General features: G+C 51.1%; 5 protein-coding genes and 2 non-coding genes across 16 annotated transcripts; 3 read left to right on the forward strand and 4 right to left on the reverse strand.

Annotated features, from left to right (window-relative positions):
- Positions 1-8,007: 8,007 nt before the first annotated feature.
- FLAD1 (flavin adenine dinucleotide synthetase 1) lies at positions 8,008-14,176 on the reverse strand. Of its 4 annotated transcripts, none has more exons than XM_052636934.1 (8): positions 14,119-14,176; positions 13,335-13,559; positions 11,042-11,786; positions 9,984-10,131; positions 9,429-9,527; positions 9,161-9,350; positions 8,330-8,403; positions 8,008-8,225 (listed from the first exon to the last, which is right to left on the reverse strand). In XM_052636934.1, exons 2-8 carry the CDS (start codon positions 13,413-13,415, stop codon positions 8,090-8,092), a joined length of 1,473 nt encoding a protein of 490 aa, XP_052492894.1. In that variant the 5' UTR covers positions 13,416-13,559; positions 14,119-14,176; the 3' UTR covers positions 8,008-8,089. The 4 variants fall into 4 exon arrangements, with proteins under 4 accessions (XP_052492894.1, XP_052492892.1, XP_052492893.1 ...); XM_052636932.1 differs by lacking the exon at positions 14,119-14,176 and adding an exon at positions 14,028-14,070; XM_052636933.1 differs by lacking the exon at positions 14,119-14,176 and adding an exon at positions 14,039-14,068.
- A 2,302-nt stretch (positions 14,177-16,478) lies between these two features.
- On the reverse strand, positions 16,479-20,348 carry CKS1B (CDC28 protein kinase regulatory subunit 1B). Its single transcript, XM_052637781.1, has 3 exons — positions 20,212-20,348; positions 17,575-17,702; positions 16,479-16,979 (listed from the first exon to the last, which is right to left on the reverse strand). Exons 1-3 carry the CDS (start codon positions 20,268-20,270, stop codon positions 16,927-16,929), a joined length of 240 nt encoding a protein of 79 aa, XP_052493741.1. The 5' UTR covers positions 20,271-20,348; the 3' UTR covers positions 16,479-16,926.
- Positions 20,349-20,620: 272 nt separating this feature from the next.
- On the forward strand, positions 20,621-31,124 carry SHC1 (SHC adaptor protein 1). Of its 4 annotated transcripts, XM_052636656.1 has the most exons (14): positions 20,621-20,761; positions 22,882-23,031; positions 24,258-24,425; positions 24,973-25,043; positions 25,559-25,622; positions 25,781-25,900; positions 26,177-26,230; positions 26,416-26,467; positions 26,627-26,753; positions 27,697-27,895; positions 27,982-28,051; positions 28,126-28,260; positions 28,425-28,663; positions 29,481-31,124. In XM_052636656.1, the coding sequence occupies exons 3-14, from the start codon at positions 24,261-24,263 to the stop codon at positions 29,607-29,609; spliced, it is 1,425 nt and encodes a 474-aa protein (XP_052492616.1). In that variant the 5' UTR covers positions 20,621-20,761; positions 22,882-23,031; positions 24,258-24,260; the 3' UTR covers positions 29,610-31,124. The 4 variants fall into 4 exon arrangements, with proteins under 4 accessions (XP_052492616.1, XP_052492615.1, XP_052492613.1 ...); XM_052636655.1 differs by lacking the exon at positions 22,882-23,031; XM_052636653.1 differs by lacking the exons at positions 20,621-20,761; positions 22,882-23,031 and having other exon boundaries at positions 23,545-24,425.
- A 533-nt stretch (positions 31,125-31,657) lies between these two features.
- On the forward strand, positions 31,658-48,072 carry PBXIP1 (PBX homeobox interacting protein 1). 4 transcript variants are annotated; one of them, XM_052636507.1, is made up of 13 exons: positions 31,658-31,922; positions 32,383-32,432; positions 33,057-33,161; positions 39,039-39,125; positions 41,442-41,568; positions 41,800-41,864; positions 41,943-42,111; positions 43,579-43,809; positions 43,932-43,955; positions 44,297-44,379; positions 44,616-44,744; positions 45,346-46,565; positions 47,032-48,072. In XM_052636507.1, the coding sequence occupies exons 1-13, from the start codon at positions 31,820-31,822 to the stop codon at positions 47,111-47,113; spliced, it is 2,475 nt and encodes an 824-aa protein (XP_052492467.1). In that variant the 5' UTR covers positions 31,658-31,819; the 3' UTR covers positions 47,114-48,072. The 4 variants fall into 4 exon arrangements, with proteins under 4 accessions (XP_052492467.1, XP_052492469.1, XP_052492468.1 ...); XM_052636509.1 differs by lacking the exons at positions 31,658-31,922; positions 32,383-32,432; positions 33,057-33,161 and adding an exon at positions 36,424-36,540; XM_052636508.1 differs by lacking the exons at positions 31,658-31,922; positions 32,383-32,432; positions 33,057-33,161 and adding an exon at positions 36,650-36,765.
- On the reverse strand, positions 40,836-40,967 carry LOC128045884 (small nucleolar RNA SNORA51). Its single transcript, XR_008199214.1, has one exon. It is a non-coding gene; the product is annotated as a small nucleolar RNA SNORA51 (small nucleolar RNA).
- A 15,141-nt stretch (positions 48,073-63,213) lies between the features above and the next one.
- Positions 63,214-80,103, forward strand: PMVK (phosphomevalonate kinase). The gene is made up of 5 exons (XM_052637086.1): positions 63,214-63,388; positions 65,822-65,885; positions 68,439-68,591; positions 73,013-73,142; positions 74,293-80,103. The coding sequence occupies exons 1-5, from the start codon at positions 63,294-63,296 to the stop codon at positions 74,427-74,429; spliced, it is 579 nt and encodes a 192-aa protein (XP_052493046.1). The 5' UTR covers positions 63,214-63,293; the 3' UTR covers positions 74,430-80,103.
- Positions 80,104-103,302: 23,199 nt separating this feature from the next.
- LOC128045852 (U6 spliceosomal RNA) lies at positions 103,303-103,405 on the reverse strand. The gene has a single exon (XR_008199186.1). It is a non-coding gene; the product is annotated as a U6 spliceosomal RNA (small nuclear RNA).
- Between the last annotated feature and the right edge of the window lie 371 nt (positions 103,406-103,776).

A 103,776-nucleotide genomic window follows, 5' to 3' on the forward strand; every position in this document is an offset into this window, starting at 1 on the left:
GGGGCGGAGCCGAGGGGGCTGGCCTGAAACCTGGAGGAGGGGAAGAGGAGGGGGCAGTGTCCGCAGCGGCCGGGGAACCGAGCACCGCCCCCGCCCCCCCGAAGGGCTCTCACTTCTCTAAGAGGGTCTTCTGTAGGGTCAGCACCTCCGGAGGGAAGGGTATGAGGAGGTCGAAAAATAGGCTAGGTGGGGGTGAGGCAGGGACTTAGGGGGTTGAGGGAGGGGGTCCCGTGAGGGGCTATAATCAGGTCAGGGCCCCTGGAGGTAGGGGGAGGGGAGCCACCCGGCGGTCAACTCCACTTCTACGCCCCACCCCCAACCCCCTTAGAAGGAGCGGGGGAGATGAGGCTGCAGGCACCCTGCCTCCCTCCCCACGCGTGACGGCGCCCCGCGGGGAGGGAACGGCGCCCTGGGCAAGCAGCCTCTGCGCTCCAGCCGGTGCCCGCTGCGGCCTTGGCATTGTCGAAGGGGAGGGGCCAGGTCCGTGAGGGGGGAGGGGGAGGAACGCTCAAGCTCCTGCTCCCCGCCTCCATCCCGCTGTGCCATAAGTGGAGAAACTGAGTCTCCGCCGAGAGACATCTGGACTTGGATTCGCTCAGAGACCCAAAAGGCGAGGGGGACCTGAATGTTTTACGATGTATATGTAGGTTTAGGGGGATCGAGATATGTGCTTCAGTGCCCCTCAACTGAGGAAGGTAGCCCGTTTGGGTCGCTTCCAACTGGGCCTGCGGCGCTACGTACCCCAAAGAGTCCCTCCCACTAGTGTAAAACTGATTCAAATCCGGCTATCGCGGGCCAGGTTCCGCTCCTCGCGGCCTGCCGGGCCGAACCGGGTCGAGCTCGCTTTCTCCAACCCCAGCCCCCTCCGCAGGGGGCCTCCCTCCCTTTTCAGCAGGTGGCTCCGCGGGACACCAGCTCAACCTGTTGGACCACAATAGGCGGCGCCAGGGGGGCCCTGGCCCTCACCCGGGCTGACCCGGGATCCCCGCGCAGGGGGAGGGGCGGAGTGCTGGTCCCTCCCTCCCTCTCCCTCCGGCCGTGACTCAGCCTCGGGGCCGCTGCCCTGCTCCCCAGCCAGGGGCGGAAAGTGTGAGGCGCCCCTGAGGGCCTAGGCCAAACCAAACAGCCCCCCACCCCAGACATTATCTCACTGTAGAATTGGGGGGGCTCTAGGAAGGAGGGGGTAGCAGCAGCAGGAACGGGGCGCTCCCGATAGGTAATCCGCTCCGGGTTTTCTTATCGTCCCTGTCCCCTATGGGTCCCGAGGCTGGTCACTGCTCCGGGTTTTCTTCTCGGCCCCGCCGGACAGATTCTTGTTCGTCAGGGCCCGGAGCCGGTGGCGTCCAGGCCAGGGTTTTCCCCTCCCTCCTCCAACTCGGGGTCGCGCTAGACTGGAGAAGGGCTGTGCCAGGGTAAGGCGACAGTGCCAGAAGCACAAGTGAAATGGAGAGGGGGCTGCTTCGGGCTGGAGAGGGCATGGAAAGTGGCTCGGGGAGGGCAGGGCCAGAGCCTCTAGAAGCAACAGAAAGGAAGGCGCCTTGGCATCAGCCCTTAGGTATAGAAAAATGAACAGCGGCCTCGCCATGTCCCCCGTTCCTGGGGGTCGCGCCAGGCGTCTTGTTGGACCCTACCTGGATCTTTTAGCAGCCAGAATGCACTTCCCACTTGAGTCTGGACAGTCCTGGAACCCCTTGTTAGTTTTTTAGTGACCACCTCTTCCCCCTCCCCCCCCCCCGCCCCGCTCCGCCCCCAACACACACATTCTCGGCTCCCTTCCTCGCTCAAAGGGTGGAACCCCCAACTTGAAATTCCTGCCGAACCCCCAACTCCAAGCCTTACCTCGCCAAACAACTGCGGCTATTTCAGCCAATAAAAGCTGACTGGGGCCCCCGCCCCCTCCCACGAAACCCCCGAGGCCTGCGACCACCCCTGCCCAGCTACTAGGCCTGTACTGGAACTGGGAACTGGAGGGCAAGTGTGGGATCTCCAAGGGGCTTCCTGGGGATCTGGGCACTTCCAAAATCCACACTTTCAGACATATATTTTCAGGCAACCAACTAGACCTAAATTTGGGGGGCAAATTAGCAGGAGGTCTGTAAATACCCCGAGGATGAAGTGGTTGACCAAAGAGAAGGATGAATGTCCAGGTCTGCCCGGAGTTAACCCCCTTTTTAAGGGGAACTGCACACCTGGGGTTGGGGCCACGTGCGCCAAGGAGCAGCTGCAAGGGACCTGGATACTTGCAGAGCCCGAAGAAGAGAGTACTTCTGACGGGAAGAAAGGCAAAACTGGGCCTGGGCGGCGTACTGAGAGAGTGGGTCTAAGGGCCTGTTTTGGAATGTGGAGGGGCTGAGCTGGAAGCGGAGCTTCAGCCTGCGCCGGGCGCCCACCTCTTCCCCACTCTCCGCCTTCCCCAGGCTGCCTCCGCTTCCCTCGAAAAACCCGCCGCCCAGGAAACCGCTGGGGGCGCTCAGACCGCAGCCCCGGCGCCCCCACCGTGACCGCCCAACCCACCTGAAGGGACCGTGGCTGCCAGGGTTGCCCCCCTCCCGCCGACTCCCCCCACACCTGCGGGCTGCTCTATTTATAACTCGGCGCCTATTCCGGGCCTCTGGGCGGGAGCGCGCTGCCGCGCAGCGCTAATCGTCGCCGGGATCTCTGCGCCCCCCAGGGCAGGGGGAGATAAATTTAGCCTCAGGAAGTTCGGGGGAACATTTTCCAAAACTCCACGTCCCAGAGAAGGCGAAACAGAACCGCATTGCCCTCAGTTTCCTCCCTCCAGCCGCCAGGCGGCGCAGGTCCCCCGGCTTCTCGAGCCGGGTCGCTGCCTTGAAGCTGGGGTAGGCAAAGGATTGAGAGCGAACGACCTAAGAGCACGAAGGGGCGCCCGTCAGAGGAGACAGAGAATGGCCAGAAAAATGGATATGCCCCTAAGGTTGGCAAAGACGGGAGTAGACAGCTTCAGCTGGGAGTAACTAGAAAGGACTTCTGCCTTTTGAAGGGGAAATAACTCATGTGCAAAAGAGATGCAAATAGGGATGCAAATAAGAGCCGATGCCCTTGGAGGTCGGCGCTCCGGCGCCAGTGAAACAACTGCCACACTGCCTTCTGCCCGGCTTTCAGTGTTGCTGGGAAAACGAGGGACTCTCCCAAGAGCATCACTATAATATCTAGTTAATTGCGCACGGCTCCTCAGACCACTTTTCTCGATCCCTCTCCACCTACTTTCTGCACACCATTGAGGGTCATGCCCGAGGTAATCAGCTGGGAATCCTGGTTATGAATAAGGCCGCTTTTCCTCCGTATGCTGTCGTATTTGGGGAGTCACTTCCAGTTCTGCCAGTTCAGTTCTTCGAGTTCCGACGAGGAAACTGAGATAGAGTGAGGAAAACTGACCTCACCCGAAGCACCAGTGCAGGTACAAAGCCGGTACTGGTAAAACGCTTCCTAGGTGACGCAGTGATAAAGAACCCGCCTACCAACGCAGAAGCCAGAGACGTGGGTTCCATCCCTGGGTCGGGAAGATCCTCTGGAGTAGGGAATGGCAACCCACTCCAGTATTCTTGCCCGGAAGATTCCATGGACAGAGGAGCCTGGCGGGTTACAGTCCATAGTTTCTCAAAGAATCAGACAGGACTGGACACAGCGGCTTTACCTTTTACCCCTTCAGTTCTGCCTGACTTTCCTCACTTTACCGGCCTAGTCCTCTACCCCTTGTTGCCACTAGGGGGTCCCGGGGGTGGGGGACGGTGGGTAGAAGAGCTCTTACCCATTCCTCCCTGTCTTGGTCTTCCCTATCTATCTTCCTTTATCCCTCCCCTCATCCCCCTCCAGTGAGTTCTGGAGAGAGTGGTTTGGACATGCAAAACTTATTCTAAATGGGAAGAGAACACTACAGGGAAACTGCCACTCACTTTTCCTTCTAGACCAGTAGGGAGTCTCCTGGCTCTGTGGCTGACATGGAAAGGGCATAGCTGGGCCTCCCAAATGCCCCCAGTAGGAAATGAAGAACGAGGGGAGCTTAGGGTTGAGGTCAAGCGGGAGATCACGGAGTGGGTGTAGAATAGAGTTGATTGTCCCCTCCACCCTTTTGCTTTCCTGGCCCTGCCTCCCAGGCCACTTAGACCACCATCCCAAGCATGGGTTCAGGAGAGGAAGGCAGGCTAATTGAGAGAGGCTCTGAATTTGAGATGAAAAAAATCTGGGTTCACCAAATGACTACCCTACTGCAGAGTGCTGTTGGTGCGACTTTGGCGGGGTCACCTCAGCTCTCCGGGCTTGTTCCTTCATGTAAAGATATGATAATTACTCTTGTCCTACCTACCTCTGAAGTGGACTTTTGGAAGGCTCAGAGCACTCTAGCTGAACCGGGCTTTTGGAATGGTGTATGAGGGTTTTGTCATCCTCCCCATCTCTCTCTCCAGTCTTTCCCCTTTCAGAGCTCTGACACTCTTTCCAGCTCTGACACTCTCCCTGGGCTACTGGCAGTCACTACTTGTCTCCCTCCTTCAGCTCCTACCACAGGCCACAGCCCTGGGCCCTGCCTTCCTCTACCTACCACTTCCCCAGGGGCCCTTGCCAGACATCCCCTCCTCTGGCAAAGTCAGAAGCCTCAGACTTTAGGATCCACCGCCAGCACTGCTGCAACTTGGTGGGAGTGAGGTCTAAGAGAGGAAAAGGAGGCAGACTTCTCCAGCTCAAGTGAGGCCATGGCTGGAGCCTGCCAAGCAGGGTGCAGACTTCAGTGGGGAAAGGGAACTCCAAATTCAGAGGCGAAGGCGAATTCTTTATCCACCTCTACCACTAACCTCTCTCTGGGTGGATTCAGGACCTTCCCACTGCTGGGCCCTGGGGCCCTGGAGACACCAGGGAAGAACACTGACCATTTTGTGGATGTGGGGCTGCCAGGGATAGGAAATAACCTTGATTTGGAGTACTATAGAGTACCACGCTACCATAAAAAAGAATGGACAGGCCGTAAGTATACTGGTATGAAATCCTTTACAAGGTATGTGAAGCAAAAACAGCACGGTGCCGAGCAGGGTGTAGAGTATGTTATTAACTAGAAGGACAAATATATGCAGAATGCAGCCACTTCTCTCCACTGCTATGGCTGTAAGCCTGCTATAAGCCACCAACACATCTGGCTCCAACTGTGCCCATTACCTCCTAAGAGGTCTCTACTGTTCTACCCTTGGTCCTCTAAAGGCTATTCTCAACCCAGCGCCAGTGTGAACCTTTTAAATAAAAAAAATCAGTTCATGCTCAGCTGCCTGCAACAGTTCCTTATTTCACTCAGCATACAATCTCAAATTGTTACCATGGTCTACTAGGCTTGCTCCAACCCCCATCCCTATCTCAACTTTCTCTTTTTCCATAGCACCTATCACCTAATAACATCAATGTGCTTGTTTTTATATTTTCTGTCTCTACCCACCAGCACCTAAGCTCTGTAAGTACAGGGATCTGTTTTGTTCTCTGCTGTATTCAAAGCAGCCAGAATGGCATATAGCAGATGCTCAATAATATATGTTAAATGAATGAATGAATCTTTTGCCATTTGCAACAGCATGGTTGAATCTGGAGGGTATTATGCTCCAGAAATGAAATAAGTCAGAGAGAGAAAGACAAACATGGTATGTTATCACTCACATGTGGAATCTAAAAAACAAAATGAATGAATATAAGATATAGAGAACAAACTAGTGGTTACTAGTGGAGAGGGAAGGGGGAGAGACAAGTTAGATCTAGGGGATTAAGAGGTACAAACTACTAGGTATAAAACAAATACGCTACAAATGTATTTTGTACAGCACAGGGAATATAGCCAATATTTTATAATAACTTTAAATGGAGTATAATCTATAAAAATTTTGAATCACTGTGCTATACACCTGAAACTAATATAATATTGTAAGTCAACTATACATCAATTTAAAGAATTTAAAAAAAAATGCTGTCCAAGAAACAGGTCACCATGGTTACCTCTGGGGAGGAAAGCTAGGGGATAAAGAATTATCAAAGTTCTTTACTCTAGGCATATGTTACTTTGACAAACAAAGAAAAAGAAAACAAGCCCAGGGGAAAAGGAATTAACTAAGAAGTCTGAGGAAGAGCTGGTCCCTGGCAGCTGGAAAGGGTCACATATACCACCTCCAGGCCAGTGTCCCAGGATAGAATGGGGGAAAGGCATAACTGGGCCCCAGAGAAGGCTGGCTGGAGATCCGAGGGACACTTTGGCTGGCTCTGAGGTTGTGGGGGTCTGAGTGGGCATGTCAGTAGGCAGGTGCAAGATGATGTAAATAACTGGTGTGTACTGATCCCAGGGAGTGATTTAGGGAGAGCATGTGTTGGTGGCTGCCAAGGGGAAGCAAAGAGTCAATTCTGCTCATTCTGGCTGTGTCCTGTGCATTGTCATAAGCCTGCAGGACAGCTTTCTCTTGCAGCTTTGTGTGTGAGCTAGAGGAGCAGGGCCTGATCTCTGTAAGCTGGGAACTAGTACCAGCTCAGCGCTTTCCCCAAGATCTTCAGGGGCAGGGAGGTGGCTAGATCAGGTCTTCTATTTAGGTTCCCAGCCTTACATGGAGGGCCTCATAAAGACCCCACCCAAGCTAGACTCCTCCTTTTCTACACGTTGGGAGGAACCTGGCCTTTCCACCCAACACCCTCCCCACCCAGGCACCAGTGAGTCAGGAAACCTGGCTTTCAGTCTTTCTATCCAGGACAACCTCCTTTCCTCCCTGGGTCCCAAACTGTTGCGGTGCTGACTTTTTCTGATTCCCCTGTAGACATTTAGAACTTTTGGTCTCAAGGCCTATTTATTATACATATAGTTCAGTGATTCTCAACCAAAGAGACTGGGGGCAGGCCATTCCTGGTATTGGGAGGGTATGGTAAGATCAGCCATCTGGGCCAGTAGGCTCCCCGAGCCAGACTTGGAGGAGCGCCAGGTCCTGCTGCAGTCTGACTGGGGTCCTAGCCAGCAGGCCAAGCTCCTGTGTACCAGAGGTGTGCTGGAGGTGGGGGCTGGGAACGGAGGCCCAGAGATGAGGCAGGTCTGACAGATGGCACAAACTGGAACCAGGATAGCACTTCACTCGCTGTTTGTGGCCCATCCTTGGTCAAGCACAGCTGGCTCCGGGAGTCTTCATGGATGCTGGACTGGGTGCTAAAAAAAGAAGAATGGGAAGCTGAGAGGCAGGCTCTGCCACAGAAGTTGCAACCATGCCTCCTGTCTGCCCTACCCTGCCCACCTGAGTGATGCCAGCCATGGTGCCTGTGGAGTGAAGGCAGGTCTCGGCCACCATTAATCCAGCAGCTCCTTGATACACCAGCAGCAGAGGAGGAGGTAGGCCATTTCCTTCAGGGTCCGCTGCAGGCCCTCCCACCCTGTGCCCATCTTCATAATGGGAACCCGAAGTCCAGTGTCTCGCAGGACCCCTCCGAGGGAGAAGGGCAGGGCCTGGGCTAGGGGCTGTGTCCGGGGCTGCATGTAGGCTGCAGCTGAGGAAGGGTGTGGTAGCTGTGTCTGGTGCCTTTTATCATCATTGTCCCCACCCCCTTCAGACCTCATGACTGTGGGCACAAGGGCCCCAGGGTCTAGCACAGGGAAGGTTCTGGGCCCGAGAATGGGCTGAGTCAGCCCTTGTGCCCAGGGATGCTGGGATGGGGTTAGTAGTAGAGCCTGGCCACTCCATCTTTCATCCTCCATGGCCAGGCCAGCTCAGCTTCCCTTCTTCCAGCCTGGGTCTTGAAACCCTGGGTCTACTGCCTGGTTGTCCCTACCCCCACCCCCCAGGGTTGGCACTGCTCCCTGCTTCTGCCCTCTATTGGGCTCCTGCTGAGGCTGGCACTGAAAATCATCAGTGAGAGCTCCTTTCCAGCCTGCTCTGCCCCCCCATCCCCCTTACAGTGAGCACTGGGGGCTCCAAGCTGCCAGGGCCTGGCTTCCTTTTGCTTCTCCCGTTCCCTAAAGCAGGAAGACAAAGGCACAGCCAGAGCAACAGGCACAGGAGAAGTGGTTTATTGACAGGTTAGACCCCAGGGTGGCCTCCTTCCTTCCCTCCTTGGAAAGGGCAGGAGTGGGCCGTCATGTGCGGGAGTTCCGCTCCTCATCTTCGTTCTCAAGCAGGTAGGCCGGTCGGTAGGTGGGCTGTCCTCCTGGGCTCAGGCACTTCAGGGCCGGGTTCCGTACTGTGTTCTCCCGGCTCCCCAGTGACGTGTAGCTGGGTGGGGGGTGGGGGGTATGGTGGGTTTGCGGTGGGCTTGGTGTTCCCAGTCCCAGCACCCTCATGTCTTCCACATACCCATCCTGTTCCCCCAACCTTACCCTCGGTCATACAGGATACAGTAGGGGACAAACAGTTGGCGCAGAAAGTCCCAGATGTCTCTGTAGGTCCAGTCCTGGGAGGCCAGCGTCAGAGCAGAGTCACAAATACTCCCCCTCCCACATCTACCCTCATCTACCTGGGAAAGGGCCTATCCCGGTTCTTTTGCTCCCCTAGCCTCTGAGGGAGGGCCTGCTACTGAACTCTCTGGTACATCTTGCTCTGTATACACCAATCAATGAGAGAAACCATCCCTCCCCTCCCCATTTTCAGTCTACCCTCCACTGGCATGTAATTTCCAGGAGGAAAGGGAGAGGCTGTTCAAGGCTATTTGTGTAAGCCTGTGCTGTCCATTAGAACTTTCTGCAATGATGGAAATGGTCTGTATCTATGCTGTCTAACATGGTAGTTATTGGGCATAAGGCTAGTACAACATACAACTAAGGAACTGAAGTTTGAATTGTATTTAATTTACAAATTGAGATATAATTCATAAGCCATGATATTCATCTTTTTAAAGTATACAATTCAACTTTTTAAAGCAATTTATATTTCATTTCAGTTAATTACAATTCAAGTGTAAATAAATGGCTCACGGCTACCATATTGGACAGCACAGGTCTAAGACACTGTTTGGTCCACAATGCTTGCTGTTGAATTAGTGCTCAATAAAACCTGATCAAAAGGCTGAACGAACAAATACCACTGCTGCCCTTGGCTGATGGGGCCATTTCATCCAAGCCCAAGGGTCTAACCCTCCCACCCCAGGAAGCCAGGGTGCAATGACTGACAGGGGACAGGAGACTGAAGGTGATAAACCCCCTTCCCCATACCAGGAGTGGGTTGATGCGCATGAATGCAGGCCAGCCTGGGTCGGTGGGGCTGAAGGGGCAGAGGCTGCGGGAGTAGGGGTCAGTGCGGCGGGTGCCCATCAGCACAGCCTCCAGCTGGGGGTGCCGTGACTGCAGCTCACTCAGGGCCTGCTTCATGTCTCCCTCAGCCTCCAGCACCTGCAGATTGTACCTGAGGAAGAGTGCCGGGAGTCAGGAGTGGGCCCTCCCAAGTCTCTCTGGGATCCCAAATCTTCAAGGCCCCTAGTACCTCTTGATGGTGTCCTGTAGAAACTGCTCCAGCTCAGGAAAAGGGGAGATGCTGCGGATATACAGGATCTGGAGGGGCTCCTGAGCATCAGGGCACTTCCTGGGGAGGGGGCAGGATCCATTGGCTTGCCAGGTTGGGCAGGGAAACACTCCCCAGAGAGCTTGCTCTGTTCCCTTTGGCCACTGGAACAGACACCCCCTCCTCCCTTTTCCTCGTCCTTCTCATCCGAAGGGAAGAATCCATTTCCTCTGGCAAGCCCACTCTGGTTTCTCAAATCTGGAGCCCACACCCGTTTCTAGTATGTAGGCCTTACCTCCCAGACAGGACTGTGACCTCCCTGTGGTTGGGGAAGGTGGCTCGCACATCCATACTCAGGACCAGGCAGGTGGCAGATGCTCAATAAATATGGGGAGGATCGGAACTGAGAGGTAACTGTGGCTATCACCCTGCCAAGCCCCACCCAGACACCCCCCTTCCTTCCTGCTTCTTAGGATGGGGAACTAGCGAATGGGGCAGCTCTATCTCTGGGGTCTCCCCCAAGGGGGGTGAGCTCACCTCTGCACTGCGGCGTGGAAGAGGTGCAGGAGGGCAGTGCAGTCCTTGCCTCCATTGAACCCCACGCAGAGCTGGGTGAGGCTGTACTGAGCCAGGGCAGTCTCAATGGTCTGGAGGGCGCCTGCCACCTTCTCCCCCAGAGAAGACCCTGCCAGGCAGGCAGGGAAGAGGGCATCAGTTAGATACATAGGGCTGTCAGAGGGCAGTGGGGGCCAAGCTGCCCTTGCTTAAGCCCCTCTCTATCTTCCCAGCGTTCAGTTCCTTCATCTGCCACCTGCCCCATTTAGCCACACCTTCACCTCAGTGTATTCCCTCGGGGGTCCTGGTTTCTTTTCATTCTCCTAAAGCTCATGCTGCTTCCTTCCCTCTTTCACAGCTTCCTTTTGCCCATCTCCTGGTCTAACCAAATTCTTGCGTGTGTGCGTGCTAAGTCGCTTCACTTGTGTCTCTTTATGAACCCTATGGACCGCATCCCGCCAGGCTCCTCTGTCCACAGGATTCTCCAGGCATGAATACTGGACTGGATTGCTATGTTCTCCTCCAGGGGATCTTCCTGACCTAGGGATCAAACTTGCGTCTCTTAAGTCTTCTGCATGGGCAAGGGGGTTCTTTACCACTAGCGCCACATGAAAATCCTCATCACTCAGCTTATGTGTCACTCACCCAGGGAAGCCTTCTCCGACCCCAGATCAAGGCTGATCTCCCTGCTGTGGAACCCCCCTCATCACTGATCCCTCATGCACGATTACCTTTTTAACATTCCCCTCTCCTGTTAAAACTCCTTGTCCAGAGCAGGGGTACCTCTGTCCTGTTGAGCTAAACCCCCAACACCCAGCACAATGTTGCTGAAAGGAGGTACTCAAGGAGGACCTTGACCTCCTCTCTGCTTATGGATTCAAATATCAACTGATATTTACTGGAAGAATGAATGGATCTGCTGTAGCTATCTTCTACCCTCTCTTGGATCTGCGGCAAGCCTTCAACAGCCCACTGCTTCTAAGACCCAGGGTGGCACCGGTGGTCTGCTGCCTTCTGCCCCTTCCCCAGGAGGCCCCTACCTGACTCAGTGAGTTTGTACACGGCCTCACCGGCCTGCTCCACGGCATTGGGCACGTAGGGGACCACTGATCCTTGGGGCAGACGGGCAGTCAGGTAGGCCAGGCACTCCTCCAGGGGCCCTTCTTCCTCCGAGTCCAGTGTCAGCTTCACCTGATAGTAGTTGCTGCCCCAGTCAGGGTAGGAACCCAGGCCAAGCCTGCGCCCAAAATGGGCCTGGGCCTCAGCCAGGATGGGGGCGATAGAGGCCTCGTTAGCTGCCACATACATTTCCCGCAAGTGGAACTGAACAGCTGTGTTTCGGAACAGCCCCTTCAGCCCTTCCAGCACCCGACGAAGCAGCTCCGGAATTCCCGGGAAGAGGTAGACATTTCGGACGGAGACTAGTGGGAATCGGAAGGGGTGGCCAGTGCGAGGATCTGTGCCATAATGCAGGCGGGCAGAGGTGGGCACTCGCGACAGTTTCTCCCAGCCTGCCCCTCCTAGGGCCTTGATGGCCGCTTCCAGCTCAGGATGTGGTTTGAGCTCGTCCCCAAAGGCCTGGGCCACTGCCTCAAAGGTCACATCATCATGTGTGGGGCCGATGCCCCCTGCTGTGAGGACGTGGGTGAAGCGGCTGGAGAAAGCTGTGACCTCAGCTGCGATGGTGGCTACCTCGTCGGGTACCACAGAGACTCGGCACACCTGGACCCCCAGGGAACGCAGTGTCCGGCACAGAAAGTAGGTGTTGGTGTCTTGAGTGTGTCCCTGGGAGATTGGGGATGGGGAAGATGAGTGTGTCAGTGCTGTGGGGATGCAGGGCAAAGCAGGAAGGATCAAGCTGCAACTGCCTGCTGACGGAGCACTCTGCTCTTTGGGGGACACCCACCTCCGGCAGCCCACAAGCCCACACTGGGCCCAAGAGTGGGAAAATCCATGTGAAAGGAGTCAGGGGTAATGTGATCCACCTTGGGCTTCCATCTCTGCGCTTGGACCTCGACCCCCTCTCTGCTTATAGATTCAATTATCAGTTTTATGTGGACCACTCATCCACCTCCTCATCAGCCCTGACAGTTTCAGTCCCCTGGCCCCAAGTGCTTAAGGGCATCTTCAGATTCCTGGCCGTTGTCATTTTGGTCAGTGGCACCCTCAGACACTGTCTGCAGCCTGTCAGGCCCTTCATGCTGTCAATGCTACTTCTGAAATGTCTCTCCATCTGCTCTCTTCTTTGTTCCTACTGCCACCAAACAGGTCCTTGGCACTTTTCACCTGGATGGTGGCAACAGACCCCTGGCCAGGCTCCCAGTGTCCTGCCACAGCACTCTGCCCTAGGCCTCCGCAGCAACCTTCCTAACATGTCACTGTGATTGTGTCACTCTTGGCTCAAAAGTCACTTGTTATTTCCAACCATATACAGAATAAAGTTCAAATTCCTTTGCACAATATTTGAGGCTGTGTGTCTGTGGTGTGTACGCACTCTTCTTTTCCAGCCCCATCTCCTTCTACTTCTCTACAGAGTTTAGTGGTTAAGGTTGGCTCTGGAGTAAATGCAAATCAAGCTGGAATCCCACCTACCACTTACTAGCTGTTCAGGGAAAGCTTCTCAACGTTTCTGAGCCTCAGTCTTATTATTTATTCATTTAGATTTGTAATAAAAGTACCCACATCACAGGGTTGTTGTAAGGATTAGGAAAATCACATATGTGATGTAATACAAGCACACTGCCAGGCCCTAGTAAGCAGGTTTGTATTACTATTACAAACCTGATGCCCATCATGACCTCTAGTGAGACTTCCCTAATCATTCAGAAGAGACTTCCCCCTTCTAGTACTTTCCTTATATCTCTCCTGAATGCTTTGGATCATTTTTCCAAATAGGCTGGACATAACTCTGAAATAATACATGCACCTGCACCTCCTATACACGCTGGACTCCTTGTCATTTCTGTAAAGGTCCTCCTCCCCCTACCTGCTGCTGCTGCTAAGTCGCTTCAGCCATGTCCGACTCTGTGCGACTCCATAGACGGCAGCCCACCAGGCTCCCCCGTCCCTGGGATTCTCCAGGCAAGAACACTGGAGTGGGGTGCCATTGCCTTCTCCATACTGCTTGGCAATTTGTAGGGACTTTGCCACAAGTTTTTCAACAGAGTAATCGAAAGAATAAGGGTCACTTTTCCGCCAATATCTTGGACTCACTCCAGGGCCCTACTGCAGCAAGAGGGCTCCCACCCTGGTTCACCCTCCCTCAACAGAACGTGGAGCAAGCTCCCAAGGACCGGAGAATTCTGCCCCTCCCCCCTCCCGTCCCAGACACACCTTGAGGATCTCATCTCCAACAATGATGATGCCCGCCGTCACGCTGCGCCCTGGCGGAGGTTCAGAGGCCCTAGACGCCATGGTCCCGCTTTCTCTGCCCCTCTGGAAGGCCCTCCAGTAGCCACCCAGACCCCCAAATAGGGGTCGCAAGCACTGGGGGCCAGCCAGGTCTACAGGGCACTGAGGGTCACAGCCTGGGAGGAGGGATTCCGGGGTGGAGGGAACCTGGAGGAGCCAGAAAGGACAATGGGGAAGAGGAGGAGTGCACAGTTTTCCTCACCAGGCCCTTGACAATCGACTCCTTTATCCCTGTCCATTTAATAAACGTGTTCTTAAACTCTAGCCCATACCTCTTTTAATGTCTTCTATGCTCCGTCCTAGTCTCCTTAAAATGTCCTTCTCTTCCGAACCTACCACTTAAAAATGTCTTCTGTCTGCAGAGCTCGGCTTCTCTAGGGTCGACTCTATCCAGGGCATCTGTGCTTTTATATTTATATGTCTCTTCTCTTCGGGGCACCTGTCCCTTTAAATGTCTACCTTATCCTGGGCCTTGGCCCCTTTAAATGCGTTCCCTCCTTCCACCACCGACCAGAACTCAGCAGCCTTCTTCTGCAGGCTTCCACACCCTTTCTAGCCCAGAATCCTGTCTTTTCCCGCCACGCTTCAGATTGCTGAGCTCTTCCAGCTTCTCACCTGCCTCTTACCCCTTCACCGGGTCTTTCCCTCTCTCCGTCCCTCCTGTCTCGGGGCAGCTTCCGTACTCAGAGTCCCGCCTCAGACTCACCTCATATTAATTGGCTATTTAGGCCGTCGCTCAGACTACTTCTATGGGTCCATTGGTGTAGTCCACCATCGCTCGCGAGCTTTAGCCAGAGGGCGGGAGTGGTGCTGGGTTGTTATTGGCGACAACCACGTGGCCACCCTCACCCGGAAGCGAGGGGGCTGGGCCTTAGCCGGGGGGCGGGGCTTTTCTCTCAGGAAAGAACCTGAGGAGTGGAAGGAGCCGAGGGGGCTGGAGGGGTTCTAAGGTGTTTGTGATGCTCCCCGCTGGTGCTGGAAGTAAAGAGACGCTTGACTCTAACCTCCGCTCAGTGTTCGAATTCTTGCGTGCACATACTATCTGTTACTCGTGATCCCTGACTCATTCTGAGGGGTCAGGGGCTGGCACTGGTGTCAAAGGGGATTTTACACTGTAGCAAGGGGAAGTTGGACGGACACCAAGAAAAATTGTCAAGATTGCCTGTGCGCTAATGAGATCCTGGTGGTGAGCTTTTATTGTGTGGAACTTTCGTTTGTCTCTGTTATAAACGATAAAGCTAATTACTTCAACTTTTTTGACAATGAAGTCTTGCCCCACCTTGTTCCAGATGGTGCTTTAAATATAACCCCTCCCAGTTAATCGTTCTTGTAGGTACAAGTGAGGGCAGCGACAAAGGGAGGACCACATGTCCACTTTGGATTCTCAGCTTCCACTTGTTTTACTCGTCTCTGGTCTAAAAGTACTTAATACTCCTGCCAATCGTCTGGGGTTCTTTTTAATATGCTGATTAAATCTACAGGATTCTGGCCGTTTGGGTGGGGCCAGAGATCTGCATTTAACAAACCCTCCTGTCATGCTGATGCCATTGCTTTTTGTAGTAAAGGTCTAAAATTTCACGTGGAGAACTACTGAGCCACACCTGCCTGATTTTACTCTCCTAAAACCCCTCTGAGAGAGATATGCCCATTTTACAGATGGGCAACAGGCTCAAAAAGGTGAAGAGATGTTACACAGAAACCACAAAAACACTACAGTCAATGACAGAGCCAGGCTTCTAGAACCTTCAAGTAATAAGCCCGGTTTTGTTTTTCCAATTAAGGGAGTCTTGGCTCTAAAAAAACAAACCTGGGCTGTCCTAATGGCATAAGCCATATGCTACAGTATCTTTCTTAATAATCATGGTGATATTTGACAAGCCCCTCCCTGAAATGCCTCCTCCCTACCCCTCAACATCAGCTCCGAGTCTTTTAGTGGGTTCTCAAACATAAGTGTGCACCAGAATCACCTAAAGAGCTTGTTAAAATGTCACTGTGTCCAACCCTCAGAGTTTGATTCAGTAGGTCTAGCAGCAGCAGCAGGGTGGAGTCCAAGAATGAGCACTTCTAAGGAGTTTCCAGGTGATACTGATGCTTCCGGACCAGGGACCACACCTGAACTACTGCTGACTACTGCTCTCGGAATGAGTGAAAGATTAAGAGAAAGTGGGAAGATTAATCTCACTTACTTAGCACTACTATTAAAAGTAGAAGGTAAGCTATTACTTGGCAAAATGTCTCTTAAATATCCAGTTTACAACAATATCCAGTTTTCCTCAAAGCTCAGTGCAGTAACTTATCCAGGCCATACCCTAGACCAATTAAGTCAACTTCCCTGGGAATGACTTAGGCATCAGCACTTTAAAGCTACTCAGGTGATTCCAATGTTTGGCCAAAGTGAGAACCACTGAAAACATCCCCAAACCACTCTGGAGTGAACAGGCCATAGGTATGCAGGAGCCTTAGGCTGGTCAAGAAGTGGAGTATACTAGCAGCCTCACTTTACCCTTGTTAAGTGTAAAGTCTCTTTGTGACCCTATGGACTATAGCCTGCCAGGCTCTTCTGTCCATGGAATTCTCCAGGCAAGAATAGAATACTGGAGTGGGGTAGCCATTCCCTTCTCCAGAGGATCTTCCCAACCCAGGGATCGAATCTGGGTTTCCTGCATTGCAGGAAGATTCTTTACCGTCTGCGCCACCAGGGAAGCCCCAAGAACCCTTGAGTGCCCTTCAGAAAAAATCAGACTATGTTAACGGCAGTACCCGACCATAGAAAACAACTGATTTGTTTTGATGAGATGATGTTGTCCTATATAACCTCTCTTAGGCCTGTAGTTAAGAGTGAAATGTATTTCAGTAGATATTTGACAGCAAAGTCTACTTAAAGTAGGTTACAAACCAGTTACTTCAATGTTGAAACAAACCTCAATGTTAACAAAGAGCTGAGCTTCATTATCTTACTGGAGGGCATATAATTAGAACCATGATAGTGAGGGTGATGCCCTGAGAGGAGGGGGGAAAAAAAACTTTAACAATTAGAGAATTAGATTATAAAAATTTCCTCTTTAATCAAGGCTTTTAACATGGAACAGATTTCTTGGAATAAAATGGAAGTTTCCAATATACTGAAACATAAATCAACATACACACAACACCTGGCAGGAAAAAACCCAAAACAGCCAAGTTTACACAATCCCTGTAATAGCCGTGGTCGTATTCTCAGATGCTTTCTCCATCTGTCAAGCGTGTGCTGCTGGATTCAGAGCTCACGTAGGTTTTGGGGGTCACACTTAGCTGAGGCTGCAACCCAGAGAGCACTCACTCATCCAGCTGGGCTGTGGTCCTTCCTGTCAGTTCTGCTCAAGAAGCAAAGCAGTCACCAGCACATTCAGTGTATTGAAAATCCTTTAAATATCAAAGTGAGAAACAAGAAGGCAACACAATTATGTCATCAGGAAGATGTTAGCAAGTGAGGACAGCTGTGTAAAGCTTGAGGCTGAAAAGTGGCTCCCCAGCTTCATTTCTTTGGTTTCTTGGGCAGTGGCCGCCGGAACAGCAAGATGTGAGGTTCTGAAAGAGTGAGAGCTAAAGAGTAAGTGAAATCACACCATCCCATGCACAACCTATAGTGTGTCCCACTCCCACTTCCCAGCTATCACCACTTAGATCTTTGTAACTAAATGAAGAGTTAAGCATATGGCCTTAGAAAGCAGACCCAGAAGCCTGGCTTGTGTGCCAAGCACAGAATTGTTAATATCAGTTTTCTTGCTTTTTCTATAGCCCCGGGGTGTCCTTTATTAGTTTTGCCTGGTAGTTTGGTGTCTGGTGCCTTATCAAGAAATATACTTTCCTTGGTTTATTTGGAACACATCTCAGAATTCACTTTCTGATAGAGAATGAAGAAGAGGCCATAATCTCTACATCAAGATATATGTGCCCTTTAAATATATGTATATTCTGATTAAATTAGAGATTAAAGGAGTTTTTTTTTTTTTCCCCCTCCAGTGACAGGTTGCATCTGAACCTCCCAGATACTTTATTTCTTATTTTTGGTCACTCCTGTTTTTCTAGATGGCTGGTGAGTTAAGAAACCCATAAATCATCCCCACCTATCATTCCTTCATTTCCTTGGTCCTACATGGTTGCTTTCAGCCATTGCACTGACCTGGTTCATGGATCATATAATGGACCCATCCCTGACTCTGCTGAACACCAAGATTCCTCCATTCAGATTCAGACATCAAATGAGTTTTAGGGACCAGCTTGGCTATGTCCTTGGGCAACATGACATGCCTGTAATAGAAACATGGGAAGGTGGGAAATTTGTATCAGAACTGGGTACAATCTCTCAGATGAGGGGGCTAGCAGGTAAAGCCAAGACAGACAAGAAAAGAGAAACCAGTTTGTAATGGCAGGGAGTTTATAAAATCTTATTGTAGTGCAAAGGCAGCTAGAAATAAAGCCCAAGTTACAGGCCAAGTTACGTAAATTCTCACGAAAGTATATTAGACAGTACATATTAATGAATAACACCCGTGAATGAGTGCCAAAATTATAGCCACTTACAGTCCTCTAGTTGATTACTCTTAAACAATATAATGGGAGCCCCAGAACACACACACAGACTGTTAATAATTAGGGGTGGTTCTGAACAGGGTTGTAAGGAAGGGAGAGAAGTGATTTCAGAGAGGAAAGGCCTATCAGGCAGTGCTGTGTGGAAGAGCCAGAACATAAAATCAAATATATGGAGAAGGAAATGGCAACCCACTCCAGTATTCTTTCGTGGGGAATTCCATGGACAGAGGAGCCTAGCGGGCTATAATCCATGCGGTCGCAGAGAGCTGGACATGACTTAGCGACTAAACAACAACAAAGATATCTATTTATACATTTATACTTATATAAATGTCTATGGCCTATGTATAAAATGTCCACAATCCCCTCCCTTTTTAAGTTTTACAATTTACAATTTTACAAACACCTGAAGGCAAACATTTTTCTCATAATCCATTTGGTTACTAAATCTGAGATGACCTGAATTTATCTGCTGGTGAAATAAAGACTTTTTTACCCGCCCCGTCACCAAGAATGAAATAGAAAAATCTTATCTTTTAAAATCTATCCTCATAAGTTACATTTTTCAACTCTGAAAGGATGTGCCAGGAGACTTCTTTGGGGGAGACTCCATGCTTTCCTAACCAAGGATAAGTCTCCTTTTATAGCAAAGAAATTACTACTTGAATTGGGGTGACCCAGACTTGATTATGTTCAGTGAAACTGCACTGAATGCTCTCTCTGTGCTAAGTAAAAGGGATTCCACCCGCCCTCCCCCCCACCTGTAAGTCAATTCTGGTTTAAATGTCTGAAAACAGCTTACATCCTAATAAAGACTGGCATAAAGACTGGCTTCCAGGACTATTTAGACCAAAACAAAACAAACCTTTCCTTAAATCAAATATCACTGCCAAGACTTACATCCTCCAGAGGATGAAACTAGTGATGTCTCCCTAGCCCTGCAAAGACATTTTAAGCACACAATTTTAGTTAGCCTAGTTCAGATGTAGAGAACAGCTGAGGAAAAGAAAGTTAATTGGGTTCAAACAGGGCTGGAGTGTTTTTTTTCTTTTGGTCGGGATTGTAGTTGCAGTGTGTGGGACCTACTTCCCTGACCAGGGATTAAACCCAGGTCCCCTGCATTGGGTGTTTGCCATCTTAGCCACTGGACCACCAGTGAAATCCCAGGGCTGGGGATCTTTTCCCAAGGATTTGACATAAAAACAATGCAAACAGTGTTATTTGACAGCATACACCAAGTTCTCCAGAAGGCTCAGAGCCCTGCACTAGGCTCAAGAAACACACAAAAACCAAGCTTCCAGTTGTTTTAACTATTAACGCTTACTACAGATTAGTGGAATGCCAACATTTGTAAAATTCTTTGTGTTGCTTTATTTTCTAATCTAGAATTATGGACTTAAGAGTTTATCAAATGCAAACTCTGTATGGAGTCCTTTCTTTATCATGTTTGGTAAATCCTACATGCTCCCACCACAATCTACCGGTACATAGCTCTATTATACCAATTATCATCTTCTTTCTGAAGCCTGTCAGTATTTCCACATACTTTTTAGGTCTGTTGAAAGCAGGGACCATGGCTTATCCGTGTACTTTAGCAGAACACCTGAAACCTATAAACACTCCATAATTGCTTCCCAAGTAGATGCCCTTCAAACATTTGACGGTAATCTATTAGGGCCATATCAAGTCTTTCCTCAGTGGTCCTGGTCAGTTTTACTCCACTCCAGTTCCTCGAAGCCCCCCTTCCTAAAACAAATCAGACAACCACGCCCCTTTCCCATGGATTAATAAGCAACACTCAGGCTCTCTCAGAACTCTCCTCACTTTGAAGACTCGAAGAAAATTCAAGCTTCGCCTTTGCCACCTTCTCCCAGAAGGCTCTACGGTGTGGCTGTAATACAAGCAGTCTCAAGAAGGCAAGTTCAGTTTACTCAACTGAGGTGAGAGAATGGTCCAGAAACCCGCAAAGCTGAGGGTGGTCAGTATTCTAACATTCGAACACTCTAACCACGACCATCCACGCCTCCTTCCAAATTCGCTATCACTCTAGGGGTTTTTTTGATTGCCCCCTACCTTTCGCGCATGCGCCTCACACTCGCAACGCACCCATTCCCGTTAACCTCCCGCGCATGCGCCAACTCTACCGTTTCAGTCCCCGTTACCAACTTCTCGTGCCCTCAGTTGTCAAAACTCACGACCTTGATATTGCCCCCGCGCCGGCACTAACCGGTACTCGAACTCCTCGTCGTCGTATTTGTCCGAATAGTAAATTTGTTTGTGCGACATGATCACTCTGCCTGAGGACCTTCAGCCCCGCGCCGCCAACCTCCGAACAACTCCCAGCAGCACGCGCTCCCACCCTCTTTGGCCTCGCTTTCAAACACGCCGCCTGCGCTTTCTATTGGTCCCTCTGGCGGAAGGCGGGACAACCCCACCTTCAAGCCTCCGATTGGCTTAGGTTTGCTTCTACTCAAGTCCTCATTGGAATGAACATTGCTCAAGAATTGCCGTAAGTAAAAAATAGGCGTTTTATTGGCTATCACTGCTACTGTGCGCGTCCGCGCACTGCCATTGGCTGATTCGGGAAAGAGGGACGGGTGAAGGAGGGACAGTGAGGTACAGGGTCAGGGGTTAGTGAGGCCGGAAGTGAGTGCAATAAAGTTTCTCCAGGGAGGCTGGGCCCGGGGAGAAAGTTGGAGCGGCAACCTGAGGAGACAGTGGCGTGATCCGGAACCAAATCGCCCCGCAGTGCGGTGCGGAGACTCCATGAAGTCCTGGTGAGTTGGGACATTTTTCTTCTTAGGTGACCCACTCCTCTACCCCGGAACCCCTCTCCCGGGACCCTACTTCCGGTCTTCATTTACAAGTCCCGCCCTCTGCGACCCCCTCCCCGGAAGTCCCACCTCCCAACTTCAGGGGGCTCTCCGAACCCCGATTTATATTCCATTTACTGTCCCCAATCCTACCCTGTCGTCCAGCTTTCCTGGAAGTCCCACCCCCAGACATGCTTCCAAACCCCTGCATTAGTCCTTCCGATTCCCCGAAACCCCGCCTTCTCGAGACGATTCTCCGCTAACCCCTATCAAAAGCCTAGCTCCCAAAAGGGCAGAACCCTGCTACTCAAAGAACTATTCGAATTCGTGAGGCCACGCCTCCCTAAGGGTTCCGCCCCTTTAGAAGCCTCGCCCCTTCCTTAATCCACGTCGGATCGTCCAGAAGCCTCGCCTCCTGGGAGTCTCTGGTGCACGCGTCTTGAGGGGCCACGCCCCTTCAGGAGCGTTATCCCGGTTGGACCCTTGTCATCGCCTCAGGAGCTTTGTCTTCAATCCCAGAAACTTCACCTGCTTGCGCTTCCTCGTTCCTTTTCTCTTTGGGGCCCTTGGCTCAGTTTTCCTGAGTTCTTAGGCTCCACTGGATAGGGTCAAAAGTTCACATCTCTGACTCTGAGGAGTAAGAGATTAGAGGCAGCCCTTTCCCTCTCCCTTAGCCCCTTCCAAGGGTGGACCTACTTGAAGGGGGCTGGACTTGGGGTTTGGCACGAGAGTGGGAGGGAGACTTGCTCACAGATTCCCTGCCCCACTCCCTGAGTTTCCCTTCCCAGGACCGACTCCACCCCAGAAACAGCTGTTTGTCTCATACCTGTACGACGGGAGCTGGGTAGGGCCGTGGATTTGTCGATGTGTGACATGTGGGTGTGACAGAAGAGAAAGTTTTCTACCACCTGAAGACGGTGGCTTGGAATGGGTGTAGGTAACAGTGTCCTTTTTGATGTTTGATTTTTTTTTTTTTTAAGGGACTCTTCAGGCCCCACCACTTCTCTGGCTCTTCCCCTCCCCCAGACAGAGTTCTAGTCTGGGCATTTCTCCTGGTCCTGCTTGCCCAGCCTTCCCTGCTGGAAACATTCCTGAGGCTTTCGCCATTTCCTGCTACTTTCCGCCTCTCTTGCCTCCTCCTCCCTGCTGGGCTGAGAAGCCACATGCAACTTCTTCCCCACACCCAGTCGTTCAGATTCCCAGTAGCAATCTCCTTTCTTCCTTCAGATTGCCAATAGCAATCTCCTTTCTTCCTCTGTAAATTTAAAGAGCCCTGCTTCCTCTTTCTTTTCTAAACATGCCCACACCTGTAGGTCATTCCTTGTCTCTGGATTCTGCAGGCACCCACAGAATGCTCACCTCTAAAGATAGGATATCCTGGTGTGTGTTTGTGTGTGTGTGGGGGTGGGGGGCGGTGAGGCTTTGGCAGAATACTTTCCTCATTCTCTGTTTCTGAGTGCTGAGGCCTTAGGAAACAGAGTGATAGATTTTCTTCTCAGGAGTGGTGCATGGAGTGGTAAAGCTCTCCTGGGTTGAGGACTACGGGGGCGGTGGTAAGCACAGTATCTAACATGTTTTCATTGTCAGGATTGTTAATCACTGTAATCACAATAATTTGCATTTTTTTAATATTCTGAAGTAAATTTAAAGATAGGTAATTCTGAGGTGAGCCTGGTGAGGGTATATGTATCTTTTACTACTACTTCTATTTGGTTGCTTTCCAACTTCCCCTGTGGCCTCCTGGAGCAGAGTTGTGGCAGGATGCTGTGGGTGGGAGGAATGAGTTTGGGACTGTTCCCTGTGTCCAGCCTCAATCCTCTTCTGGCACCCCTTTCTCATGAGCACAGATTTGACTTCTGCGCCTCTGTCCCTTCCTGGCCACTTCTCTTGGACAACCGTCGCACTGCCCCATCTCCTCTGGCCAGACTCTTTCCTTGGTATGAGGGGTATCATGCTCCTTGGTGGATACCTGCCCTCTCTCTGGTCACTACTAAAAAGGAGGGGTATGTGTTCACCTGGAGGTCTAGGGATCTGACCTTAGTGTCAATGCCCTGGCCACCTCTCACCCCTTCTGCCCTTGACAGCTTACTTTCCTGTGGAAGAGGGGGACAGAAGAGTATTTGGCTTGGGCCTCTGCTCCTTGGCATGGTAGGCGCCATGCATGGAGAACAAGCCTCCACCAAACTGTCCTCTGCTCCAGCTCCTGCCCAGTGGCTCCCTGATGTGCCACCCAGGTTGGACTTTATTCCTCTTACTTTAACAGCTTTGCCTTTCCTCTTGGCCCCTCCCTGCATCCACTGGGACCATGTCCTTCTTTTTCCCATTTCTTTAGCTCCCTCCACAGCTGTGATAGCCAAGGAGGCTAATGGCCCAGGCTCCCTAGGGCCACCACCCCTCTGTGGGGCATTGCGGGGGGGGGGGGGGGCGGTTGCTGGGGCTAGAGGCTGAGGGAATTTGAGTGTTCAACCAGGACAGGAAGGGAATTGCTGAGCTCAGGAATCCCCTCCCTTTCCCACCCCCAGCTGCCTCTGTTTCCTCCCTTAACCTCCTCCTCACACCGCCCCCCCCACCTCCCCGTCATCCCTCAGCTTCCTGCTCCCTTTGGCCTGCCCTTGTCCGGTCTGGATTGATCCAGACCTCCTCTTATCGCCCTCCTTTCCTTCTCACTCCTCCATCCCCCCCCCCACTTTATTCCTCCCCCAGTTACTTGTTTGTATGGTAGGATGGGGGGACCAGGCAGGGGGACATGGATCCCTCTGCCCTGCGAGAGTTCTGGGTTGGGGCAGTGTTGGGGGCTCAGCCCCTCAGAGCCTGTGAGTCAGCACTGTCCTTGGGATTGGTCTCTCCCCTTAGCTCCCCGCCCCTGGGGAGGAGCTAGGCAGCTCTAGGTCCAGCCTGTTCTCTTCTCAGCCTGAGAAGAGGCTCCAGGCTGGGCGGGGATGGGGCCTGAAACTGTCTGGGTCTGAGCTGGGGAAGCCAGAGCTACTTGTCCCTCTCCCTCTCCAGGACCCTTGAGATCCCTGGGCCATAGAGGTCCGATCAGGCTAAGGGCCTGGGATGCCCCCTGCCTGGCCCCCTTGCCCTGACTGGCAGGGGGGCCAGGCTGGGCAGCAGCCTTCCTCTCACCCCAGCCATGGATCTCCTGCCCCCCAAGCCCAAGTACAACCCACTTCGGAATGAGTCTCTGTCGTCGCTGGAGGAGGGGGCCTCAGGGTCCACCCCACCGGAGGAGCTGCCGTCCCCATCAGCCTCGTCCCTGGGGCCCGTGCTGCCACCTGTGCCTGGGGACGATAGCCCCACCACCCTGTGCTCCTTCTTCCCCCGGATGAGCAGCTTGAAGCTGGCCAGCCCAGCTGGGGGGCGCCCAGGCCCGAAAGGGGAGCCAGGAAGGGCAAACGAGGACGGGGAGGGGGTCGCAGGGGCAGTCACGCTGGACTCAGGCCCCCTGCCCCTCCTCCAGGACATGAACAAGCTGAGTGGAGGCGGCGGGCGCAGGACTCGGGTGGAAGGGGGCCAGCTGGGGGGCGAGGAGTGGACTCGCCACGGGAGCTTTGTCAATAAGCCCACGCGGGGCTGGCTGCATCCCAACGACAAAGTCATGGGACCCGGGGTTTCCTACTTGGTTCGGGTGAGTGAACATCCTCTCCCTCCCACTCCCTCCCGGACCCCTCCAGTTCCTCTGCTTACTAATCTCTTTCTCCCTCCCTGCTCTTCCCCAGCAACTCGCTTGGTTTTGGTGTCCTGTGTCTTAAACCTTTCTTGCCCCTTCTCCAGTTCTCTCACCTCTTCCCTTCCAGCTCTGTCTGGGGCCCCTTCCTTCTGGTGACTCCCCTACCCCCACCCCGCCATGCTTAGCACAAAGCCCAGCACAAGCCCTTAGTAAGTGTTGGAATGAGTGACTCTTGACTATCCCCTCCAGTCTCCTCCCCGCTTTCTGGAGATGTCACTCCATCCCACCCGATGCCCGTCACGCCTTCCCATAGGCATGAGGTCCGCCTAGCTTGCCCTTCTCTCTTTGCCCCTCTTGTCCTGCATGTTGTGGGGTATATCCGTGGGCAGTGGCAGAACTTCTTCATCCTGACTTCCTTGAGGGACCAAGGAAGGAGAAGTCCCAGGGCCGTTTGTGAAGAGGTGGGGGGAGGTGGCTCACCGGTGTCCCCTGTCCCTCCCCTCAGTACATGGGCTGTGTGGAGGTCCTGCAGTCTATGCGCGCCCTTGACTTCAACACCCGGACTCAGGTCACCAGGTCAGTGGGGCTTGGGGGAGGAGCAGTCCCAGGATTCATGAGAGGTGGGGAGAATGGGCCACTTGGTGGTGCTAGTGATGGTTTATCTTTAGGTGGTAAAGGGGGTTGAGAGAAAGTTAGGGAAGTGAGTCTAAGTCTTAATGTAAAGGGGCAACTCTGACCTGGCTCCTTATTATCCAGCCCAGGGAATTGTGGGGGAGGTGGCAGAGGCAGCTAGCAGCTAGAGCTGGAGTGGAAAACGGGGGTAGCTGGAAGGTTGCTGCTGCCTTTGGGAAGGGGATGGGACATTTGGTAGCTAGAAGGGGGTGGGGCCAGACCCATTGAGGCCCTAACCCAATCAGCCAGGAAGCGGCCTCTCAGTGTCATCAAATATTAAAGGCCCTTAATTCAATCCACCACGACAAAGAGCCTGGAGTGCCCCTGGAGTCTGGCCTGGCCTTCCCCTCCCCCAGCCCTGTGGCGGCCCCAGCCGAGAGGGAGGCAGGCTCTGGGTCTGAGTATTCCTCTTTCCCCAGGGAGGCCATCAGTCTGGTGTGTGAGGCTGTGCCGGGTGCTAAGGGGGCAACAAGGAGGAGAAAGGTACCCGGGGTCTGTGGGGCTAGGGATGCTGGGAGATGTGGAGGAGCAGGGGGAAGGCTAGTGTGGGGCAGGTGGGGAGAAGTCCAGAAGGCAGGAGTGTGGGGGTTTCCTGGTGTGGGGGACCCCCCAGCTTCTGAGACCCTTGGGCCCTTCCCTAGCCCTGTAGCCGTCCACTCAGCTCCATTCTGGGGAGGAGTAACCTGAAATTTGCTGGAATGCCAATCACTCTGACCGTCTCCACCAGCAGCCTCAACCTCATGGCCGCAGACTGCAAACAGGTTGGTGGGGTGAGGCGGCGGGGGTGGGGTGGGCAGAAACATCGATGGGAGGGCTAAACGGGAACTTAGTTATGAGGGTAAGACACTGGGAGAGAAGGCTTGGGAGCAGTGGAACAGTAGGGAAGGAGGAGATTAAGAGAACATGCGTTGAGAAGCCAAAAGGATGGGACTGGGATGCCAGGGTCTTGGGCCAGTGGTGGGCGGTGCCCAGTAGACTCTGAGGCTGCCTGATGCCCATCGTTCCCTTCCTTCTCCACCCTCTGCCCTAACCCTCAGATCATTGCCAACCACCACATGCAGTCCATCTCGTTTGCATCCGGCGGGGACCCGGTGAGTTGGGCAATGGAGCTTAGGTGGTGGGAGGAGAGTAGGGGCCTAGGGATTGGGAGGACACTGGCAAGAGAAGTGAGCCTGCTAGGATTGAGGCAGTGTCTGAGAAGGGCTTGAAGGGGTCAGGAGTGGGGTGGGGCTGTACAGTTTAGCTAACTGGCCTCTTCTGCCTCTGTCCACCCCAGGACACAGCCGAGTATGTTGCCTATGTTGCCAAAGACCCAGTGAATCAGAGAGGTGAGGTGTGGATGGGGAGCACTGGGTGGGGCTGGCTGTCCAAGGGGCAGGTGAGCAGGACCCAGGGGCTCCTCCTGCCGAGGGCCCCATCTGCGCTTCCTCCCAGCCCCACGGTCCCCTCGCCGCCCAGCTCCCTAACAGCCTCTGCTGCACCCCCAGCCTGCCACATCCTGGAGTGTCCCGAAGGGCTCGCTCAGGACGTCATCAGCACCATCGGCCAGGCCTTCGAGCTGCGCTTCAAACAGTACCTCAGGAACCCACCCAGGCTTGTCACCCCCCACGACAGGTGCACGGGCGAGGCAGGTGGGGGGCGGGGGGCAGCCCACACCCGGGGGCCCCAGACCAGAACTGGAAAAGGAGGCCTGTTCTTCCACAGTCCAGCTCAGAAAAGGGCAGGGAAGGAAATAACCTGCGTGCCCCTGCTTCCTGCTATTCTTAAGTTTCCTGTGGCCGGCAGGAAGGTGCTCCGTGGCCCTGCCCGCTGCAGGGCCAGCTCTTCCCGTCGGGCGCCCGTGGCGGGGCTGCAGTGCAGGACGTCCAGCTTGTCCCTGGCTGGGCGGGCTTCTCTTTTCCCAGCTGTCTCGTTTCTGGTCTGTCTTTTTGTGCTTCTGTCTGTACGTAGTTTAGTTCTTCACGTTCTTGCCTCTAGAAGCCATCAAGAATTTGGGCAAGGGAGGATGGCTCTTTCCTGAGATGGTCACGTTTCCCACCTCAGACCAGTAGGATTGAGGTGTTGGGATATTCTAGGGTACCCCCTCCCTGGTTACTTGGTGCCTCCCCTCCCTCTTGGGAGACCGCGTGACGATCAAGGGCATGACATTAAGGCAAACTCTGAACTGACACTCGGCTCCACCAGTAGTGGTGGTGGTTCAGTCGCTAAGTCGTGTCCAGCTCTTTGCGACCCCATGGACTGCAGCACGCCAGGCCTCCCTGTCCTCCACTATCTCCCAAAGTTTGTTCAAACTCATATCCATTGAGTCGGTGATGCCATCTGACCATTTCTTAGTTGTGTGACCAAAGTCTTTTTATCCCTGATCATCATTTTCCTCACCTAAAAAACTGGAGAAGGAAACAGTATCTGCTTTATTGGTTGCCCAGAGAGTGAAATGATTATACGTGAAACACCCATCCTCAGGCCTACCCCTCAGGGAATGCCCAATATGTGACCACTGTTCCGTTCTCCCTCCGTCCTCCCATCCACACTCCTTTCTCCCTCCTGTCTCTCTCAGGATGGCTGGCTTTGATGGCTCAGCTTGGGATGAGGAGGAGGAAGAGCCCCCTGACCATCAATACTATAATGACTTCCCGGGGAAGGAACCACCTCTCGGGGGTGTGGTGGACATGAGGCTTCGGGAAGGAGCCCTCCCAGGGGCTGCTCGACCCACTCCACCCAGTGCTCAGACCCCCAGCCACCTGGGAGCCACGCTGGTATGTTGCTTGGATGGAGGCGGGTGGGGCTTGGATGGGAGCAGCTGGTTAGGGCCTCTGGTTTCACTCTGTCTTGGTCCCTGCAGCCTGTGGGGCAGCCTGCTGGGGGAGACCCAGAAGCCCGCAGACAGATGCCGCCCCCGCCACCCTGCTCAGGTATGAAGGAGACTGAGGGGCAGAGGGGGAGTGAGAAGCAGGGCGGGGCCCCTCTAAAGCCTCCATTTCCTCAGCAGGCAGAGAGCTCTTTGATGACCCCTCCTATGTCAATGTCCAGAACCTAGACAAGGCCCGGCAAGCAGGGGCTGGGGCCGGGCCCCCCAATCCTGCCATCAATGGTAGTGCACCCCGAGACCTCTTTGACATGAGTAAGTGTGCCTCTCGCCTTTCTGTGTCTCCATCTTCTCACTTGATTCCTCCTCTTTTCCTGCCTCTCTGCTTTTTGCTTCCTGGCCTCCCCTCCCTAAAGGTCTGGGTCCTGAGCGTAGGGTTGTGTCAGCTGCCTCGCCTAGCCCTCTCTCTGTATCCCCAGAGCCCTTTGAAGATGCCTTGCGAATGCCTCCACCTCCCCAGTCAACAGCCATGGCTGAGCAGCTCCGAGGGGAGCCCTGGTTCCACGGGAAGCTGAGCCGGCGAGAGGCCGAGGCACTGCTACAAGTCAACGGGGACTTCCTGGTGCGGGAAAGCACGACCACGCCGGGCCAGTACGTGCTCACCGGCCTGCAGAGTGGGCAGCCCAAGCACCTGCTCCTGGTGGACCCTGAGGGAGTGGTGAGTGTGGCAGGGGTGTAGGTGGGCACGGCAGAAAGGAAGGTGCAGTATCCTACCTGTGGCTCTGCTCCTGCCTCACTGCTTCCTAGACTTTGTCTGCTGGGCACCTCTGTCTGGGCCTCCCCTGTTCCCAGGTGTCTGGCACCTCCCTCGTCTAGTGGTCTAGAGTTCCTTCCCTTCTCACATCTCTCACCTGAGCTGTATTCCCTTCAGTCCTTGCCAGTCCCCAAACGTTGTGCCCTCGAGAGCTAGAAAGTGGTCATCTCACTAGTCCCTCATTTGACAAATAAGGAAACCATCCGCCAGAAGTTGTAGTGCTCTATGTCAGATGTCTAGAGGCGAAATATCCTGAAACTTTTCACAAGAGGAGCCAGGGGCCTCCCCAGCTCCTGCAGACTCAGGAGTCAGACCAGAGCCCTGTCTCCTGTCTGCGCCGCCCGCTGCCCCTCATGACTTCGCTCTTGTTTCTGCAGCAGTCTCAGCCTCCTTTGCATGTCTTTTTCTGTCCTGTGTATCCTCTTCTTAGACATACTGCCCTCCTCCGGGTCAAGGAAGGAGTAGCTAGCCTTCAGTTTCACGACTTCTGGGCTCATGTCTGTTCTGCCTTTTCCCAGTTCATTGACTTGCCCATTCCCACATCTGTCTCCAGCTTCTCTTCCCAGAGAAGCCTCAGTGATCAGAACTGAGAGCCCTCCCTCTCCTGCCATCTTTTTCTCCTGCCTCAACCCTCTTGACTATCCCAGCTTCCTCGGCCTTGGAGACTGAGATTTTATCTGACTCTTCACCTGAATCTACTTTCTCCCTTCCTACTCCCCAGGTTCGGACAAAGGATCACCGCTTTGAGAGTGTCAGTCACCTCATCAGCTACCACATGGACAATCACTTGCCCATCATCTCTGCGGGCAGCGAACTGTGTCTCCAGCAGCCTGTGGAGCGGAAACTGTGACCTGTTCCAGTGCTCTCTCTCAGAAGACGCCCTGCGGTCTTATTCCCTGACTCTTCCAACCTATTCCCTGACTCTTAGGACCTCACTTGGGAGTGTTCGTGGGCTTGGCCTTGTGTAGGACTGGGGATACTGTGGACACTGGGTTCAGCATGCAGCTGAGTGAGAGGGTTTGAGTCAGGAACCAGGGGTAGAGTCCTGCTTCTCCCCAAACCTCACCAAAGTATTAATGTACGGAGTGGCCCCCTTCCCTGGGCCTTTCCTGTGCCAACTTGATACCCTTTTCCCCAAGGTGGGTGCTGGAGGCCTGGGCAGGATGCTTCCTGGTAATGGAAGATGTTCTGTGGTGATAGGCCCAGTGGAGTAATCACCCTTTCAGGGAAGGGGAACTGAATCATACCTTTAGTCTACCCCTGGGCTCAGGGTACCCCAGACTCCTCAACAACCCTCCCTCCCAGCATTCAAATTTTGTGCCTTTGACCATCTCCTAGGTCTGAAGATATTTTATGCAAAGAGTTCTTGGGCCCCTGAAGTCAAGGATGGGGGTGCTGACAGCTTCTTGGCTTCTGGGACCCCGTCCTCTCCTCGCTCAGCACCTCCTCCAGTTTAGGTTGGGCCAGCAGAGGCAGGAGTAGCAGCTGTCCCCTCTCCCTGGGACGTGCAGCCCTTAGAGACTGCCGCGGCGCCCTGCTCTCAGCCAGTGGGGAGATGGACCCCTCCCTTGCTCAGTGCCTCCTGGCCGGGGCCCCTCACCCAGGGCTCTGTATATACATTTCGTAAGCCACCCCCCCACCCCACCATGTTGCATGCATGTTATACTCTACAGCCAAAGTACAGCCCTTCTTCCTGGCCTCTGCCCTGCCTCCCCCTGCAGGGGTGGTGAGGGGGGTGACGGAGCTGCCATCCCAGCTGGATTTGGTCGAGGTGGGAACAGGGGCATTGAGACTTTAAAGCAGTAGACAATCCCCAGATACCATCGGTAGGTTTGGAACTGCGTTTTTTATTTTATATGCATATATTTTAGGGCTGTAGATTTACTTTCCTAATTTGTTTTCCATGGCTTATTCCTGAGCACAAAATGATGATAATCGATGACATTTATACATCACCTCTTTGACTTTTTCAAAGCCGTTTTACGACTATTGGCATTTTCCTCACCCCGGCCTGTGGGGCAGTTGGAACCGGTAGCATTATCTTTTCTACCAGAGAGACCCAGAGAAGTGGTGTGAGCTAGGACTAGAGAAACTTGGCCCTCCCACTGCGAGGCGGGGAGCCAGAGGTTTGGCTGTTAGTTTCACACGAGGCGGGGTCACGGTTATTTAATCCCTTCTCCAGGCCTCGCCCTGCAGCAGCAACAGAGGAGCCGGTCCTGCTCTGTCTTCAGGCTTTGTAGATAAGGGAGAGTGGACTATCTAAATCCTCGCCTCCCTTTTGTTCTTTTCTTTTTGTTTGGATGTTTTCACGGGTCTCACTTATACCAAAGGGAAAGAATCTTCATTAAAGTCCATATTTCTTCTACCTCGGCCTCTAGGTCTCTGTCTCAGCTTATTGTTGGCTCTGGGCGCCCCCCACGGCAGGAGGAGAGGCCGGAGGCCAGACTCGGCCTCACCTGGACTCGCTTGGGTCGCGCTCGAGTGAGAGTGAGAACTTAGGGATTCTCGTAGGAGGGTGCGGCGGGGTGGGGCGTGCGGGGCCACCACGCCAGGGGATGTTCGAGTCTGCAGCGGGGACCGAGGCGGGGTGGGATCGCGGACAGCCCGACCCCAGGCGGCTCGGGCCAGCGTGCACCCCTGCGGCGGCCCCTCGGCGCGGGATGGTACGGCCCAGCCGCAGGGCCGACGGCTGCCGTCTTCCCTAGCGAGCCGGCACGCCGCGCTCCCGGGCTGGAGACGGCCTCCCCCAGGCTTGCGCCTTGGTACGGCCCTGCCCGCCCAGCGCTAGGGGGAGGGTCTGGCCCGGGCCTTGCTCCCCCTCCTCGCCGAGCGCAGTGGTGGCTGCCACGCCGAATTCCGCTTCCTGTGGCTGCGGTCGCTGGCGGGCGGTGAGGCAGGGTGTGCGTGCAGTTGGCGCCGCGGCTCGGCACCCCCGCCTCGCCGCACCTCGGGCTTGCTGCCGCGCGGGGGCCTGCGCCGCCCCTGCCTTCTCTTCCGGGCCATGGTGCAACCCGAGGGCGCGTCCGTCCCCCGCCGCTGCTGACCCGGGTCCCCCACTCCATGGCCGCCTCGGCGCCGCCCCCACCGGACAAGCTGGAGGGAGGTGGCGGCCCCGCACCGCCCCCCGCGCCGCCCAGCACCGGGAGAAAGCAGGGCAAGGCCGGTGAGACGCTGAGGGGGCTGGGGCTGGCGAGGCTCGGAACTCTCGGACCTTGGAGGGAGGGCTGGTGGGCCGGGGAGGTGGCGGCTCTCAGGCTGAGGGCCCTGAAGAGACGGGAGGCTCAGTGGAAAGGATAGGTGGGTGAAGCCCTCCAGGGGTTGGGGACGAGGGGTCACTGACTGCCAGTCCTAGAGTTTGGGGCACCTGGAATGAAGGAGCCACTTGGGAGTCTGAGGCTATCAAGAGATGGGGACGTCTCATTTAAAGGGAGAGGCAGCTGAGAGTGTGGCATCCCATTTATTCTTCATAGTGTATCTTCGTTAGTATCTAACAAAGTAGATACTAAGTAAATAAACAAGAATATATTGAAATTAGAAGAATCTCCTAGATCGTGCTTGGGAGAGAGGATGTTGGGGAAACCTCAGGGAAACTTGTTTGTGTCTGCCTTTTACTGCCTTTCCAGGTTTGCAAATGAAGAGTCCAGAAAAGAAGCGAAGGAAGTCAAATACTCAGGTGAATGGTGGTTGGTTGTGGGGGTAATTTCTGGTAGCCCGTTTGGGTTCTCTGTTCTCCCACCCCAATGTCTTCATCTTGCATCAGCTACAGGGAGAAGAGAAAGTTGTCTTTCTTACTTTTTCTGGTCCTTTCCTTCAGTTTTATATTTTGGGAGTAGGGTAGGGATGAGACGATTTGACCAGAGATTTTATCAGTGGGGATTAGAATCGTCCTCTCCCCTTTGTGTCCTGTTCCAGTTCCCCCATGATGATAACAACTATCACTTGCTGAACCTTTTCTAAGTATCAGGGATTGTGCTAAAATGCTTCAATGGCTTTGGGAGGTAGGCATTGTCACAGTTTTACAGATGAGAAACCTGAAGCTTAAACATGTTCAATGCCTGCTCCAGGGCTTTGAGGTTACTCAGTGTCAAAACTGGGATTCCAGTGTAGTTCTGCCTGTTTTCAAAACAGTTACGCACTATGTTGGTTGTGCTCTCCACTGTGTTTCTTTGTTGCAGTCTAAGGTCCGTCTGAACTGGCCCGTACCAGCCTCTAAAACTGTGTACTGTGTTTCCGATGCTCTCTTGGTTTAGCTCTGGGTCTCTCTCCATGATCCTCTTTCCCTTATCTTTTTCCCCAGGGCCCTGCGTACTCTCACCTGACGGAGTTTGCACCACCCCCAACTCCCATGGTGGATCACCTGGTTGCATCCAACCCTTTTGAGGATGACTTTGGAGCCCCTAAGGTGGGGGGCACAGCCCCTCCATTCCTTGGCAGTCCCGTCCCCTTTGGGGGCTTCCGTGTCCAGGGGGGCATGGCAGGCCAGGTACCCCCAGGCTATGGCACTGGGGGTGGAGGAGGTCCTCAGCCTCTTCGTCGACAGCCACCCCCTTTCCCTCCCAGCCCCATGGGCCCTGCTTTCAACATGCCCCCCCAGGGCCCTGGCTATCCACCCCCAGGTAACATGAATTTTCCCAGCCAACCCTTCAACCAGCCTCTGGGTCAGAACTTTAGCCCACCTGGTGGGCAGATGATGCCAGGCCCGGTGGGGGGATTTGGCCCCATGATCTCACCCACCATGGGACAACCTCCCAGAGGGGAGCTGGGCCCCCCTTCTCTCCCCCAACGCTTTGCCCAGCCAGGGGCACCTTTTGGCCCTTCTCCTCTCCAGAGACCTGTTCAGGGGCTCCCCAGCCTGCCTCCCAACACAAGTCCCTTCCCTGGTCCGGACCCTGGCTTTTCTGGCCCTGGTGGTGAGGATGGGGGGAAGCCCTTAAATCCCGCTGCGCCCACTGCTTTTCCCCAGGAGCCCCACTCGGGCTCCCCAGCTGCTGCTGTTAATGGGAATCAGCCCAGTTTTCCTCCAAACAGCAGTGGGCGGGGTGGGGGCACTCCAGATGCCAATAGCCTGGCACCCCCTGGAAAGGCAGGTGGGGGCTCAGGACCCCAGCCTCCCCCAGGCCTGGTGTATCCATGTGGTGCCTGTCGGAGCGAGGTGAATGACGACCAAGATGCCATTCTGTGTGAGGCCTCCTGCCAGAAGTGGTTCCACCGTGAGTGCACGGGCATGACTGAGAGCGCCTATGGGCTGCTGACCACCGAGGCCTCTGCTGTCTGGGCCTGCGATCTCTGCCTCAAGACCAAGGAGATTCAGTCTGTCTACATCCGCGAGGGCATGGGGCAGCTGGTGGCCGCTAACGATGGGTGATGCTGGCGAGGGGCCCAGGGAAGTGCACATGTTCCTCCTTGCTCTTCCAGGGTGATTGCCTTCTTGTCTGGCTCTTGGTCCTGGTTTCCATCGGCTTCGCATCCCCATGGGGCAGAAAGCCAGTGGCTCCTGGGGGCAGAAAAAGGAACTGAGGTGGCCAGGCAGAAGAGCCTGTATCTCTCACTCTTGTGGAAACTTACGTATTGAGATCTACAGAGGTTCAGGAAACCAAAGCCCTGCCAAGCAGAGCCATTTTTGGTGGCTATCTCTGGAAACCCAGGGGTATGGCTGCAAGAGGAAAGAGGCTGGAGGAAGATCCGAAGGGCAGGGGTGTCCCCTCTACAGATGATGGATGCCCCCAACACCTGTGCCTAACATGCCTCTCTAGCTCCACAGCTCCAGCCTTAGTGTTTGGAGTCCAGGATTAAAGGTTTCTGGCCAGAGGAGTTGGGGTCTCTTCCCATCTCTGCGGTAGCCCTTTCATGGGCGCTGGGAGATAGCTTTAGGGAATAAATGGAGATTTTCCCCTTTTCCTACCTTCCCCTTGTCTCCTTCACCTGTCCAACTCGTCCCCCTTCAGAAACCAAATAGCTTGAAGAAGCAGGAGAGTACGTGGCTATGGCAGTTCTTGGTGATCTGGGGCTTGGAGACAGTAGGTAAGATGCTGTCAGGACATATCTCCCTCATACCAAAGTCATTGGTCCTTTCTCAGCCTCTCTTGTGCTTTTTCCCTGATGATCATGTTTTTGCCAAAAAGTGGGATGTGTGGTCTGACAGACCAGAATATTTGACATTCAGACTGTCCTGGAAGCCCAGATTCTGTGGTTGTACACCTCTCTTCCCGCTCCGCTCCCCCAAGCGCTGGTCTTCAGCTTCGGCGCCTTGAGTTCCCTGCCTTGATGGAAGGAAAGCTTGAAAAGGCACAGAGCCCTTATACCTCATTTTCCCTCCTGATAAAAGGATCCGTGCCACAGCCTGCGGGTTGGGGAGTCTGCAGGACCCTCGTTGCTGTGGTACTAGAATGCAGTCCAGAGCCTGGATGCTTTTGCTCCCCTCTCTCCCTGCTGTTCTATCTTCTCTGGCCTGGTAATCGAGCTGTTCTCATCCTTCTCAGATAAAATCCGTGCCAGGGCTTTATTTTTTATGTTTTAAGCACTGCCTGCCAGAGATGGGCCTCCCATGAGGAGCCCCTCACAGCTGCATGCTGTTCCCTACAGCTCCTACACACATTCCTCAAGTGGGGTAGGGAAGGCAGGCTAGGGGTCTGGCCCTGAGAGGAGCTGGTGGTCCCCTGCCCCCACTTCTCCTGGGACCTTATACATGTGAAGAGGAGACAGGTATACTGCAGAACTCTTGTCTTCCCTGGGTGGAGCATGCAGCCTTCGAGGGTGTGCGAAGGAAGGGAGGGGCCTCTGGGCTTCTCTTTTCCAGTGTTCCCTGCCATCTAGGCGCAGAGATGGCAACCCCTTCACTGCTCAACTTCGTGTTGTGTTTGTGGTTCTGTTTGCCCCTCTTTTTATCTGTTGATGTTTTTGTGGTCTCCGCCCCGCTCCCCCACCCCTGCATTTTGTAAGATGGCTCCTGGCCAGGGATGGGGGCAGTGTCTGGTCAATCCCTCTCTCCCTCTCATGCCACTGCTTTTTGGAAGAAAGTGGGGGTGGCAGAGATGTGGTGGGGAAAGTTTTGTATGGTTGGATTAATAAAATGACTTGGAAGATCCACACCCGGACTCCTTGGTGTTGGTGTGCACAAGGTGGGAATGAGTCAGTCACTGCTGGTGAGGATGGTTGGGGGGTGAGGACAGGGACCCCCCCCAGGGTCCCTGGAAGTGGGGATAGCAGGAAGAGTCAGCCCCCTGAGCTGACCTAATACAAGCTGTGGAGCCTGGGGAGGCATCTTTGCCCCAGCTCTCCCTGCGTCCCTGCTGTGAGAAACAAGTTTCCTTTCTGAGCACATTCCTGAGCCAGGCCTAGAGCCAAGCAGGATCTTCGGCTCCAAGGCTTCAGGGAGACAATTGCCATTAGTGCTTCTTGGTGTAGTGCCCCACTCCCACTCCTGAGTTAGGAGGTCAGTGTAGCTCCAGGGGTGGGGGAAGGGGCTGCCCTGGTCTAGCAAATTGCATTTTAGGATGCTTTTCAGTACCCCCTGCCCCCGCCTCCTTTAAAAAAGAATAGTGGCATCCTTAAACAATCGGCGCCAGGGTGAGCATAGGGACAACCCACACTTTGCCACTCTCCTCCCCCATCCTGCAGCTGTCTCTTGTCTATCCTGGGACCAACCTGGCTCCTTGTCCTGGACATGCCACCTGCTTGCCTTTCAGTTCTGAGTCTTCCCTTCAGAAGTTGTTTAGCCACTGGAAAAGGAGGGGAGGTGACCCCCAGTTGAGTTTGCTGGAACCCCAGTGTCCCACCGGGAGGTAAGTCCAGGTTTAGGGGCTCTGCAGGCGGCCTCCCCGCCCCGCCTCCGCCGCACCCCCGCGGCTCTCAAGTGTAGCTATTATTGGCCAAAAGTTTCCGCCCCTCTCAGGGAAGTTGACTCTCCATTGGTCAGTTCTCAGTCACGTGACCTTCCTTTCTTGTGCCTGTGAAGTCGGAGAGGCCTCAACAAGTTCAGCTGAAGACTGAAGCAAGAGCTGGGTCAGGTAATGCCCTAGCGGGGCAGGGGCAACAGAGATCCCCAGGAGAGGAAGGATAGAGGAGAGGAAGGGTAGAACGTTGAAGGGTTGAGTTCCACCCAGGATCTATAGAGCTGTTTGTCACTTCTGGGCCGGGAGGGAGGGGGATCATGGGCGGCCGTTTCCAAAACAGGAACTTGCTGTGGGTCTCCCAGACAAGTTTTTGTAGCCCTGGGTGCTTTATTTTAAAGGTTTGGGGGAGCAGCTCTTAGAGGGGTTGAAATTAGCTGGACAAAACTTCCCAGCTGTGAACAGAGTGGCAGAGCTCCCCCTTTAGCTGTCTTTTGGAAATAGCACAAGTCCCTGACAATCCTTACAGGATGTTTTTGTTGAATCTTGCCTGAAAAAAGGAGAGGGAGTAGTGAGGAGGGGGTGGAGGTGGGTGTTCTTCCAAGAGGTTGATGAGAAGAAAGAGATCTGAAAGCAGCAGGGAAGGGTGGGAATTAGACAGCAAAAAGAACTTCCTAATAAGGCAGTGAGATGCTGGCCTGGGGGGAACAGGGAGAACTTATGGGATCTTCAGTGAATCCAACCAAGAGAGAGGTACCAGCCAGGGTTTGGAACCCTGAGTGCAGAGGTTCCGGACTGTATTCTGTTTGGGTCTCAGAAGTGTTTGTCTTGTTGACCCAAATACCGTTTCTGGTTTCCATGGAGACAGTGGGTCTGACATCACCCTGGTTGCCATAGTGCCTGCTTCTGGAGGACCTGAGCAGGCTGTACACAGCCAGGGGTAAACAGGGACTTCAGCCCAAGCTGCTGCCACTTCCTTCCTGCTGCCACCTGTTAAAAAGTCACACGCAGCAACTGGGGATGGGGAGATGATGACAGAGTGGCGGGGGTGGGGCCTGAGACCAGAAGGCCGCACAGTGATGGTTCTCTGGATGCCTGTAGAAGCCGGCCAGGGGTGTCCTGCTGGACTGCGGTGTGGGAAAGTCGCTGCAGCCATTCTCTCTCCTTGTGGGATGGGTGCCTGTCTCTGGGAGGCACTGTGTAGGGCTCCCACGGTGTGTCCTACTGAAGGGGGAAGTGTAGTGGTTTCCCATAGTAGAGCTGCCACGCTTCTACTCCAGCCTTACTTCCTCTCCCCAGGACTTCCTTTCAGGATCCTTTTCCACTTATCATCCTTCTAGCCCCTCAGCAAGCCGTCATGTAGCCTCTAAAGGATCAGAGTCCAAGACCAGGGGCTCAGCTAATCTGCCCCTCAGCTTTATGCCAGGGCCCAGTTGCCAGCCTGGGGCCATAGTGTTGGTCACGGAGGGAGGGGTAGGTCCTTCTCTTCTTGTCCTGCTTTGTGTCAGGCTTTTGAAGCTGGAGTGATTTCCCACCCTTACCCCACCATGTCAGAGCAGATTAGCAGGAATAGGGCCACAACCCTGGTTATTGTCCATGCTTTGCAAATGGTACAGTGCTTTCTGTATACATGATAGTTGCCACAAATCCCTTTTTAGTCACCTTCAAGTTTCCTCAGATGGAACGCTGGAGTTACTAAGAAGGGAAACAACCTAGAATGGAGAGTAACAAGGTAACTTACTAAAGGTACATTCAGATGGATGTAAGCTGTGCCATTGCTCTCGGCCCTGGCTGCACGTGAGAATCATTTGGGAGATTTTTCGGAGCCTGGTCCTTGGACTCAGTTATATCAGAATCTTAGGTGATTGATTCCATTGTGTAGCCAGTGAACAGCACCCCAAACTAGACCATACAAAGGACTTAACCGGTGGGTGATGGGTTGGTGGGAGACTTGTGGCTAACGAAGGCCATCGGCTCTTCTCTTCCAGGCCCTGGGGGAGGGGGTGGGATTGTGAGGGAGCTTGGGGAGGGGAAGGGAGGGCCAGATTGTTCCTCACTCTTCTCACTTGCTGTTCATCACTGGCAAGTCAAGTCAGCCAGTTTTGGGGCCTTTGTTTTCCCTGACTATAACATGAGAGAGTTGGCCTGGATTTTTCCCAGAGCTTTTCCAGCCCTGTGCTTCTCTGACCTTTCAAGGTCAGTTCCATTTCCCAGTTTCCCAAGGGCTCTTTTGGTCCCTGGGAAAGGCAAATTTCACTGCAGCTGTTGGTAGGTTCTGATTTGCAAGGCAAATGCTGCCTAGAATTCGGATTTGAGGGTCAGAAGGACTGGAACCAGGCTGGTTCTGGAAGTGACTGCCCAGCCCTCACACTTGGAACCCAGCTGAGGCTGCTGTCTGCATCCGACCTCCCCAAGGGAGCTGGAGTCCCTAAGAGAGCCTTTCTCTGCAGGTGGCAGCCTCAGCAGCTGCGGGGACCTCAGCAGTGATGGCCTCCTGCCCAGACTCGGACAATAGCTGGGTGCTTGCCGGCTCAGAGGTAGGAAGAGCAGGCCTGGGAACCATATGGAATGGGAGTTCTGGCCTGGCTGGGCTGCTTTTGGGGTCTGTCCCCCTTCCTTGCTCCTGGTGATCACACGTGTCACCTCCTGCTGGTTGTGAGAGGAACTCCAGGGGCAGGGAGAATACCATCAGGCCCCAGGAGTCAGGAGTTGGGACTTGGACCATGGCTTGAAAGAAGGGAATTGTCGGGGTAAGCTATGAGAAGCAGGGGAGAAATTCTGGTGGGGAGACCAGCATTAGCAAAGGTCCTGAAGCAGCAATAGATGAGCTGTGCTGGGGGAGACTGAGGAGGTCCGTTGGAGGAAGTGGAGACGTGGGCCAGACGGTGTTGAAGTGAGGTTGGATCAGAGCCTGTGAGCCTCCGGAGGAGGCCTATAGGGTCTGGCTCAGGCATTCAGGCCGCTCCTTGATGGAAAATAGCGGGCAGGCTCTGAGCTGGAGGGGGTCAGGACCATCACTGCTGTGGGCAGAGGGTGCAGCCACTATGTGGGCTGTGTGGGAACAGGGGGAGAGCGTTTTGAAGGTCCTGCAGTCCAGGTTGTAGTTGGCGGGACGAGAACCCAGTGGGCTCCTGTGACCCAAAGCCACTGAGAAGGGGGCTGGCAGGATGGGGAATGGAGTGGCTGGAGAGTTTGTCAAGGACTTGGTATGTTCATCTCCCAGGGAGGGAGGTAGCTGGGAAGTTTGAGTTAGAGACTTCGGGTTTGAGTGGCCTTGAAGAAATTTATGGGGAGTGAGGGAGCTGCCCTCAGTGTGATGCTGGAGCAGGACCCACAGGCTGGGGCTGGCTGGCAGAGCAGACAACTCCGCGCTCCCAGCCAGAGCCCTGGCTGCCTTTGCAGACAGCAGGGGGACCTCGGACCAGCTGTTTCGCCTCGCTGTCCTCCCTTTAACAAGGAGGAGTCGTGTTTCCTTTAATTTAGGAGGGACTGGGAGAAAAAGGTGACTTGAAATTGTAAAGAGGGACTTCCCTGGCGGTCCAGTGGTTAAGACTTTGCCTTCCAACTCAGGGGGTGCGGGTTAGATCCCTGTTCCAGAAGCTGAGATTCCCACATGCCTTGGGGCCAAAAAACCCAAACATAAAACAAAAGCCATATTGTAACAGATTCAATAAATACTTTTAAAATGGTACACATTAAAAAAAATCTTTTTTTAAAAAAGAGTCTTGTAAGGAAACATATTAAGGTCAAGAATTATTCTTGGAAGTTTAGTGGGAGCCATGGATAGGATGAGCAGGCGGTGGGCCTGCTGAGGGGCCGTTTGCAGAAAAAGGAGAGGCTGAGGCTGTAGATGGCTGGGCTGAGAGCACCCTGGGAGACAGGCTGGCGGTGGCTGGGGTGAGGTGGGCTTCCGTCAGCTCCTGGGAGACGGGTGTGCAGGGAGCCGGAAAGGCCGGAAAAGTTTGGCAGATGGAGCAGGTGGCTCGTTGTGAGAACTGGGGGGAAACCTGTGGGGGGATGGGACTCTGACCCTTAGGCTCCAGGGGACTTTGTTCTCTTGCCATCCTGAGTTGGTCACTTGTGGGGAGGGAGGCCCAGGCTGTAGCTGGCTTCTCTGGGGAGGTGGTGGTGAGTGTCAGGTTTGTATCGTGGTCCAGTGCCTTGGACCAGTGGTCCTTTTTTTTTTTTTTAATTAGTTTAATGTCTGATTGAATAACTTAATTCTTTTTTTTTTTTTTTTTTCAACTCCATGTCCTCCCCATTCACCATACAGACCAGGCAAAGTGCCTGCCTAGGCTGTTTGTAGGGTGGGTTTCCTCTGACTCCTCTTTCTATGCTGTCAGTGTAAGAACACAGTCTGTAGTAAGCACTACAAGCTCAAGTTAATTCCTGTAAATATAGGATTCCTTTAAAAATAACATTTACTTGTTTTTTTTTTTTGGCTGTGCTGGGTCTTCGTTGTGGGGTGCAGGATCTAGTTTCCTGACCAGGGATCAAACCCCGGCCCCTGGCATTGGGAACGCTGAGTCTTAGCCACTGGACCACCAAGAGAGTCCCTAGTGGTGCGTCTTCATTTCACAGAAACTTGGCCTCCAAAAGTTCCTCAGAGCAGCAAGTGAAGTGAGGGAATGGCCGAACACTGTGTCGAGCGGAGAGGTCACAGTGCCAGCCGCCCCCTGCCCCTTGCCCGCTTTGGAGCAGCCACTGCTGGGTGTGTTATGTATGTGTACAGTGCGGGCTGGGAACCCTGAGCACAGGCTGGTCTCGGGCACCCAGGAGAGCACCCCGTGCTCTCGGTTTCGTCCTGCCGTCCTCCCTCTAAAGCAGCCCTTCTGCTGTACCCCTGCCCCCAGAGCCTGCCTGTGGAGACCTTGGGCCCTGAATCTGGGAGGGACCCAGAATCCGAGAGAGCTCCTCAGGCCCCTCAGAGCCCCTCCAAGGCAGCTGCTGAGGAATTGGCTGGGACCTTGGATGGAGGAGGTAACAGGGCCCTGTTGAGGGGGGCGGTGCAGCCACCTGTCCTCCATGTTCTGGGGTTTCCCAGTTTCCTCAGGGAGAGGGAGGCCAGTTGGTCTTATTCCCAGCATTGGTCTCAGTTTAAAACCCTCCCTTATCCCATCCTGGCTTTCTCCTGTCCCTTCCTACCTGGTCGCGGCCTGTGGGAGCCAGGGGGGCCGTGGTGTTTTTCCTGAGTCTTTTCTCCTGCCACAGAGACAGTATCCCAGAGTGAGAGCTCCCAATCTGGGTCCATCCTGTCAGAGGAGGCTGAGGCCAAGGTGAGGACCTTCCCTGGGGGAAGGGCGGAAAGTGGGGAGGGCCAGGGAAGTGGGAAGTGCTCACGGCTGTGTCTGCAGCAGGGTGTCCTGGAAGGTGATGACCCTGGAGTGGAGCCCCCCGGCCCAGGAGACACAGAGGCCCAGGGAGACTTGGAGGAGCCCCCTGAGGTGGTGGGCCTGGAACCGGACTCACAGGACCTGGAGGATCAGAGCCCCTCCCGCAGCCTGCCTTCATCCCCCAAAACAGGTGAGAGTCCTGCTTGTTTCGCCTGTCACTATCCTTCTAGAAGGTGTTGGAGTGGGAATAGATAGACATCACTGCCGAGCACAGCTCTGGTCTAGGCCCTAGGACTTGGCAGCTTGGAGCCTTCCTTAAGCTGTGTCAGTGAACCCTCACCACCGTCACCCCTGGGAACGCTCAGGCTTAACTCACGCAGCTGATAAGTGGCAGGGCCTAGGTCTGGTCAACTCTTTCTTCTCTGCTGTGGGGCCTCCTCCTTACTTGCGTCTAGATTTAGCTCTCATTCCCTGAGTCCCCTCCACGAGTCAGCTCTGGGAAAGCAGCTTGGCTTCACGGCCTGTGTAGGAGGTGGACTAGACTGAGGCAAGGTGCAAGTCGGACTTGTGAGGGCGCAAAGGCAGTGTGATTAAGGTGCCCCCACGGGAAGGGCGGAGGGTGGGTTAGTCAGGGGACAGGTCGAGGGGGAGGGGGAGGCAGGGACAGCTGGGGAAAAGGTTCATACCGGAGGGGACATTGGAGTGGAACCTTGAGCAGAGTGGACTTTTGGGAGGTAGGGTAGGAGGAAGACAACGTTGCAGGCCAGGGCTGCAGCATCCACAAAGGGCTGGGTTCCCCGGTCCTGCACCGAGGAGGCTGCGTCCCAGGCTGGCGGCAGGAGGAGTGTGTGAATCCATCTCTGTTGAGGGGTGACAGGGTGGAGGGGGAGGCGGGGTCCGGGGCCATTTGGGGGCAGCTGCAGTCCGACGAAGCTGAGGAAGACCTGGACTAAGGCAGATACAAGGCATGTGCCACTGAGATCTTTAGGGGCCATGTTGTCGATCTGTGCATGGGAGGCAAAGAGGGAGGGCTGAGGTTGGCTCGTGGAGCCCTGGCGTCTTGCCCTGCATCGGGGAGTGCCAGGAGAGAACCAGGAGAGAACCAGGTTGGAGGGCAGCGTGTGGAGTGTTTGGTTCCCAGGGACAGCCAGGTGGAAGAGACCAGGAGGTGGTCAGACATGCAGGCCTGGAGCTCTAGGGAGGCCAGTCGGGAGTTACAGATGAGGGACTCAGTCTGCTCTGGGGGGAGCTGGCGGGGTGGGTGAGACTGGGCGATTGTGCATGCAGTGAGAAGAGCAGAAATGGTGCCAGGGAGACCTCAGCCTCTAGGACCAGGAGCAGCCAGGCGCTGAGAGGAGACGCTGAGAGGGCGTGGCCAGGTTTCCGACAGAACCAGGGCAGGGGGCACAGGTGGGAGCAGGAGGACGCTTTTAGGATGAAAGTCGCTCTTGTATCTTGTCTGTAGTAGAGAGGACTGGTCTTCAGCCTCCAGACTGGGCAGGGGTAGTCACTGATGCCCAGGCACATGTGGGAGGGTCTCCATGCGCTCCCTCTGTGATCAGGACTGGGGGTCTCCTGTGTTTTCCTCTGGTTCTGGTCTGTCTGTCCGTCCCGTCTCTCCAGTTGCCTTACTGCCCTGTCCCCCTCCCTCCCCCAGCTTGGATCAGGGAGGAGGCCCACCACTCCAGCAGCGAGGAGGACACCGATGTGGATGTGGCGGGTCTGCGGAGACGGCGGGGCCGGGAGCCCGGCACTCCTCAGCCCGCAGCCCCCCTGGGTGTGGAGGACCAGGTCCAGGGCGAGGGTGCGGGCGGGGAGCTGGGCATCTCCCTCAACATGTGTCTCCTCGGGTCCCTGGTCCTGCTGGGCCTGGGGATCCTCCTCTTCGGTGAGTGGTCCCCACCCCCCGCCGGCACCTTGAGCCTCTGCTGTGGCCCCTCTTGCAGCACTCCTACCCCATTCTCCCCCTGCCCCTGCGGGCCTGACCAGACTCCTCTGTCTCCATTTCAGGTGGTCTCTCAGAGTCTGAGAGTGGTGAGTGAGGATGGGGCCTGACCCGTTTGTGTCTGTCCCCTTCCAGCCCTGAGGGAGGCTGATGGGGGCAGTTCTCTGGGTCAGGAGTAGGGATCCTGGGGGCTATACATTTTTTGCTCAGTTATAGGCCTTATGTCAGCTATTTGGAGTGACCCTTGACCTTTTACCTTGCTGGACCCCTCAGCCATAGGGCGAGGTCCAGGGCAGGACAGTGACTGTGCGTGTTGGCAGGGTGGGGTGTTGGCAGGACTGGGGAGGGGGGCGGGGGGTGTTGCAGGAGGGGGAGGAGGAGAGGGCTCTGTGTGCCTTGAGGCCAGCTTCAGGATTCCACTTTCCCACAGGGCCTCTGGAGGAAGTGGACCTGCAGGTCTTGCCAGATATGGAGTCTGATACTGAGATGCTGGAGGCTGTGGGGGATGGGCAGGCATGTGTGACTGTCTCCATCTGTGTGAGGGGCCCGGTGGGGGCTGTCGGAGTTGTGGGGCTCGGCTGGGGTGACTGGCTCCTTTGCCCGTGTGTGTGTGTGTCTCTGTGTGTGTGTGTCTCTGTGTGTGTGTGTCTCTGTGTGTGTGTGTGTGTGTCTGTGTGTGTGTGTCTGTGTCTCTGTGTGTGTGTGTCTGCAGGCAGATTCTTTACTGACTGAGCTACCTTTGCCCTTAGGATGGACTACAGCAGCTACAGACCTCAGAGCTCCTGGACAGTGTCCCCAGCCTGCAGAACATGGCCCTTCTGCTGGATAAGCTGGCCAAGGAGAACCAGGACATCCGACTACTGCAGGCCCAGCTGCAGGTGGGCACAATCAGGATGGGGTGGGCTAGACACCCTCCCTAGGCCGCGTGTCTATCTGTCCAGTTTCTTCCACCCAAAGAAGTTTCCTGTGTTCACCCACATATGCTGACCCTCTCCCTTTCCCACTAGAGTCCAGTCATCTTCCATGTTTTGTTCCCGTCCTGCATGCTAAGGGTTAGGCCAGGACTGGCATACCTGCTTCACGTGGCATGCCACCTCTGCTTGATTGGCATGGTCTACCTGGAGCCTTGTGTGGAGAAGGATTTGAAGAACAGGCCAAGACTCAGTGGGAAAGAAGTGCTGTGATTAGTTAATAATATCTGTTCTGGGTATAGGAGGTTGAAATAGGGCAATGAAAGTCCTACCTTGGCTCTCTTTAGGTGAATTAAAGACATTGTGGGCTTATAAACAGACAAAGCTAAGACCTGTGGTAGAATTTGGGGATCCCAGGGTCAGGTGAAGGGTGTGGATGGGGTGGGAGATGAGAACCAAATCCTCTGAGTCTCTCAGGCCATAAAGGCTGTAATGGAATGGAATTCGGGTAGCAGGCACTGGACCCATCCTTGACGACTCCCTGGACCCTCTATTACTCCCATTCCAGGCCCAGAAGGAAGAGCTTCAGAGCCTGATGCGTCAGCCCAAAGGGCTAGAAGAGGAGAATGCCCGGCTCCGAGGGGCCCTCCAGCAGGGCGAAGCCTCCCAGCGGGCCCTGGAGTCAGAGCTGCAGCAGCTGCGGGCCCAGCTTCAGGGACTGGAGGCTGACTGCGTCCAGGGTGCAGATGGAGAGTGTCTCCAGTGGGGCAGAGGCCCACAAGCTGGCAAGGTCACCAAGGAGCAAGGCCCTACAGGGCAGGAGCCAAGCCCTGGTTTCCTGGAGCAAAAGAAACAGCTAGAGGCTGAGGCCCAGGCATTAAGGCAAGAGTTGGAGCAGCAGCGGCGGCTGCTGGGGTCTGTGCAGCAGGACCTGGAACGGAGCTTGAGGAAGGCAGGCCGAGGGGATCCAGCCCGGGCTGGCCTGGCTGAGTTGGGTCACAGGCTGGCCCAGAAGCTGCAGGGCCTGGAGGACCAGCGCCCTGGGATCCCTGCCAATGTCTCAGAGGCCTGGCATCAGAAGCCTCACTTCCAGAATTCCAGGGAGCGGAGTGGGAAGGAAAAGTGGTGGTATAGGCAAGGGGATTGGAAGGCCGAGGCCTGGAAACATAAGATGGAGGCATCTGGCCGGGAGAAGAGCTGGCGGGGTGAGGAGGACAGGGAGCTGGCGGGGAGGCGGAAGGAGGGTAAGCCAAGGGTGGAGGAGTGGGCCGGCAAGAAGGATGGCAAGCGGCAGCGTGCCAAGGAGCCCCCCAGGAAAAGTGGGCGCCCCCACCCCTCCGGAGAAAGGCAGAAACACCCTCGGTGGAAGGAAGGGGCTAAAGATGGGCATGACCCCCTGCCACTCTGGGCAGAGCTGTCTAGGCACAAGTACCAGGCACCGCAGGGCTGCTCAGGTGTGCACGAGTGTGCCCGGCAGGAGGGCCTGGCCTTCTTTGGCATAGAGCTAGCCCCCGTGCGGCAACAGGAGCTGGCCTCTCTGCTGAGGACGTACCTGGCGCGACTGCCCTGGGCCAGGCCGCTGACCGAGGAGCTGCCCCTCTCTCCCGCTTACTTCGGTGAGGATGGTATCTTCCGCCACGACCGCCTCCGCTTCCACGACTTTGTAGACGCCTTGGAGGACCGGCTGGAGGAGGTGGCGGTGAGAGAAACAGGTGATGACGACGCGGTGGACGACTTTGAGGATTTCATCTTCAGCCATTTCTTTGGAGACAAAGCACTGAAGAAGAGGTGGGCGGCTGTGGGGGAGCTGGGTCAGTGGGACAGAGCAGGGGGCGGGAGGTGATGGTGGGCCGAGGTGTCTGTGTGTATGTGTGGAGCCAGGGCCCTGAGTTGGGGGTGTTCAGTTTGAGGTTTTGTCTCTTGAGGGCAGAGAGCTGAGCCTGTGCTCAGCCCAGAGTGGTCCTGGGGAGTCCCCTTTGGGGCTAGAGTGTTTTTCCTCCCAAGTTGCCCTGTGCTGACCATACCTGTGTGGTCTGGGGGGTAAGAGAGATTGCTTCCTGTCTCCTCAGCTGGGGCCTTGTCCTGGGACACCAGGTCTGGCCACACTCCCCTCCCGCCAGTCTGATGGATGGTGGCTGCCGTGTCCCTTGCCTTAGGGGGAACGGGGTCCCCTCTCAGGGGCCCCCCTTCTCATCACATGACATTGTTCTCTAAAGGCCTCCTCCTGCCTCCACTCCCTGCCCCCCCCCAACAGGTCTGGGAAGAAGGACAAACATTTGCAGAACTCCAGAGTTGTGGGGCCCAGGGAGGAGCACAGCCCCCACCGCCGGGGCTGAGGGCCCGCGTTATCTGTCCCCTGGGAACCGTTAAGCTGCCGCCTCCCTCGGCTCGGTTGATGTCATTAGGTGTCCTTCACAGAGCAGCGTGGAGATCACCCAGCCCAAAAGGCCTTAGCTGGAGCTGCTGTGCTGTCTATGCAAATGAATGCAAATTCTTAGGGCCGTGACCCTTGCAGCGGATTGTGAAGGGGGGATGGGAGAGAAGCCTGTTGGGGTAAGAGGTATGGGGCAATTCAGATTCTAAAGCCAGAGTGCTTGTGTGTGTGGTGTGTGTGTCTGTGTTTGTAGGGTGGGATATGAGGTATGGGGGCAATTCAGATTCTAAAGTCAGAGAACTTGTGTGTGTGTCTGTCTGTCTGTCTGTCTGTCTGTCTGTAGGGGGTCCCAGAGTGGGCCCCTCGGCTGCACACAATGACCCATGCACCCTGGGATTCGATTCACCCCGCTGGCTCCCGGCTGGCTGGAGGCCCAGCATGAAGGCTTTCCCTGGGGTTTTGTTAGATTTGGAACGAGCTATCCCTAGGGAATCGAATCCCCCCTTTTAGCCCTGCTCCTCACATGGCCTCACCTCTGCTTGTGAACTGTAGACTCAGATTCCAATAAAATTCTGTAGGAGCTGTGACATTGGGTGGGGGCTCTGTCGCTTAGGGCTGTTTCTAAGCTCAGGGGAAGCCCACACCCACCACCTCATACTGGTACTCACCTTCTCCTTTCCCCGTCACCTCACCCTCCCCGCAAACCTCAGGCCTTCTGGGCTGGAACTCCCCATTTTGCTCACAGCTGTCTTGGCTGCATCCCTGGGAGATGTAGAAATATGCAAGTGGGTTTTGGGCTCAAATCCAGGTTGAGTGATTTTGAGCAAATTAATCCCTGGGAACCTTGGGTTTCAAATCCCCAAAAAGGGAAATTGAAGGGCTGGGGACTCTTTCAGCAGGATTGTAAATAAATCAATGTAAACAAAATATGTGTCCAGTATTTGGCGCTCAGAAGTGATTTCACTCCCTTTAGAGTGTGGAGGAGGGTGGAGGAGGGGCTCCCCACCCCCACCTCACAGCACTGGCTTCTGCGTTGGGGGAGGTGAGGGAACCACTAGGTGGCGCCCTGGCTCCACATTTGCTCCAGACCTCACCTACCTCACTACTTGGTGCCCCAAATCTTGGACCCCTGGAAATCCCCCTGGGGGGACAGAATGAATGTGTGGCTTCAGGCCAGGTCCAAGGAGTGTGTTGGTAAAGCTGAGGTGTATTAGTCCCTCAGTCACGTCCAGCTCTTTGTGACCCCATAGACTGTGACCCTCCAGGCTCCTCTTGTCCATGGGATTTTCCAGGCAAGAATACTAGAGTGGGTTGCCATTTCCTTCTCCAGGGGATCTTCTTGACCCAGGGTTCCAACCCGGGTATCTCACATTGCAAGCAGACTCTTTACTGTCTGAGCCACCAGGGAAGCCCAGGGGTCTGCCCGAAAGGGGACTGTAATTGATAACAAGTGCTTTTGTAACACTACAACTGATGGGTTGCTCACTGTTAAAGGACTTTAAGGGTACTAGCTTAATTCGTGTATGGATGTGAGAGTTGGACTATTCAGAAAGCTGAGCACCGAAGAATTGATGCTTTTGAACTATGGTGTTGGAAAAGACTCTTGAGAGTCGCTTGGACTGCGAGGAGATCCACCACCCAATCCTAAAGGAGATCAGTCCTGAATACTCACTGGAAGGACTGATGCTGAAGCTGAAACTCCAATACTTTGACCACCTGATGCGAAGAACCGACTCATTGGAAAAGACCCTGATGCTGGGAAAGATTGAAGGCGGGAGGAAAAGGGGACCACAGAGGATGAGATGGTTGGATGGCATCACTGACTCGATGGACATGAGTTTGGGCTCCCAGAGTTAGTGATGGACAGGGCAGCCTGGAGTGCAGCAGTCCATGGGGTCGCAAAGAGTCAGACATGACTGAGCAACTGAACTGAACTGAATTCTAATAGGATGGGGTGAGGCAGGGTGGGGATGGAACAAGGTTCACTCATTCAGCAAACATTTACACTCTATTGTGTACCAGAGGCAGTGTGGTACTGAGAATACGGAGGCGTGTTAAGGAGTTTATAATCCAGTGGAGCCCCCTTTCTGAAGCACGAGGGATTGCAGTTAGACCTAAGGAAGAACTTCCTCAGAGAGTCGATGAAAAGGGGCTTTAGGAAAGGAGTCTTCCAGAGTGTGTGTCGGGAGGAGTAAGTACAGTCTAGCCTGGGGACCAGGGTCTGGATTTGGCATCCTGGCTCTGTGGACCATCATCCACCTGAAGAAGCCTGGTTCACATTGCTTGCCTTCTGCAGGTGTTCAGAACTTACACTTCTTGGAGAGGGAGGCAGGCTAGGTAGGAGGTATGATTCCATGTCCCAGGAGGGAGAATGTGTTTAGGGAGGGGACACAAACTGGCCCCCTGGGTTCCCAGAGGGTGTGGGCTGCCTGGGGCTTCTCAGTTTCGTTTCTAGGGCCCATTTCCTTCGTTTGCATAACGAACTCTCAAGGAGGCTAGGAAGTTCCCCCAAGCCCCCTCCTCTTTCTGAGCCACTCAGGAAGTGATATGCTGAGCTGGAGGTTTCTGAAACTGCTGAATCAGGAAGAAAAGACCACAAACCCAGGGGGTAGGTTGGGGAGGGGCCGGGACACCAAGGACATTGGCCATTCTGATTACCCTCTCTCTGCTGTCCCCCGTCAGCGATCCTCCTGCCCATTGTAGGTCACTGCCACTCTGTCACACCCATGCCCCTACAGCAGCGCTGGTAAGGGGGGGCACCCCGAGTCTCAGATGATAGGATGCTCGCTGGTCATAGACACAGCATGTGGAGACGAGCCAAGGGAGGCTGGAGCTGTGGGGACAGAGCTCCCTCCTTCCCACAGGGCTGGGGACATCTTTGACCACGCAGGAGGGTAGACCCACTGGACTCTGCCACACGACCTTGCTTGGCCCCCAGGGTCTGGCCTGAGCCCTTCCAGTTTAAGCATTTGGTATTTTAAGCACTTGGCTTTTCTGCCCTTTCCTCTGGGAACTCCCGCAGCTAAGTGCTCAGCTCCGGGGTGTCTTGGGGGAATCACTAGAATCAGGGGTGGCCCTCCTTGGCTTTCCCCTCTCAAGTGGAAAAATTCTGCTTCCTTTGACCATCCCCCAACTGTATTTCCCTGCGGTCCCCCAACCTGCCATTCCTCCCTCCCACCCCTGCCCCTCACTCTTCAGCCTCACCTCCTTTCCTGCCCTCAGCGCCACCTTCTTTCATCATGCCCCCTCCAGCCCTAACCTCCTCCAGGATCCTCCCCATCTCTTCCTGCTTCCCTGGGTCCTCCAGGCCCCAGTTTCACCCCTGCCTTTTACTCCCACCCACGCTGGGGAGTGGGGGGATGGGGTGGTGGTCACCTTCAACCTGCCCCACCCTATAAGTTCCTTGAAGGCCAGAGGCCTGTGTTCCTTTGGAGGACCACTTCCAGCCCCCTCTGCTGGGCCCCTGGACAGATACTGGATTGGCAGGCTGTTGCCATGGGAACTTCAATCTCCTCCTCTCATCTGTTCTGGGTCATAGGTACTCCTGGTCCCTCCACACTTCACCTGCTCACAGAGGGTCTGGCAGGAATCTGCAGGTAGAGGGGTGTGTGTGGGTTATTGGTCTAAACCCAGACCATATCAGATTCCTTTCACCAGCCAGTGGTCAGAGCCACAGAAACCCCTTAGTACTAATTCTCGGGGGTTGTCCGAGTTCCCTGTCCCTCCCCTGTGGGCCTTCCCTCAAGGTTGCTGCCCATCCCTTGGCTTCTGGAATAGGCCCCTTCCCCGCTCACCTGGTCTCTATCCGGGGCCAGGTGGAGACCCAGCCCGGGTCTCTTCTAACTGGACCGGTGGCCTGGGCAAACTTTCCGTCTCCGGTCTCCACAACTGCCTGCCTGCGGGCCTTCTTGCTTCAGGGCTCGGCTTTCTCATCACTGAAGTGAGCCTGTACATCCCCCTCATGGGTAGTTGTGATGATGGAATGAGCCATCCAAAGACAAAGGAAAAGGCTTTTCAAACTATAGAGTGCTGTCAAAAGTTTTAGTTACTTAGCCTCTAAGGGGGAAGTTGAGGCCGCTGTGAACTACTGATATGGGAGCAGAGGGTGTTGGTTCCCAGACCATGTAGTAGGAGCTGACAGGGAAAAGATGCCAGCCAGCACTCAAGACCCAACACTGTGCTACGTGCTGGGGCGACCACAGTCTTTGCCCCTGAGGCTAACCAAATTAGTTTAATACCAAGCAGAGAGGTTTTTTTTTTAAAATTATAGTTTATTTTTTAAAATTGTAATAAAAAATATTTATTGTAATTGATTGATGACTGCTTTACAATATTGGTTTGATATGTCATACATCAACATGGATTAACCATAGGTGTACCTATGTCCCCTCCCTCTTGAACCTCCCTCCCACCTCCCATCCCTCTAGATTATTATGGAGCCCCAGTTGGAGTTCCCTGAGTCATACAGCAAATTCCCATTGACTATCTATTTACGTATGTGAGTGTAATGCCAAGCAGAGTTTTAAAAGTACTCTCTTACCAGTGGCAGAAAGGCGAAGAGGAAGGAGGGGGTGGTGTTTTTTTTGGAGGGTGCTGTGCTATGTGACATGTGGGATCCTAGTTCCCTGACCAGGAATTGAACCGGCATTCCCTGCAGTGGACGCATGGAGTCTTAACCACTGGACCACCAGGGAAGTCCCAGGAAGGGGTGGCCTTTGAGCTGGACCTTGAAGATAATAAGGATGGATGATGGGGAGGGGATCTCAGACTAGGCAGAAGTGAGGCCTTAGGGGAGGGTGGAACAGCCCTGTGGTCAGACGGTGTTAAGTTCACGGTCCTGCAAGGGAGCAAGTTCTCCCATAGGCCTGCTTGCAAGTGTATAGTGATAGGAAATGGAGAGAGGTGTGAGGGGCAGGGGGCATGAAAAAGGAAGACACACTGGAGTGCAAGGCAGCTGGCAGGTGGAAGGGTGGAATAGAAAGAGATGAAATCAGAGGTAGTTAGGAGGTGTCAGCCAGCAACTCAGGAGAGAGATGATGCAGGCCTGATTTAGAGCAGGGAATTAGAATGGCCTGGCCTTGGATGGGACAAGGGCAAGGGAGAGGGAGGGGCCAAGGACGCACTGAGCTTCCCAGCCTCGTGACAGCTGGATGACTGCATCCTCACCTGATACCAGGAAAGAAGGAGGAAAGGCTGGAACTGGTTTTGCAGGGGGTGGGGTGGGGTGAGGTGTGTGCAGTGGGGATGGAGGGGGCTGGGGATGGGGGAGGGGGAGCTGGTGGGCTTGATTGTTTACGGTGTGGGACAGGGATACAGCCAGTCTTCCAGCAGGTCGCTCTTGTGCTCCACCAAGCTGTATGCGCCTGCCTCCCAGTCCTTGCGTCCCTCCTACCCCCTGCCCACCCCCGAATTCCTTTCCAGGGCAGGGCCCCTTTGGAGAACTTCTTACCAGTCAGTACACTTACCTTTACTGGGCCTGAGAGGAGGCACCCAGCAGAGGCGAGTGCGTCCACTGAGGTCATCACTGAGCCCTTCTCTGCAGTCAAAGTGAAAGGTCATCATGCAGGGCCCACGGGCAGAAACCTGAAGCCGTGCACTGTGGAGAGGGAGGGAGGTGTTAGACTGCCCCCTTGGGAAGCTCAACCACCTGTGGGCCAAACAGACCTGCCAGAAATGCTTGCTTATCTGGAATGCAGCCTTGGGCCCTTGGGGAGGCAGCTTTCTTTGTAGGGATGGTCCAGTGCAAGAATCTTGGCCTGAGAAACAGGCCGCCCCTCTCATCTCCATGGGCCATGGACTTTCAGAGCCCTTCTCTGCCTTTTATCTCACTGAGAAGTAGATCTTAAAGAAGGTGAGACCATGAGTCTCTTTTTTATACAGACGAAGAACTGAGAGGGAGGCAGGAGTTGACTTGCCTAAGGTCCTATGATAGCTGGACAGTGGCAGTGGAGGAAGACTGGCCCCCAAGAAGCCCTTCGGATGCCAGTAGAAATTTGAAATGTCTGGTACCACTGCTTTCCACGCCCCTCCCCCAGAGCTGACCCAGGGGTTGCAAGAAATAGCTGAGCTCCCATCTGTGGGTCCCTTTTGGGCTTCCCCAGTGGCTCAGTGGTAAAGAATCTATCTGCAACTCAGTCCTTGAGTTGGGAAAATCCCTTGGAGATCCCCATGGCCACACACTCCAGTATTCTTGCCTGGAGAATCCCATGGACAGAGGAGCACCTGGTGGGCTGCAGTCCACAGGGCTGCAAAGTGTTGGACACAGCTGAAGTGACTGAGCATGCCTGCACGCACTCTGGGTCCCTTTAGCTGACTCCTCCTCCCTGGGCCTGTGTGCCCCCGACTTCAGCTACCTGGTCCTGGAGGCATTTCCTCTCTGGCTCCCAGCTGCTACCTGATTGGCCTCAGCACGTGGGTAGGAGTAGGCCAATCCTGGAAGGACCGTCATGAGCACTGGTCCCACCTTTTTTGTTCAGAGGTGGAAACTGAGGCCCAGAGAGGGAAGTGACTTGTCCAAGGTCGCAAAGCTTGCTAAGGATAGAAGGGAGACCACAGCTGCTGACTCCTAAGAGTCCCCTGTTCCTCCTACCTCCACTCCTCTCTCTGGTTCTTCACCCTTGGAATTTAGGCTCTGAGGTGAGGTCTGGAGGAGCGGCTTGCTGCAAGACAAATCTTCCTCTGCTGCCGCTGAGCAGTGACTTCACACCTGGCTCCTTCTGCAGCGATGCCTGCAGCGGTGGCCACAGGGGGGCAGCAGTGGGAGAGACAGGCTGGCTAAGGACGGGCTGGGAGGGAGAGAGGGGACCCCTGGAGTTGCCCTGGAACCAGAACAACTGAATGTGGGGTTATGAGGTCTCAGCCTTGAGGATACCCACAAATGGCCTTCCAGCCTCAAGAGTAAATCCAGGCTCCCCAACTCTTTGCGTAAGAGCTCCCATTAATATGCTCATTCATTTATTCATCAGTCACTTATGGAGCACTCATACCCTGGGCCTGGCCCTGGGCTGTTACTTGATATTCTTTCCAAGAGCCTGGTGAGTGTTCAATCTCCTTTTGAAAAGAAATATCAAACTTAAACATTGTTAAATAACAGTCCCCAAAGGGGAAAGGTAGAGGGGGGAGGGATAAATTAGAAGTTTGGGAGTAACATATACACACCACTATATATAAAATAGGTAACCAAAAGAACCCACTGTATAGTTAGGGAACTCTACTCAATATTCCATAATAACTTATACAGGAAAAAGAATCTGAAAAAGAATAGATACATACACATGTATAACTGAATAACTTGGCTGTACACCTGAAACAACACAACATTGTAAATTAACTACAATATATAATTAAAAAAAGAAAATAACCATTGGCCTTTATCACTAAGATTGTTAAATGACAGATGAAATCTATAAATCACTAATCATTTGGCCTGCCCCATGCGGCTTGTGGGATCTCAGTTCCTCAGCCAGGGATTGAACCTGGGCCACTGCAGTGAAAGCCTGGAATTCTAACCACTAGGCAAGCAGAAACTCCCCTCAACTGCTCTTTTGGAGTCTGTCCCTCAGCTTCAAGGTTTACAGTCACCACCAAATAATCTAATGGAAAAACAAAATCATGCCTCAATCATGAATCTTTGTTTAAAAAAAAAACAAAACTCAGACTTCCGTAGTGGTCTAGTGGTTAGGAACCCAACCTGGCAATGCAGGGGACGTGGGTTCGATCTCTGGTCTGGGAAGATTCCACGCGCTACGGAGCAACTGAGCCTGTGTGCCACAGCTACCAAACCCACGTTCCAGAGCCTTCGAGCCACAACAAGAGAAGCCACTTCAAGGAGAAACCCATGCGCTGCAAGTGGAGAGTAGGCCTTGCTCGTGGTAACTAGAGGAAGCCTGAGCACAGCAACGAAGCCTCAGAGCAACAAGAACAAAAAAGACCCCAAACAAACGACCCCCGCAGAAACCAAAACAAAACTCTGTTCTCCTATTGTGTTCAATATTTCGGTGCAGCCACCATCCTTGAGTACATTAGTTAAATTTTTGGAGACTATTTCTTTTGAAAATGGGAGGATCCTTGCTTTGCCTACATTATTATTTTAATTTTTAACATGTATCAGAATTTTATTCTTTTTTCCCCAAGCCAACTATTGTTCTTTATTTCATAGATTTCATGATCTTTTGAAAGCTTAAAAAAACTGGAGTATAACTGCTTCACAATATTGCGTTAGTTTCTGCTGCACAACGAAGTGAATCAGCTATATGTAAGCGTGTATCCCCTCCCTCTTGAACCTCATATCCCACCCCTGTCCCACCCCTCTAGGTCATCACGGAGCAGCAACCCGAGCTCCCTGTGTTACACAGCAGCTTCCCCCGAGCGATCTATGTTGCATACTGTAGTGCATACATCGGAGGAGGCAATGGCAACCCACTCCAGTGTTCTTGCCTGGAGAATCCCAGGGATGGGGGAGCCTGGTGGGCTGCCGTCTATGGGGTCGCACAGAGTCGGACACAACTGAAGCGACTCAGCAGCAGCAGCAGTGTATACATGTCAGTTCTACTCCTGTGATTCGTCTCATCCTCCCCTTCCCTCCTTAGAATTTTATCCTTTGTAAAGGCTGAATAATATTCCATTGTAAGTATATATCACATTTAGTTTATTCATTCATCTGTTTGGGTTTTTTTTGTTGTTGTTATTGTTTGTTTGTTTTTTGGCTTCTCCAAGAGGGGTATAGGATTTTAACTCCTTGACCAGGGATCGAACCTGGGCCCCAGCTGTGAGAGTGCCAATTCCTAACCACTGGACCACCAGGGAATTGGTTCATTTACTCATTCGTTGATGGACATTTGAATTGTTTTCAGCTTTTGATGACTGCGACTAGCGCTAGTAGGAATGTGAATTTTACATCTGTTTGAGACCTATGTTCAAATCTGTTGGATACATAACCCAAAAGTGGAATCGCTCATCATATGGTCATTCTGCCTTTCATTTACTTTTTACATAGTGCTTTGCCTACATTACAGATATGGTAAGAATATGAAGTTTAAAAGTATTTACAGTCTATAGTAGATGCTCTTTGAATGCTAGAAGCATGTCTTTTTATATATTAATATACAGATTGCTCAGATTTTATCTTGGCTGTACAATATTCATTGAATTGTGCCTCAGTTTTCTCAGCCATAAAACTGAAGGTAAAATCTCTTCCTTATAGTGATGGAAATAATTTGTGGACCAGCAACTGAACAGGAGGCTCCAACTCTCCATTGGTCTGCTGGAGGGGGTGCTCTGTCCGGTGGAGGGTTGGATGACCCTCTGGGAATTCCTTAGGCGAGCAAACTCTCACCTCCAGGGACAACTTTGGCCTGTGGCATTTCTTACAGCTAGAGAACCTACGAAGTCAGAGCTGGGTTCATCCTCACTGGGTTCTTAAAAATTTGAGGGGAGGGGGTTCACGGGAGGAGTGGGACCCTAAGTGTCAGATTCTTCAGTTGTTTGTTTTTTGCTTTTTTTAGACTTTTCCTTTTTACAATTGTATTTATTTATTTATTTTGGCTGCACTGGGTCTTTGTCATGGTGCTCTGGCTTTCTCTAGGTGCAGTGCCCAGGGGCTTCTCTTGTGGCACGTAGGCTCAGTAGGGCATGCTTAGTTGCCCCATGGCATGTGAGATCTGGATTTCCCTGACCAGCGATCAGACCTGAGTTGCTTGCACTGCAAAGCAGATTCTTAACCCCTGGACCAACAGGGAAGTCCCTCCAGTTGTTTTTAAGTTGTTTTGCCCCTTCTCTCTGGTGTGGGATCCCAGGGTGTGGGGCAATGTATGATAATCTTTTTGGTAAATGAGCAAATGGGCAAATCTCTTAGTTATAATGAGCCTTGGGTGTCTCTTTTTCAGTCAGGATAGTATCGTTTACATCACATGATTGAGGTCTGACACATAGTAAACACTCAATTGTTGTTGTCAGTCACTCAGTCGTGTCCAACTCTGTGACCTCATGGACTGCGGCACGCCAGGCTTCCCTGTCCTTCACTATTTCCTGGAGTTTGCTCAAACCCATGTCTGTTGAGTTTATGATGCCATCCAACCCTCTCATCCTCTGTTGCCTCCTTCTCCTGCTCTCAATCTTTCCCAGCATCAGGGTCTTTTCCAATGAGTCAGCTCTTTGCATCAGATGCTCAATCAGTTCAGTTCAGTTCAGTCGCTTAGTTGTGTCCGACTCTCTGTGACCCCATGAATCACGGCCCGCCAGGCCTCCCTGTCCATCACCAACTCCTGGAGTTCACTCAAATTCACATCCATCGAGTCGGTGATGCCATCCAGCCATCTCATCCTCTGTCGTCCCCTTCTCCTCCTGCCCCCAATCCCTCCCAGCATCAGGGTTTTTTCCAATGAGTTAACTTTTCCCATGAGGTGGCCAAAGTACTGGAGTTTCAGCTTTAACATCATTCCTTCCAAAGAACACCCAGGACTGATCTCCTTTAGAATGGACTGGTTGGATCTCCTTGCAGTCCAAGGGACTCTCAAGAGTCTTCTCCAACACCACAGTTCAAAAGCATCAATTCTTCGGTGCTCAGCTTTCTTCACAGTCCAACTCTCACATCCATACATGACTACTGGAAAAATCATAGCCTTGACTAGATGGACCTTTGTTGGCAAAGTAATGTCTCTGTTTTTGAATATGCTATCTAGGTTGGTCATAACTTTCCTTCCAAGGAGTAAGCGTCTTTTAATTTCATGGCTGCAGTCACCATCTGCAGTGATTTTGGAGCCCCCCAAAATAAAGTCTGACACTGTTTCCACTGTTTCCTCATCTATTTCCCATGAAGTGATGGAACCAGATGCCATGATCTTCATTTTCTGAATGTTGAGCTTTAAGCCAACTTTTTCACTCTCCTCTTTCACCTTCATCAAGAGGCTTTTGAGTTCCTCTTCACTTTCTGCCATAAGGGTGGTGTGATCTGCATATCTGAGGTTATTGATATTTCTCCCGGCAATCTTGATTCCAGCTTGTGCTTCTTCCAACCCAGTATTTCTCATGATGTACTCTCTCAACAGATATTAATTATTAGCTATCTGAGGGGAGAGAAGTGAGTACATTGACAGTTATGGTGTAGTGTAAGCTGCTATGTAGGGGAGCTATGCTGTGCTTAGTTGCTCAGTTGTGTCTGACTCTTTGTGACCCCATGGACTGTGGCCCGCCAGGCTCCTCTGTCCATAGGGATTCTCCAGGCAAGAATACTGGAGTGGGTTGCCATGCCCTCCCCCACAGGATCTTCCCAACCCGGGGAGCGAACCCAGGTCTCCCGAACTACAGGTGGATTCTTTACCGTCTGAGCCACGAGCACAGGGTATATCAGGAGCACAGAAAACAGATGCATGTAAGTCAGATGGGCTAGGGGGTCAGGGACGGCTCATTGGAAGAGGCAAGACAAGCTAAGTGTTGAAGTCCAAGTCGGAGTCTGTTTCATGACAAAAAAATGGGAAGCGTGTTTCAGGCAGAGGGAATAACATTTACTAATACAAGGATGCACAGAGACATTTCCAGGTTGTATCAGAGCATCCTGCAAGTGCTAATTTATATAAATCTTCCCTCTCCAGTTTTGGGATGAAGGCTCTCACACTCCATTTTTAAGCTGTCTTGAAATTGCCTGTCTCCCATGAGAATAAATGCTGTTTGAGAAAAGCCTCTGTTTGGTTTACTGTTGTGTCTCTAGCAGTTCCTGGCATGTTTTAGAACTTTAATACACGTTGACTGAATGCATAGATGTCTCTCCCAATAGCTTCGCATAGACTCAGACTTCCCCTCCTTTCTTTCCCTGTTGAACTATTTTCTTACAACCCCAGGGGACTTCCCTAGTGGTCCAGTAGCTAAGACTCCATGCTCCGAACACAGTGGGTGCAAGTTCGATCTCTGCTCAGGGAACTAGATCCCACATGCTGTAACTAAGACCTGGTGGAGCAAAATAAATAAATGAATAAGGATTGAAAAAAAAAATCCAAACAAACCAAAGAAGCCCATCCCATTCTGTCCTGCATCTGCTAGGCTCCATTGCCCCTGAAGTGGTGGTCACCCAACACACGAGGACTAATTCACAAGTCACATCTACACTCACCACACCAGCAGAGGGGAGTGCTTGGGTCAGCTGGACAATGGCCATGGGAGAGCAAACTGGAACCAGAGCACGGAGCTGAAGCAAGGGTAACTCGTGGTATTGCTGAGCCGGGATGGTATCTGGTTCCACTGTGGGACAGGCTCGCCCTGGAGGAGCAGACCTCGGTACCCCCTGCTCAGGGCCCCCCTCTGCCTGGGCAAGGTTGGAGGGGTACTGACAAGCCCAGCTCTTCCCTCTTCTAGGCTCTGCAGAGCTGTAAGAGCCACTCTGCTGCAGGAGAGTTATCCTGTTTCTGAGTGTGTTAAAACAGTGAGCAGGTGACCTTCAAACAGGCCTTCCTCCTAAGCTTTGGGTCAGTGAGGTAAACTTCTCTTTGTTTATTATTATTAAAAAAATTATTTTTTATTTGGCTGCACTGGGTTTTAGCTGTTGTTGTGGAGTCGATCAGTCGTGTCTGACTCTTTGCAACCCCACAGACTAATAGCCCACCAGGCTCCTCTGGGTTGGGAAGATCCCCTGGAGAAGGGAATGGCAACCCACTCCAGTCTTGTAGCCTGGAGAATCCCACGGACAGAGGGCAGTCCCAAACCTCTTTTTAAAGCGTCCACTCCTTTAGCGAGAGGTGACTCTGAGAGGTTCCTGGGTTCTGGGAATACTCTTCTGAGGCCAGCACTGGCTTCCTCAGGCATCACCTCTGGAACCCTCATCAGGAGGCAGTGTCACCTAGAGGCTCTGGCTCCCAATCTCAGTCCCCAGGAACTCTGGCCACTCCCTTCTGGTCTCTGCTCCTGTCAGACACTCCTACTCCTTTGCCCTTTCCTGCCTCACCCTTGGCAGCAGCCTGGCCTTTAGCCCAGCCTGTTCTATCCTAAAAATAGTGCAGTCCTGTGCAGATTAGGAAAGCTTTCTACACGTATTCACATATTCCATGTTCCCTTTGGTTGTTGAAGAAAGGAGGAGCAGATGTTCCATAACGTGAAGAGTTTCATGGGCTCTGGGAGGGAAGCACTCCTTTGGGGAGCATATGGGCAAGTGACCTTGGAGGGTAGGGTGGATGGGTGTGGGAATTTGCAGGTTGAATGGTTTCCGGTGATGACAAGGCCCAGGGTGTGCCCCTGAGAGCTGGTATCCTGAAGAGGAGAGGAAGAAAAAGCCTTTGGATGCCTGAGGCCAAGGCTTTAAGCTGTAGGGGCGTTGGATGGGCTGACCAACAGTGACGTCACCAAGAATGGTGATGGGAAGCCAGTGGAAAAGAAGACAGGGAGCCAATGGCTGAGACTCAGGATGTGAGAATGATCACCAGCATTGGTGGTTGTCAACAATGAGGAAGGGAAGAGGCAGCTCAGGCAGGTGGCATGAGTCTTAGAGGAGCCACAGGTTTCTAAGAAGCAGGGGAGGAATGGCCCGGAAGCTGAAATGGAGTGGGAGGAAGGCCACGGATACCAAGTGTACGGATGCTTAGCTCTGAGGCTGCCCCTGGGAGGGTAATAGGGGACAGCGAGGTTCCACCAAGGCAGGGAGCAGGAGGGAACTATTGAGAAGAGACTGGGGTGTGGGGGATATTTTCTAATCACTGGGCCTTCCAGGGAGCTTCATTCTAGGAAGGGCTGGGGGGAAGGGGCATCGGTGTGGTTGGGTCAGGTGAGGGAGGAGTCTCTGGGAGAAGATCTGATTTCTCAGCGGTGACTCCGGGCGGCAGGAGCATGAGTGCAGTTAATCCTGTTTAGTCTCTGCTGGCAGAGGTGGGCTTGGTGCTTTCGGTGAACTCCCAAAGAAACTTGTTGAAGGTGACCTGGGAAATCTGATCCTGCATTGGATTGTAAACTCTGAAATCGAGACCTCCCTGGTGGTCCAGAGACTAAGACTCAGCTGCCAGTGCAGAGGGCCCAGGTTCAATCCCTGGTCAGGGAACTATACCCCACATGCCACAATAAAGACCCAGGGCAGCCAGATAAGTAAACAAACATTAAAAAGAAAAATGAAGTCTTGAAATCATACATGGCTCAGAATAAATAACAACTCCGTACTTGAAATCTTTCTTATTTATTTTTGGCTGCTCTGGGTCATTGCTGTGCCAGGGCTTTCACTAGGTGCAGCAAGCAGGGCAGGCCACTCTGTTGCCGTGCACAGGCTCCTCATTGTGGCAGTTTCTCTTGTTGCAGAGCACAGGGTCTAGGTGCGAGGGCTTCTGTAGCTGCAGCACTCTGCCTCAGTAGCTGTGGAGTGCCGGCTCTAGGGCTTTTCATGGTTGTGGCACACAAGCTCAGTAGTTGTGGCGTGTAGGCACAAGAGCCTAGTTGCTGTGTGGCACGTGGAATCTTCCCGGACCAGGGATTGAACCTATGTCCCCAGAACTGGCAGGCAGATTCTTATGCACTGCACCACCAGGGAAGTCCAACGATTCCATATTTAGATTGTTGTTCAGTTGCTCAGTTGTGTCTGACTGTGACCCCATGGACTGTAGCATACCAGGCTTCCCTGTCCTTCACCATCTCCTGAAGCTTGCTCAAACTCACGTCCATCCAACCATCTCTTCCTCTGTCATCCTCTTCTCCTCCTGACTTTCTCAGCATCAGGGTCTTTTCCAATGAGTTGGCTCTTCGCGTCTGGCACTTAATAATAAATGAAGCATATTTATTGTATTTTATCATATATTTTCCTCATTTCCTTCTTAATACAACCCTGTGAGATGGGAACTCAAGAGTGACTTGCTGAAGGTCACATTCCTGCCAAGTGCTGGGATGCCAAAGCTGGGATTACAATTCCACTGTAGGCTTCCTTCGAAGTACATGCAAATGTGCAGTGCTTTCAGAGTTGCTTACAAGGAAAAAGAGACCTTCCCAAAGTCCATTCTTTTTGTATCTGACCACTGATCATTCTATTTTCCTTGGCTGCTTCTGTGCCATCTTTTCCATGTTGGGAGAATTAACGGTTTCTCCCAAAGGAGATCTTCACACCTCACTTCTCTTTACATGATAGCATGTAAAACAGAAGCAGTAATGGGTTGCAGGCTGTTTTGACAAATTCAGAGAGATACAGGGCAGCGGGCCATAGCTAAAGACAACTCCACTTCCATAACTGGGGCTGGCTGGCAGCTGCTGTGGGCAGAGTCAGAGCTGGGAATTCAGGATAGAGACAAATCACTGCCCCTTATTTTGCCCCTCGAACTCTCGGTTGAGAGCTGGACTCCAGGTGAAACTAGATAAGCTAGCCCAGGAGTGGCTTCAAAGAGCCTTTTAAACTTATTTTATTCCAAGCTCTCTGCCTTCAAAAAACTTTTGGAGAGGAAGCCGTGGCTATAAAACCGACGTGATTTTTCTTTCCTGGCTTAAAGTGTCGAACTGCAGTAGCCTCGCTGACTTTAATAAATCCCATTTAACAATAAAATAAAGCGAGTTTGACTAACCCCGCCCCTGAATGACGTCACAAGACACGCCCCTCGAGTCCTCGCCTTATTTCACATCCAGAAACACCTATTTTCACTGTGGGGGGCATATACGGATTTGCTTTAGCACATGCATTAAAATGAACAGATAAACAGGTAGTTCTGAAAGCTTTCGCAATATGAACAAGTTTATTCTTTTTTTGGTGTGTTTGTAGGATTATGTGGAAAGCAGTGTAAGGTTCACTTAGGAAATTTTAAGACGTCACCACCCCGGGAAGAGAATAGTTGCGTCCAACTCCCGCCTCCCCACGTGTCACGCGTGTCAGCTAAGAAGGCGTGGCCGTGACGTCAGGTTGTGGGCGGGTTGGGCGATTCCAAATGAGTTCTGGTAGGGGAGCTTCTTTAAGGAAGAAGGCTGCCCTAGGAATTAACATTCTTTCTCTCCATATTCCACTTGCGCAGGCTTTAATTTAAAGTCACGGAAGCACGTGTGCTGGCCGACTGTCGTCTCCACGGCCATGAAGAAGACGGGGGCGGGGGCGGAACCCCTCCTTCTCGCCGCTCCACCGAGTGGCCGCGTCCATTCTGTGCCGGTGGTCGGATTTAAGGGGTAGGGAAAAGTTAGCTTTAGGGATCGCAAAGCGTGGTGACCCCATGGCCCCGCTGGGAGGCGTCCCGGGGCTGGTGCTGCTGTTCAGCGGGAAGAGGAAATCCGGGAAGGACTTCGTGACCGAGGCGCTTCAGAGCAGGTGTCCGTGGGGTGGGGAAGGAGGAGGACCGGGAGACCCCGAATCACGTGACACGAGGGGGTGTGTTGGGGTGTGATGGAGTGAGCCTTGGAGTTGGGGTCCTCAGGTTGCAGGGCAGAAGGACCACTGGCTGGCCAGAAGTGGAGGATTGTCACCGTCAGGAAAAACAGCAGTTTACACACGCCCCCCTCAAAGAACCAGGCGGGCTATAGATCTTTCGAGAAGTATTAGTAACAGTTGCTACCAAGGCGCTTTTTATACACCATTCCTAATCCCCCAGACAGTATTTCGAGGTAATGTACGGAAGAAGAAACTGAGTCACAAATAAAGGATTTGCCTCAGACCACACCCCAATTGTATCTGACTCCACGGACAAATCCTTAGCTAGTACTCCACCTAGCTGATGGGATTTATTGAGCTTTTATTGTATGCCAGATACTGTTGTTAGGTACTGGGTGTTATTTTTAGTCAGTATCTTCATTTTGCACATGCAAAAAAGGAGACTCTGAAAAGTTCAAAAGACAAACGACACCCAAACCTGCCAGGAACACAAAGTTGGTAGATCCAGGACTCAAATTCAGCTTTCTTCTAGCTCTAAGGAATGGGTTCTTTTTGCTTTTCCCTATTGCTTCTTTCATACTTTTTTGTTTAAGTGTCTTTTTTTTTTTTTGGCCTCTGCCTGCTCGCTTTTGAGACTTAGTTTCCCAATCAGGGATCGTGTCCCAGACCTTAGCAGTGAAAGTGTGGAGTCTTAACCCCTGGGCCACCAGGGAATTTCAGCAGGTTTTCTCCCAAAGGAAGATGTTCTGTGTGGGAGCATTTTTTCTGGCTAAGGAGAGCACAGAAGCCAGAGAAGGTGGAATGGGGCTTCTCTCCTTTTGAAGGCCAGTGTGTTGAGGGTGCTAGGAGGCTGCTTTTGGGCACCATGGGGAGTCTAAGAGGTTGTAGAAAATCCAAGGCAGAATTTGCCACCTGAATCTTTCACCACTAAGTATCTGTCACCTTTTCCCAAGTTACATTTCTCAACCCAGCACACCAATCAATTTGCGGTCAGAAGCACAGACTCAGGAATTAAGACTGCTGGGATTCAAATCCTGACTCATCAGTTTATTCGAGTATGATCTTGTCCAAGTTTCTTATGCATTCTGTTCCTCAGTTTTGTCATCCATGAGTTGGAGATAATAGGGTGATTGTAAGGATTAAATGAGATAATGTGCACAACTCTTAGCACCTAGTTACAGGCATAGCTTCCCAGGTGGCTCAGTGATAAAGAATCCGTCTGCCAATTCAGGAGACACAGGACACGTTGGGCTTTGATCCCTGGGTCTGGAAGATCCCTGGAGTAGAAAATGGCAACCCACTCCAGTATTCTTGCCTGGAAAATGCCAAAGACAGAGGAGCCTGTTGGGCTACAGTATTTGGGGTCACAAAGAATCAGACATGACTTAGCAACTGAACACACCTGCACAGGCACTGGGACTAAATGTTGGCTTTTATTTTCATTTTTCCAATGTGTGTGTGCTCAGTCGTCTCCGACTCTCCAGCACTCTGAACTGTAGCCTGACAGGCTCCTCTGTCCATGGAATTTTCTAGGCAAGAATACTGGAGTGGGTTGCCATTTCCTACTCTAGGGGATCTTCCTGATCCAGGGATTGAACCCATGTCTCCTGCGTTGGCAGGTGGATTCTTTACCACTGCGCCACCTAGGATGCATTTTATAATATTGGCTTTGTTACTAGTACTTGACTTGCAGTGGTCCTTTGGGTGAATCAGTTTTCCTCCCTCAACCTCAGTTTCCTCACCTGAAACATGGAAATAAGAACACCCACCTCACCATGTCAGTGTTTGGGCAGAAGTCATGTATCTTTTTTTTTTTTTTTTGCCATGTGGCAGGTAGGATCTTAGTTCCCTGGCCAGAAATTGAACCCGTGCCCCCTGCAGTGGAAGCATGGAGTCTTAAGCACTGGACCAATAGTGAAGCCCCAGAAATCGCATAGCTTATTCGCATTTGTATCACCTGGATCCAAATACAGTACCCAACAGATAGTTGGTTGAGTAAGTTGAGCAAGTGCACGAATGAGTTATTTATGTGTGCAGACCAAACCCTTGAAGACTGAGATACCCCTGGCTATGAGAGAACAAGTTCAGGAACCCAGCAGTAACCAAATCCAGCCTGAATATTCCTGGGATCTTCACACCGTAATTATACTTTTATTTGTCTTACTTGTTAAGCGTTTCAGGGCTTTTTCACATTTGAGTTTCATGTTAATCCTCTGGGAGACAGAACAGACATTGTTACCCCATTTTACAGATGAGATCAGGGAAGTTGAGACCTGACAAGGTTATATAGGTACTGACAGCTGAAATGGGGCTTCACTCTTCTGGGGCCTGGAAGCCTCAGGTTAATGGGGTTCGGCTCTCCCTGTCTCACAGGCTAGGGGCTGACGTGTGTGCTATCCTCCGGCTCTCCGGTCCACTCAAGGAGCAGTATGCTCAGGTAGGTGGCAGCTCTGTGGCACCTGGTGGGTTGGAAGGAGTCAGCTCCCAAGCTTTGGTTGCTGTGCTTTTGCTTGAGTCAGTAGCAGGGTCCCTATGACCCCCTGCTGGCAGGGTGACACACAGCTCTCTGCTTTCTATAGGTGGACCTATAGGGTGGCATTTTCCATTTAAGTTTCTTTCCCATTGGCCTTACTCACTTTAGGCCACCTTCCCTAGAGGATGGTCAGGAAAATGCGTCCAGAAAAGGCTGTAGATGTGAGTTGGCAGCTCTGATGCTGTGTTATTGGTAACAGTCTGTACCCTTATTCAAAAAATATGACACAGATCACCTCCCCCTGCTCCCTCTAAAGTTGGCCCGCCACAACCCATGGAATTCTCCCCTTAGAAATTTAATGAGTTATCAAGTTACATTGTTAAGTGAAAAAAAGCAAGATGTAGAACAGTGTTTAGAGAACACTGCTGTTGCTAATTTGCTTCAGTCGTGTCCAACTCTTTGTGGCCCAATGGACTGTAGCCCGCCAGGCTCCCCTCTCAATGGGATTTTCCAGGCCAGGATGCTGGAGTGGATTGCCATGCCCTCCTTCAGGGGATCTTCTAGACCCAGGAATGGAACCTACATCTCTTACGTCTCCTGCACTGACAGACAAGTTCTTTATCACTATGCCATGTGGGAATACCATAGAGAATGCTGCATTTATATAAAAATGGGGAAAATTGTAAACATATTTGCCCATATATTCAGCCATTCAACAGACACATATGGAGCACATTCAGCACCATTCTGGATGCTTGGGTTGTATAAAAGCCTGGGCAGGATACATAAGAGACTGGACCTCTGGCTGCCTCCAAGAGGGGAGCTATGTGGCTGGGGAACAGAGAACGGAGATGTTTCACTGTAAACTATTTTTTGAGTTTTGAACCATGTAGATTAAAAAAAAAAATAGGACTGTAAAAAAATAAACAGGAATCTCAGAACCTTAGATTTTAAAGAGGGAGCCTGGAAGTTGGGATCAGCTCCCCACACCATGAAGAGCCTGCTCTTCGCTTGCATTTCTGTCCTTGACCTCTAGGTGTGTCCTTCTTGTACTTAAGGTTCCTTGGCCAGCTGGCCCGTGTCTGGACCGCTGAGTCCACACAAAATGGATCTGTTCGCTGTGCCATTGGTCTTCTCCCACCAGCACAACAGACCCATTTGTAGGGTGGCAGCCTGGGGGGGCCTGGGGATAACAAGAGTCTGTGGTTTTCAAAATCTTCCTCGTGGGAACCTTTCCCAAATGAAATTGGATGCGGAGATTCTTTGTATCCAGTAGACAGACTGGGAGCAATTTTGAGTGAGGGGAGGCACTCAGCTTTCCCCAGTGGGGCTTGACATTTCCAAACCCCAGGGCTCAGAGGAACAGTTTAAATACCATTGGTCTGCTTTCAGACTTCCCAAATGAGGCCCTAGTCCAGACTGCTGAGCCAGGCTGGAGGGTGGGGTAGGGTCGGTGGGCAGGAGCTGGCATTTCTAAAACCCCAATAGGAGACTGATAGGCCAGCCTGCCCCTGCTGTTTTTAAGTCCAGCACCACTTCATCCCTTACACCCATTACAAAACACACGCACAATGAAATGTTAACGCATTGATTTCTTCAGTTGCAGTGGGGAATATAATTGACAGGCCAACCATAACGCCCCTGGGAGCTAACCTCCTCCCAAGGTAGAGTACGTGGGAAGCTAGTTTATGAATGGGAGATGGCTGTTGGCCTCACCTTGGAACAAGGTGGTAGCAGGTGATTTGACTGGCTGGGCCACGGCCCCCTCAGTTTGCCCATGAAGAGGCTGAGTCTTTGGGGAGAGGGTCTTGCTGCATTGAATGCCAGGGGAATCTGAACCCTCCCATTCTGGGGCCCTCTGATGGACCCTGTTGCTTGCAGTGTCCCTGGAGAAAGGGAGGCCCGCCTGGAAGCAGCTTCCTAGGGCGTCAGCGCTGCCCCTCCTGCCTCAGGGTTCCAGGAGTGCCCAGAGCCAAACATAATGAGGCTGACTCAGCAAAGGTGCCCGGAATTGGGAGTGAGGAAGGAGATGGGGGCAGGGGAGAGAGACAGGGAAGCCAGGTCTCCTGGGCTTTGGGAGGAGGACAGGCAATGCCAGAAGGGGTAGTGGAAGGATCCGGAGTGCAGTGTTTTGAGACTGCCCACTTCTGGGTGAAGGCTGAGACTGTGTGTCCAAGGGAGGCAGACTAATTTCAGGACTAGTTTAAGCCAGAAATAATTGGGAAGGCAAAACTGTTGCAGAACAGAAAACTACATCACACATTTAAAGGCAAGCCAAAACAATTTCTGGATGCCCTCAAGACTTTTCTTCCATCTATCTGCCACTGCTTGGGATTTCTCAGTTTCTAGGCCCCTTTCCCTTGCAGGCCTCTGTCCTGGCAACAACCTCATGAGTCCTTGCAGCAGCCCTCAGGGAGGGCGGTTCAAGGTGGAGGTGGCGGGGCACCCTCTTTCTGTTTTAGGGGAGACCAGTGAGGTTGAGAGGCTGGTGGCATAAACAGAATGTGCTTTGGGCAGGAGCACGGCTTGGACTTCCATAGACTCCTGGATGCCAGCACCTACAAGGAGGCCTATCGGAGGGACATGATCCGCTGGGGCGAGGAGAAGCGCCAGGCTGACCCAGGCTTCTTCTGCAGGAAGATTGTGGAGGGTGTCTGCCAGCCTGTCTGGGTGAGTGGGCTCTATGGTGGTACTGAGAAAATCTGTTTCCCCAGCCCTCCATCCCTCCCCAGATATGTCCATTTCTCTCTCCATGGCCACTTCCCTGGCCGAAGGCCCCGCTGTCTCTCACCCAGACAGTTGGAGTAGCCCCCACACTGGTCCCTGCTTCAGCTCTTGTCCCTTGTGATCCATTCATCACACAGCAGCCAGAGTGACCTTTTAAAAACACAAACCAAGTCAAGTTTGGAACCCTTTGTCCTGCCGTTCTGATGGACGAATTGAAATCCTTAACATGAACTTCTGGGCCTTGACTGATCGGCTCCTGCTGCCCTTCTAGCTTCCTTGTTCCTTCAGCTGCAGCAACATTGGCTTTCTCTCTGTTCCTCAAGTAAATCAACCTCCTTCTGGAATCAGGGCCTCCACCCGTGTCCTTCTACCTGCCTGGAGCGCTCTTCCTTTCCCTCTTCACCTGGTTCTGTCCAGCTCTGCGTCCATGGCGCCTCCATCGGGAAGCCTTCCCAGATACCCAGGTCCTAACTGATGCTCCCTCTCAGGTGCTCCTGTAGCTCCTTACCCTTTTCCTTCTTCATTCTTTCTGGCAGCCAGTGGTACCTTCTTGTACCAGGACTGGTTCCAGGTGATGGTGGGGCTACATCATGCGAAAGTCTGAAGTCCCTACTCTCAGGATACAAACATTGTCCCTGGGGGTAGAGGGAGTTAGGCCCTAAATAAATGTAGAGTATGTGGAGATAGCTACTAAGGGGAAAAGAAAGCAGGCCACAGCTATGAGGAGGCCCTGGTTGCTGCTTTGTTAAGGGTATCAGGGAAGGCCTCACTAACGTGATGACATTTGAGCAGGACCTGCAGGAAGTAAGGGGTGACCTAGATGGATTTTTGCAGGTGAGAGTTGAGTGGCAGGAGGTGAGGTCAAGTCATGCAGGTTCTCTGGAAGAGCCTGGAGTTTGCTCTGAGTGAGATGGGGACTCACTGGAGTGTTTTGAGCAGAGGAGAGGCATAATCTGATCTTAAGTTTTAAAAAATTTTATTTTATTTAAGACCTGCCTCTTGAGAAACCTATATGCAGGTCAGGAAGCAACAGTTAGAACTGGACATGGAACAACAGACTGGTTCCAAATAGGAAAAGGAGTATGTCAAGGCTGTATATTGTCACCCCGCTTATTTAACTTCTGTGCAGAGTACATCATGAGAAATGCTGGGCTGGAAGAAGCACAAGGTGGAATCAAGATTTCTGGGAGAAATATCAATAACCTCAGATATGCAGATGACACCACCCTTATGGCAGAAAGTGAAGAGGAACTCAAAAGCCTCTTGATGAAAGTGAAAGAGGAGAGTGAAATAGTTGGCTTAAAGCTCAACATTCAGAAAACGAAGATCATAGCATCTGGTCCCATCACTTCATGGGAAATAGATGGGGAAATAGTGGAAACAGTGTCAGACTTTATTTTTTGGGGCTCCAAAATCACTGCAGATGGTGATTGCAGCCATGAAATTAAAAGATGCTTACTCCTTGGAAATGGCAACCTACTCCAGTATTCTTGCCTGGAAAATTCCATGGACAGAGAAGCCTAGTAGTCTACAGTCCATGGGGTCGCAAAGAGTCAGACATGACTGAGCAACTTCACTTCACTTTACTCCTTGGAAGGAAAGTTGCAGCCAATGTAGACAGCATATTCAAAAGCAGAGACATCACTTTGCCAACAAAGGTCCGTCTAGTCAAGGCTATGGTTTTTCCAGTGGTCATGTATGGATGTGAGAGTTGGACTGTGAAGAAAGCTGAGTGCCGAAGAATTGATGCTTTTGAACTGTGGTGTTGGAGAAGACTCTTGAGAGTCCCTTGGACTGCAAGGAGATCCAACCAGTCCATTCTAAAGGAGATCAGTCCTGGGTGTTCTTTGGAAGGAATGATGCTAAAGCTGAAACTCCAATACTTTGGCCACCTCATGCGAAGAGTTGATTAATTGGAAAAGACCCTGATGCTGGAGGGATTGGGGGCAGGTGGAGAAGGGGACAACAGAGGATGAGATGGCTGGATGGCATCACTGACTCAATGGACTTGAGTTTGAGTGAACTCCGGGAGTTGGTGATGGACAGGGCGGCCTGGCGTGCTGCAGTTCATGGGGTCTCCAAGAGTCGGACACGACTGAGCGACTGAACTGAACTGAACTGACTGAAGATTTAAGAGGCTCTTCCTGGCTGTTGGGAGGTGGGCAAGAGTGGAAGCAGAGAGGCCAGGCCGAGGATCTTTCCACAGGACAGCAAAGTGGCCATGGCTTGACTTGGAGTGGTGGAGGAGTGGCGAGAGGGCTAAATTCTGCACAGGTTTTGAACATAGAACCAGTAGGATTTCCTGATATGATGGCTGACTTCCCTTGTGGCTCAGACGGTAAAGGGTCTGTCTACAATGCGGGAGACCCGGGTTCGATCCCTGGATTGGGAAGATCCCCTGGAGAAGGAAATGGCAATCCACTCCAGGACTATTGCCTGGAAAATCCCATGGGCAGAGGAGCCTGGTAGGCTACAGTCCATGGGGTCGCAAAGAGTCGGACACGACTGAGCGACTTCACTTCAGGGTGGAAGGACAGGAGACAAGTCCAAGGATTTTGTTCTGAGCAGTTGGACAGCTGGAGTTGTCATTTTCTGAGACAGGGATGATGTGGCAGAACAAGTTTGGGAAGAAAACCAGGAGTTTGGTTTCCCAGTGTTAAGGTCCAGATGCAAGTTGATAAGCGCTGTAGGTTGCACAGTAATTAGTGAAGCTGCTGGTTTAGAGTGTCTCTCCCACTAGACTGTGAGCTCCCTGAGGGCAAGTACCCAGTCTGCTTACAACTCTACTCCAAGAGTCTAACACAGTGCCAGGCACACAGTAGGTGTTTGACAGGTGTGTGTTAGTTGCTCAGTCGTGTCTGACTCTTTGCAACCCCAAGTACTGTAGCCTGCTAGGCTCCTCTGTCTATGGGTTTCTTCAGGCAAGAATGCTGGCGTGAGTATTCTTCCCTTCGTAGTATTTGTTTAATAACTGGCTGAGTGAACGTGCCGGCTTGGACAAGAACATCTGGCCTCTTTATTCACTGATTCATTCATTCATTGACCATGTAAGGTATAGTTTCGGCTGAGGCAGAAAGAGGAAAGATGACCTCAACAGAAGTAGGTTACCTTTATTCAGGCAAGGAGGGGCGACAGTCAGCCTAATGACCAGGCTGAGTGCGGAGAGGGATCAGGGAGGCTTCGTATTTATAGGGAGGCTTGTGGAAGCGATAGGGAAACATTAATCAGGCGGGATGTTTTGGGTATTCTTTAGTTGAGATGGCATTTGTAGTTGGGCAGGGGGTGGTAAGTCTTCTGTGCAAGTGTAGGGGGTGGAAGGTTTCTGGACAGGGGGTGATAAGTCCCAGATAGATGCAACCGACCTGGAGCATCAGGGCGGGACCTAAAGTTCTGTTTTGTTTTCTCTGAAGTTAGATGATTCAGCAAGGGCCTTTGAAACTGTTGTTTTCTTTTCTAGGCCCAAAAGACTCCTTCAGACCGTGTGCTCCTGAACGCTCCCTGTGTGTCAGGCAGTGCTGTGGGCCAGGGACGGAGTAGTGAATGAGACACAGTCCTTCCCCTCATGGAGCTACGCTACAGAGCAGGGATCAGACAGTCAACACAAAGAGAGAATGATGGTTTCATGAATACTTAGTGGCCAGAGAATAAACAGCATATCAAAATTGAGAGGGACAGGGAGGGAGCCAGGGTGGTAGGGTCAGCCTGTCCCAGGAGGTGACATTTGAGCAGAAACCTCTCTGAAGTGAAGGAGCCAGGCAGAAGGAGAAGGAAGTGCAAAGGCCCTGAGGAGGAGACCTGGTTGGGATGTTTAAGAAAGGGCAAGGTTGTCAGCTGGACGCAGCAGAATGAATGAAGGGAACGTGACAGGAAATAGGTGTCAGATCTTAAAGGGCCTTGTAAGCTGGGGTGAGAGCTTTGGATTTTATTAAAATGGTGGGAAGTCTTGGAGGGACTTAGGGCAGGGGACTGACGAGATCACATTTCCATTTTAAAAGGTATTAGGGGCAGGGACTGATGAAGGTGTCTTTGTTTCTGGCCTGGGTTTGTTCATCTGTAAAATGACTGGCTGATCTGATTTCAGAGCCTGAGGCCTCTTCCGCTCACCATAGCCCACAGCGTGGGAAGAGCAGGCCTCAGGCTGCATTGATCAGGGAGGGATGCCTGAAGGGAGGAGCGGATGTCCCTTCCAGCTGGTTGGGTGATCGTAGGGAGTGGGGCTACACTTGTCTGGGCTCTGTAGTCTGGGCTCCTGCTTACTGGGCATGGGGCCAGGTCTCCCTCTCTCCCCTGTAGCTCCAGTGTCTGGCCCTGCTGCTTCCTGCACCATGTCCTGTTGGTCACTGGTTTATGTTCTTTTCCTGTAGCTGGTGAGTGATACACGGAGGGTGTCTGACATCCAGTGGTTTCAGGAGTCCTATGGGGCGGTGACACAGACGGTCCGTGTGGTGGCCACGGAGGAGAGCCGGCAGCAGCGGGGCTGGGTGTTCACACCAGGTGAGCTGCTCACAACCTCTGCCCCAGGGCTCAGCATGCGGGCCAGCTGGCCCACCGTAGACCGGGCTACCCCCTCCCACGTTCTCGGTCTTCCGCTGTCTCCCTGGCAGGCTGGGGGTGTGAGCAGGGAGTTATAAAAAGGAGTCTGAGGTCTGGGGCTTGGGAGTGCCTCCAGATTAATAAGTGGAGTTGAGTAGAGGATGGTGTCCTTGGGGTAAAGGTTTTCCTGTGAACTTGGCCTGGTTCCCTTACCTGGGTTGTCTTTTCTAGGCCAGTGGGCTTCTGGACGTCTGTCTGGGACGCTCTGCTGCCCCTGGTCCTTCACCTTTGTGTTCCAGCCTGGAGGGGCCACTGACAGTGGGTCAGAGGGCAGGCCTGACAAACTTCATTCCTGTTTGATTAACACAGTGGGGGACGGGGAGAGGAAGCTTTCCTAGATGGCCCTAGTAGTGCCAGCCCAGGACCTGCTCTCTGGCAGTTCAGGGGCATAGCTCAGATGTCTTCCCTGCCCCGGGTCACTGTGACTTGGATCAGTGAGTCTGACTCTTCCTAAATGAGGTGAATAGCTTCCTAATGGCAACCCACTCTAGCATTCTTGCCTGGAGAATCCCATGGACAGAGAAGCCTGATGGGCTACAGTCCATGGGGTCGCACAGAGTCATGACTGAGTGTCTAAGCACACTCATCTCCTGGGCACTCGCTCTGGCTTGGGCTAAGCGCTTCGAACACATTATCTCACTTTATAGTCACAGTGGACCCACCAGGTGGATGCCCTTGTTACCAGCCTCACTGAGAATGGCGCATGCTGCCTCCCAAGGGGCCTGAGTCGGAGATGTCGGGATCGAAACTGACACGACCGGCTTTACATAAAATGAAAACAAAATTACCGTTTGGATTGTCTGTGGTTTGAGATGGCAGTGACAAGTGAAGACGTCAGTGGGCCCCTCTGCGGGGCTCAGGTGGCTGTGGACCGGTGGATCTGATGTCCCAGTGTTTCAGGGGTGCGGGAGCGCCCTCTGGGGTGCGTGGTGGTTAGCTCTGAGGGGCTGAGGAGTATTCAAGAGAGGGTGGCTTCTCGTGGGGCCCGCAGGCCTCGATGCCCTGTGTTTGCTGGGAGGGACGGGCCTGACCTTGCCATACCTCTCCGCAGGGGTGGACGATGCTGAGTCAGAGTGTGGCCTGGACAACTTCGGGACCTTCGATTGGGTCATTGAGAACCACGGGGATGAGCAGCGCCTGGAGGAGCAGTTGGAGCACTTAATAGAATTTGTCCACTCCAGACTTTAGCCGGCAGCTTCTAGGAGCAGGCCGGGGGCCGCTGGGCTGAGGGTGGGCTGACTGTGTTGGACATGCGGTTGCTGACGCTGGCCAAGGTTGGGGAGCAGACAGAGGGCCTGGGTCAAGCTTTCTGGGGGCTGATAGGTGTCAGACAAGAAACCGCCAGGGACCTCATTTCGTCATGAAAAGGACAGCCCTGCCTCTTTGCGAGGAGACTTAAAGGGCAGAGGGGAGGGAGTTGGCTGTGTTTGAAGCAGAGTGTCACCATCTCCACAGGTGCCAGGCCCGTAAGCCTGGGGTGGCCGTGATTCCCTGACTGGATGTTCTCAACCCCTTGTTCTGAGCAGGAGCCTGGGGTTCCCCACTGTGGATATCATAAACCTCTCTGGAGCACCTGCTCAGAACTGGACATCTCTCTTTTCCCAGATGACAGCTCAGCTTGCGTGGGCCTCCATAGTGTCTGGGTTGACCTGGTGGCTCTGGGTTCCTGCTCTGTCTCCCCCCTGGGCTGCAGCGTATCCTGCAGAGGCTGACCTTGATCTGGGCCACTCGGGTAACAGGCCTGTGCATGTCTGAGGCAGGATTGGAGTCTGAGGGTCTCGTCTGCTGGGATGGCCCCAAGAGAGGCTCCGTGCTCCACAGAAAGTGCCACCAGCAGGCACCCAGAAGGGCTGCGGTGTCATAGAAAGCCAGAGGCACCAGAGCTGGATGGCCCTTGGTAACCACTGAGAGGCCCTGGGCAAGTCATGTAACCTCAGCTTTCCCATAGGAGTCCTTGGACTTGACCCCGCTTATTTATAGAGCCTTATGTGTGTGTGCCAAGTCACTTGTTATGTCCAACTCTTTGTGACCCCTTGGACTGTGACCTGCCAGGCTGCTCTCTCCATGGGATTCTCTAGGCAAGAATACTGGAGTGGGTTGCCATGCCCTCCTCTAGGGGATCTTCCCACCCAGGGATCAAACCCACATCTCTTATGCCTCCTCCATTGGCAGGCAGGTTCTTTACCACTGGTGCCACCTGGGAAGCCCGTAGAGCCTTCTGCTGCTGCTGCTGCTGCTAAGTCGCTTCAGTCGTGTCCAACTCCGTGCGACCCCATAGATGGCAGCCCACCGGGCTCCCCCGTCCCTGGGGTTCTCCAGGCAAGAACACTGGAGTGGGTTGCCATTGCCTTCTCCAGTAGAGCCTTATACAATATCTAAATTTCTTCCAGATTCTTCACAGCTACTCTGTGAAATATTCAAGGAGGACATTTTCATCTGCATTTAGCAGGTGCCAAGGACTCAAGAGAAGTAAACAACCTGTCCAGGGTAGAGGATTAGTAAATGTTGGCACTCTGGCCAGAGCACAGGCCGCCTGACTCCTGACTCCCCTTGGCCAACGTACCTTTGGGGTTTGGTGCAAAGCCGCATGGCCATCCTGGCCATCCTACTGCGTAGCCTGGGCCCACCACCTCTCTGGCACTAACTTTGTTCTCCTTCTATAAAATCTGATGGTTCACACTGAGAAGGGGACAACCAAGGAAATTCCTTTGGTTTCACTGTGACCCTTAGTGAATTCTACACATCCCTGCCCACATCTCCTCCCTAGATTACCTCTTCCTGAGACTAGTCCCCTGTCTCTCCCGCAGGCCTGAAAGCCGTGGACTCGTCTGTGTCCCCAACCCCCGGCTGATTGGTCCCCAGGTTATGTTAATCTGCCTTGCCTGTGTCCATTCCTGAATGCCAGGCTGTGTGCCTGACACACAATGAGGCCAGACAAGACCAAAATGTCAGAGTTTAGAGCAGAGAGAGGTTCACTGCAGGGCCACGCAAGGAGATGGGTGGCTTCTACCTTAAAAGACCCCCAACTCCCTGAAAGCTTTCAGCAAAGCTCTTTTATAGGAAAGGGTGGCGTGGTTAGTTGTTGCAAGCTTCTTGGCGTCAGATCCTTTGTTCTTAAGGTCAGGTCGTGGTCCGGTCACAATGTTGCTGGAAGCCTCCACCAAAACAAATGTTATTCTCTGTTCTGACAAAGAAGGGCAAAGTCCTAAGGCTCAACTTTTGCCCTCCGAGGCCCAGGCTAAGAGGAGGAGTCTCTGGGCCGGCCGGTTTCTCTGCCCGGGAGCACTGGTCCAGCACCCAGTCTGTGTTCTTCTATGAGTGCCCAGGCCCTGCTGAAGAGGCAGAGCTCAGCTGGTGGCACACTCAGGGGCGGGTCCCCAGAGCCTGCCCAGCTGTCATCACTGAGGGAGCCAGGCGCCCAGCACCCAGCCAGCCCTTGGGCTTTTCATTTAAACTGGAGCGAATCATTTGGGTGGGATCAGTAGGGATACATGTTGTGGCAAATGCCCATCAGGTTAGTTCCCAGCTCATAGCAGTTGCCATTCTTTGAGAACAGCTCCACCCATAAAGATAGACCTGAAGTCATGATGGGCAGTGTCTTTGCAACTTAACCCTGACCTCTGGCCACCTCTCAGTGGGTAGACAGCTGATCTCAGCTATATCAATTTTTGAAATGTGAACGGAGACACTGAAGCTGGTTGAAGCTGTGACCTTAATGGCAGTGTCCATGCACTCCAGATGCTGAGGGAGGCCTCTGTGGATGGTGACCCATGGAGGCTGGCACCACCATTAGACGGCAGAGGGGGGATGGAGGAGAGGGCGCAGCTGCTTTGAGGCCTGGGCCTGGCCAGCAAGTGGCTGTGTCGAGGGCTCTGAAGCTCTGTGAGACACAGCTCTCCGCCTGTCCCTGGGCCCCCCAGCTCACCCACCAGCTCTGAGGCTAGAGAGCCTGGATAGCCCCGGGAAGAAGGCCAAGATCACCTCTCACCTTCTGTGCCTTGAGGACCACTGCCCGGCTGTTGGTGGAGTGGCACCTCTAACCACAGCGCTAAGGGTCTGGAACTCACCCCTGGGCACCTGCCCTGCCCCATCACGTGTCTTCCCTCTGGGATTCTCACTGGAAGGGGAACTCCCTGATGGTAGGGCCATGTCCATCTCGTAGTTGTAGTCCTGTCTCCTAGAGCTGGGGGTCAACAGTGGGCTTCAGAAAACGGATGTGATTGGAGGCAGGGCGAGCTGGGGCTGTAGGAGTCACACGGTGGAATCCTGTGGGTGGTCGTTTCATGCATCGGATGTTTCCTCACCTCCCAGCAGAGGCTCTGATCCAGCCCCCCTACCACCCACTCTGGGCCTGGAACCTCTGCTTCCTGCTGGTATTGAGGCTGCTGGGGTCCTTTCCAAGGCAGAGACTCTGGCTCTTTGGGCCCCTCTTTTTGAGGCCTTCCCTGATAGCTCACTTAGTAAAGAATCTGCCTGCAATGCAGAAGACCCTGGTTTGATTCCTAGGTAGGGAAGATCTGCTGTAGGAAGGATAGACTACCCACTTCAGTATTCTTGGGCTTCCCTTGTGGCTCAGCTGGTAAAGAATCTGCCTGTAATACGGGAGACCTGGGATTGATCCCTGGGTTGGGAACATCCTCTGGAAAAGGGAAGGGCTACCCACTTTAGTATTCTGGCCTGGAGAATTCCATGGACTATATACAGCTGCAAAGAGTCAGACATGACTGAGCAACTTTCACTTCACTTGTGAGGTCACTTCCCCCTCAGCGTTGTACCAGACTGAGAGATGACTGATTTGTTTTTCTTTCTTCCTAGCTTTAGTGAGCTGTAATTGACGTATAATATTTATAAATTTAAGACCTACACATGATGTTTTGATACATATTATCTATTATGAAATAATTACCACAAAATTGGTGAGGAGCCGACTCACCGGAAAAGATCTTGCTGCTGGGAACGATTGCAGGCAGGAAGAAAATGGGGGCAGGGGATGAGATGGTTGGATGTCAGTGGACATGAGTTTGAGCACACTCCCGGAGATAGTGAAGGACAGGGAAGCCTGGCATGCTGTAGTCCATGGGATCACAAAGAGTCTGACATGACTGAACACCACCACCTCTGTCACCTCACATAACAGTCATTTGTTTTGGGTGATGGTGAGGACATGTAGCAACTTCCAAGTATATAATACAGTATTGCTAAGTACAGTGACTGTGTGGTACCTTAGATCTCCAGAACTTGCTCATCTCGTAACTGAAAGTTTGCAACCTCTAACCAACATCTCTGCATTTCTCCAACTCCCAGCCCCTGACAGCCAGCATTTTACTCTTGTTTCTGAGTTCAGTTTTTTTAGATCCTACATGTAAGTAAGATCATGCAGTATTTATCTTTCTTTGTCTGACTCTTTCACTTAGCGTAATGCCCTCAAAGTTCATCCATGTTGCTGCCAAAGGTGGGTTTCCCTCTTTTTTTTCTTTTTGGTTGAAAATATTCCATTCTCTGTAAACCTAGCACATTTTCTTAATCCATTCACTCACTGATGGACAGTTAGGGTGTTTCCATGTCTTGGCTAGTGTGAATAATGCTACAATAAACATGGGGGTGCGGATATCTCTGAAATAGTTGTTTTCTTTCCTTCAGATGTCTGCCAAGCAGTGGAATTGCCCTGTGATCACTGATTGTTGTTAATTAAGTTTAAATTCCCAGGAGTCAGGGATGAAGCAGAGAAGGGAACGTAGGGTGGTTGGTGGTTCTCATATGTCCCTTGTAGGGGTGCTGACCTGGTTCCTGGCTCGGAGTGTTTGGAAGAGTCACAGGATGTGACTTGGGAAGCCAGCGAGTCTGCTCCCCATCCTTCGACAGGTTGGCACTGATGCCTCTTAACGTGGGAGGACCCAGTGGCTAACTAGAGTCACTTCTGCTGGACTTGAAGATTCTCCGCACTTTTAAAAAAACCCTGAAATTTCTCTGAATACCAAAATCAATAATAACCCTGAGTTTTGATGCCCTATCTTACGATGAGAGTTTTAACTCCTTTTGTTTGAAGACATTCTCCCCACCCTCCTAATCTTTGTTAATTTTGTATATGGTTATGATCTCAGAGTATTGCTCTTAAGTTATTTTTAATATTATATGTATGTTCTTAATAATAATGATTTGTATCACTAACATTCTCTCAAAATTTTATTACTCTGCTTTTAAACTGCTAAATGGAGGTGTAATTGGCATATAATAACTGCACATATTTGAAGTAGACGATTTGGCAAGGTTTGATATTTGTATATGCGCGTGGTCACAGTTAGGATGGTCATATCCAGGACTTCTCTGGTGGTCCAGGGGCTAAGACTCCGAGCTCCCAATGCAGGGGGCTTGGGTTTGATCCCTGGTCAGGGAACTAGATCCCATATACCACAGCTGAGAGTTCTCATGCTGCAGCTAAAGATCCCAGATGCTGTAACGGAGATCTGGGATCCTGTGTGCAACTAACGACCGGTGCAGCCAAATATATAAATATTTTAAAAAAAAAATGGACGTACCCATCATCCTCAAAAACTTCACCGTGTCTACCCTCCCTCTCCCAACCCTTGTTCCCAGGCAACTACTGATTTGCTTTCTGTCTCTGTTGTCGTTTTCAATAACTTTGTCTAAATGAGCTGTACATTATACAGTCTTTTTTGGTCTGGTTTCCTTCACTCAGAGTAAGTTTTGAGATCCATCTAGATCACTGCAGGTTCCTGCGGATAGTTGGCTTGTTTTTATTGCTGTTGTGTGGTATGAATATACCACCATTGTCTGTTCATTCACCTGTTGAACATTTGGGTTCTTTCCAGTGTTTGGATATAACAAATAAAGAAGCTATGAACATTCAGGTAACATTTTTGTGTGTGGATATGTATTTTCATTTCTTTTGGATACATTCTTAACTTTTTAAGAAGCCATCGCATTGTTTTCCAAAGTGGTGGTACAACATGCTCCCCAGTACTGAATGAGAATTCCAGTTGCTTCAGATCCTCACCAATACTCGGTATGGTCAGTCTTTTTAATTTTACCTATTCTAATAGGTAGATAGTGGAATCTCATGAACATTTTATTTGCATTTCTATAAGATTAATTTGATACAAATCCTATGTTCAATTTTGATAAAAATCTCTCAGCAAACTGGGAATAAAATGGAGCATCCTCTGCCTGAAAAAGAACATCTACAAAAGCCCTATAGCTAACAGCAAACTTCACAGTGAAATACCAAATGCTTTCACTCTAAGACTGGGAAATGAGGCAGGGTTGTCTACTCTTATTATCTGTTAAACATCATATTGAAGAGTCTAGTCTGTAATAAGAAAAAGAAGTAAAAGGCATCTGGATTGGTGGGGGGAGTGTAAAAATGTCTTTATTCACATATGACATGATCATTTATATAGAAAATTTGATGGCGTCTCCAAAAAAACTACTAGAATTGATAAGTGAGTTCAAGATTTCAAGATATAAGATCAATGGATAAAAATAAATTGTATTGCTATTTATAAGCACGAAGCAAAAATTAAAATAGGGCTTCGCTGGTCCAGTGGTTAACAATCTGTCTACCAATTCAGGAGACAGAGATTCAATCCCTGGCTCAGGAAGATTCTACATGCCTCGGGGCAGCTAAATGTATGTGCCACAGCTACTGAGCCTGAGCTCTAGAGCTTATCTGTGCTCTGCAACAAGCGAAGCTACTGCAGTGTGAGGTCCTCACACCACAATGAAGAGGAACGCCTGATCTCTGCAACTAGAAAAAGCCCACTAAGCAGCGAAGACCCAGTGCAGCCGAAAACTAAATAAAAAATAAAAAATCTTAAAAAGTTTAAATGATGCAAATTAACTATAGCATAAAAAACATGGAATAGAGGTAAATCTGATAAAAGATATGCACAATCTGTACAGCATCTGTGCAGATCTATAGGTGTATACAAATCTGTAAAGCATTGCTGAGAGAAATTAAAGATGACCGAAAAAGCAGAGATTACACCATATTCATAGATTGTAAGAGTCAAGGTATTCATTTTTATTGAGACATCATTACATACAGTGAAATGTACTGACTTTAAGTGTACAATTCAAGTTTTGACAAATGTGCATACCTGTGTAATAAAAGTTGTTCGTAAAATAGAGATGTTTTCTTCACTCTAGGCTTCTTTTTAATCCTTCCTAGGAAGTCAACCCCTGTCCCCCCAGAAACAACTGTTGTTTTAATTTCTTTCACCATATATTAATTTTGCCTGTCCTGGAATTTCATATAAATGGCTAACATCTAGTGTTAAAACATGTTTGCAACAATTACTATTTTTAAAATTAATTTTTATTGGAGTATATTTGCTTTACAATGTTGTGTTAGTTTCTGCTGTACAGCAAAGTGAATCAGCTACATATATATCCATGTATCCTCTCTTTTTTGGATTTCTTTCCCATTTAGTTTTCTCATTAGTTATCTATGTTGTACATGATATCAATAGTGTATATATGTTGATCCTAATATTTATTGTGTATTGGCCATGCCATGCAGCTTGTGGGATCTTAGTTCCCTGACCAGGGATTGAACCTGGGCCCTGGCAGTGAAAGTGGAGTCCTAACCACTGGACTGCCAGGGAAATTCCCCAACAATAATTTATTTTTTAGACTTAACTGGTTTACTGCACACTTCCTAGTTTTTCCATGTAACCTCAACTTCCCCATTTTTGAATTTTGTATTTTAGTTCCTCTCCAGATGGTTACTTGCCTTCAAATATTTTTTCAAAAAGGGCATGAGGGTGGCATAATTTTCTGAACCCCTGTGAATGAGAGAATGGCATTCTGTTGCCTCTACGCGTGGACACTGCCTTGGCTGGCTTAGGATTCATGACCTGGTTCCCCTGTTGGCTGGTGTTTAATGTTGAGGAGTCTGAGGTCACCTTGAGTTTTGTTCCTTTGAAGGTAACCTCCTTTTGCTGTCTGGATGCTTTTTTTTTTCTCCCTTGGCCTTCACTTTTGAAATTCAAATTCTGGCATTCTCCAAGGCAGAACGTGGACATGTTTCAAGAGAAAAAAGTTGGTGCACATTGTTCCCTGTAAAGCATTATGGAGAAATGAGATGGAAATTTAAACTGTCTCATATATCCAAGAGCCAGCCTGAAGGATCGCCCTCAACAGAGAGGTTGTCTCTGTCAGTGTTTTTACTTTGAGTGGCTGGACTCCACAATGGCAAATTCTCATCCCTTCAAAGTGGATTTCGGTTTTGGAAACAGCCAAAGGAAATTTGGTGCTAAATTCTGCTGAGAGGAGTGAGGTGAGAGATACACTTTTTGGCTAGAATAAATAATGCCTATAGTTCAGTTCAGTCACTCATATCTGACTCTTTATGACCCCATGGACTGCAGCATGCCAGGCCTCCCTGTCCATCACCAACTCCCGGAGTTTACTCAAACTCTTGTCCATTGAGTCGGTGATGCCATCCAACCATCTCATCCTCTGTTATCCCCTTCTCCTCCCGCCTTCAATCTTTCCCAGCATCAGGATCTTTTCAAACGAGTCAGTTCTTCACATCAGACGGCCAAAGTGTTGGAGTTTCAGCTTCAGCATCAGTCCTTCCAGTGAATATTCAGGACTGATTTCCTTCAGAATGGACTGGTTGGATTTCCTTGCAGTCCAAGGGACTCTCAAGAGTCTTCTCCAACACCACAGTTCAAAAGCATCAATTCTTCAGCGCTCAGCTTTCTGCATAGTTCAACTCTCACATGATACATGACTATTAGAAAAACCATAGCTTTGACTAGAGAGACCTTTGTTGGCTCTGCTTTTTAATAAATAAATAAAATATCTCTGCTTTTTAACATGCTGTCTAGGTTGATCATAACTTTTCTTCCAAGTAGTAAGCGTCTTTTAATTTCATGGCTGCAATCACCATCTGCAGTGATTTTGAAGCCCCCCAAAATAAAGTCTGTCACTGTTTCCACTGTTTCCCCATCTATTTGCCATGAAGTGATGGTACCAGATGCCATGATCTTAGTTTTCTGAATGTGAGTTTTAAGTCAACTTTTTCACTCTTCTCTTTCACTTTCATCAATAGGCTTTTGAGTTCTTAGCTTTCTGTCATAAGGGTGGTGTCATCTGCATATCTGAGATTATTGCTATTTCTCCCAGCAATCTTGATTCCAGCTTGTGCTTCCTCCAGCCCAGCGTTTCTCAAGATGTACTCTGCATAGAAGTTAAATAAGCAGGGTGACAATATACAGCCTTGACGTACTCCTTTTCCTATTTGGCACCAGTCTGTTGTTCCATGTCCAGTTCTAACTGTTTCTTCCTGACCTGCGTATAGGTTTCTCAAGAGGCAGGTCAGGTGGTCTGGTATTCCCATCTCTTTCAGAATTTTCTACAGTTTATTGTGGTCCACACAGTCACAGGCTTTGGCATAGTCAATAAAGCAGAAATAGATGTTTTTCTGGAACTCTCTTGCTTTTTCAATGATCCAGTGGATGTTGGCAATTTAATCTCTGGTTCCTCTGCCTTTTCGAAAACCAGCTTGAACATCTGGAAGTTCATGGTTCACATATTGCTGAAGCCTGGCTTGGAGAATTTTGAGCATTACTTTACTAGCATGTGAGATGAGTGCAATTGTGTGGTAGTTTGAGCATTCTTTGGCATTGCCTTTCTTTGGGATTGGAATGAAAACTGACCTTTTCCAGTCCTGTGGCCACTGCTGAGTTTTCCAAATTTGGTGGCATGTTGAGTGCAGCACTTTCACAGCATCATCTTCCAGGATTTGAAATAGCTCAACTGGAATTCCATCACCTCCACTAGCTTTGTTCGTAGTGATGCTTTCTAAGGCCCACTTGACTTCACATTCCAGGATGTCTGGCTCTAGGTGAGTGATCACGCCATTGTGATTATCTGGGTCGTGAAGATCTTTTTTGTACAGTTCTTCTGTATATTCTTGCCACCTCTTCTTAATATCTTCTGCTTCTGTCAGGTCCGTACCATTTCTGTCCTTTATCGAGCCCATCTTTGGATGAAATGTTCCCATGGTATCTCTAATTTTCTTGAAGAGATCTTTAGTCTTTTCCGTTGTATTGTTTTTGTCTATTTTTTTGCATTGATCACTGAGGAAGGCTTTCTTCTCTCTCCTTGCTATTCTTTGGAACTCTGCATTCAAATGGGTATATCTTTCCTTTTCTCCTTTGCTTTTCACTTCTCTTCTTTTCACAGCTATTAGTAAGGCCTCCCCAGACAGCCATTTTGCTTTTTTGCATTCCTTTTTCATGGGGATGGTCTTGATCCCTGTCTCCTGTACAATGTCACAAACCTCCATCCATAGTTCTTCAGGCATTCTGTCTATTAGATCTAATCCCTTTAATCTATTTCTCACTTCCACTGTATAATTGTAAGGGATTTGATTTAGGTCATACCTGAATCGTCTAGTGGTTTTCTCTACTTTCTTCAGTTTAAGTCTGAATTTGGCAATAAGGAGTTCATTATCTGAGCCACAGTCAGCTCCTGGTCTTGTTTTTGCTGACTGTATAGAGCTTCTCCATCTTTGGCTGCAAAGAGTATAGTCAGTCTGATTTCGGTGTTGACCATCTGGTGATGTTCATGTGTAAAGTCTTCTCTTGTGTTGTTGGAAAACGGTGTTTACTATGACCAGTGCATTCTCTTGACAAAACTATTAGCTTTTGCCCTGCCTGCTGCTGCTGCTGCTGCTGCTGCTAAGTCGCTTCAGTCGTGTCCGACTCTGCGACCCCATAGACGGCAGCCCACCAAACTCCCCCATCCCTGGGATTCTCCAGGCAACAACACTGGAGTGGGTTGCCATTTCCTTCTCCAGTGCATGAAAGTGAAAAGTGAAAGTGAAGTCGCTCAGTCGTGTCCGACTCTTCACGACCCCATGGACTGCAGCCTACCAGGCTTCTCCATCCATGGGATTTTCCAGGCAAGAGGACTGGAGTGGGGTGCCATTGCCTTCTCTGTTACCCTGCCTATAGTAGATCAACTTTAAAACTTCCTCAGAGCGTATTCTAGAGAGAAACTTTAACAAATTGTCTTATCCCCCATCCCTCTGTGCCTCTGCAAATGCCGTTCCCTCTGCCTACAGTGCCCTTCCCTGTGGCTTGCAACTAGCATTCATGCCGCTCCGCTCCCGGACTGTCCTGTGATATGTGCTGCCTCACTCCTCTACCACCCTGTGAGCAACTCAGGAGAGGTTTTGTTTGATTTTGTTTTTGAATTTTTGGTGCCTGACATGTAGTAGATCTCAATACATGTTTGTGGAAATGGATTTTTTTTTTTTTTTTTTGCCACACCATGTGTCATACAGGATCTTCCCTGACCAGGGAATTGAACTTGTGCCCTTCTACATTGGAAGCGCAGAGTCTTAACCACTAGACAGCCAAGGAAGTCCTGGAAATGTTTTATAAGTGTTAGGAAAGAATATAACCTCCCAAGCTTACTGTCTTGAATTGGTCAACAGTCATTTGGATGTATAAAGTTATGGTGCATGTGTCTGAAGCAATAGCACGCTGACTTCTTTTTATAAATAAGAGCATTGCTCTTATTTATAAACAGTGGTGTGCTGGTAAATATTGAACACGTGGCTCTCTGAGGGGGAAAAAAAAGCCCTCTTTGATGGGCTTTTACATTTCTGAGATGTAAATACTCCTGCTATAGCTGATTTCAAGCTGCTGCTGCTGCTGCTAAGTCGCGTCAGTCGTGTCTGATTCGGTGCTACCCCATAGACGGCAGCAGGATTATGGGAGCAGCAGTCCCTGGGATTCTCCAGGCAAGAATACTGGAGTGGGTTGCCATTTCCTTCTCCAGTGATTTCAAGCTACTAAACACAATATTAATTGGCTAGCGAAATTCCTGAATATTTAAAAATGAGCTCTTGCAAGCTCACTCCAGTACACGGTACATCATGAAAATTCTACACCGCTTTTGTGTTTTCACCATTACCCAGTTTGTTTGGGTGACTTTTTTGCTGTTTATACAGCACATGTCTCTGTATTGTATATTTTATCTCTTGCATCAATCCAATTATTACTCTTATCCTCAGAGACTAAGAGACTTCTCCAAGGTGGCAAAGCTTTCCTGTCTATTCCTGGGTTTGGGCTTTCTGTCTGGAGCTTGCTGCCAGCACCACGAGGGGCTGGAGAGATGTGTGCTTTGCCCAGTGTTCTGTTTGCTGGTGTTGCGGTGAGCTGCGGGAAGGACCCAGGGATCTGTTCTTGGCTCAGGATATACCTGTCAGTAACCAGACTGTGATGAAAGCTGGCCTTTGTTATGTTCCCTTGTGACCTGATGAACAAGTGACAAGGAGGCAAATTTATTATATTTTGGATGAACAGCTGTCACTTTAATGACCTAATTCAGGATCTGGATGGTGCCTCATTGCCTGACAGGCGAATGAAGTGATGAGCTCCCCTTTACAGTTTAGAGTTTCTTCTAGGTGGGTTCAGGGAGAGTGCTGCCCGAAGTTGTGTTCCTCGGGAGCCTCAGCTGAGGGCGGTGAGGGCTCCCCCAGGAGGTGAGAGGTGGACCTGCCGCCTATTCTTGCTTGGCTTCCCGGTGGCTCAGATGGTAAAGAATCTACCTGCAATGCAGGAGACCTGCCTTCGATCCCTGAGTTGGGAAGATCCCCTGGAGGAGGGCATGGCAACCCACTCCAGTATTCTTGCCTGGAGAATTCTGTGGACAGAGGAGCCCGGGCTGCAGTCCATGGGGTTGCAAAGAGTCAGACATGACTGAGTGAGTAACAATTTCTGACTCAAATGACGTCCAGTTTCAGGGCCTGTGAAGCGTCTGTGTTGGGGACTGTATGAGGCTTTCTGAGGGTGACCACGATATGTGATGGATAGAAAGCAAGTGTTATAATGGGCCTCAGTGATCTAGTTTCAGACCCTTCGCTTACAGATGAAGAGACTGAGGACCAGCAAGAGGAAGTGCTTTGCTCAAGGTCATACAGTAATCCTGGCAATGCCAGCCCCAGGCCCCAGGGCTCCTGACTCCCCACCCAGGGCTTGTCCCCTGCCCTTTGTGTCCCTGAGGGTGTGTGAACCTTGTGCCCTTTATCAGAGGCTGGCAGAGGAAGCCCAGCTTGAGCTCTTGGGAGCTCGGCCTGCTTCCTGGGTTTTTCCAGACTTCCCTGAGGAGGCTGGGCCACCTGTCTACACCACCTGGCATGTTCTGTTTAGATGAATCAAGCTGTACCAGGACGAGGAGGCCACAGAGGCCGCTTCCCAGGAGGGAACGCTCGTGGCGTGCGAGGGACAAGGAGGGGAGAGATGGGTGTAGACCCGGACCTGCCTTCCTCAGAGGCTGGGGCTGGAGTTCTGAAGGCAGAGGGCCCTGCCCGGCACCACGGCTGCTTTCCACCTGGGCGTAGACAGTGTCTCCCAGGTGGAGACCTTCCCAGCAATGTCCCTGGGTCGTGACGGCTCTGGTGAATTTCCAGGCACACCCAGTCCTGAGCCAGCAGTACTCTTGGCACATCAGGTCTCCAGCTGCCGTGGCTGGCTGGTCCTACAAGATGGTTTGGAGGCTCCAGGACAGCTGGCCAGGGCTGGACATCCTTGTTCTAGCAGATCTGCAGTGTTCCAGGAACTGTGATAAATCCTGTTGAGTATTGGCCAAGCAAGCCAGGAGGGGCAGGGAGTCCAGACCTTGGCTCGGTTTGGCAGAGTCATTCTCAACACCTGCCCTCTGTGAGGTGGGGAGCGGGGAGCACCAGGGAGGGGAGCGGCTCAGATCGTGCCCCAGCAGGGGGAGGGGGCATGGGGAGGACAGTAACAGGGGCATCAGGCTTTACAGTTTACCATGTGTGTTTTCGCGTATTATTTCATTCCATTCTCGCGGTCGCTTTCTTACTGTTTCCATTTTAAAACGAAAAAAACAGGGACACAGAAAGGTGAGTGACTTTGCTCAGCACGGCCCGGCCTGTCATCAGGTTTGAACCCCATCTGTCATTATCCAGCTGTGGAACCTTGAGCTGGTTGGGTCACTTTCTGAGCTTTGATCCCAGCTTTGCTACTCACTGCGGAGGCTGTGCAGGTAGCACTGTGCTTGGGTTACCCCCTGGGAGCCCAGTTCCTGAGACTTCTTCTTCCTTTCCCCCCTCCCGCAAACCACACAGCCAGCAGCCAGTGAGTTGGGCCTGGAATTGAGCTTCTATTCCATTTTTAGTTTTTTTTTTTCTCCCCTCTACCTTTCCCTTTGGTATGTGTAAGCTAAACTTTCCTTTTTTGGAAAGGGAATGCCTACTAACAAATAAAGGAAAACACAGGACTTCCCCGGGTGGGGGAGACGCCACACTCCCAATGCAGGGGCCCAGGTTCAGTCCCTGGTTGGGGAACTAGATCCTGCCCGCGGCAACTAAGAGCCTGCATGTGGCCACAAGGATGGGCCCAGACCAAAAAAAAAGAAAAGAGAGAAAGAGAAAAATATCAGGCTGGCTTGCCTGGGGCTCACCACACCTGCCTCTGGTCCCTCTCTCCCTTCCCTCCCTCCCTTCCTTTGTTTCCTCCGCAAGTGCGGACCCAGACTTGCAAGGGCCCCCTGGCAGGTTCTCCAGGGTTCTTAGACCTTCCCAGAAGCTTCTCCCACCTGCACTGGGACTGGGCCCTCAGGGTGGGCTCACTAGTGGATGGTCTGAGCCCACCTTGAACCTCGAGGGAGTGCTCAAACTCGAATCAGCCCTGGAGAAGGGTCAGCTGTGCTCTTTGGTGTCTCTGGGGCCCTGAGCAGCTTCTCAGCACACCCCAGGATGCCGACCCCTTCTCCCTCTGGCTCGGAAACTATAGAGGTTTTTCAATTGATAACCCACACATTTGGGAGGACCACACTCAAGATGGTACAAGCAGAAGTCAGGTGCAGTTCGGGGCTTGTTCAAACCACATTTCCCTCTGTCAATCCTTCTTCAGAGGCCTTGCTTTCATGACATCGATGGGACTAAACCTGATCAGCTAAAAAAAAAAAAAGTCAGTTATTTTCAGCTTCCATTAAGCCAAGCTGGTACAGGCTCTCTCCTTCCTTCTTCCCTTCCTCTCTCCGTCCCTCCGTCCCTCCCTTTCTTTCACATTTCTGATAGTCACTGATTTAATCACTGCAGCAATTCCCTCCCTCCCCGCCACCCGCTGGCAAGGGTTATGGATTTTATTCAGCACACAATGTACACAGTTGTTTTGGTCCCAGGATATAGTGACCTGTGGAGGCTGTACTTGTAATCAGGTAATTATTTTATTTGATTCCGTTTTTTTTCTTTTGCTAAATATCTCAGGCAAGCCCTGTTCCTGTGGCTTCAGCCCCATCCCTTGAATGACTGCTCCATGCTCCGCTCTCAGCCACCCTGACCTTTCGGATCCCGGTTCTTGGCATCCCCGGGTCTTGCTCCTTCTGTGTCTTTGAGCACTCTGTACTCTCTGCCTGGAACACCACTGCCCTTGCTGTTCTCTTGGCTCCTTCCTCCTCCGGCCTTGGTTCTTAGCCTATGTGTTGCTTTCTCCCCGACGTGCTTCCTCCCTAAGGTGAGATGTCCCTGCTCTGGAATTCCACACCCCCTTCTGTCTAGCCTTACCACACTGTGTGAAGGTCTGCTTCATCTTGCTCCCTGCTGCTCTCTGAGCGTTGTGAGGGCAGGCCCGGGTCCCTCTGATTTTTGTAACTCCCAGCATTCAGTGAAGTACCCATCACAGAGTAGGGGATGGTGAACAAAGTGAGTGTTGCTTGTGTCTGACTTTGTGTGACGCTATAGACTGTAGCCCGCCAGGCTCCTCTGTCCACGGAGTTCTCCAGGCAAGAATACTGGTGTGGGTAGCCATTCCCTTCTCCAGGGAATCTTCCCGACCCAGGGATCGAACCTGGGTCTCCTGCATTGCAGGCAGATTCTTCACAGTCTGAGCTACCAGGGAAGCCCAGTATTGTCAAATAAGTGAATGAGAGCGTGAACCATGGTTGGTCAGGAGGTATTTATTATGGCCATGGAAGTGCCTGGGCTCTTGGGCATATGGGTCCTTTAGCTCAGATGCCAGACCCACAGTGGTGGCTCGGCCGTGCTGACCTTGGTTTCCCAGGCTAAGGAGGTGGCAGCAGCCACAGTGGCTGAGCCCCAACCTGTGTCCCCTCCCCCCTCAACTCCATCCTTCTCCTTCTGTCCCTCCTGCCTCGGGGGTGGAGGGCCTGCCCCTGGTTCTCTGCAGTGTTTCACTCCCCACTAGTGAAACACTCCCCTCCATCCCTCTATCGAGGCCTTGGCTGCCTCAGTTAACTCCTTTCTGTTGGATTTCCCAGTTTTCTCCACCTTCGCCTGTCCTAAAACAGCTTCCGTTCCGTCTGCTGACCCCTCAGTCACCATCTCAGTCTTCTCTTCCTTTTACTCCTTCACACCCTGCAATTGGACCTCCCCTCCCATGTCTTCTGAAACAGCCTCTCACAGGTCACCCACCGCGGACACGTCTTCAGTTCTCACTCCTGGCCCGCCTGCATCTGCGGGAAGACCACCCACTCCCTCTCTCTCGAATTCACTTTTCTTGGTTCTCCTGCCTCTCTGCTCCTGCCTTTTCTATTTCTGACTCCTCCTCCCTTCTTGTCCTAGAAATACAGGTGTTCTTCAGGCCCTCGCCTTCTGTTCTCTCTCTTCCCCTCTTCCCTTGGTGAGCTCATCTTGATGTGGATGACTCCCAAATTTTCTTGCTTCGCTGCACATGCCACTAGTTATACTCAAGCCAGCCTTGTCACAACCCCTCCAAGTCTGCTCCTTCCCTTCTGTGTTCCGTTGCTCAAACTCGAGCAGGGTGCTCAGGCTGAGATGGATCTCTCAGACTTTTGAAACCTTGATGAAAAGCTCTCTGGAAAGGTCACAAGAAGTTTTGGTCTTCAGAAGTGATGACTTCAATTCTTTTTGGAGCAGGCAGTTCCTTTGTTTCAGAAAAAATTGCCCAAAGCAGTCCCTTCATTATATGTGTGTAAAGTAAGCATTTACCCATTGTTCTCAGGGAGAGGTGAAGTCATGGGGTCCTTGAGTGCGTTCCCAGCTGTCCAGTCATTCTGTTTGGTAATAGCAACTTTTGCATATAGTTGAGTCAGAGCTCTGCCTCTGAGACTTTCTTACTTTCAGAGGTGGTGGTTGGGGTGGGTGGTGGTTGGGGTGGGTGGTGGTTGGGGTGGGTGGTGGTTGGGGTGGGTGGTGGTTGGGGTGGGTGGTGGTTGGGGTGGGTGGTGGTTGGGGTGGGTGGCGGGCAGTTGCAGGGAGAAGTGTTTCTTGAATCTTTGTGAATATGGGGGACCCTGAGCAGCAGACTGCTGTTTGTTCTTCAGTGTTGAGTGTTCTTGTTGGGCCAGTAGTCCGTGGGGCATCCAGAGCCGAGTGAAGACCGGCTGGCAGGATGCATGGTCCCCACACCTCTCCGGGAGGGGAGACTGAAGCCAGAGCAGTCTGGCCCTGGTGCATCCCACCTGGATTGGACGGGCTGCAGGTCCTCTAGGCGTGTGACCGTGGTGTCCCTCACTAGGCTGAAGGCAGCATGAGGGCGGGGACTCTGCGTCTGTCCGATGAGGTAATGAATGGGGAAACAGTGTGTTCTGCTGTCTCTGGGGTCATAGAGCAGGAGCACCCTCTCTTGGTAGGCTGGGGTTTCTCCCAAGGGCCCATCACCCCAGGAAGCAGATGCTCCTGGCTAAGGAAGGCAGATATCTGGCTGGCTATGGGGGAGTCATCTTTTTTCCCTCTGCAGGTGGGCTGGGAGTGTGTTATGGAGGGCCTGTGGGCCCTGGGAGTGGCCCCTTCTCTGGTAGCTGGGGTTGTTTATCCTCTGTATGCTTGTCTTCCATCACCCTCAGAGTCTGAAGGCACAGCCAGTGGGCCTGCCCATCGGGTTTGTGGGGCTGGGGTGAGAGGCCTGCATAATATTACATGGCCAAATATTTAAAAGTTATAAGGAACACAAACTGTTTTCTTTATAAACAATAAAATACCTTCTAACCTTCTACTTTGGCAAATATAACTTTATAACAACAAAACTAGGAAATATGTAGCTCCAAGTTGGCAACATAATCAAAACTGATTGAATTTAATTTTGTGCCTGTCCGGGTGTTTTGTTAATGGGCCAGAGATGACTGGATAAGTAATAAAGACAAATACCATTCATAAATTATTATATAATTTCCATGGAACTGATTTTCCTTGTCTTTATTTTAATAAAATCACTAATTGTATCGATTTGGTCAAGATTTTCCCTAGTTTGTGTGCTGTTGATAGCAATGAACTAAAGAATAAAAGCACAAAGAACACTTTCCAAAAAGTACAGACCTTGAATTGTTTCATCAATTCAACGTAAATTGAAGCAAATGTAAAACACTATCAAGTGAAAATTAATTACCATATATTTTCAAAGAAATCCCCTTTCTTCCAAAAATCATCTATTAAAATGCACACTACTAATTCAAATAGAAAAATATAAAAATGTAAAGCAAATATTTTGAATAAAGCTGATGACTTAAATTTTTATTTTATGAAAATTCAGTTAAATCTTTTTTTTATTTTGGCTACACCTTGACTTGTGGGATCTTAGTGCCCTGACCTGGGATTGAACCCAGGCCACACAGTGAAAGCTTGAAATCCTAACCACTAGGCCATCAGTTGAATCTTATTACATGCTTTTATAAGCATAAAACTATTTCCAGCTCTAGTATTCAGCATTCTTCTGGTGGCCAAGGTAAACAATCAGTACCAAGCTGTATGCATTTCCATCTAGACCTCCACATTTACAAATTGAGGAGTAATACGAATGATTTGATATTGAAAATATTTCTCAAAAATCACATGCAAGAGTTGCGAATACTCCGCTCATTCCTGAATACTTTATGATTGAAACAGGAAGAGAAGCAAGAACATCAATACCCCCTTCCTGGGAAAGGATGTATTGTTACATGATTTAAAAGGAAGGATCCAGCAAATGGATTGCTTTTTCTTTTCATTTGCTGAAGACTTCCTCAGGACTCTGCCTTGCCTTCTAAAGCAGGTCCATCTCTAGCCCTGGCTGCACCATGGCCACACCTTGTCCTGACCCTTGGCTTAGGTGTCTTTGACAGGAAGCCATGGGGCCAGAGACATGGAAGAACACGGGTCACAACAGAGAATGTTTAGGGTTGCACACTGCACTGTGTGTGCCCTGAGCTACGCTTCTGAGAGAGGGAGGTGTCTGTGTGTGTCTGTGTGTATGTTTATTATTAACAGCTGTGTTCTAACAGTATTTACATACCATACCACTCGCCCATTTCAATGAATAGGTCAGTGGTTTTTAGTATGTTCACACAGTTGTGCAACCATTAGCACCAATTTCAGTGTCTTTTTCTCTTTTTATCAACTACTAAAGACATGCTGCACCCATGAGCTGTCGCCTCTCCTTCTCCCCTCTCCCAAGTCCCTGGCAACTACTAGTCTACTTCCTTCTGTATGAGTTTGCCTATTTTGTACATTACATATAAACAGAATCATAAGATGTGCCTTTTTGTGGCTGACTTTTTTTACTTAGCATAATGTTTTCAAGGCTTGTCCAAGCTGAAGCACGTATCAGCACGTCATTTCTTTCTGTGACTGAATGAGATTCCAGTGTTTGGAGAGACCACATTTTGTTTACCCAGTTTCCTGTTGATGGACATTTGGACTGTTTCCACTTCTTGTGGCTATTGTGAACCATGCTGCAGTGAACATCCATGTACAAGCTTTTGTGTGGATGTATGTTTCTGTTCTTTTGGAGATGCACTTAAGAGGGAATGGAATTGCTGAGTCACTCGTGTTCTTTAACAATATTTCTGTGTATGCGTGTGTGTTTGGGTATATGCGTGTGTGTGTGCACGCGTGCAGGAGGTCCCAGGACAGGGCTCCTTGGCCTAGGTCTAAGAATGGTGCTGGCAGCCTAGTTTCTGCAGCGCAGTGGGGAATGAAAGCAAAGGCTTTTGTCACAATGGTGCTGGGCGGCTAGAAAGGCATGTAGGACCAGAATGGCAGCAGCCAGTCAGTTGCAGTTTGGGTCATTTACAGGAGATGTGGTCGACCTCATTTTGCAGTCCTCGTGTGGTGAGGTGTTACCCTCCTGGTTTAGGGCCCTTGCTCTCCTCATCACCTAGGCTTAAAATCTGCAGCACAGCTTCTTGTCTCATCAATAGCTCTCCTGCCTGCCCTCTTCTCTGTACTCCCTCTGCAGCTGTCCTAGCTCAACTGCCTGCCATTTATTACCTCTTGTTTGCCTTCAGTATTTTCTGGTCCCTGGTTTCCCTGGTGGCCCAGTGGTAAAGAATCTGGCTGCCAATGCAGGCAGATGTAAGAGACGCGGGTTCAATCCCTGGGTCAGGAAGATCCCCTGGAGGAGGGCACGGTATTGCTGGGAGAATCCCCATGGACAGAGGAGCCTGGCGGCTTGCAGTCCATAGGGTCGCACGGAGCTGGACACGACTGAAGCGGCTTAGCACGCATAGACGTATGCCAATGCAGGAGACACGGGTTTGATCCCTGGTCTGGGAAGATCCCGCAGGCTGCGGAGCAACTAAGCCCGTGCACCACAACTACTGAGCCTGTGCTTTAGAGTCTGTGAGCTGCAACCTCTGAGCCCAGGCGCCCTAGAGCCGTATACTGAAACTGCTGAGCCCGAGTGCGGCAACCACTGAAGCCTGCATTTCTGGAGCCTGTGCTCAGCAACGAGAGAAGCCACAGCAATGAGGTGCCTGTGCACCACAACTAGAGTATCCTGAGCAGCAGTGAAGATCCAGCACAGCCAGAAATAAGAAGCAAATAAATTAGAAAATTTCTGGTCACAGAAATAATGTATGGATATACAAACCCAACACATTGCAGAAATATGAAATCTAAAACATTGCATCTCCCTGCATACAGAATCCCCTCAAAATAACTGTCACAAACAGTTTAGTATATTCTCTTCCAACATTTTTATACACATATTAACATATTTTATTTCTTTTTAAAAACAAAAATAGGATAGTATTGTGTATAAGGCTCGATCCACAACTTGCTTTTCTCTCCATTGGACTATATTAGATGTCTTTTCTAGAAAATACATATAAGTCTGCCTCATTCTTTTAAGTCTATTGTGCAGCTATACAATAGTTTATGTAACCAGTCCCCAGTTTATGGACATTTCAGTTATGGCCAAGTTTCTGCCATGATAAACAGTGCTGCAATGTTTTTGTATACATTTCTCTTTATGCATTTGTGAGAGTTTGTCTGCAGGATAAACACCCAGAAGTGAAAATATTGGGTCAGAGAACACAGACATTTAATATTTCAAATAGATACTACCCAAGTTGCCTCCAGAAGCATTTGTTGTTCAGTCACTCAGTCGTGTCCGACTCTTTGCGACCCCATGGACTGCAGCATGCCAGGGTTCCCTGTCCTTCATGATCTCCCAGAGTTTGCTCAAACTCATGTCCATTGAGTCGGTGATGCCATCCAACCATCTCATTGTGTTGCTCCCTTCTCCTCCTGCCCTCAATCTTTCCCAAATCAGGGTCTTTTCTAATGAATCGGCTTTTCACATCAGGTGGCCAAAGTCCTGGGGCTTCACCTTCAGCATCAGTCCTTCCAATGAATATTCAGGGTTGACTTCCTTTAGGATTGACAGGTTTGACCTCCTTGCTGTCCAAGGGACTCTCAAAAGTCTTTTCCAGCACCACAATCGAAAGGCATCAATTCTTTGGTGCTCAGCCTTTTTTTATTGTCCAACTCTAATATCCATACATGACTACTGGGAAAACCATAGCTTTCACTATATGGACCTTTGTAGGCAAAGTAATGTCTCCGCTTTTTAATACACTGTCTAGGTTTGTCATAGCTTTCTATTCAAAGAGCTAGTGTCTTTTAATTTCATGGCTCCAGTCACCATCCACAGTGATTTTGAAATCCAAGAAAATAAAGTCTGTCACTGTTTCCATTCTTTCCCCATCTATTTGCCATGAAGTGATGGGACCGGATGCCATGATCTTTGTCTTTTGAGGCATTGCATAGTTTATGGTGTCATTATCAGTTCACGAGAATGCTGGTTTCCCTGCCCCTGCCAGCCCTGGATATCTTTGACCGTTGCCTTTGATCAGTCTTGGCAGCATGTCCTCTTGCCTCCCCTGTGGCATCAGCTTCCTAAAGCCCCTTCTACTCCCAGCTTCTCTCCATTTGCATGTCAATCTTCCATTACCTAGTTTTAATAATGACCTTGACAACTTAAAAAACCCCTCTAAAAAATTGAAATAGGCTTGTCCGGGACACCTTTATTCAGCCAATCAACATGTAGTCATTGCCTATTGATCAGGTGCCAGGCACTGTCTAAGTGCAGTGCTGAATGAGAATGATAAGGCCTCTGCTGTTGCGGAGTTTAATTCTTGTAGTGGGGGATGGATCACAAAGGAAGAAGCAGAAAATGATGGAGCAGGTAGTCTGCGTGTGAGGTCACTTCAACCTTATGGACTGTAGCCCGCCAGGCTCCTCTGTCCATGGGATTCTCCAGGCAAGAATGCTGGAGTGGGTAGACGTTCCCTTCTTCAAGGGATCTTCCCGACCCAGGGATCGAACTCGTGTCTCTTATGCCTCTTGCATCAGCAGGTGGATTCTTTACCACTAGCACCACCTGGGAAGCCCAACAGTCAGTTTACTTACTAGACAGTTAAGTGTTATCCTGAGAATTAATACAGGGAGACGTGATGGTTGCTAGGAGGTTGGTTGAGGTTGAATGGTTAAGAAAAGAACTTCTGAGGAAAAAAGCACATAAACCGAGCTCTGAAGGACAAGAGCAAAGATTGGGGAGCAGCATGTGCAAAGGCCGGAAAGTAAGAAGGAGCTTGGCTTCTTAGTGGGGGACGTTGAGAGAGAACGATGGACGAGTGGGTGGAGTGTGGGCTGCTGCCACTGCCCGACGGTTTTGCCGTGGAGGGGGAGGAAAGCTTGGGGCGAGCCCCTGGAAGGGGACATGAGACTGTGGGAAGATGTGTACGGACACGAGATGCCGAAGCATGCTTACGTGCTGATGGGTGGCTTTGGGAGAAGAGAAGCTCGTGATGCAGGTCTGAGGGCCTGGGCAGGAGCTGTGTCCTTGGGGAGCGGGGGAGCGTGGAATCAAGGCACCTGGATGGACCTAGGACATTATTCCTCCTCACAGGAGGGAAGCGGACAGGCGGTCTTGATGTGAGTAGGCCCGTGGTTTGTGGTAAGGAGAGGAGGGGGTTCCTGTCAGATTGCACCAGGTTTTTCCCCAGGAAGTAGAAAGCGAGGGCATTGGCGTGGTGGTGGTATGAAGTGGCAGGGGTGGGAGGAGAATGTGGGAGGTGTGAAGGGTGAGAGGAGGAGAGTGTATATCACTTTGGAGTCTGGGGAAATGTCATTCTGAGGAGGCAGACGGGGCTCACTGAGCATGCGGGTGCTCACTGGAAATGAAAAAAAAAATTATTTGGCTGCTCTGGGTCTTTTGTTGCAGCATGGGGAATCTTCCAGTCGCAGCAAGCGAACTCTTAGTTGCCACATGTGGATGTGGAGTCCAGTTCCCTGATCGGGGATCGAATCTGGGCCCCCTGTCTTGGGAGTGTGGAGTCCTAGCCACTGGACCACCAGGCAAGCCCGTCATCTGAGCCTGACTTACAGCTGTGCCCAGCTGTCGAGTCGGAGGGAAGCCTTCTGTTCTTCCAGGCCCAGCAGTCGCACTCCTCGCTTCGCTCGCTCACTGCCTTCGTTGGGAGCACGAGGTGGGAGCCCAGGTGAATTCTGCACCTGAGAGCTGGCAGGAGGAGGCAGGCGAGGAGGGAGGGAGAGCAGTGGAAGAGAACCAAGCAGGCCCATGTCCCCAGCTCAGGAAGTCAGTGACCCTGGGCAGCGGCAGGAGGCCTGGCAGGGCTGGAGGCTAATTTTAGAAGGCCTCCAGGTTCCATTGTTCCGGGTGAAGCTGGGCAATGGAGGCGGTGGCTTGGGGCGGTGATACCAGTGTGGGAAAGGAAGCGAGGCTTCGTGTGAGAAGGATGGAAACTCTGAGAGTGGTGTGCAGGTTTCGGCCCTTGGGGACGCTCTGCCCCGGTTCCCACGGGGCAGGTAGGAAGCCACCCCTCCCCTGACTCCTTTCTTCCATCGTCCTGCTGAGCACGTGGTTGGCTGGAACCCTCAGCACCCACGCCCACTCCAGCACTGTTGACCGCAGCCAGCTCTCAGGCCGGTGGAGGGTAAATGCCAGTCCATCAGAGGAGCACAGTGGCCCTGTGCGACTGTCCCCACTGCTGGTGAGGCAGCTAGGTCCACTTTACGTGGAGGGATTTGAGGCCCAGATGCAACCAGTGACTGCCCAGGGTCTCACTTTGGCAGCTGCGCCCTGTCAAGATGTACCGGCTGCTGGTTTAGTCGCTGTTGTGTCCGACTCTCACGACCCCATGGACTGTAGCCCGCCAGGCTCCTCTGTCCATGGGATTCTCCAAGCAAGAATACTGGAGTGGGTTGCCATTTCTTTCTCCAGGGGATCTTCCTGACCCAGGAATTGAACCTGGGTCTCCTGCACTGCAGGCATGTTCTTTACTGACTAAGCTATGAGGGAAGGCATGATCTACCGGGGATTCCTAGATTTATGGGAGGACAGAACACTGTTGTTGCCCTGGTGAGGTTGGCTGCTGTTCGCATAGCAGACTGTAGGCACAGTGGAGATGCTTTTCTGAGAATTCATGTAAGAAGAGAGGCAGTGCAGGAATCCAGGAATGGGCCCCCACCAGGTGCTAGCTGCGTGACCTTGAGCAAGCCATTTAACCTCTGGGAGACCCCAGGTCCTCATCTGCTATGTGGGCCCCAGAATCCCTGGCTGGTTCTCAGCTTGGATGAGATAATGTGCTGGAAAGCACTGCCCAAGAAGGAACTCTAATCAACATGAAGCTCTGAGGCCACATCAAAGGCTGGATTTTTATCTCAGCCCAAGGGGAAAAGGCTCGCTTCTCAAAAGGAGAAAGGATTCTTTGTAATTATGTCAGGGTTTCATGGCTAAGTGGATCTTGTTGTTAAAGTCTCATGACTGAAGGGCACACAGGGGAGAGGGATGAGGCGTGCCCAGGCTAGGAAAATTCCAGACCCCGTTGGTCTCCAAGGTCCTCTCGAGGTGGAGAGCTCTTACAGGCAGGGAAAGCCATTCAAGAAGGCCACTTGCATGATTTAGAATTCTGAAGATGACTTGATAGCTGGGTATGTTCTTTGTTGCTTAATAGGTTTTTTCCAGTTAATTCTCCTGGGTTCTTTCCATTTCCTGGGCAGAAGGAGTCAGCTTTAATATATCCCCACTGGCAATAAGCTGCTGCCTGGTAAACGGAGGTGAGAAGGTGAAGATTCAAGGGGAATAGAGGACTTAGGGAAAGGATCTCAGCTCCAGGGTTGGAGGGAAGTCAGGCTGTCCTCAAGGTAACATAGTCAGCTGATCATTCTTACTTCTCTTATTAGCTGGCGAAAGCCTACTTAGCCTATAAATCAAAGGTCCAATAATGTCCCCTCTGGGAAGACTTCTCCAGTATTATCAGACAAAATTAATGAGCTGTCTTCTATGCTCCTATATCAATAAGGATGCTTTCAGATGCAACTAAGAGGAAATTCCATTCAAATGGACTTAAATAATAAAGAGAATTTATTATCTCAGATGCCTAAGAATTTCAGAAGGAACAGCTTCAGGCATGGTTTGATCAGGACGCCGGCTCTTTTCGTCATTCGTCCTCTAGATTCTAGCCTCTTCAGACTTGTTGGCTTTGTTTTCAGACTGACTTCTCTCAAGGAGTCAAGATGGGTGCCAGCAGCGATAAAGACTGCATTCATCCTTCTTGACTTAAGGGCAGAAAGAGAGAATGTGTTCTTCCCCAGCCATAGAGCAAAAGCCTTAAACCCCACTGTGGTTAGACTGACATAAAGTGGATAAGAGAATCCACGCACCAGTTCATATTAGAGCTTCTCTTCCCGAATCAGTCAGTGTGTGGTACAAGCAATGAAATTATGCCAGGCAGATCACCTTGGAACTGGAGTGAGAGCAATCTCATCTAAGCACGTGGCTCCTACAAAGTAGGAGTGGGGTGGTTCCCAGAGGGAGCGTTTTTAGGACAGAGTTGAGGGCACTTATTGCCGGGAATGTAACCAACTAATGCCCACTATCCTCCCACGGCACTTGGCAGCCTGTACTAAAATCGGGTGCATTTTGTTAGGCTCTCCAAGTCCCCTTAATTGTGTTGAAGTTCAGTTTATCGTTTTTTCTTTTACTATTGTATCTGTTGATCTATAGCTTCAATACAATCCCAATCAAAACCCCAGTCTGACCCAAGGTCACAAAGATTTTCTCCTATGTTCTCTTCTAAAAGTTTTATAAATTTAGGTTTTACATTTAAGCCTATGATCCATTTTAATTTGATTTCTGTATGTAGTGTGAGGTATAGATTGTTAGATTTTTTTTTTTTTTGCATATAAATATCCAGTTGTTCTGGCATGATTTATTGAAAAGACTATCTTTTCTCTACTGAATTGCCTTTCCACACTTGTTGAAAATCAGTAGTATACATATGAGTGTGTGCTAAGTCACTTCAGTCGAGTCCGACTCTGTGAGACCGTGTGGATTGTAGCCCACTGGGCTCCTCTGTCCATAGGGATCTTCCCCAGCCAGGGATTGAACCGGAGTCTCTTAAGTCTCCTGCATTGGCAGGCAGGTTCTTTAACCACTAATACCGCTGGGGAAGCCCTGTGTACACATATGTCTAGGCCTGTTTCTGCACTCTCTATTCCTTTCTGTTGATCTATTTGTCTACTTTTTAAAAACTCCACACTGTCTTAATTATTTTAGCTAGATAATTAGTCTTCAAACCAGGTAGTATAAATCCTCCAACTTTGTTTTTCAAGGTTTTTCAGCTCCTCAAGGTCCTTTGCGTTTCCACATTCATAAACTTTAGAACAAGCTCGTAAATATCTATTAAAAAGCTGGCTGGGGTTCTGATTGGGATTGCATTGAATCCCATAGACACTTTGGAAGAACTGGCATTTTAACATCCCTGATCCATGACTGTGGTATATATCTGTCCACTTATTTAGTTCTTCTCAGCCAGGTTTTGTAATTTTTAGTGCACAGATGTTGCATGTCTTTGATCAGATCTACCCCTACGTCGTAGTTTTAAAACTACTGTAATTGTCATTTATTTTGTTGTCATTACTTATTTATTGGTAATAAGTAGAAATACAATTGAGTTTTGTATATTGATCTTGTATCCTGCAACTTTGAATTCACTTATCATTTCCAGTAGCTCTTTTAGAGAACTTCATCAAATTTTCTCCATCGATGATTATGTCATCTCTGAATAGAGACAGTGGTTTTTCTGTTTTTTGCTTTGTTTTGTTTAGTCGCTAAGCCATGTCTGACTGTTTTGAGACCCTCTGGACCATAGCCTGCCAGGCTCTTTTGTCCGTGGGATTTTTTCCCAGGAAAGAATGGTGGAACGTGTTGCCATTTCCTTTTCCAGGGGATCTTCCTGACCCAGGGGTAGAACCCATGTCTCCTATGTCTCCTGCACTGCAGGTGGATTCTTTATCGCTGAGCCACCACGGAAGCCTAAAGGCAGTTTCACTTCTTTCTAATATGGATGTCTTTTATTTCTTATCTTGTTGCGCTGGCTGGAAACTTTAGTACCATCGTCAGAATAGGTGATGAGTTTGGATGTCACTCATTCCCAGTCTTGGGCAGAAAGCCCTTAGACTTTAACCATTATGTATGCTGTTAACCATAGTTATTTTTGTAGATGTCTTTTATCAGACTGGGGAGGTTTGTTCTATTACTGATTCGCTGAAGGTTTTTAATCAGGAATGTATGTTGGATTTCATCAAATACTTTTGCCACATCTAAAAATACCTCTTTTTCTTTTTACATTTGTTATTAATAACATAGGGAATTATATTGATTGATTTTCAAATGTTAGACCAATTTTGCCTTTGTTGGCTAAATCTCACTTGATCATGGTATTTTATCCTTTATATATATGTATATATATATTCTTTTTATATATAGCAAAATTCAATTTGCTAAATTTTGGTGTAGAATTTTTGTATCCATGTTTGTGAGGAATTTTGGCCTTGTTTTCTTTTCTTGTAATGCCTTTGTCTTGTTTTGGTATCAGAGTAATTCCAGCTTCATAGAATGAGTTAGGGGTACTTCCTCCTCTTCAATTATCTGGAAGAGTTTGTGTAAAATTGGTATTATTTCTTCCTTGAATACTTGGTAGAATTCATCAGTCAAGACATGCAGGGCTGGGGTTTCTTTGTGGGAAGATTTTAAACAAGGAAATTTCCTTAATAAATATAAAAATAAATAGGATTATTCACATTATCTATTTCTTTCTGTATGAACTTTGGTAGTTTGCGTCTTTCAAGCAATTTGTCCATTTAAGTTGTCAAATTTATTGGCATAGAGTTGTTTGCAATATTTCCTCATTATCTTCTTAATACCTAAGAATATGGAGGTTTGTTACTTTCTCAGTCCTGATGTTGATGACTTTTTGTCTTTCCTCTTTTTCCTGATTGATTTGGCTAGAGATTTATCAATTAAAAAAAAAAAGTTACCAGTTTATTTAAGGATATACAGAGATACACGGGGCAAAGTCTGGGAGGGCCCCGAGCACAGGAGTCTCTGTCCCTGTGGAGCTGGGGACCGTTGTTCTACCACGATGAGGATGTGTTCACCAACCTGCAAGCTCCCCGAACCCCGTGCTATTGGGATTTTATGGAGGCTTCCTCGTGTAGGCATGGTCAGTTTTAATTAACTCCATTTCCAGCCTCTCTCCCCTCTCTGGAGGATGAGGAGTAGGACTGAAAACTTCAGGCTTCTAATCACAGCTTGGTATTTCTTGTGACCAGCTGTTATCGTGGAGTCACAGATTCATCAGTTTCATTTATGTTCTCAAAGACGCAGCTTTTGGTTTGATAGATTTTTTTTCTTAATTTTTTAGGTTTTCTATTTCATTGATTTCCACTGATACTCCTTTCTTTCATTTGCTTAGGTTTTAAATTTTCTCTTCTTTCCTTCACTTTTTCTTTTAAAATATGGAATGCGTTCACCAATTTGCCTGTCATCCTTACCCAGGGGCCATGCTAATCTTCCCTGTATTGTTCCTGCGTTGGCAGGCGGATTCTTTTCCACTAGCGCCACCTGGGAAGCCCTGTATGGTTCCAATTTTAGTATATGTGCTGCTGAAACGAGCACCCCAACTTCTTAACATTAAAGCTAAAGTCACTTGTTTGAGATCCTTATTCTTTAAAAAGATTTTTTTTGGCTGTACCCTGTGGGACCTTAGTTCTCTGACCAGGGATTGAGTCCACACACCCTGCAGCGGAAGTACAAAATCTTAATCGCTGAACGATTCTTTATTCTTTTCTAATACAGGTATTTGGTGCTATAATTTTTATGTATTGTTTCGTGGCAAATTATAATCTGTGTGTTTTCTTTTCATCCAAAATACTTTCTGTTGTCCCTTTTGATTTCTTCTTTGACCCATGGATTATTTGGAGGTG

This window comes from Budorcas taxicolor, chromosome 3 (genome assembly GCF_023091745.1).
Source record: "Budorcas taxicolor isolate Tak-1 chromosome 3, Takin1.1, whole genome shotgun sequence".
In the NCBI taxonomy this organism is placed as follows: Eukaryota; Metazoa; Chordata; class Mammalia; order Artiodactyla; family Bovidae; genus Budorcas; species Budorcas taxicolor.

What these genes read in the sequence shown, in the direction of transcription:
- FLAD1 (XM_052636934.1), bottom strand. Translation starts at nt 13,415, where the DNA reads ATGGCGTCTAGGGCCTCTGAACCTCCGCCAGGGCGCAGCGTGACGGCG. An exon ending in TTCCACGCCGCAGTGCAGAG is followed by an intron (nt 9,528 to 9,983) that starts GTGAGCTCACCC and finishes CCCCCTCCCCAG; the next exon opens with GAAGTGCCCTGATGCTCAGG. An exon ending in CTACAGGACACCATCAAGAG is followed by an intron (nt 9,351 to 9,428) that starts GTACTAGGGGCC and finishes ACTCTTCCTCAG; the next exon opens with GTACAATCTGCAGGTGCTGG.
- CKS1B (XM_052637781.1), bottom strand. Translation starts at nt 20,270, where the DNA reads ATGTCGCACAAACAAATTTACTATTCGGACAAATACGACGACGAGGAG. An exon ending in GACGAGGAGTTCGAGTACCG is followed by an intron (nt 17,703 to 20,211) that starts GTTAGTGCCGGC and finishes TTTCTATTACAG; the next exon opens with GCATGTCATGTTGCCCAAGG. An exon ending in TTATATGATCCATGAACCAG is followed by an intron (nt 16,980 to 17,574) that starts GTCAGTGCAATG and finishes TCACTCTTTCAG; the next exon opens with AACCTCACATCTTGCTGTTC.
- SHC1 (XM_052636653.1), top strand. Translation starts at nt 23,931, where the DNA reads ATGGATCTCCTGCCCCCCAAGCCCAAGTACAACCCACTTCGGAATGAG. An exon ending in TGGCCGCAGACTGCAAACAG is followed by an intron (nt 25,901 to 26,176) that starts GTTGGTGGGGTG and finishes CCTAACCCTCAG; the next exon opens with ATCATTGCCAACCACCACAT. An exon ending in GCCCCCGCCACCCTGCTCAG is followed by an intron (nt 28,052 to 28,125) that starts GTATGAAGGAGA and finishes CCATTTCCTCAG; the next exon opens with CAGGCAGAGAGCTCTTTGAT.
- PBXIP1 (XM_052636507.1), top strand. Translation starts at nt 31,820, where the DNA reads ATGGCCGCCTCGGCGCCGCCCCCACCGGACAAGCTGGAGGGAGGTGGC. An exon ending in ATGACTTTGGAGCCCCTAAG is followed by an intron (nt 33,162 to 39,038) that starts GTGGGGGGCACA and finishes CTTTCTCTGCAG; the next exon opens with GTGGCAGCCTCAGCAGCTGC. An exon ending in CAGAGGAGGCTGAGGCCAAG is followed by an intron (nt 41,865 to 41,942) that starts GTGAGGACCTTC and finishes CTGTGTCTGCAG; the next exon opens with CAGGGTGTCCTGGAAGGTGA.
- PMVK (XM_052637086.1), top strand. Translation starts at nt 63,294, where the DNA reads ATGGCCCCGCTGGGAGGCGTCCCGGGGCTGGTGCTGCTGTTCAGCGGG. An exon ending in TCAAGGAGCAGTATGCTCAG is followed by an intron (nt 65,886 to 68,438) that starts GTAGGTGGCAGC and finishes TGCTTTGGGCAG; the next exon opens with GAGCACGGCTTGGACTTCCA. An exon ending in GGGCTGGGTGTTCACACCAG is followed by an intron (nt 73,143 to 74,292) that starts GTGAGCTGCTCA and finishes ACCTCTCCGCAG; the next exon opens with GGGTGGACGATGCTGAGTCA.